Source organism: Phacochoerus africanus, chromosome 8, assembly GCF_016906955.1.
Source record: "Phacochoerus africanus isolate WHEZ1 chromosome 8, ROS_Pafr_v1, whole genome shotgun sequence".
Classification (NCBI taxonomy): Eukaryota; Metazoa; Chordata; class Mammalia; order Artiodactyla; family Suidae; genus Phacochoerus; species Phacochoerus africanus.
The window spans coordinates 49,045,564-49,164,755 of NC_062551.1; the positions used below are offsets into that span (position 1 = coordinate 49,045,564).

Genomic DNA, 119,192 nt, shown 5'->3' on the forward strand with positions numbered 1-119,192 from the left:
GAACCCTCGTCCTCATGGTTACTAGTCGAGTTCATTACCGCTGAGCCACAATGGGAGCTCCCAGTCTCTGTCTTTTGTTGAAGCCTTGTGACCGCCTCCTTTCCTGTGTCTCTTTCATCTTTTGAGGTTTCTGTCTCTCTAGTTCTCTTTTTTCCCTCCTCAGATCTCAGTCTCTTCATATCTGTGCCTCTCTTAATTTGTCTCTGGCTTTAGCATCTCCTTGTCTGCCTTCTCTTTGGGCATCTCTGTCTTTCACCTTTTCCCAGTTCCTCCCTTTCTCCTCCTCCTCTCTCTCTTCTTCCCTCTCTCTCACTCCTAGTCTTTGGTTTTCAGTATCTCTCTCTGCTGTATGTATGTATATCTGTCTCTACTGTCTTTGTCCATCTCTGTCTGTCTGTCTGTCTCTCTCTCTCTTTTTCTTTTTTTGCCTGCACCCATGGCATGTGGAAGTTCCTGGGCCAGGGATTGAATACTCACACAGCAGCGAACCGAGCCACAGCAGTGTCAGTGCCAGATCCTTAAACCTCTGAGCCACCAGGGAACTCCTCTGTCTCTTTTTCTTTGCTATGTGTTTCTCTTTGCTGTCCCTCTGTCTTTCTTTCCCAGGACCTCCTTTCCCCCTGCCACCTCTGCATCCCTGCCTGGGCCCTAGGGCAGACTCTGTGCCTGGACTGTGGTAGGAACAGCATGGGGATTAGGGAGCTGCTGCCCCATGTGGGGACCGCCTGTAAGCCTCCCTCCAGCTGGCCCTGTACTAAGCAGAGCCTGTCCCAGCTTCTGGATGGCCTTGGGGAGACTCGATTCAGTGTAGGCTCAGGGCCCCTCCGCCCATGGCTAGGGGGCCAGCGTCATTCTGTCTGATTCCAGATCTATGAAGCTTGAGATGCCTGCTCCTTGAGAAAAGCCACTGTCAGCAGGATATCAGTTTGTCAAGTCCAGTCCCAGGTTGGGAGGCTCCATGCCTGGGATGGCTCTCCCCACCCCAAAGAGAGGAATTGCAAGACAAAGAAACAGTCCAGTGAGAGGGGTGAGAAATGAGGGAGAGTTTCAGTCTTCCGGTGTCTCATTTCCCCATTCATTGCCCTTCCTGCCTTTCTCAAGTCATTTTTTTTTTTGTCTTTTTGCTATTTCTTTGGGCCGCTCCCGCGGCATATGGAGGTTCCCAGGCTAGGGGTCGAATCGGAGCTGTAGCCACTGGCCTACACCAGAGCCACAGCAACGCGGGATCCGAGCCGCATCTGCAGCCTACACCACAGCTCACGGCAACGCCAGATCGTTAACCCACTGAGCAAGGGCAGGGACCGAACCCGCAACCTCATGGTTCCTAGTCGGATTCGTTAACCACTGCGCCACGACGGGAACTCCCTTTTTTTTTCTTTCTTTTTTTAGGGCTGCACCTGCAGCCTATGGAAGTTCCCAGGCTAGGGGTCGAATCGGAGCTGCAGCTGCCAGCCTAGGCCACAGGCAGAGCAATGCAGGATCCCAGTCACATCTTCGACCTACGGTGGAAGCTCATGGCAACCCCAGATCCTTAACCCACTGAGTGAGGCCAGGGATTGAACCCTCATCCTCGTGGATATTAGTCAGGTTCTTAACCTGCTGAGCCACAACAGGAACTCCTCTCTAGTCATTTTTATTTCTTTCCTTGCCTCTACTCTTCTCTTTGCCTCCCCACTTTTCAGTTTCTGTAGCTCTTTGCTTTCCTCTGTATTTCTGTGTCATGAGATTGCAAAGAGCAGTGTTGGAGCCAGATGATCTGTGTTCCAAATCCAGCTCTGCCCATTTCTGGCTGTGTGATCTTGGACAAGTCACTTCACCTCTTGGAGCCTCAGTTTGCTCCTCTGTGAAAAGTGTATAATAATATGGCTTTGTCTCGTAGGGAGACTTAAATGAGGCATTTAGAACAGTGTGTGAATAGGAAGGACTGTGTAAGACTTAGTAACGGCGATTTCTCAGCCGAGGTGCCTGTATATCTCTGGGTCTCTCACTTTTCGTCTGCTTACATCTCCGTCTCTGTACAGTGCCCTGCATCTCTTGGAGACCTGTTCTAGATCTCTCTGGGCTGCTGACTTTTTCCTTGGCCTTGGCTTCTCCGCCTCTGTCTTCACACAGGCCCTCACAGCCTTTACCTCCCAGTCTGTCTCCAGGAAACAATTTCTCCCCATTTTCAGCCTCCCTAAGGATGAAGGTGGAACTTGTCACCAGCAGGTGTCTCCCCAGTCTGCAGCCAGACCATCTTTCTCCCCATCCTACGGGACTGTCCCCCTCCCTTTAATTCAGCCAAGGCAGGCTTGAATCTTATAAAGATAGATGATCATTTATTAGGAAATGCTATAAGAAGCTCCCCCAAAGGTGCGCAATAGAACAAGTTGGATGAAGCCAGGGATGCGCTTCCCCTTGCCCATAGCTTTGCCTGCTTCTGGGGAAGCCGACCTGGTAAAGACAGTAGGAGTGGGGGATGTGCATGCGGCATGCAGGCATGAGCTGAAGGGAAGCGAGTGTGACAACGAGAGAGCTGGGGCACAGTGGAACAAGAAGACGGACGGAGCATCCTCTCTGGGAGGGTCTCATTGCTCAGAGGCGGGTCTGGAAGGGATACGGCGTCAGCGTGCGCGCAGGTACAGCTGGAACGGCCGCGGCACGTTGCCGAGACCGGTGCTGATTGGGGTCAGATCGATGTCCTCGGGCGCCCCCAGCGGCTGCAGCGAGAAGCTCTGCAGGATGGCGGTTAGGTAGAGAAAGAGCTCCATGCGCGCCAGCGACTCGCCCAGGCACAACCGGCGTCCTTCGGCAGGACAGAGAGATGCAATGAGACAAGGTGGGGTGAGGGGCCCCTTCAACTTTCAGAAAACAACATGAGAAAAATGGCTAGGGCCTCAAAGACACTAAAGGTTTGGGAAAGACAGTTTAAGTAAATCGTGGATCTGTGCAGGATGGCATAGGTTCGCATCCCCGCTCTGCCAGTACTAGTTTCGTGATCTTGGGCAAGCCACAGTTTCTGGGTAGGTATTTGAAAAGGGGGTGATATGAGTGCCTCACTGTAATTGTGTTGTTGTGAATGGCAAATGCAGTTAAAGCAGTGAGAATACAACACTTCTGTCAGTTTTAGTATACGCCACCACTGCTTTAATCACTATACTGCTATTAATTGAATCTAATCCTCACAATGACTCCAAGAGGTGGGCCTTTTTATGAACCCCATTTTATTTTATTTTATTTTTTGTCTTTTTGCTATTTCTTGGGCCGCTCCCGCAGCATATGGAGGTTCCCAGGCTAGGGGTCAAATCGGAGCTGTGGCCACTGGCCTACACCAGAGCCACAGCAACGCAGGATCCGAGCCGCGTCTGCAACCTACACCACAGCTCACGGCAACGCTGGATCGTCAACCCACTGAGCAAGCACAGGGATCGAACCCGCAACCTCATGGTTCCTAGTCGGATTCGTTAACCACCGCGCCACGACGGGAACTCCATGAACCCCATTTTAAAGATGTAAAAATAAGAGTTCCCACCGTGGGGCAATGGGATCGGTGGTGTCTCAGAGTGCTGGGATGCAGGTTTGATCCTTGACCCAGCACAGTGGGTTAAGAATCTGGCGTTGCTGCAGCTGTGGCTCAAGTTGCAACTGAGATTCGGATCTGACCCCTGGTCCGGGAACTCCACATGCCACAGGGTGGCCAAAAGAGGAAAAAAAAAAAAAAAGATGTAAAAATAGAGGAGTTCCCTGGTGGCTCAGAGTATTAAGGATCTGATATTGTCACTGCAATGGCTAGGGTTTGATCCCTGGCTGGGGAACTTCGGCATGCTTCGGATGCGGCAAAAAAAAAAAAAAAAAAATCAAGGCACAGAGATGTGAAGGAACATAGCCAAGGCCACACAGTTAGAAGATGAGAAAGCCAGGGTCTAGCAGCAAACCCAGTTCTTAGCTACCACTTTTATAGTTCTTCTCAGAGGCACCTGGTACCTAGTAGGCAAAATGGTAAGTTACCTGTTATTATCCACCCTGGCTGCCCCATGGCACATGGAGTTCCTGGGTCAGGGATCAAATCTTAGCCGTATTATGGCTTAAGCCAAACCTATGGCAATGCCCAATCCGTAACCCACTATGCGGTGCTGGGGAATTGAACCTGCATCCCAGCACTCCCAAGACACCCCCAACCCATTACGCCACAGCGGGAGTTCCCCACCCACCTTTTTTTCTAATATATAGTTGAACAGGAAAGATTTTCAGCGGGGTAAAGACCAAAGCCAGGAAAAACTAGAACCACTTCAACAGCACCACCCAGTGGAGAGACTGACTGTGACCAGGTTAAATTATTACCCTGTCTCCCTGCTTTCCTCCACAAGGATTTCTTCAGTTGTTATCTGCCTATAGGAGCAGAGCTGGGACAGAAGGTACGTCTTTGCATATTCAAAGCTGAGGATGGGGTGGTTTGAAGGACTGAGAGGGTTTGGGGAGTGGAATTAGGACTGGGGAATGTAGGCGGAACACTGGAACTGACTCCGTGTCCCCACCACACTCACCGGCTGAGAAGGGCATGAAGGCAGGGCTCTTCTTGAAGGACTGATTGGCATCCAGAAAATGCTCAGGGTTGAATTCCTGCGGCGTCAGAAATTGGCTGGGGTCGTTGTGGACTGTATTAAGGAGGGTGATGACATCCGTGCCCTGTGTGGGTGGGAAGGCAGAATCGATGGTGTAGAAGGGCCGAGAGGTACCCGAGCTAGGCTTTCTACTCAGGGCTGGGAGTCCTTGGGACTTGATTAGGGACAGTGGCACATAGGACTCTATGGGGCTCCAGGAAATGTGTGAAGGTGTCTAGGGTTCCCAGTGATGGGTGCTAGAAGCTGTTTTGTTGGGATCTGAGGCAGAGATGTGGGAAACCCCCTTTGCAGGAACAGATTTGGGGTTTTGGGGGGAGGGAATGAAGTTTTTGAGAACAACGTTTAGGTGCAAGAGCCCCCAGGATGAAGTTTCAGACCTTAAGGATTACAGAGAGGGGTCCTAGGAATGGGATCTGTCTGGGGCTCAGGACAGAGCCTAGTCCACTGTGGTGTGGGTGGGGTCTTGGGAAGGGGCCGAGGTTCTGGATTTAAGGACCTCAGGTGTCTGTTGCAAGGGCTTGGAATGCCATTTGCCAAGGTCTGGGATGATGATTGCCAGGGCCTGGAATCCCCACCACAGCCGCGGAAGCCCACTGCAAGAGCCTGGGATGCCTCTTCCCAAGGTCCCAGGCGTCGTTTGCCACGTGTCCAGCGCACCTTGGGTAGCAGGAAGCCTCGAAAGACCGTGTCCCGAATGAGGCGGTGTGGCAGGTTCATGGGGATGATGTCTGCGAAGCGCTGCGCCTCGTGGATCACCGCATCCGTATAAGGCATGGCCGTCCGGTCTTCCAGCACCGGCAGCCGCCGCGTCCCACCACATTGTCGATCTCCTTCTGTACGCGGGCTGGAGGTGGAGGGAACAGCGTTGTCGAGGGTATCAGCAGGCTAGGCAGTGCCCAGAAGAGGTGTGCGCCCAGGGAAGGGGTCCAGTCAGCGCTTTCTGGTTGAGCTGCGGGGTGGGAAGGGCACTGCAGGGATGCGTGTGAAGGCTAGCAGGAGCTTCGGAAGGAGGGGCTGGGTTCAGAGATGTAGGTGAGGGCGAAAGTTTAGTCTGTGCCAGGGCTCCTAGTGGCGGAGTTGTGCGGGCGGGGCTTCGGGGCTGCCTGGAGTCCAGGGGTTCCTGATGCGATTGCAGGCGGGGCTTCGAGGACTAGGCGGGCGGATGCACTGGGCGGGAGGGCTGAGAAGTCCGGGGTGAGACAGGCGGCAAGGACCTTGTCGGTGTCTTCAGTGTCCGGAGGCCAGGGTTCAAGGAAAGTTCCAGAAGCGGGCTTTGGGGAGGCAGAGCTGCAGACAATGCTGTGCAAGCAGGTCAGGCTGTGTTGGAGGGGATGGGTTCCTGGGCTCAGGCTCCGGGCGGGCTGTGCAAGCTGCATGGTCAGGGTCAGAGGTAGGCGGCAAAGCAAGACCATGAGGGCGGGGTCTGGGTTCTGGCAGGTTGTGTGGACCGCGAAAACCACGTGGGTGGGGTCGGCCTCCTGTGGGTTTGCTGGTCTGGCTGTGTGATCCAGGCGTTAGCTGCAGACTCTTACTACAGACAAACCGGGCGGGAGTTCACGGTTTGTGGGCGGGGCTTGGATAAGGGCTGGGGGGCGGTTGTGCCTCGCCGCGCGCAGTGTGCTCCCGACGTTCTCACCTTGCACTTTTGGGTACTTCATGAGCAGGAGGAAGATGTGGCGCAGCGTGGTCCCCACGGTCTCGGTACCACCAAAGAGCAGATTATGTGTGGTCATCAGCAGAGTATCCATGTGGAAGTGGCTCAGAGGGTCCTGCTTCTCCTACCGGGGTTAGTAGGGGTGGGGATGTGAGCCGGCGCGGGGAGGCCCTGCGGCCTCGGAGCCTGTGCGACCCACTCCCCACAGACCTGCGCGACTGCTACATACTGCCAGTTCACTCCCTCCTCTGTTTAACTTCCTTACCTTGGGGCTCAGCCGTAGGGCCCACAATGAACAGATTCTTAAGGATTTTTTTGCCATTTTCTTGGGACATATGTAGGTTCCCAGGCTAGGGGTCGAATCGGAGCTGTAGCCCTGGCCTACACCAGAGCCACAGCCACATGGGATCCCAGCCGCGTCTTCAACATACACCGCAGCTCACGGCAACGCCGGATCCTTAACCTACTGAGCAAGGCCAGGGATCGAACCCGCAACCTCATGGTCGGATTCGTTAACCACTGAGCCACGATGGGAACTCCGGGATTTCTTAATTAACTGTTAATTGGCAGAGGCCGTGAGTGGCTCCGGACTCCAGCCCAGCAGAGGCAGGTGTTCCAGCTTCACTTCCCAGATGTGGGGCCATCAGGCCCAAACCCACTCAACTTGGGATCTTGGTTTGAGGCAGGATACCAGGTTAGACCAGAGATATGACTTCCAGGCAGGACTTACTTCTGCTATCTTGGTAAGGAAGCAATCAATGAAGTCCCGGGGAGACTTTGGGTCGTGGGAGGCTTGGTGGTCACGGACGCTGAGAGCGATAAGGTTTTTCATGCAGCCAAAGTTCCGGAAAAGACGTCGATGTGGACCGGGCACCCAGTCCAGGAGGTTCGGAAAGATATTGTACATCTGAGGATGGAGCAGAGTTGGAGGGATTTGGAGAGCAGGCAGGGTGTGTGCGCGCGCGCGCGCGTGTGTGTGTGTGTGTGTGTGTGTGTGTGTGTGTGAGGGGGGGTGTTCCCCAGAGGCTGAAGGTGGGGCGGGGGCTACGTGTAGGTGGAGCCCCAGTGGAGTGGGCGGGGCCGTGTACACGCGGGCCTGTCCGAAGGAAGGGGCGAGGCCTGGCAAGGCCAATTGCAGTTTCTTTTCCTGCCCACTGTTTTCCCTCTATATCCCGGACCCCCAACCCTGGCCGCAGTGGAACTAGGCCTCCTGACCTCTCCCCAGAAGCTGCTCATAATTTGGAAGTTGTCATTTATGAGCTGGACAATGTTGAGCAGGCGCTCATCCTCGTAGTCAAAGCGGCTGCCGAAGAGCACAGAGCAGATAATGTTGGACACGGAGCGGCTCAGCAAAATCGTGGGGTCGAAGGGCTTGCCTGAGGGTGGAGGCGAATGGGTCAGGGTGTGCGGCTTGGGAGACACAGTGTGCAACAGCGCTGGAGCGCAAGACATCCAACCCAAGCATGACAGCGTGACTGGCAGCACAGAACACAGGCTCCTGGCCACCTAACATGTGGCATAAAAACACCCGAAAAGTTTTGGGCAATTCCAGAGGCAGCACGGAACATACGCCATCCTGTAGCACACCACCAATACCAAAAAAAATAGTACAGGTTATTCTTGGCTATAACACAGGACGTATGAAATACAACATATACACAGCATGCAACACAATATTACACCCTGCCTGACAACACTGCATCCTCACTCAGCAGTGACACACAGCAATGCAACACCTAACGCCCAATGATAAGAGGACAGATCACAGAAAACAATAGCAAAACAACACATTCCCACATTAGCAATTAGCCAATCGCACCGTCCGGAAAAGTGGGTCTGGAGCTAGACATAGTTTGGATCTTGGCTTGGTCTTTTTTTTTTTCTTTTTTCTTTTGTCTTTTTAGTGCCGCACTTGAGGCATATGGAGGTTCCCAGGCTAGGGGTCGAATTGGAGATGTAGCTGCTGCCTACACCACAGCCAAAGCAATGCAGGATCTGAGCCTTGTCTGTGACCCACACCACAGCTCATGGCCACACCGGAGCCTTAACCCACTGAGTGAGGCCAGGGATCAAACCCGCATCTCCATGGATACTAGTCAGGTTCGTTAACCACTGAGCCACGACGGGAACTCTTTGGCTTGGCCTCTTCCCTTCTCTGAGCCTCAGTTTTCTCATCTGTAAAATGGGCTTGATGATAGTCTTTTCCTCCTGGAGTTGTTATAGGAGGTAATGAGTGTGTAGCTTAGAAGTGCTTAGCTAAGGGCCTGACCCATCGTGAGGCAGACCAGGGTGGTGTGGTAGACTGAATAATGGCTTCCAAAGATGTCCATGTCCCAGAGTTCCCATCATGGCTCAGTGGTTAACAAATCCAACTAGGAACCATGAGGTTGCAGGTTTGATCCCTGGCCTCGCTCGGTGGATTAAGGCTCCGGTGTGGCCGTGAGCTGTGGTGTGGGTCACAGACAAGGCTCAGATCCTGCATTGCCATGAGCTGTGGTGTAAGTAGCAGATGTGGCCAGGATCTGGTATTGCTGTGGCTGTGGCATAGGCTGGCAGCTACAGCTCCGATTCGACCCCTAGCCTGGGAACCTCCATATGCCACGGGAGCGGCCCTGGAAGGCAAGAAGACAAAAACAAACAAACAAACAAAAAAACAAAACAAAGATGTCCATGTCCCAATTTCCAGAACCTGTACATATATGATTAAGTTAAGGATTTTAGGACAGGGAGATTATTCTGGAATATCTGAGTGGGCATAATGTAATCACAAGGGTCCTTATAAGAGGGAGACAGAAGGGTCTGAATAGAGAAGGTGATGTGATGAGGGAGAGAGAGAGAGGGAGAGAGATTGGAGGATGCTATATTGCTGGCTTTGAAGATGAAGGAAGGGGCCACAAGCCAGGGAGAGCGTGCCACCTCTAGAGGCCAACAGCAAGGAGGTGGCTTCTCTCCGGAGTGTCCAGAAGTAACCAGCCCTCCTGACCCAGTTTAAACTTTGAACCTCCAGAATTGGAGGAGAATAAATTTATTTTATGTATTTATTTTGCCATGTGGCAACACCAGATCCTTAAACTGCTGAGCGAGCAAGGAAGTCCAGATTTATGTTAAGTCACTAAATTGGTGGCAATTTGTTGCAGCGGCAATAGGAAAGAATACAGGCAGTTATTCTTTCACTTGCATTTTAGTCCCTGAGACATCACCTGCCACTCCCTCCCCTCATGCCCCAAGGCAGCAAGATTTGGAAATCAGGGTTGGGTTTTTTTTGTTGTTTTTTTTTTCTTTACCTTAAATAAACCTGTTCACCTATTTACCTTCTCTGCCTCAATTTCTTCTGTTAAATAGGTCTTATAATAGTATCTACTTCTTAGGTTTGGGTGATTTCTCAAGGAGGTAATAGATACAAAGTTCTTGGAACAGTGCAGGCACATGGTACGTGGTAGGCACCATCTAAGCATGGTATGGGTTATTCTTTTTTCTTTTTTTCTTCTTTTTGGCTGCCCCTGGCATATGGAGTTCCTTGGTCAGGGATCAATCTGAGCTGCATTTGCCACCTAGGCCACAGCTAGGTGGATCCTTAACCCACCATGCAGGGCTGGGATTGAACCTACATCCAGTGCTTCCAAGAGACCACTGATTCTTTTGCACCATGGCAGGAACTCCAGTATTGGTTATTGCTAACTTTTTCTCATGGTTGACAGCTTTGATCCCCCGCCTTCTTTATTTTTAGGGCCCAACTTGCTGCATATGAAAGTTCCCAGGCTAGGGGTTGAACGGGAGCTGCAGCTACGAGCCTGCACCACAGCCAGGGCAACAGGGGATGGGGTTGGGAGTGGGGTGGCTGAGCTGCATGTGCCAAGGATCCTTAACCTACTGAGCAAGGCCAGGGATTGAACCGCATGTTCATGGATACTAGCTGGCTTCTTACCCTGCTGAGTCACAAGGGGACCTCCCTGACCTGTGTTTATATCACAACGCTGCCAGCTTTCTGGGCCACAGCTTTGTCACCTGTAATAACTTTCTAGGTTTGCTGGGAGCCTGAAACTTGTTAACACACATGAAGAATTTAGCATAGTGCCTGGTATCCAAAACATGGGTTTAAATCTTGGCTCCTCTGCTTACTAGTTTTATTACTTCAAGCTGCTTATTTACCCACTCTGGGCTTCGTTTTCTCATCTGCAAAATGGATTGTTCCTAGGCTTAAGACGGTTATGCATGAAACTGTGCTTAGCAGAGCCCCCTGCGCATGGTGAGGTCTCAAGACCATCATGTCACCCACCCCAGTTACACAAGCAGGGCTCAAAACACCACGCAGAGACAGCACAACAGAGGGAGCCTAACTTATGCCGCACCTGAAGGCATATGGAAGTTCCCAGGCTAGGGGTGGAGAATCGGAGCTGCAGCTCCCAGCCTACACCAGAGCCACAGCAATGCGCGATCTGGGCCGCATCTGTGACCCACAGCACAGCTCACAGAAATACCAGATCCTTAACCCACTGAGTGAGGCCAGGGATCCAACCTTGGACCTCATGGATACTAGTCCTGACTGTTACAGATGAGCCACTACCGGAAGCCCGCCTCCAGGAAATTTTTTTTTTTTTGTCTTTTTTCTAGGGCTTCACTGGCGGCATATGGAGGGTCCCAGGCTAGGGAGTCAAATCGGAGCTGTAGCCGCCAGCCTGCGCCACAGCCATAGCAACACTGGGTCCTGGCCACATCTGCTACTTACACCACAGCTCACGGCAACGCCGGATCCTTAACCCACTGAGCGAGGCCAGGGATCAAACCCACAACCTCATGGTTCCTAGTTGGATTCGTTAACCACTGTGCCACGATGGGAACTCCATTTTTTTTTTTTTTTTTGCCTCTGGGAACTTTGACTTCACACCCACGCTATGGCATCCGGCAGCCCTGACCACTGAGTAAGATGAAGGAGAAAGAGGGTGTGGACTGCATCTGGGGACCCCCACCTTCAGTGTTCCGAAGCTCCGCCAGCAGGAATCTGCCCTCCTCCAGGATCCGATCCTCCATGGTCCTCTTCCCCATCCCAAAGTTGCGCAGGATTTGGAGAGAGAACTTCCTCAGGGCCTTCCACCGGTCCCCATTGGAGAAGGCAATCAATGCCTGGGAAAGAGAGGGAGACCCGGCTTGAGCCAGGACGCGTCGCAAGACCACTGCCGTCTGAGACCCTTTTCCTGATGTTTGAGAAGAGAGACTGCCAGTTTGGCATCTGCCCCCAGCCCTTCCAGACCCTCCAGGCGGGGTCAGGAGCCTCCTCGGAGCTTCCGCAGGCCTGCGCTTCCCCCTGCTTTTGTTTCCACCATCATAGGCCCGATCACTCTGGGCTGTCACTGTCTGGTGATGGGCTCGGCCCTTCACTGAACTGTGAAGGCAGGGTAGGGTTCTGTCCCGGTCACCACCGTGTCTCTAGCATCATCCGGGGCGGGGCTTACCACACCGGACATGCTGATGACAGCTTATTGATGCATGAGTGCAAGGAGAAGGGAAAGAAACCAGAAAAAGGACCCCTGAGACACTGGGACCTCATCCAGGAATGAGACAGACCTCATTCTCTTCTCTTGTTGGACTCAAGGTCCTTCTGGGCACAGGCTGGTCCTTCTTCCAGAACACTCTACCCACCCTACTGCCTTTTGCTCCTGAGTGGTCATCTTTATCTTTTAGGTCTCAGCTTGGAGGTCCCTTCCTCCAGGCGGCCTTTGCTGGTCCTTCCTCGTTGGCTGGCCCAGGGGCTTCCTCTGGGCTCCTGCGGCTCCCTGGGCTTCTCCTATCCTGGTCCTGACTGCACAGAGCGGTCCCAGGCTGGTGATGAGCCTGTGTCCCCCACCAGGCTGGGAGCTACCGTAAGATACAGTCTCAGATGTGGTTATCTCTGATTCCTCTAGAACGAGCAGAGAACCAAATGCTACAGAGGAAGTAGGTATAGTATACGTATTGTCTGCATCGTCTCATCGACTTCTTGTGACAACCTCACGACAGTAGACTGAGGGTCAGAGAGCCGAGGCCACTCGCCTCCTTAAGTAGTAGAACCCAGCTGTTTCCCTCTGTGCTGGGTAGTTAGATGATAGCTATTTTCAGTAACAGATGATGTGCACATCTGATGTTTTCTGTGGAGAAGTAGCAAGGTGAGTTCCTCTCCCTCCTTGCATCTGGTATACCTGGACAGGTGAGGTCATCAGATCAAGCCCAGGGGACACGAAGGCAGAAAGTATACAGTATACTTGATATGCAATAGGTTTTTTTTTTTTTTTAAACCAGAGCTCTGTGACTCCACATCTTGGGGCAGCTGAGACCCATCTAGTGGAGGGCAAGTGGGAGACTGAGAGATTCTTTAGGGGGAGAAGACTAGTCCAGGATTCAGTTCTCTAGGGCCCCCTTTTCACTCAAAGCAACTTTCCCCTTCCTTCCTACCTGCCTCCCTCCCTCTCTCTCTCTCCTTTTTTTTTTTTTTGGTCTTTTTGCCTTTTCTAGGGCCACTCCCGTGGCATATGGAGGTTCCCAGCCAGGCTAGGGGTGGAATCAGAGCTGTAGCTGCTGGCTACACCACAGCCACAGCAATGTGGGGTCCGAGCCACGTCCTCAACCTACACCACAGCTCATGGCAACGCCGGATCCTTAACCCACTGAGCAAGGGCAGGGACCGAACCCGCAACCTCATGGTTCCCAGTCGGATTCGTTAACCACTGAGCCATGACAGGAACTCCTCTCCCTTCCTTTTTTTTTTTTTTTTTTTTTCATTTATTGAGCCTTGCCACATGGCTTCCCTCAAGTAAGAGATTTATGTTAAAAAAAAAAACCCATAAGACCAGGTGATTTCCAAAAGGATATTGAGATGGGAGAGGTTTGGAGTTAATAATGTGAATTTCTGGGTGGATGGGGATGAAGCTGGATGTGGGTTGGGATCAGGGTGGAAATGGGGCATGAGGGCGGATTATGGGATTGATGCTAAACTGGGTTTGCGGTTAATGACAGGGATAGAGCTGGGTAGAATGAGCTGGGTAAATTGGGGTTGAGATAGAGCCTGGGGTTGGGTAGACATGTGGTGGGATTGATTTGGGGGATGGTAGTGGGATTAAGGTTGAAAGTGGGCACTGGGGAATCCAACTAGGAACCATGAGGTTTCGGGTTCAATCCCTGGCCTTGCTCAGTGGGTTAAGGATCCAGCGTGGCCATGAGCTATGGTGTAGGTTGTAGTGGCTGTGGCATAGGGCTGCAGCGACAGTTCCGATTGGACCCCTAGCCTGGGAACCTCCATATGCTCAGGATCCCTAAGACAAAAAGCCAAAAGAAAAAAAAAAAGTGGACACTGGGGTCAGACAGCTTCCGTGGGTGATTGGGATGGGTAATGGGACTGGGCTGCAGAGAAAAAGGTAGGAGAGTTCAGTTTGATCAAAGGCTTAGGATGGGGTTGATACGAGATGGGGGAATGGGAGCAGGTCATTACAGCCATGGAGGTTGGAGGGAGATGCAGTCAGGGTTGCAGACAGCGACGGCACTGAGATTGCGATGGACGACGTGGAGGTGAGGCTGACGGGGGATGGCTAGAGGTGGACCGGGTAGGCTGGGGCCAAATAATTTAGCCATTTGGTGGAGGTGGAAATGTGATGAGGTGGTTTAGGATGGAGGGAGCGATTGGGAGGAGAGTGGTGTTGGAGTTTCGTGGAGACGGGGATTGGTGTGGACGTGCAATTCAGGATGGTGGTGGGCGTTGGGGGTGGGGTGGAGGTGGGACGGGCTTCACCCTAGACCAGCACTCACTGGCTCCATCCGATCTGGTGTCATTGGTGAGATCGGAGACCCTGAGGGTCACCCAAGGTCGGAGGACTCTCTTCCGCCCACATCCCCTCCCTCGGTGTGGGATGGTTGGGGGAGGAGGAGATGGGAGCAGGCTTACCATCGCCCTTCGTGAAGTTGAAAAAGACAGGGTAGTCGCCGCGGCCACTAAACTCCTCCCCTTGGTCCACAAGGGCCTCCTTCACAGCTTGGTACCCGCTGAGGACCACCACCCGCCTGGGCCCCAGGTACACGGTGTACACAGGGCCGAACTCCTTGCTCAGCTGAGGGGAGAAAGGCCAAGGTCCCGGGGTTGGGAGGGGGCCTGAGGCCATGGGATCCCTCCCCCTCGTGCCCCCCGCCCCTGCGCCTTGGCCTTTGCACCTTGGTGAGGGAGGTCAGCAGGTCCTTGGAGGAGCGAAGCTGCAGCAGGTTTCCCAGGAGGGGCAGGGGTCTGGGGCCTGGGGGCAGCCGGCTCTTGCTGCTGGTCAGGTTGTTCAGGAGGAGGCAGAGGAGAGCCAGGATCAGGAGCAAGAGAGCTGTGCTCACACTGTCCATGGCGGAGTCAGCTGGAGGCCTCTGGGGAGGGGGTGGGGGGGGCCAAGTGAGAAGGCGGCGCTGGGGAGGGCATGACATCCCTTCACGCCTCATCTCCTCCTGGAACTTGCCTGCCCCAGACCCTGGAAATGGGGGCAGAGGGAGAGGAGGAAGGAAGTAGAGAGAGGCAGAGACAGGGACAGGTTGGGGGGGTGGAGTGAGAGAGGAGACAGGAGGGGAGGGAGGGAGGGAGAGTTGGCGTGGAGGTGGTGGCCGTCCCGGCGCAGAGAGACAGACGCCATAGAGACAGATACTAAGAGAGAAAGGGAGAGCATGTGGAGGTAAAAGGAGCCAGAAAACCAGACAGAGACAGCCAAAGATCTCTGGGTCCCTGTCATCTTCCATCTCTCTGTCTGTGTGTGTCTAGCTGTCTAGGTATCCAGCTATCTCACTGTCTCCCTACCTAGCTATCTTGTCTGTCTCTCTGTCCATCCATCCATCTATCTATCTATCCAGCTATCTACCTACCTAGCTATCTAATCTCTCTCTCTGTTTTTCTCCCTGTCTAGCCATCTAGCTATCCAGCTATGCAGCTGTTTATCTGTCTGTCTGTCTATCTACCTGTCTATCATATGTACCATCTTTCATGAGACTGCCTCTCACCCAGATACAGGGATAAAGAGAGATAGAGGAGTTCCCTTGTGGCACAGCCGGTTAAGGATCCAGCATTGTCACCGCCGTAGCCCGGGTTGATCCTTGGCCCACACCCTGCAGGCGGCCAAAACGAAAAAAAAGACACATCCACAACCACGCGCACACACGCTCACGCACACACGCACAGGGACAGAGACAGACAAATCAAGACATAGAAATACAGAGCCAGACAAAATCACAGAAAAGGAGATTGACAGAGAGGCTAGAGAAGGAAGGAAACAGAACTAGAGAGACACAGCTAGAGAGAAAGGGAGAGACAGAGATGTATACTTCCTGGGAGACAAAGAGATGGACAGTGAAAGAGAGACAGGAGAAGGGTGAGCGAGAGACAGAGAGGGGAAGAGGCAGAGCCAAACACAGAGCTGTTGGAAAGGAGAGTGACAGAGACAGAAAAGAGAGGTACACAGAGACAGACACACGTGGAGGGAGAGACAGACACTTAGACAGAGACACGCAGAGACAGAGACCAAGACAGACCAAGACAGAGGGAGGGCAGGAGCACAAAGAGACGTAGGCATTCTCAGCTGTAATGAACCATGAACTAGCATCCACGAGGATGCAGCTTCTATCCCTGGCCTCGCTCAGGGGGTTAAGGATCCGGCTGTGAGCTGTGGGGTAGGTCACAGACATGGCTTGGATCTGGCATTGCTATGGCTGTGGTGTGGGCTGGCAGCTGCAGCTCCAATTCCACCCCTAGCCTGGGAACCTCCACATGCTGCAAGTGTGGCCCTAAAAAAAAGAGAGACAAGAAAAGTGTTCTGAGCCTGGAAGTCATAGGAGACAGAGAGACAGAGAGATGCCCCCCTGCTGGGTAAAGCACCAGGACAGAGTGCCCAGTGACCAGCTCCGAGACACCTGGACAAGTGCATGACCAGAGTCCCAGGGATCCCCCGAGAGAGACAGACCCAGAGACCCTGAGAAAGAGGAGGTGACAGGGGAGACCCCAGCCAGGCTCAGCGACAAGGAGATGGAGCCCGAGACCCCCTCTCCTGGGAGCTGCCTCCTTCTCTGTGACCTGCACTTGGCTCTTTACCCGCTGGGCTTCAGAGGCAGCAGAGGTGTGCCCTGGAGGGACTGGGTGGACTGGCAGAGCCTCTTTCCAGATGGGAGCTGGGGAACTCTGAGTGTGCCTAGTGGGCAGGGGTTGCTTTTAAATCCTCTCTGTCCACGCCTCCTTGCTCCCTTCTCCTTAGTTCTCCCAGGGATTTTTAGTTCCTCCCATCGTGTCCTGCCTCGCATCGCGCAGGGCCGGAGTTCTGAGCCAGATGGATCGATGCCACGGGTATCTGCTGCCTCGGAGCCCTCCTTCCTGCTCCACTAGGCTGACCTCAGCTCTTCTCACTGGGGCCAGTGGTGGCCCTTTGCCCCACGTCGGGGTGAGGTCTTCTCCACGTTTTTGCCATGTGGGACCTTTGGGTCTGGTTTGAGGTCTGCTTTGGGGTTTCGGGACTCTGGCAAAGTGAAGGGGCAGGGATGGGGGAGGATCTCCGTCCTGGGGGGGGGTCGGTTTTCTCCTTCTCTGGGGGCCCCTTTTTCAAGTCTTCTTACCATCTTCTGTCTCCCGAGGCTTGTCTCTGAAATTCTGTACAAAGGGTCTCTCTTTCCTTCTGCCTCTGACTCTTTTTGTCTTTTTTTTTTTGGTCTCCGTCTCACTCAGTCTCTCTCCCTCTGGGTCTCTGTCTCTCACCCTCCGTTTTGCCTCTCATTCTCTGTGCTCTTTCCCTCTGCTTCTCTCTCCCTGTCAGTCTTTCTCAGTCATCCTTCCTTCCTGTCCGCCTGGCCGGGTGTCCCTCTCTCTCTCCGTCTCTTTCTTTCTGTCTCTTATGGCTTCACGAGTTGTGTTGCCATGGGCAGGACTGAAGCCAGGCTCAGGGTGAAGATTTGGGAGACGCTGGGGCAGGTGGAAGCTTGGGGAGAAAGGACCTCAGGTGTGAGTGACACCCTGGCGACGGCCCATGTACGGTCCCCACCTCTGACTCCGCCACTCTCCTGAGACCTCTGCCGGCTCCGCCGTCTGCTCTTGGCTCCTGTCTCCAGCCATGAGCCCTTGTTACTCAATTCTTCGCCAGATCACAAGGGCCGGTGGCAAAAACCTGGAGCTGGGCTAGGACTCCAGGTCTTGGGGCAGGAGGGGAGGGAGGGGAGGGAGCCCTGGAGGTCAAGGGTCTGGAGACAGGGTGGAGGTGTGGTTCCCATGGGGTCAGGGGCAGGAAGTACTTGGGGGTTCTGGGGAATCTGACAACTTAGGTCCCAGGCACACTCTTGGGATGGAGTTGGAGCCCAGTGCTATTGAAGTCCCAGAAAGGCCGGTTAGGGCAGGTCCAGGAGGAGGGGTAAAGGCGAGATCATGGGGCTGCATAGCTCCAGTTTCTCTTGGCATCTACCCCTAATTTGGGGTGGGGGGTGGGGGCAGTATTGGATCAGTCTGAACCCCGTCAGTGACTCTTTCCTGACCCTGGAACGGCTGAGGGGGATGTGATGAGACTGCCTTACCGGGAAACCTGGGATTCACGAGAAGGGGAAGTTGTTGTTGTTTCTGTTTATTTTTTTCATTTGTTTTTTGGCTGTGGGGTATGGGAGTTCCTGGGCTAGGGACTGAACCTGAGCCACAACAGTGACAATGCTGGCTCCTTAACTAATACGCCCCGAGGGAACTCCTTGTTTTTTGTTTTTTTTTTGTTTTGAGAAGGGGAGTGTTTTTATCTTCTAGGGCCACACTGGCGGCATATGGAAGTTCCCAGGCGAGGGGCTGAATCGGAGCTGCAGCTGCCGGCCTAGGCCACAGGCACAGCAACACCCGATCTGAGCTGCGTTGCTGTGGCTGTGTTATAGGCCGGCAGCTACAGCTCAGATTCAGCCCCTCACCTGGGAACGAAACTCCATATGCCGCCAGTGTGGCCCTAAAAAGCAAAAACAAACAAAAACTGTACTTCGACTTAAGAAATAAGGAATATTCACATCTTAGAAGAACATTTGCTCAATTTTGAACACATACGCTGGTGTAATCCAAATCCTCATGAAGGTGTAGTCTTTCTTTCTTTTTTTCTTTTTACCTGCAGCATATGGAAGTTCCCAGGCCAGAGGTTGAATTAGAGCTGCAACTGGGCTTATGCCACAGCCAAGGCAACACTGGATCCAAGCTGCATCTGCAACCTGTGTTACAGCTTGTGACAATGCCAGATCCTTAACCCACTGAGTGAGCCCAGGGCTCAAACCTGCATCCTCATAGAGACAACATCAGGTCCTTAACCTGCTGAGCCACAGCAGAAACTCCTACAATCTTTCCTAATATGGGATCGCTATATTCAGGAATATTCTACTTAACAAAATTAATCATTTGTGTAAAAAACTGTTGATGTGAATTTTTTTATTATAGTAATTTACATTGTTGATGTGAATTTAACTCATATCACTTTTAAAAAGAAAAGTCTAGGAGTTGGCTCAGTGGTTAGTGAATCCGACTAGGAACCATGAGGTTTCTTGTTCAATCCCTGGCCTTGCTCAGCGGGTTAAGGATCCGGCATTGCCATGAGCTGTGGTGTGGGTCACAGACGTGGCTCGGATCCTGTGTTGCTGTGGCTCTGGTGTAGGCCGGTGGCTCCAGCTCCAATTCGACCCCTAGCCTGGGAACCTCCATATGCCGCAGGAAGCGGCCCTAGAAAAAGCAAAAAGACCAAAAAAAAAAAGTCTGTTTATACAAAAGGAAATATTTAAAAATGACAGCTGGTGGAGTTGCCACGGTAGCTCAGTGGTAATGAACCCGATCAGCGTTCTTGAGGACGTGGGTTTGATCCCGGCCTTGCTCTGTGGGTTAAGGATCCAGTGTTGCTGTGAGCTGTGGTGTAGGTCGCAGACACAGATCAAATCCCACTTTGCTGTGGCTGTGGTGTAGGCTTGCAGCTATAGCTCCGATTTGACCCCTAGCCTGGGAACTTCCATAGGCTGCAGATGCAGCCCTGAAAAGACAGAAAAAAAACCCAAAAAACAACAACCAAAAAAAAAGGCAGCTAGTACAATTTGATTCTGAAAGTTTCTGTTTGAGAAAAATTAGTCTTATGGTGCTAGATTATTATTGTTATTATTATTTTATTTTTTAGAGCCGCCCCTGAGGCACATGGAGGTTCCCAGGCTAGGGGTCCAACCAGAGTGGCAGCTGCCAGCCTACGCCACAGCCACAGCAACACCAGATCCAAGCCATGTCTTCGACCTACACCACAGCTCATGGCAACGCTGGATCCTTAACCAACGGAGTGAGGCCAGGGATCGAACCTGCGTCCCCATGGATCCTAGTCAGATTCTTTTCTGCTGCATCATGGAACGCCTAGGTTATTTTTTCTGTTACTCAATTTTAAGCTTTTGCTTTCCTCTTCACTGTGACATATAGAAAAGTTTGGCTGTCAAGAGATCTGGATTCAAACCCAATCTATCACTTAAAATCTGTGTGACATTGAATGAGTTGCTGAAGGTTTTTGTACCTCAGTCTTTTCATGGCAAAATGAATGTAGTACTTTACATTCCATCCCATAATTAAATGCCCGGCCCAAACTCAAAATTCTTTTTTTGTTTTGTTTTGTCTTTTTGCCTTTTCTAGGGCCGCTCCCGCAGCATATGGAGGTTCCCAGGCTAGGGGTCAAATCGGAGCTGTAGCCACCGGCCTATGCCAGAGCCACAGCAACGTGGGATCCGAGCCGCGTCTGCAACCTACAGCACAGCTCACGGCAACGCCGGATTGTTAACCCACTGAGCAAGGCCAGGGACCGAACCCGCAACCTCATGGTTCCTAGTCGGGTTCGTTAACCACTGCGCCACGATGGGAACTCTCCAAACTCAAAATTCTCAAACAAACAAATGAATAAAGTCAGGAATGTTCCTGGCACATGGCTGACATTTTATGGCTGCTCTCTTCACGTGCAGTCGGTTAACTTGGCAGTTTTTCTTTTTTTTGGGCGATGCTGGAGGCATACATTGTGAAGTTTTCTTTCCCTTCATAATGAACACAGTTCTGTTCTACCTTATTTATTTTTGGGGGTCCACCCTTGCTGCATGTAGAGGTTCCCAGACTAGGTCAAATTGGAGCGGCCGCCTACAGCACAGCTCACAGCAACGCCGAATCCCTTTGATGGAGGCTATGGATTGAACCCACAACCTCACGGTTCCTAACTGGATTCCCTTCTGCTGCGCCACAACTGGAAGCGCAGCCCCAATGAAACTGACAGCACCAACGGCCTGCACATAGTCAGAGCACAGACTGGGGCTCGACCCCAGCCTAAACCCAGACTGGGACTTAAACCCACGGTTTTAAATTAGAATCACTCACCCTGTGTCTAGACTCACTGAGGTTCAGGTTCTTCGTGTCTCCAAGCAGGAGGAATTCAGCGAGACACACAGGCATAGGCAAGAACTAGATTCATTAAGATGGGCCGCTAGATGCAAGCGGGCAGGCACGGAAGCTCTGCTCTGAGGATCCAGTGGGCTACAGTTTTTATTATCCAAGGGGCTTGGGGGTTGAAAAGGCCCGCCTCTCCCTTTCCAGGAGGAGCAGCTCCTCCTTGGTATCTGGTATGGTACAAATCAGCGGAAGGGTGGTCCTCAAACTCCTGCCCTAGATCTGAATCTGAATGCAGGACTCAACCCATACCCACCTGAGCCAATCCTCACACTTGCACTAGTCGAGCAAGCCCGCCTTGTTCTGATGGCTTTTTTTGAGCAATTTATTTACTTCCCGTGATCTCCCAGTGTCCCCTAAGCTTCCCTAGCTTTCTGTGGGCCTTCAATGGGACTTCTGCAACTCCCTGTGTCTCCTCCATCCCTATCACTAAGACTTTAAATAGCACCTCTATACTGATGTCCCCCACAGGTATAGCTCAAGCTCTCCCCCCGAGTTCCAGACAATAACCAAACTCCATAAATCCAAACAGGACTCCTGGATGTCACAACCCACAACTGCTCTCACCTCAGGCTTCTCCTCAGTCCATGATCTGCATCCATTGCTGAAACTCAGCATCTGTGCACGAGCACAGAACAGAATCTCAGAGAGTTTTGGGTGAAGGAGAAAAGCATAGTTTTCTTCCTTTGCCAGGCAAAGGGGAAACACAGAGGGCTCATACCTTCAAAAACGATTTCCCCCAAACCCCCAAAATATGTCCCAGTGTGTGTGTCGAGGGACTTGGTGGATTTTATACCCCTTTCTTCCTTCCTTCCTCCTTTTCTTCCTTCCTTCCTTTTCTTCCTTCCTTCATTCTTCTTTCTTTCTTTCTTTCTACCTCCTTCCTTTCTTTTTTGTTTCTTTTCTTTTTTGGCTGCCCTGTGGCATATGGGTTTCCCATGCCAGAGACCAGATTTCAGTGGCAGTTGTGACCTAAGCCACAGCTGCAGTAACTCCAGATCCTTTAACCCACTATGCCTGGACTGAGGATCCAACCCATGTCCTGGTGCAGCATAGACATTGCAGATCCCATTGCGCCATAGTGGGAACTCTTCTTTTTTTTCTTTGTGGTAATTATTACTGCAACCCAGCAGGATGCCATGGGGCTCCTGGACATGGATACACATAACAATATATTGACCTAAAAAAAATGCACAGCCTGGGGAGTTCCTGTCCTGGTTCAGTTGAAACAAATCTGATTAGCATCCATGAGGACGTGGGTTCGATCCCTGGCCTCGCTCAGTGGGTTAGGGATCCAGCATTGCCGTGAGCTCTGGTGTAGGTTGCAGATAAGGCTTGGATCCCACGTTGCTGTGGCTGTGGCTGTGGCAGCTGGCTACGGCTCCTGATTCAACTCCTAGCCTGGGAATCTCCATACGCCTCAGGTACGGCTCTAAAAAGACAAAAAAAAAAAAAGCACAACCTGCAATTCGAGAATTAAGTTTTATTTGGGGTGAAAATAGAACTTAACCCTGGGAGACAGCATCTCAGGTAGCCCTGAGAAACCACTCCAAGGAAGTGGGGCGGCTAGGATATGTGAGTTTTTGCAACATAGGGAAGGTAGTAGGAACAAAAGATTTACAGAAAATCAGCTTCTATGGGAAGATGCCAAGGTCTGGGCTTCCTGGAATCCCTCCTTCCAAATGCAGGTCAGCCAAGGGCCAGTCGTCTTTGTTTCTTTCCCGAGTTCCCTCAGGGCTCACCGGCCCACCCTTGGGAGTGGCTGTTCTGCAGAGGACCGTGACATCTTTTGTTTGTCCACTTAACTGTCTGAAATACTGCCCCAGCGGGGAGAGGGGGACTGCCAAGACAGAAGCGATACAGGTGATGGGGGAGGCGCGTGCAGACATGCACACCACTTACAGCAGTTTGCTGCTGGTTTGTGAAGGTGATGACTGGTCACAGACATCCGTCAGCATGAAGGATTTTAGTGTTTTTCTAGATATGAGGAGCTGCAAGAATTGGGCTCATAGAATCTCCTAAAAAGATCTATCTGAAGCTTGTTCTTCCAGTTTCCCCAGAGCACACAGTGCCGCCCTCCTGGTCTCCACCCTGGGCTCCACGAAGAGGGTGCTGCCGGTCAGCAGCTGCCGTGGCTCATGTTTTACTCCGTGTAGAGGCCGGTGGCAGGTGCCAAACTCCAATTCACAGACACCTTTGAGCTCTACTGCAGAAGTAAAACCCCTAACAAGTGGGGAGGTCCCGTCATGGCACAGTGATTAACGAATCTGATTAGGAACCAGGAGGTTGCGGGTTCGGTCCCTGGCCTTGCTCAGTGGGTTGAGGATCCGGTGTTGCCGTGAGCTGTGGTGTAGGTTGCAGACGTGGCTTGGATCCCGAGTTGCTGTGGCTCTGGCGTAGGCTGGTGGCTACGGCTCCGATTAGACCCCTGTCCTGGGAACCTCCATATGCCGTGGGAGCGGCCCTAGAACAGGGAAAAAGACAAAAATAAAATAAAATAAATAAAAATAAAACCCTAACAAGTGGAAGATGTTAACTACTTGAGGAAGCCTTCTTCTTTCCAGAGGAAGGTTTGATGACCTCTGAGAAATAACAGAAGCTCATCAGGAACCCCCCTGAGGCCAGATTAAAGGACTGTAGGCCCTGCACACATCCTGATCCTATCTGCAACCCTGCTCTTGAACACTTAAAACCCCTCACCAAACCCTCCCAGGTTGAGACACAGTTTTTGAAGGCATGAGCCTGCTGGCTGCGTTCCTCCTTTGCCTGGAAAAGCAATGAAGCTTTTCTTTTCTCCTTCATCCAAAACTATGTCTCTGAATTTCAACTCGGTATTGGTGCACAGAGGCCAGGCTTTAGCAACATTACTACCTGAAAAAAAATTTTTTTTTTTTTTTTAGCGGCCACACCTGTGGCATGTGGAAGTTCCTGGGCCAGGGACGGAATCCAAGCTACTGCTGTGACAACACGAGGTCCTTAACCCACTGTGCCCACTGCACTGGGAGGATGGATCGAACCCACCCTGCCACAGAAACAACATGGGAGCCTTAACCCTCTTGCACCACAGAGGAAACTCCACTACCTGAAATTTTAAGTTAATTGTTTCTGTAACTAGCATATCAGCTCAGTGAGAATGGAGGATTTTGTCCATTTTGTTCACGTCTATATCCCTAGGGTCTGAAATTGTGACTGGCACCAAGCAGATGATCAATAGACACTTGTTGAGCAGTTCCTGTCGTGGCGCAGCAGAAACGAATCCGACTAGGACCCATGAGGTTGCGGGTTCGATCCCTGGCTTCCCTCAGTGGGTTAAGGATCCGGGGTGGTCGTGGGCTGTGGAGTAGGTCGCAGATGCAGCTCGGATCTGGCATTGGTGTGGCTGTGGTGAGGCTGGCAGCTCTAGCTCTGATTCAGCCTCTAGCCTGGGAACCTCCAGATGCCTTGGGTGCAGCCCTAAAAAGACAAAAAAGAGACACCTGTTGAACAATTAACTGAATGAGTGAATTCAGTGGGGTCAAAGGCTGGTCCGCTTAAAAGTCTAGAGTCTCAAGACCTGGAGTTTTGAGGAATTTCAATGTGCTTGACCAAATTAAAAAAGAAAACCACACCGTTGGATTCCATTTGCATGATGGCCCAGAACAGCCCAAGTGCCTCTGAGGTGATAAAAGTCACGATGAGAGGGACAGAGCGGGAGAGTTCCATAGGTGGTGGTAGGAGTCCCAGTAGCGGACCTTGGATAGAGAGGAAAACCTGGGAGCTCTGGGAGCCCTCTCGGTAAGTTAAGAATCAAGAGGGCCATCAGGGAGCTCGGGTTGAGGCTGAATACCAACTCAGGCAGCCTGGGCTCCGATACATTCCTTTGATGTGGATATTGATTAACCTTTGTGGCTTAAGGGCTCTAGGGGGTGACCCTTCCACAGGCCTTGTTTTATTACAGGAAACGCACGTTCCCCACTGACTTGGTTCACTGTAGGAAATGTGATCTCTAGCCCACCCTCAACTGACAAAAAAGGAATGAGAGCAGTGGTGACTTAATCTAAGGAAAGAAAAGGACAAAAAAACCAACCCCCCCCCAAAAAAAAACCATAAAACTTCGGGGACATTTCCAACCCTAAAACCCCTATGGGGCAAGTACTGATATGGGTAATTGAGCAAAGCCAATGGGAGGAAACCATGTCCCCCACCTTTAAGGAATAAAAACCCCTAAAGGACGATGGGGAAAGGGGGGCTCTTCTTCCCCCTCCCAGCTGTCCTGGGAGCTATTTGCTTTCCTTTAATAAAGACTTTGCTTGCTTGCTGCCTGTGTGTTGGCGAAGTTCATTCTTCGACCACCGACCACTGACCACCGTGCACAGGGACCCAGATTCTGGTGCCGTCTTTTCCGGAGTCATCTTTTGGGGGCTCGTCCGGGGTCCGATCGGCTGGAGACAGTAGAAGCGAGTTAACAAGGCAAACTTTCCTTCCCCTTCTCCCTCCTCCGGAATCTTCTCTCTCTACGCAAGATAGCCTTTGTGAAACATTTAGGAAATCACAGTTACTCTATTTCTAAAGGTTCGCAATCGTTAAAAGGCATGTAAGAAACAAAGTGTTGTTTTTGTGAATTTTAAAGGGTGATAAAGGTCTTCAAGTAACTTCTCGGGCGGCAGGAGGCCCCGTGATTCGCTTGTGCTTCAGGTTCGAGTCTGTGGCTCCAGGGCCTTAGCGGCTACGGAGTCCCTGTGGGTCCTAACCTGTCGCTCCGCAGGGACTTCGCATGGCTTAGGGCTGCACTGACTCTGAGGGTCCGCGTCCCTCTCTGCGCGTTCAATCCAAGTCCGGGGCTTAGATGAACCAGCCAATTGCTAAGAGGCACCTAAACCCCGAAAGGGGGCAGCCAGGCAGACATCTGAGGGGCCACCTTCTGAGAAGGGGGCACCCTCCCTTGTTTTGTCTGCGACACCGACACAAGGCGGCCACACAGGGTGGGACCTAACCCAGAAATCCAGGCAAAGATTTCAAAAAGGATTTTCTGGAGATTACGGTGTAAACCTAACCTGATCTTTTATCAATTCCTTTGCTATTACCTCAAAGAGAGCTGCGGAGGCAAAGGAAACAGACCTCTGGATGCTCAGACCCCCCTGAGTTGTTACCACGCCTGTGGGGGGAAGGAGTTCATAAGTATTCATCCAGCTTAGGCCAAGTGTTTAGCCTCAGAGCCTGGGCATGGTCAGTTTTGCTTTTTGCTAGTTACTTTCACCCTGGTTGGAGAAGCCGACAGCTGACTTATCCAATTTATTTTTTTTTAACTTTTTTTACTTTTTTGTCTTTTTGCTATTTCTTTGGGCCGCTCCCGCGGCATATGGAGGTTCCCAGGCTAGGGGTCTAATCGGAGCTGTAGCCACCGGCCTACGCCAGAGCCACAGCAACGTGGGATCCGAGCCGCGTCTGCAACCCACACCACAGCTCACGGCAACGCCGGATCGTTAACCCACTGAGCAAGGGCAGGGACCGAACCCGCAACCTCATGGTTCCTAGTCGGATTCGTTAACCACTGCACCACGACGGGAACTCCCTGACTTATCCACTTTAACTAGTTAACTGTGGCTTCGGATCTTTCCTGATCTCAATAGAGGCCATGTCAGGCTGAGCATCTTAGGATTCCAAAACTCAGGGAAGGGCCTGTGTACCTGGGGGTTTCTTCACCTCTGTCCAGAGACAGGCAATGGGCAGGGACGGCAGGAAGAGAGGCCACGCTGGTAGAGAGTGGTTCATTCCCGTCGGCCTGAGGTCGGATGGGTCATTTGACCACGAATGTCTAGTCACTCCGTAGGAGAGGGGACACCCTCACATAGCCAAGAAAGGACAATAGGGGCTGCACGCTGGTCCTTTTTCTCTTTTTCAGATGGGAGCCACATGCTCGAGCCTGGGGCATGGCTCAATAGCAACTCCCCTGACATGTGCCTTGAAGAGCTAGAAAAAGTTTGACCCTGAGACTCTGAAAAAGAAATGTTTGATTTTCTTTTGCACAAAAGCCTCCATCCAACCTGTTGGATGGAGCGTGATGGCCATTTGAAGGCTCTCTAGCTTATAATGCTATTCTTCAACGAGACCTATTGTGTAGACGAGAAGGGAAATGGTCAGAGGTGCCTTATGTCAGATCTTCTTTCCAAGGAGGGAAGACACTACACTGAGGAAGGCTGTGGGCTGCCCCAGTGCGTCATGCCAACGCCCTCAGGATATGCTAGGTTCCCAGCATATCTTGGCCCAACTGGGTCAGACCCTCTCGAAGTTAATCAGCCTTCTCCAAGACCACCCAAGGCTCCTCCTCTTCCCCCTCCAGTGCCAAAGTTATATCCCTCTCCACTCCCTTTACGAGAAATAGCAAATGGAGAAGGGGGACCCATACGGGTCCTTGTGCCTTTTTCGCTTCAGGACTTAAGGCAGATAAAAACAGATTTGGGAAAATTTGCTGACGACCCAGAGAGATACATTGAGATCTTTCAGGGTCTCACACAGTCCTTTGAGTTAGCCTGGAAGGATGTCATGTTATTACTAGAACGGACATGGACTATACGTGAAAAAAATAAAGTCTTAGAAAAGTCTCAAAGCTGAGGAGACGACTGCTGTGCTAGAAATGCTAGAGGCAGATGAGGAGAGGAGTGAACAAGAGTCCCCACCGGGTCTCAGGCAGTTCCTATGAGCGACCCTAATTGGTCTGCTGATGAGGGGGTAACGGCAATTGGCATAGACATCATTTTATTTTATTTTTAATTTTTTAATTTTTATTTTTCTTTTGTCCTTTTAGGGCCACACTCGCGGCCTATGGAGGTTCCCAGGTTAGGGGTCTAATCGGAGCTGTAGCCGCCGGCCTACACCAGAGCCACAGCAACATCAGATCCAAGCTGTGTCTGCAACCGACACCACAGCTCATGGCAGTGCCGGATCCTTAACCGCCTGAGCAAGGCCAGGGATCGAACCCGCAACCTCATGGTTCCTAGTCAGATTCGTTTCCACTGCACCACGATGGGAACTCCTAGACATCATAATATTACTTTTATAGTTGAGGGACTAAAAGCCTCACAAGTAAAGCCTGTTAACTACTCCAAACCTTGAGGTTTGTCAAGGGGAATGAGAGAGTCCATCAGCTTTCTTAGAAAGACTCAGAAAGGCATTGCGAAAACATACACCAATGGACCCAGAATCAATGGAGGGCCAAATAATTCTTAAAGACAAATTTATAACTCAATCGGTGCCAGACATATGGTGAAAGCTCCAAAAATTGGCTTTTGGCCCTGATCAGGACCTGGAGCATCTCCTTGGAAGAGCAACCCAAGTATATTATAATTGGGGGCAGAAAGAATGAAAGGAAAAGAGGAGAGACAGAGAAAAGGCTGAGGCTCCAGTTATGGTGCTGCAGGGAGTCAGCCTGGGAGCTTCCAAGAGGAGAGGACTAGGGCAGAGACCTAAGCCTGGAGCCTGTTTCCTCTGTGGAAAAGAGGGACACTTTAAATGCCCCGAAGTTCGTGGCTCAGTGGTTAGCGAATCCAACTAGGAGCCATGAGGTTGTGGGTTCAATCCTTGGCCTTGCTCAGTGGGTTAAGGATCCGGTGCTGCCATGAGCTGCGGTGTAGGTTGCAGATGCGGCTCGGATCCCACGTTGCTGTGGCTCTGGTGTAGGCCGGTGGCTACAGCTCCAATTGGACCCCTAGCCTGGGAACTTCCATATGCTGCGGAGTAGCCCTAGAAATTGCAAAAAGACCAAAAATAAAGGGAATACCCCAAGGCTCAGACCCCACCACCTAGGCCGTGTCCCATATGTTAGGGAGATCACTGGAAGACGAAGGTCCCTGGGGTCGACCACTCAAGTCCAGGATCAAGACTGAGGGGACCTGGGGTTTTCCATATTGGCTCCTGTCCTCATCAACCACCCAGGAGCCCCAGTTGACTCTAAATGTAGGAAGACAGCCTATCAACTTGCTCCTGGATATGGGGGCCACCTTTTCAGTCCTCCACTCCAACACTGGGCTCCCCTCAAATAGATCTGCCACTATTCGTGGTATTTTTGGCAAGCCAGTTACAAAATTTTTTACACAACCTTTGAGTTGTAACTGGGAATCCATTTTCTTCTCTCATGTGTTTCTGATTGTTCCAGAGCCCAGCTCCTTTTTCAGGAAGAGATATTTTGTCAAAGGTTAACGCCTCAATTCACATGACAATAGAGCCTAATCAAAGTTTAGGCCTGCCTTTGATGGAAATAGATATGGACCCAGGAGTCTGGGCCATAGGAGGAAAAATAGGAAGAGCAAAAAATTCTCAACCAGTAGAAATAACTCTGAAAAAACAAAATTTATTTCCTTGCCAAAAACAGTATCCTCTGAGACTTGAGGCATGACCAGGATTTATCCCAATCATAAAAAAAACAAAAAAAAGGGGGATTATTAATCAAATGTAACAGCCCCTGTCACACCCCTATATTGGGAATACAAAAGCCTAATGGGGATTGGCGTCTAGTATAGGACCTTCCTCTAATAAATAAGGCAGTGGGCGTTCCCGTCGTGGCTCAGTGGTTAACGAATCCGACAAGGAACCATGAGGTTGCGGGTTCGATCCCTGGCCTTGCTCAGCGGGTTAAGGATCTGGCATTGCCATGAGCTGTGGTGTAGGTCGCAGGTGCAGCTCGGATCCCGCGTTGCTGTGGCTCTGGTGTAGGCTGGTGGCTACAGCTCCGATTCGACCCCTAGCCTGGGAACCTCCATATGCTGTGGGAGCGGCCCTAGAAAAGGCAAAACAGACAAAAAAAATAAATAAATAAAAAATAAAAAATAAGGCAGTAGTCCCATGACATCCAGTGGTGCCCAACCCCTACACCCTCCTTGCACAAATTCCAGCAACAGCAGCCTGGTTTCCTGTATTTGATTTAAACAGCTGCCCTTTATTTCCGCATTCCCTTTACTAAGATTTCGCATATACAAGTTCTTAAAATATGGAAGGGAACTAACTGGACAAAACTAATTTTAGATTCACATAAACTGGGAAATCTCCCATATTAAATTAATATCATATTAAAATGAACATCTGTTGATCTAATTAATAGACATGTTGTTACAGGTATCAACATGACGTATAGTATCTTAAATTTAAAAAAAATATAGTATCTTATTGTACCTAGGTTTGATAGAAGTCAAATGAAACACTTGAAACATCAGGTACTAAACAGAAAAACTGAAGGTATTTAGGACGATTAATCAATATGATTAATGCCACCTGAGATGTTCTCTATAAAAAAACAAACCATGTGTTTTTAGAAATTATAAAGGACAATCGGTGGTTACTTGAAAAGAAAAGTGTGTATGCTTTCAATAAAGAAGAAATGAGAAATGAAATTACATTTTATTTATTTATTCATTTATTTATGTAGTCTTTTCTAGGGCCGCGCCACAGCACATGGAGGTTCCCAGGCTAGGGGTAAAATCGGAGCTATAGCTGCCAGCCTACACCACAGCCACAGCAATGTAGGATCCGAGCCATGTCTGTGACCTACACCACAGCTCATGGCGACGCCGGATCCTTAACCCACTGATTGAGGCCAGGGGTGGAACCCGAAACCTCATGTTCCTGGTCGGATTCATTAACCACTGAGCCACAACGGGAACTCCTCAAATCCCTTTTGACACGGAATGTAACATGGTCATGGGAGCGATAACCCATCCTATTTCCACATCCCACCCACACTCGAAGGGATTATTACAAAGGTGTGGGTTACGGGGGATTGACTTTTTTTAGAATTCTGCTTATCACCTGAGTCACCGCGATGAAAACTGCCAGTTCCTTAACCTGCTGAGCCAGCGGGCTTATCAGCATTTCAGATGCCCCTCATGCCCTTTTACAGTCACCCACCACTGCAGGGAGCCCCTCTCTTGACTTCAAGCATCACGAATGCATTTCATTAGATGTGTCCTTAGGTAACGGAGATCATTCAGAAGGCACTGCATGTTTGGCTTTTTTGGCTCTTCTTTTTTTTTAGTCTTTTTTTTTGTCTTTTTCTATTTCTTGGGCCGCTCCCACGGCATATGGAGGTTCCCAGGCTAGAGATTGAATCGGAGCTCTAGCCACCGGCCTACGCCAGAGCCACAGCAACTCAGGATCCGAGCCACGTCTGCAACCTACACCGCAAGCAGCTCACGGCAATGCCAGATCGTCAACCCACTGAGCAAGGGCAGGGACCGAACCCGCAACCTCATGGTTCCTAATCGGATTCGTTAACCACTGTGCCACAACGGGAACTCCTCTTCTTTTTTTTTAACGCCCCACGGCATATGGGGTTTCTGGGCCAGGGATCAGATCCAAGATGCAGCTTCAACCTATGCTGCAGCTGCAGCAATGCAGGCTCCTTTAACACTCTGTGCCAGGCCGGGGATTGAACCCCAGTCCTAGCTTTGCAAAGATGCCACCAATCCCCTTGTGCCACAACGGGAAACCCTGGCTCAGTATTATCTTAGGATAGTGGGGTGGATAAGCGTCTGGGTTCTGCAACCAGGCTGCATTGGATAAGTTACTTAATTGCTCTGTGCCTCAGTTTACTCATCTGTAAATAAGAATAATAGCGTTGGAGTTCCCGTCGTGGCGCAGTGGTTAACGAATCCGACTGGGAACCATGAGGTTGAGGGTTCGGTCCCTGGCCTTCCTTGCTCAGTGAGTTAAAGGATCTGGTGTTGCCCTGAACTGTGGTGTAGGTTGCAGATGCGGCTCGGATCCCACGTTGCTGTGGCTGTGGTGTAGGCCGGTGGCTACAGCTCCGATTGGACCCCTAGCCTGGGAACTTCCATATGCCGCGAGAGCGGCCCTAGAAATTGCAAAAAGACCAAAAAAAAAAAAAAAAGAATAATAGCAGCGTCTAACTCTCAAGGTTGTTGTAAGGAGTCAATCAATTGAAAAATTGAAAGGGCTTTGAACAGCGCTTGACACTTAACGCTCAGCACTTGCTTAACAATCACGGCAGTGTGAAGTTTTCGTCTGGTCACACTTTTGGCTTTTCAAAGCTGTAAAGGCAGGCTTTTCAAGGAGGGAGAAGCAGCGATCACTGTTCCCCAGATGACACAGGGAGTGGTGGCAAAGCCTGGGCGAGTACCTTGCACCCCTGCCTTCTCCAGCCCCTCCTTCGCCTAATCCCCAGAGATGCCTGGGATTGCAGCTGAGAGCTGAGCTGGGCTGGGTCGCGAAGGTCTGCAGTGGGGGTGGAGGGACACCGGTTTGGACACAGTCTGAAAAACTGGCGGATGGAATGTGATCCTTCTGTTGCCTCTGGTTCTGTTTGCAGTGGCACCCAGGGTCTTTGTTAGCTTTGGGATTATAGGGCTTAAATTCCATTCTGTCTTTGTCGTCCCTCCCTGTCTGTGGTCATTCAGCCAACATCAAACCTCGGCTTATTTCTATTCCTTTACTCTTCCCCCTGGAGAGCTTTGCGTGAACAAATCAAGCCGGCTCCAACCGCCCCCTTTCTTCACAAGGAAGGATTTAGGATGACTGGTGGAAAGAGACCTCACCTTCTTAGGGCAGATTTGCATCCGTGGAGGAGATGTGGGCGTCTTCTCTAACGACGAATGGAGAAGAATCTCAGGTTCTGAATTTTGGGGTGTCCCTGATTCTGAGATTTGGAAAGTCTGAGATTCTCAGATTCTTATTCTAGCAATAAAATTTTGCTTCTAAGTGTCAAGGGATGTCTCTCTTTGAAGAACTGCGAAACGAGGCTTTTTTTTTTTTTTTTTTGGTTTTTTAGGTCCCCACTCACGGCATATGGAAGTTCCCAGGCTAGGGGTCAAATCAGAACTGTAGCTGCCGGCCTACACTACAGCCACAGCAGCTTGGGATTCAAGCCGTGTCTGTGACCTACACCACAGCTCATGGCAATGCCAGCTACTTAATCCACTACGTGAGGCCAGGAATCAAATTCTCATCCTCATGATACAAGTCGGGTTTGTGATCACTGAGCCATTACAGACATACTGACATGTGGTTTTTGAGTTTCTTTTGTTGTCGTTGTTGTTTTTGTCTTTTTAGAGCCGCACCCGCAGCATATAGAGGTTCCCTGGCTAAGGGTCTAATTGGAGCTACAGCTGCTGACCTACACCACAGCCACAGCAATGCCAAATCCAAGCCTCGTCATCGACCTACCCCACAACTCATGGCAACGCCGGATCCTTAACCCACTAAGCGAGGCCAGGGATCGAACCTACAATCTCATGTTTCCTATTCGGATTCGTTTCTGCCGTCAACTTAATAAACTATTGACTTCAGTTCTATATATGTTTCAGATGTGGTTTTTGTTTTTTTGTTTATTTTTGGCCACACCCGTGGTATGCAGAAGTTCCCCAGGTCACCACGGCAGCAACCTAAGCCCCTGCAGTGACAACGCAGGGTCCTTAATCCGCTGCACCACCAGGTAAGTGCTAGGGTGAGATAAATTTGCCTAGGGATCAAGGAGCCTCCTGGGACACTCTAACCTTGTGCATTTTTCTTAGAACCCCTCTCATGGATTGACAGGCCTCTGACTCAAGTCTGATGCCACCAAAAAACCCCAAGGACTCCAGAGGGGAATCTCACTTTTTTTTGTCTTTTTGTCTTTTTTTCCCCCCTTCCCTGTCTCCTTAGGGCCGCACCTGTAGCGCATGGCGATTCCCAGGCTAGGGGTCCAATCGGAGCTGTAGCCAACGGCCTACACCACAGCCACAGCAATGTGGGATCTGAGCCACATCTGCGACCTGCACCACAGCTCACGGCAACGCCAGATCCTTAACCCACTGATCGAGGCCACCCAGGGCATATGGAAATTGGAGGTTCCCAGGCTAGGGGTCGAATCAGTTGCAGCCTTTATTTATTTATTTATTTATTTATTTAGTTAGTTAGTTAGTTAGTTAGTTAGTTAGTTAGTTTTTTGGGGCTGCACCTTCAGCATATGGAAGTTCCCAGGCTAGGAGTTGAATCGGAGCTGCAGCTGCCGGCCTAGGCCACAGCCACAGCAACGCCAGATCCTAGCTGTGTCTGTGCCCTACACAGCTCACAGCAATATCGGATCCTTAACCCACTGATCAAGGCCAGGGATCGAACCCGTTTTCTCATGGATACTAGTCAGATTTATAATCCGCTGAGCCACACCAGGAATTCCCCATGCCCAATGATCTTAATAATTCAAATTTTGGTTCTGAGACTGTGGTCCTAACACTTGCTAAATTTCTGATTTTGAAGAACCTCTGAGTCAAAGGTTTCAGCCTTTTCCAAGGGCAGGTTCATGTGAATGTTTTCCATCCGACACAGGCATTTAATTATCGACTCATGTGCTTGTTGCAAAACAAGACATGGCTTTAGTGCTTCCCACTGCCTTCTCCCCACCCCTGCTTGGGAGAAAACAGTCACCAAGTGACATCTAAGCTGCTAACACATATTGGAAAATGTTTGAAACTTGAGATCTGAGGTTAGTTATGAAACAGGCAGCATCCTGGAGTTGGAATTTCTTCCCACGTGGCCTTAGCTGTCTGTTGACTGGGGAAAGGAGGAGGAGGAAGGGGAGCAAGGGTGGTGGTTAAGAGACAAACAGGGAGTTCCCAGTGCAGCTCAGTGGGTTAAGAATCCAACTGCAGTCGCTGGGTTGCTGCTGAGTCTTGGGTTCGATCTCCAGCCTGGTGCAGTGGGTTAAAGATCTGGCACTGCCACAGCTGTAGTGTAGGTTGCTGCTGTGGCTGGGGTTCAGTCCCTGGCCTGGGAACTTCCATGTGCTGCAGGTGCAGCCATAACAAAACAACAACAGCAACAACAACAACAACAATTCAAGGGTCTCAAGGCATTCTCATGGATCTTGGGGTGTCTCTGGAGTTTCAGTGGGAAGGGTCCTGCAGGATCTCTGGACTGGTGGCCACAAGTAAGGCAGGAGAAAAATTCTGTGGAGTCTCCTATTCACTAACTGAAATCCCAGGGAATCTGAAACTGCCAATCTTTAGCAATTCTGTGTTGTAAAAGAAATAATGGACAATGGAGTTTAGCTTTTGGACAATTTTAGAGTGATCGGAAGGTCTCAGGGTCTTCAAAGGGTTTTGGAAAGTTAGAGGTCTTGGAAAGATTGGATTCTGAGGGCTCTGATGTTCTTTGGTGTCTGAGGCAGGCGCAAGGGGCCCCAACTTCCACTTCAATCCCAAGAGATTCCAAAACCGGGCACTGTCAGAGGTCTGGAAGCTGAGTGAGAGGTCATGACTCCCCATGTAGAGATTCACCATTCTGGCCACCAGACCTAGAGTTTCTCAGGTCATATACAGCAAGTGACACTGGAGTCAATACTCATCACCAAAGATCCTGCAAGTCAAAACTTCTTTCTCAGTGGAACGTTTCTGTGTTGCTCATTATGGCCAACTATCCAGAGTGAATGCAACACATGTTGGGACTTCATGTCACCTCATTTTCAGAGGAGATGGAAATAAGTCATCATTTATGTGAAGTTTTCATATATGTGAAGGTTTGCTGCTTCTTCTCCTTCTCCTCCTCCTCCTCCCCTCCCCTCCCCCTTCTTCTTCTTCTTTTAGGGCTACACCTGCGACCCATGTCACTGCTTGGGGCAATGCCAGATCCTTTACCCACTGAGTGGGGCTAGGCATTAAACCCCAATCCTCTTGGATATGAATTGGGTTCTTAACCTCCTGAGTCACGACAAGAGCTCCAAGGTTTGCTTCTTGTTAGCTGGCCATAATGTTACTTTGGTTTTATGGGATTTCACATATATGTAGAAGATGCTGGATGGTCAAAGGGATAGGCTCTGCTGGTTATTACATGGTTATGTCTTAGCTCCAGCCCACCCTTTTCGGCTGTGCTCCTGGCATGCGGAAGTTCCTGGGCCAGGGATCAAAACCTGAGCCACAGCAGTGACAATGCCCAATCCTTAACCCGATATGCCACAGAAGAGATCCCCACCCTCGTGTTTTGTGCTGCAGTGGCTGGAATTCTAGAACCACGTTTCTTCATTGCCAATTAGCCTCTTCATAGAGCCCCCAAAAGGGGGCTGGAAATGCAGAAAGAGGAAGGGACTCTTGCTTCTTTCAGCACAACCCAAGCAATGATTCCTTGGCTGATAGCATGTATTGGTGCCAGGAGTACAGTTCTTTTTTGTTGTTGTTGTTGTTGTTGCTATTTCTTGGGCCGCTCCCTCGGCATATGGAGGTTCCCAGGCTAGGGGTCGAATCGGAGCTGTAGCCTCCGGCCTACGCCAGAGCCACAGCAACGCGGGATCCGAGCCGCGTCTGCAACCTACATCACAGCTCACGGCAACGCCGGATCGTTAACCCACTGAGCAAGGGCAGGGACCGAACCCGCAACCTCATGGTTCCTAGTCGGATTCGTTAACCACTGCGCCACGACGGGAACTCCAGGAGTACAGTTCTTTACGTGTGTGTGTGTGTTTTCTTATTTGCCCACTCCACAGCATATGGACTTCCCAGGTCAGGAAGCAGATCTGAGCTGCTGTTGAGACCTGTGCCACAGCTGCGGCAACACTGGGTCCTTTAACCCCCTGTGCCGGGCTGGGGATTGAACGTGAGTCCTGGAACTGTAGAAACGCCACGGATCCCATTGTGCCAGAGGGGAACTCCTCTAGTTAACAGTTCTTTGCGCGCGCGCGTGTGTGTGTGTGTGTGTGTGTGTGTGTGTTTGTGTGGTCACAGGTTTTTATTTTTCTTAAATTTATATCTAGGAGTGGAACTGCTGGGTCATAATAGTTCTTTTATTTTTTTACTTTTTATTTTTATTTTTTACTTTTTTAGGGCCACAGGTGCAGCATATAGAAGTTCCCAGACTAGGGGTCAAATCTGAGCTGCAGCTGCTGGCTTACACCACAGCTCACAGCAACACAGCGAGGCCAGGTGTCGAGCCCACATCCTCATGGATGTTACCACTGAGCCATGGAACTCTGCAAACGGTTCTTTTAAATTTTGTTAAAACAGCTCAATCCTGAATAATCCAGTGTGGTTTATAGCAGAGCCACCTCGTCTTTGCTTCAGTTAGCTTTAGCTGCTGTATCTTGTCCGTGATTTTACCTTTAGCCTTCCAATATCTTAGCTTTTGCCTAAGTCTCATAAATAGATTATATGAGGTTGATTTTTTTCCATCAAGTCCATCAGTCTTTTTGCCTGTTAGCCATTTCAAATAGCCAGTGGGTGTTGCCTATTTCTTTCTTTCTGTTTCTTTTCTCTTCTTCCTTTTTTTTTTTTTTTGCTTTTTAGGGCTGAACCCTTGCCATATGGAGGTTGCCAGGCTAGGAGTCGAATCGGAGCTACAGCTGTTGGCTTACACCACAGCCATAGCAACTCAGAATCCAAGCCACGTCCATGACCTATAGCACAGCTCACTGCATAGCCAGATCGTTAACCCACTGAGCTAGGCCAGGGATCGAACCGGTGTCCTCATTGATACTATTTGGGTTCATTAGCCCTTGAGCCACGAAGGAAACTCCATTATGGACATTTTAATGATACTGATTCTTTCGATCCCTGAACACTGTATATCTTTCCCATTGTTTGTATCGTCTTCAATTTCTTTCCTTAATGTGTCCTATGGTTTTTAGGGCACAGATCTTTCACCCCATCGATTAAGTTTATTCCTAGGTATTACATTCTTTTTGACGCAATTGTGTCCTGAGGAATATTTTAGGAATTCCTTATCTGAAATTCTGCCCCCAGGTTGGAAATTGAGGCTGCTTCTCTGTATAATAAAGAACTTAGGGAGTTTCCTGCCTGGTACAGTGGGTTAAGAATCTGACTGTAGCAGCTTGGGTCGCTGCAGAGGTGTGGCTTCAATCCTCAGCCCCTTGAAGTGGGTTAAAGTATCCAGCATTGCCGCAGCTGTGGTGTGGGTCATAGCTGTGGCTCGGATTCAATCCCTGGCCTGGGAAGGTGCATATGCCATGGGTACGGCCATAAAAAACAAACAAATAACTTAGATGGTCCAGGCAAGAGTGGGATATTGCATTTTTATTGTTGTCATTTCAAATATCGAAGTTTCTTTTTCCTTTTTTTCTTTTTAGGGATGCACCAGTGGCATATGGAAGTTCCCAGGCTGGGGGAGATTTGGAGTTACAGCTGTGGTCTGCCTACACCGCTGCCACAGCAGTGCCATATCCGAGCCACGTCTGTGACCCATGCCACAGCTTGTGGCAACGCTGGGTCCTTAACCCACTGACTGAGGCCAGGGATCGAACCTGAATCCTCACAGACACTATGTCAGGTTCTTAACCTGCTGAGCCATAAGGGACCTTCTCAAATATCAAAGTTTCTTATAGTCTACAGTTTTAGAGAACAAAGTTTCTCAGGGATAAGAAAGCATTAGCAATTCAACAAAGATGATGGTTGTGATATTTTATAGCTGTAGCATGTCTTAAATATTATTTCTCACTTGCTCTCTTTCTTTTATAATTTTTTTTTTTTTATTTTAGGGCCACACCCACAGCATATAGAGGTTCCCAGGCTAGGGGCTGAATTGGAGCTGTAGCCACCAGCCTACACCACAGCCACAGCAACACGGGATCCGAGCCGCGTCTGCAACCTACACCTCAGCTCATGGCAACGCTGGGTCCTTAACCTGCTGAGCAAGGCCCGGGATCGAACCTGCAACCTCATGGTTCCCCGTCGGATTCGTTACCTCTGTACCACAACGGGAACTCCTAAGTTTACATTTGAATTCATCTGTACTTGTTCTCCACGCTGATGAATGGCAGGGCGATTTTTTTTTCCAGTTTGAGATCATTTTTTCTTTGTCAAATGGTAGGTATGGTTGTTGTTTCCACTGGGTACAGAAAAGGCACTCAGCAAATTGTCAGATGCTATCACTAGTACTTTGTTATTTTTTAAGTCTGGAACAGGAGTTCCATGGTGGTGCAGTGGGTAAAGGATCCAGCATTGTCACTGTTCCTGCTTGGGTAACTGCTTTGGCTTGGGTTCGATCTGTGGCCTGGAGCAGATAAAATAAGGCTGGAGCAGATGGTGTCTATGGCTTATGTCACAGGCTGATGAGACATACATGACTCAGCAAATTATTTGTGCCAACATTCCATCTTCAGGTGGTTAAGACCATGTGTTCCGGAGGCAGATTACATCTGTAAAAGGAAGATGTTAAGACCACCCACCATTTTGCCTTTTTGTAAACGATTAAATATACTGAAAGGTCTAAATTGCTTAGAACATTGTTTGACACATAGGGGTCACTCAGCCCACATTAGTTGCTGTTTGCCCTGCAGCTACTGACAGTTTCCAGTCTCTTTGTGAGCTGATCTCCTCTGTGGCTGAGAAGGCAGTAATGATTGCCATTCCCTTTTCGCCAAATAGAAAACTATTTTTCACAGAAGGGCCTAAGTGTTTTTTGTTTTTTTTTGTCTTTTGTCCTTTCAGGGCCGCACCCCCGGCATGGCTAGGGGTCAAATCGGAGCTGTAGCTGCTGGCCTACACCACAGCCACAGCAACACTGGATCCGAGCCACGTCTGCATCCTACACCACAGCTCACGGCAACACGGGATCCTTAACCCACTGAGTGCGGCCAAGGATGAAACCTCCAACCTCATGGTTCCTAGTTGAAGTTGTTTCCGCTGGGCCTGAATGGGAACTCCCTGTTCTTTTTTAAAAAATTGCTTTTTATTATAGTTGATTTATGATGCCTGTTGAAGTTTTAAAAATCCTCTTAAATTGACCTGTACATGGATGGATAAGAGTTGATTCTGACACTGGGTTTTTTTTTTAATTTATTTTTTGTTTTATTGAAGTGTCATTGATTTACAATGTTAATTTCTGCATACAGCAAAATGATTCAGTTAAACATATATATGTGTGTGTGTGTGTGTGTATATTCTTTTTCATTTTCTTTTCCGTTACGGTTTATCACAGGATTCTGACTACAGTTCCCTGTGTTATACGGTAAGAACTTGCTGTTTATCCATCCTATGTATAATAGTTTGCCTCTGCTAATCCCAAACTCCTAGTCCTTCCCTCCCTCCCCCTTGGCAACCACAGGTCTGTTCCAACTGTAACTCTGCTTCTGTTTCTGGTTTCTGGGTTTTTTTGTTTTTTTTTGTTTTTTGTTTTGCTTTTACGGCCGCACCTGCGGCATCTGGAAGTTCCCAGGCTGGGGTGGAATTGGAGCTGTAACTGCCGGCTTACACCACAGCCACAGCAACCCAAGATCCAAGACAGCATCTGTGACTACACCATGGCTCACGGCAGCACCAGGTCCTTAACCCACTGAGCGGGGGCAGAGATTGAAGCCTCATCCTCATGGATACTAGTCAGGTTCGTTAACCGCTGAGCCACGAAGGGAACTCCTTGTTTCTGTTTTGTAGCTATAAGTATTTGTGATACTGGGTTGTTAGTGTGTTTGTAATAAAGAATATGACCCTATGGATCCTTGTCCTCCTCCAGTGAGCAGGTGGTAGCCCATTCATGGAACCCAAGTCGCCGAACACAGATAATGGGAATGGAGAAACTTGAGAATCACAGCCTGTTATGAAACATGCAGGGTTCAAAAGACCAGATTTCCTCTTATTTGATCTCAATCAATTCTCCTTCATGCGGGGCCAGCACTGCGGGGGCAGGATCTGTGAAGCATTTAGGTGTAAAGTTAGATTTTTTTTTGGGGGGGGGTCTTTTTAAGGCTGCACCCGCAGAATATGGAAGTTCCTAGGCTAGGGGTCGAATCAGAGCTGTAGCCTCCGGCCTACACCACAGCCACAGCAATGCTGGCTCCTTAACCTACTGAGTGAGGCCAGGGATTGAACCCGCATTCTCGTGGATACTAGTTGGAGTCCTTACTGCTGAGCCACAAAGGGAACTCCCTAAGCTCAGATCAAAATCTAGATTGAATACAAGAATCTAAGCCTGATATGTATGAATGTTCAGATTGTGCAGTGCTGAAGGATGCCACTTCTGTGATTTATTTATTTATTGTCATTTTAGGGCCACACCTGCAGCATATGGAGATTCCCAGGCTAGGGGTCGAATCGGAGCTGTAGCCGCTGGCGTATGCCTCAGCCACAGCAACGCCAGATCCAAGCCGCATCTGTGACCTACACCATAGCTCGTGGCAACGCTGGATCCTTAACCCACTGAGCAAGGCCAGGGATCAAACCTGCATCCTTATGGATGCTAGTCAGATTTGTTTCCACTAAGCCATGATGTGAACTCCTTATTTATTTATTTAATTTATTTATTTTGTCTTTTTGCTATTTCTTGGGCCTCTCCCGCCGCATATGGAGGTTCCCAGGCTAGGGGTCTAATCGGAGCCATAGCCACCAGCCTACGACCAAGCCACAGCAACGCGGGATCCGAGCCATGTCTGCAACCTACACCACAGCTCATGGCAACGCCAGATCCTCAACCCACTGAGCAAGGCCAGGGACTGAACCTGCAACCTTATGGTTCTTAGTCGGATTCGTTAACCATTGCGCCACGACAGGAACTCCCTTATTTATTTTTTTAAATTTAAAAAAGATTTAGAACTTCTGGCTGAGCCTGAGGTGTGTGGATTTTCCTGGGCTAGGGACTGAATCCAGGCCATAGCAGGGACAATGCTGGATCCTTAACCCGCGGAGCCACCAGGGAACTTCTGAAGGGTGCCATTTCTAAGGGACATACACTAACTTATCTGAGAATAAGCAAGTGACTCAGAGACTCTCCCCAGGGTCGCGCTGCAGACCCCATCCACCAGAGAGAACCCCGCCTTAAGAATTTTGTAGGAATCACATGTTCCTGCATAGGCTCAGGAGAACATGCCATCATACCTGCATGCCTGCAAGTATGCCGCAGAGACTTGGCTGTGCTGTGACCAAACTTCTCCCTGCGCTCTGAAAATTTCCTCCCTCCCACTTGTTTCATTAAGAGCCTGCCTCTGATCGCACATCTTAGCCTTATCTGCTGGTGGGCAGGAAATATGCCCTGGCCTCCAAAGTGTGCCCAAGGGGGCAAGAGCCAGTGTGTAGTGAAGCCAGGTCAGCTGCCTGTCAGGGTGCTGGCAAAATGCCCTGGACAGAGAGCTGCTCAGGCTGCAGACTGAGATAAGACATTGTGTTTTCATTCTGAGGAAGGGGTGCCTAACTTTAAGAAGCTCCCCAAAGGACTGTGGACTAAGTGTAGCCATTCTTGGGCAGATCTGTGTTCACCTACTTGCCGAGTCCGAGCTTGTGTTCTGTGGGGCCTTGGATAGAGACCTAAACTTTGTGAGCCTCGTCTTTGTCACCTGTAAAATGGGCATGAACGCTGCTCCCCATCACTTAGGTTTGGGAGTGTTAAGTGAGATGAGTGTGTGACGCTTTTAGCATAGAGCTGAACACAGTGCTTGCTCAGGAAAAAAACGTGTTATTGTTATTACTCCAAGCATCGTCTTAAAAAGAAGAAAAGTCTTCTTTCCCTCCTGTGCGGCCTCGGAAGTCTCCATTTCTAGTAAAGTGAACAGCTCCTCCGTTCTGTTCCTTCCTCCTCTCCTCTCCACCCTTCCCCCTGGGTCCCCCATCCCCTGGCGTTATCCCCGCCCCCGCCCCCTCGCTCCTCCCCCGAGCCCTGCCCTGGCACAGCCCGGGCTCAGCGGGGCTGGAAGCTCATGGTGTAGGTCGGGGGGATGGTGGCGAAGCCCACGTGTTTGGGGGACACGTCGATGTCCTGGGGCAGCTGCGGAGACTTGAGGTGGAAGTTCTGCAGGATGTTGGTGAGGAAGAGGAAGAGCTCCATTCTAGCCAGACCTTCTCCGAAACAGTACCGCTTTCCTGAAGGCACAGCGTGGGAGGGGCAGAGGTGAGACCTCTTCTTACAGCTGCTTCGCCCCCAGACCCGACACCTCCCGCCGCGTTTCTAGAGCATGGGAGGGGGTGCGCCACCCCAGGCTGGGGTAACGGGGCCTTCAGATGCCTCTTCCCCCGACATGCGTGCTCAAACACGGCTGCTGGGCTCTCCCTGCCTTGCTAGGAAGCCGAAGCACTTAAGGGACCCTGGGCAAGTCTCGGTTCAGTCTGGGCCTTGATTTTCCCTGTCTCTGAAGTGGGTACAGTCATCCTCTTTTTTTTTTTTTGTCTTTTTGCTATTTCTTGGGCCGCTCCTGCGGCATATGGAGGTTCCCAGGCTAGGGGTCTAATCGGAGCTGCAGCCACCTGCCTACGCCAGAGCCACAGCCACGCGGGATCCGAGCCGCATCTGCAACCTACACCACAGCTCACGGCAACGCCGGATCGTTAACCCACTGAGCAAGGGCAGGGACCGAACCCGCAACCTCATGGTTCCTAGTCGGGTTCGTTAACCACTGCGCCACGACGGGAACTCCCCATCCTCTTTCTTTTTGTCTTTGGTCTGGGCCCACGTTCTTGGTGGTTATGGGGGTTGCAGCTGGCTGTTTGCAGGGTGGAGGGTAAGAGGGCTCCCAAGGTGGAGACAGACGCTGGGCTCCGCGTCAGAGATGAAGGTGGCCGCCATTGGTGAGAAGGGCGGCTTGGCAGTGGTCTCTTACCGATGGAGAAGGGCACAAAAGCATCATTCTTCTTAAACTGCCCGTTCTCATCCAGGAAGTGCTGGGGGTTGAAGCCTCGGGGGTTGGAGAAGAACTTGGGGTCTCTCAGCACAGAGCCCAGCATAGGGAACACCTCAGTGCCCTGCGGAGAGGAGGGAAGGGACTTTGGGGGTGGGGTGGGGGATGGGTGTGCTGAAAGCCCACAGCGGGGGAGGGAGGATTTGGGGGCCCTCGGTGAAGAGAAATGGGGGGCACGGGAGTTGGGGGTCCTCTGAGGGAGGAGCTCTGGGGGACATGAGATTCAGGTCCCTGAGACAGGAAGCCTGGCAGACTGGGGTTCACGTCCCCTGAGGCGGGATGTTGGTGTCTCCTGAGGCAGAGGGGTTTTTGGGAGGACATGCAGTTCATGTCCCCCAAGGCAGGAGGACGGGGGGACGGGGCGGGGGCGGGGTCCTGTTGCCTGAGACAAGATGTTTGGGAGCCCTGGTGTTTGTGTCCCTCTAGGTGGGATGTCTGGGGGGACACGAGAAGCAGAAGGTCTCAGGGAAGTGGGGCTCAGGTCTCTAGAGACGGGAAGTGTGGGGGACACAGGGTTCCTATTCCCCGAGGCAAGAGGTCTGGGGAGAGGCTGGATTCTGGAGTCTGTGAGTGGGAAGGTGGGAGGGACACGGGCGGCAGGGAGAGTCTTCGAGGGAGGGAGACAAGCTTGGAAGGGAAGCTTCGAATGGGGGCGGGAGACAGGGTCACAGGGAGGGGCTTGGAGTCCTCCCAGGTCAGGTGGGTAGGCACCTTGGGGAGAAGGAAGTCCCGAAACTTGGTATCCTTGGTGACTCTGCGGGCCACGCCCATGGGGATCATGTCTCCGAATCTCTGGATCTCGTGGATCACGGCCTCTGTGTAGGGCATCTTGGCCCGGTCCTCGAACTTGGCCTGGCGGTTCCTGCCGATCACGCGGTCAATCTCCTCGTGGACTTTGGCTGGGGGAGGGGAGGAGAGGTGTTTAGGCATCAAGGGGTTGCAGGGCAGGGGCGAGAGCCCAACATGTGCAACTGCATGTATGCCAGGCATGATGTCCACGTGTGACAGGGATATTGACCATTTGAGTCAGATGCCGGCCACGGGCACTGTTGGCGCAGGGTCCTGTTAACCCGATCCTGCCAGAACCACAGGGCAGGCGCAAGGGAAGAGTCTCTGGGGACGGTCTGGAGGAGCAGGCGGTGGGCACTTGGTAGTTTGGCACAGGAACCCCGGGCCAGTCAGTTCAGGTAGTTTCGGTACTTGAACACCTAGTGACCCTCGGCTGGGGCCGCTCAGCCCAATACCACCTCGTCTCTGGATAAGGCCACGTCCTTGGCCCCTCCGGCCTTACACTCCACATCCGGGTGCTTCATGAGCAGCAGGAAGCCGTAGCGCATCGTCGTGCTGACCGTCTCGGTGCCCGCGAAGAAGAGGTTCAGTGTGGTCAGAACCAGGTTCTTCCAATAGAACTCGGTGTCGGGATTCTTCTTCTCCTGCAAGGAAAGAGGGCTTCAGGGCTTCAGGGCTTCAGGCCGGGCCGCTCCCGCATCCTCTCAGGGGGCCCTTCGTGGGGAGGGGGGCGCCCTCTGGACCTGCCTCTTTTAGAGGCAGACCCAAGGTGGGAAGAGGGGCTCGAGTTCTGCCGGCTCTCCCAGGCCTCTGCCCAGGCTGCAGGCTTTGCCCCAGATGCCCTCCTCACACCCTGCCAGCTGAGCCCTTTTCTGATCAGCTTAGTTGTTGCTCTTTATTTTTTTTTTAAATTTCTTTTATTTTTTTTAAATGGCCACACTTGGGGCACATGGAGCTTCCCAGGCTAGGGGTGGAATCGGAGGTGCAGCTGCCAGCCTGCACCGCAGCCACAGCAACTCGGGATCCAAGCCTCGCCTGCAACTTATGCTGCCACTCGAGGCAATGTCAGATCCGTAACTCACTGAGTGAGGCCAGGGATGGAACCCACATCCTCATGGACGCTAGTGGGGTTCTTCACCCGCTGAGCCACACTTTTCAATGGCAGAGAGAATTAGAAAGAGGACAGAGAGAGGCAGTGAGTGAGAAAGAACGACAGGGACGGCATGACAGAATGAAGCAGAGAGCGGTAGAGAGAGTTTCTGAGACGCAGATGCAGAATTTTAAACAACAGCATCCTACTCCTTCACTGAAAACCGGGCAGCCCACTGTGCAGGAATCCCTCCTGCCCTTGAGCCTTTCGCCTTGAACCTCACTCTCCATAAAGCCCTGTCTCCTTTCATCCTGGAAGGGAGACTGACCATCCAGGTGAGGGTGGCGACCCTCCAGTGTCACACAGTAAAGCCAGGTGGCCTGTGGGGACCAAAAGGGAAGGGTGCCCGGTAGCTTAGGGCACCAGCTTCAAGTCCGAGAGACTGGGGTTTGAGCTAGCGTCCACGGCTTCCTCGCTGTGTCGCCTCAGGCAGGCCCTCGCACTGGGGTCATAACAGAGAGCCGACTGCAACGGCCTGTGAGTGCTGTGAGGTTAGTACCGTAGGGCACAGAACTCAGGGCCTGGTGCACGACAGGCACAGAAGTGCTTGCTGTGATGGGTCACCGCACGAGTCCTGCCTCTGGGCCAGGGCTCAGTGGATGGAACAGGGACGGTTAATGACAGCAGGGATTGTGAGGGTGATTAGGATGGGGGATCGTTTGGATGGGCCCGACTTCCCTCCACCTGACTTTGGACCTCTCGGTCCCGGCTGCTGGGGTGTACCTCCTGCATGCGGATGAGGAAGGAGTCGATGAAGTCCCGCGGGGAGTTGGGATCCAGCGTGCGCTGGTTGTGTTCCACCTTCCTGGCTATGAAGTCCTCCAGCCCCTGCAGGTCCTTAAATGCCTGTTGCTGCGGCCCTGGCAGGTGTTTCATCACCGAGTAGAACATCTCATAGAGCTGAGGGCAGGGAGGGAGGAAGGGACGGGAGGGACAGCTGTCAGTGAGCAGGACCCGATGGGCGTGGGACCTGTCTCAGGGCACGGAGGGCACTGGGTTAAAGGCACCTGTCTAGATGTTCGGGTCTTCCTTCCTTTCTCTTCCTTCCTTCCTTTCTCTCTCTCTTTCTTCTTTAGAGGGCAGCACCTGGGCCACACGGATGTTCCCAGGCTAGGGGTCGACTCAGAGCTGCAGCTGCCAGCCTGTGCAACACTGGATCTGAGACGCATCTGCGCCCTACACTGAAGCTTGCGGCAATGCCGCATCCTTAACCCCCTGATCGAGGCCAGGGATGGAACCCGCATCCTCATGGACACTGGGTCAGGTCCTTAACCTGCTGAGCCACAGTGGGGACTCCCAGATGTTCAGGAATGTCCATGGGGCCGCATGGAAGAGACAGCTGTGCTCACGTGAGTTCCATGTGCGGGCCCCTTCCAGGAGTCACAGTGAGATGGACTGGGACACTTAGCCAGGTTTCAGGTGTTCAGGGGGTGCTGGACTCAAGCACACATCTGGGTGTTCATATATTCGGGTGAGGGTGGTTTGGGAGACCCCTGTCCAGGTGTTTGGCTATTCAGGTGGGACTGGTATGTGGAGGTCAAACTGTCCAGATAGTTAGTCTGGATCGGGGGCTTTTGGACAGGTGTTAAGGTATTAAAGTGGGGTGTCCCTGGTGTGCTGGGATTACAGTGGGAAGATACCCGATGGGCCAACAGTGGGCACTTCTGTAGGTGCTTGGAGCGGGGTTGGGGGGCGCTTTTTTGGGTGTTTGGGGAACAATCGATCCACGTTAGATGTTTCAGGGTCTTGGTTGGGGTACCTGTGTTGGGGTGAAGGTTCAGATATTTAAGTGAGCTGGGTAGTGGGGGCACCCGTCTAGCTATTCCAGTGGGCTGGTTTGGGACACCTGTGTCGATGACAAGTGATTTTGCTGGGCTGAATTTTTCAGCACCAGGTGTTGAGGTGGTCACTTGTCCAGGCATTAAGAAATTCAGAGGGAGGAGTTCCCGCTGTGGCACAACAGGGATCGGCCATGTCTTGGGAGCACTGGGACACGGGTTCTATCCCTGGCCCTGCACAGCGGGTTATGGATCTGGTGTTGCCGCAGGTGCAGCTTAGGTCATGCCTGTGGCTCAGATCTGATCCCTGGCCTGGGAACTCCCTATGCCCAGGGGTGGCCAAAAATGGAAGAGAAAAAAAAAAAAAGGAAATTTGGATGGAAAGATGGACTATCTTAAGAGGGAGCACCTGTCAGATGTTAATAAGCTGGGCTGAGAACACCTGCCCCGGTGAGAAAGCTGGGTTGAGGACATGTCTCTTGCCTGTAGCACCTGAGTTTGTTTGTTTTTTGGTGAGGGGAGTATCTTTTGAGGTGGCCAGGCGCCCTCGGATGCTGGGTGCTGGGCACCTGTCCTGGGTTTTGGTGCAACTCTTCAGTTGCCCAGGAGTTGGAGGGGGGGCGGCGCTGGTTTGAGGGCACCGGCTCTGGAGGAGGATGCGGTTTGTGGCAGCTGTGTCTGTGTCGGGGAGCAGTTGACAGGCTGCGGTAGGGGCATGGTAGAGCCAGGCTGGGACGGGTTACCTGTCCGGTAGAGGTAGCTGTGAACTGAAAGCTTCCCAGCATCATCCTCAGCAGTGCGAGGAACTCTTTGTCCTCATAGTCAAAGCGGTCTCCGAAGACAATGGAGCTGATGACATTGGAAACCGTTCGGCTGAGGAAGTAGGTGGGATCGATGAACGCGCCTGGGGGACACGGTGGGGTTCAGGAGAGACAGGAGTTGGGGGAGAGCCGACCTGGTGATCCGATGCCCCTCTGAGAATTTGAGGAGGCACGCAAGTGACGAGCCGAACTTCCAGCACCAGACCCAGAGCTGGGGGCCGGATGGCTCCCCCTAACCTAGCCCCCCCCCCCCGCCCCCGCGCCAGAACGGACGCACGTGCGTCCGCGTGGGGTGTCTTCCTCCGCCTCTGGCAAGCTCCAGGGGTCCCCCGCTCACCGCGCGTGCCCCGGAAGGCCTCGATGAGGTAGCCCGCCTCCTCCTGGATGCGCTCCTCGATACCCCGCTTGCCCACGCCGAAGTCCCGCAGCGTGGTGATGGAGAAGCGCCGGAGCTGCTTGGCACGCTCGCCGTTGCTGAAGGCCACGCCTGCGGAGGGAGCGGGGAAGTGGCGGCGGGTGAGGGGGGGTGACCGGGGCAAGGAGGCCCAGGCCAGGAACCGCCCCCCCCCGCCAGCCTCCCGGGGCTCCCAGGAGGTAGAAGGGCCGAGAGAGGGAGAGGGAGAAATGTTTGTAGAGCGAGGGGAGGGGGGACAGACGGGGGCGGGGAGAAAGAGACAGAGAGAGACATGCAGCTCCAAGTCGGAGACATGCCCAGAGACACAGAGACCGAGCTGCAAGAGCAGGATCGGGAGAGAGGCCAGACGGAGGCCCAGAAAACCGGGAGGGACAGACACGCTCCCAAGAGGAAGCGACGGAGGGAAGGAGGGGAGGGAGCTCTGTGGAGACGCGGAGATGCGGAGGATCTGTGGAGATGTGAAGGACCGGACGCCTGAGCTGGGGAAGAGGGAGAAAGGGAGAGAGGAGGGAGAGGGTCTGAGAGGAGGAGAGACTGTTACCAGGAGGTGGGGGTTTGGGGCTTTTGAGGCGGAAACTAAGGGAGGAGGGGGCGGGAGAGAAACCCGGTGAAGCACGGAGGCTGAGAAGGGCGGAAAGACACGAGGAGATAGGGGACCAGCCTTTCCAAGCAGACCTGCCAAGAGCTTCTAAGAGACCCAGAGAAGGAAGAGACATGCAGGTGGGGGAGGCCGGGGAGATGGGGCAGAGAGAGGCGGGGAGAAATGGAGACGCAGACTCGAAGGCAAGTGGGAGACAGGCCCAGGCAGTGAAGAAGAGCAGTGGGGATGGAGAGCAGCCAGAGGACAGGTGCGGAGAAGAAGGCTGGGGCCACTGCAGCCACTGAGTCTGCCTGAGCACATCCCCGCCCCCGCCCTGCGGTCCCCCTCACCATAGCCTTTGAAGAGCCAGTCGAAAGTGGCCTGCTCGCCTCGCCCGCTGAATTCCTCAGCCTGGTCCACCAGGGCCTCCTTCACCGCGTCGTATCCACACAGCACCACTATCCGCCGGGGCCCCAGGTGGACGGTGAACACAGGGCCATAGCGCTGACTGATCTGACGGTGGCGAGTGGGCGTGGTCAGAAGGAGCAGCCCCGCCCCCGAAGCGGCCCTGGGCCCCGGCCTCACATACTGCGAGGGAGGCTTTCCCCACGGGTTGGGACCGTCAAGGAGCTGGACATCCCAGCTGGCTGGGACCCTGATTCTGACTCTTCAGAACGCGCCTCCGCCACGCCTCGGGTCCAGCATGGTCAGTCCCCCAGCGCAGAGCGCCAACCAAACCGGGCAGGCCCACACCCCCATCCCGGGCCACCCGTCTCCCTGCCTTGCGACACCTTCATGAGAGAGTTGTACATCTGCTCCGTGTTCAGCTGCAGGTAGTTCCCGATGAAGGGCAGCGGGGTGGGTCCGGGGGGCAGTTTCCCCTGGAGCTTCCTCTGGCGCCAGACCGACATCAAGACCATTATGGTCAGGCAGGTCAGCAGAGCCACGAGAAGCAAGCCTGAGGCCAGCATGGTGGCACTGCGAGGGACGGTCAGTTGGTGATGGGTTGGGATGGGTTGCTTTTATACCGCCTGGGAGAGAAGGGCAGACTTTGGTCCTGATTATATAACTGTCTCATTTCACCTCCCAACTACACCCCCTGTGATGCTCCCCGCCTAGCTTGGGACACAGCCAGCCAGGAAGGAGGAGGGGGACCCCAGTTCAGATTAACAGGGAGTGTGCCCTAAGATGGAATTTGTGGTCCCCCAGAGGGGCTAGTCTTGGCTTTGGACTTTGGAAGGGGCAGTAGTTAAGTTACAGAACTGAAGACTTTGGACTAGTTGTTTTGGGGTGAACCCCTGAACTTTGGATTGGGAGTCTCAGAGGGAGAACTGACTCCAAAGTTGTGGATTTTGAGGTCTCCCGAAAGAAGAATTCAAAGACCTGGATTTAAGGGTATTGGAATGAGGCAGGATGTGTGACTGTAGATTTGGGGATCTTTCAGTGGGAATGGAGGTAGGTTCAAGGGTCTTGTGCTGGTGGGTGGGGGCGGGGGTGGGGGGTGGGGGAGATTCTAGGGAATAGATTTGAGGGTGCTGTGGTGAGAAAGGACCAGAGCTGTGGATGAGGGGTTGCAGGGAAGAGGGTCCATCTGGATCAGGGTGTTAGCATCTGACTCCAGATATTGACCTGCTATTATTTCGGACAGAGTGCCGCCCCTTGATCCCCGGAATCGTCATTGGAACTTCAAAGCGAGGCCAGGAGGGTGTCACAGAATTGCCCAGGTCTGCTTGGGTAGGCAGTAGAAGACCAGAGCTGCATTTCTGTCCAACCTTTGACAGAACCGGAGAAGAATAACCCATGGTCTCAGCTGGCAGAGGGACTGGCCAGGGCTGGGAATAGGACTAACCGCCAGCCTGATACTGAAAAATCCCAACTGTGTCAAGGATCAGAACTCACAGAGGGCCCCGCTCCTTCCCTCCCCAGGTCCTTAGGGAAGCCTGCTGGGTTGATGGGACCGTTTCCATCAGCAGCAGCAGCAGCATCACTGTTAGGATCAATGCTTCCCATTTGACGTGTGGGTGTGCTGAGTGAGGACAGAAGACAGAGAGTGGGCAAGGGGCACACGTGTGCCCCCTGTCTCTCCTGCTTTGCACTCATTTCCGCCTGCTGGGGTCGAGTTTTCCCACCATGGAAAGGGAGCGTTTGGGAAGAGAAGGTTGTATTTGAGGGGGTGTCAAGTCCCCTTTAGGGGCGATTCCCGGTTTGTTGGGGCTGCTCTTTGCAGGCAGAGGGAGCTACGTTAAGAGAGAAGTGGGTGGACTCCAGTGTCAGGAACTGAGGGGTCCCTGGGATGCTGGAAGTGGGTGCAGAGAGGAGGGGAGTGGCCCTGCTGTCCTCTTCCCGCCCCACGTGCTTCCTTTAGAACGATGGTCACCCCTGGGAAGCACTGCCTGTGAGGACTGAGTCTACATATGCGTGGCCTTATTGAATCCTTATGACAACAGGGCAGGTCCATCATCGGCTTCATTTTGCAGCTGAGAAGAGGAGCCTCTCTAAAGCCACTTGCCGGAGGTCACACAGGAAGTAGGTAAGCTTAGGAGCTGGGATCTGAACCCTCTCTCCTTGTTCTTCCTCCAGTGACGGGCCTGGCCCATGCTGGGGGCCAAGAAGAGATCAAGTCCAGCAGCGGGCGGGTGCGGAGACTGGTGTGAGCATTGGGCACAGGGACCGCAGCAGCAGGCACCGCCCTTGGCATCAGGTAGGCCTGGGATGGGAGGGGCATCATGTTGGCATTGAGCCTGCCCCCAGGTAGACACTAGGATGGACAGTGAGCTGCCACTGAGCTTGATACCAGGAACACAGTAATAGAGTAATAGAGCCACCTCTGTTGTCAAGAGGGCTCTGAGAGTAGGCACAGGTGGCCAGTGGAGCTGCCTTCAGGAGGGCATAAGGGTGGCACCATATTGGTCCTGAGGTGGGTCCCAGCAGGTTCTGACATGAACGACACCCTGTGGGTGCTGAGATCAGACCTATGTGGGCCGCAGGGGGGCCCCAGGTGGGCAGCACGCAGGCACTGCAGTCGGACAGCCCTGCTCAGGTGCCACCTCTAACCTTGGATGAGTGCGGGTGGGTGAGGGTGAGACTTCCAGGCCTGACATCTTGCTCAGTGGGTTCACCCTCGGTGGCTGAGCTTTGAGTCCTGTGGGGAGGGGACAAAGGGCAGAGCACAAAGCAGTTGTTTGTTGGTTTTGGAGCGGGAAGAGGAGGGAAGGGGGATTAACTCAGGATAATCTCCATCACCAGCTTGCACCTGCCCTGGCCAGAAGCCCGGCCCCTCCCCTAGCCCTTGTTCCCTGAGGAGGAGGAAGGTGCAAATTTGGGGAGTTTGTTTTGCAGGGCGGTTGGTGCCAGGCAGGGCACCGAGGGTGCAGACGGGCTGCCATGAGCTGATTGGGGGTGGGGGGAGGCCAGATCAGGAGAGCGCTTGCGGTTAAGCCAAGTTGGCTTTAGCGATGACCCTGGAGCATGGAATGAGAAGTCAGCATGTGTCATCAAGTGCCAGAGGCCGGACACGTGCCAGAGCGTGGTGGCCCGGGGTTTGGCTTCTACTTCTTCGAGTGGCTGTGGGTGAACCAGGAAAACGCTCCTCGCTGGGCCTCAGTTTCCCTTTCTGGACAACGGAACAGGGGTTAAGTGAAAGATTACAACATGGATTGGAATCCCTTACCCCTTTCTTGTGAAATAATTAAAGTTTTTGTTAATTATAAAGAAAATTAAACTTTTGTTTTTTTTTTTTGGCTGCCCCACAACATATGGAGCTCCTGGGCCAGGGATCCAATCCAAGCTGAAATTGTGATCTAAGCTGCAGCTGTGGCAACGCCGTATCCTTAACCCACTGTGGTGGGCTGGGGATAGAACCTGAGTTCCCGCGCTCCCAAGACACCTCCGATCCCATTGCACCACAGCGGGAACTCTCCCTTACTCCTTTCTCATGTGTGACCTTGACCAGGTCTGGTCACCTCCCTGAACCTTATGGGGCCAATGACAATACCTACCTCTTCGTCTATTTTGGTGAAGAACCAGCAGGTTAATGTGTGGGAAGTACATGGCAGGCAGCACCCCAAAAATATTGGCTGTTCTTGGATTGCCGTTGTGGCCCAGAGGAAACAGATCCGACTAGGAACCCTAAGGTTGAAGGTTCGATGCCTGGCCTCGCTCAGTGGCTTTATGGATCTGGCATTGCCATGAGCTGTGGTGTGGGTTGCAGATATGACTCGGATCCTGCGTGGCTGTGGCTGTGGCTGTGCCTGGCAGCTGTCCACTTAGACCCCTAGCCTGGGAACTTCCATCATGCTGCAGGTGCGGCCCTAAAAAGCAGGAACAAAACGAAACAAAACTGTTCTCATCATTAATCCACGAGGTGAAGGCATTGGATGAGAGGTTCTCTAAACACCTCGTGGCATTCCAGGTTCTCTGGTATAAAATCCCAAAAGGTCTTCCTTTGGAAAAGGAGGCACAGAAAGTTTTGGGGGAACCTTCCTCCCCCTTCCTTCCTCAGCACAGCAGAGCTGCACCTCCTGGAGCTGTGCCTGGGAAATTGACCTTCTAGGTGCCTCCCGGAGGGATGGGGGTTAGGCCGTGTCTGAGGACGCGTGGGTCAGGATTAGACCCTCCGGAGGGCACAGAGCCCTGCCCGCAGCCCTGCCCATCCCTCTGGCTCTGGCTTTTTCTCTCCTTGTCTCCGCCTTTCTGCGTGTCTCGCTTTCTCCTTCCCTGCAAGTCAGCCTGCCCTGCAACCCTCTTGGGTGCTTCTGGATCTCCATCTCTCTCTTTTTTTTTTTTTAGGGCCGCACCTGCCACATATGGAGGTTCCCAGGCTAGGGGTCTAATTGGAGCTACAGCTGCCGGCCTGAGCCACGACAGCAATGCAGGATCCGAGCCACAGCTACAGCACAGCTCCCAGCAATGCCGGATCCTGAACCCACTGAGCAAGGGCAGGGATCGATCCCTCGTGCTCATGGATACTAGTCGGATTTGTTTCCGCTGAGCTATAAGGGGAACTCCGGCTCTCTTTATGTTTGTGTCCTTTTGTCCAGTGGGTTCTCCTAGGTGCCTTGGTCACGTTTCTCCTTATGGATGCATCTGTATGCATGTGTGCTTCTAGATGCGTGCTTGGAGTGTCTGTGTGTGTGCATGTGTGTTTCAGCGTGCCCATGATGAGAGAAGAATGTGTGCCTCTTTGTGGAGTGTGTTTGTGCCGGAGTGAATGAGTATCCATATTACGGCTGTGCATGCACATCTGCCGAGTACATGATGGGATGTGCGCGTGTCTGTTGCTGGTGTGCATGCCAGGCTCTGTGTCTGTCTGTGAGAGACACGAGTACGGGCTTGGGGATGCGTCTGTGGGAGGATATTTACATTTGTGTCTCTGGGGCCAGCCTGCTGTGGGACTGTGTGTTCACCTCTGTGTGTGTCCAGCACAGGTATGTGTCCAACTCATGTGAGTGTCTGGATGTGTTTCGCGCGTGCCTTCTGGTGTAGGATGTGGGTGTGGGGGCCACGTTATAAACACGGGACCGTCTGAGATCTGCTTGTGCCTGCTTGTATTTGGTTTTCAGCAGCCCTGGCCCAGCTGCACTTTCCACTAGTTTCCTGCAAGCCCACTAGTTTCCTTACTTTTCAGGGTATTGCCTCCTTCAGTTTTCAAGGGTCATACAAGGTATACAAAGCCTCTACAGGACAGGTGTGTCCTGAGAGGCTTCCGAGGTAGGTCGTTCCCACTGGCTCAATTTCTCAGAAATTTCTCTTTCCCACGGTGTTATCCCCAGGCTCCTAAATCATTTAGTGGAGGCGTTCAACCAGCCTGTGCCAGCTGATGCTGAGGGCACGGGGGACCAAGACAGCCCAAGGATCCACCCTCACTCCAGAGGAGGAGACAGATCAGTCACTGTACAATGACAGCTCAGGATGGGTAGTGCTGAGGATGAGGTGGTCTGGGCAGAGGAGTCAGGGCAGGGGTGAGAGAGGCTCAGGTGTCTTTGGAGCAGAGTCTGGAAAGAGCACCGATTCAACCTGGTAGGTTGAGGGAGAGCCACTAGAGGGTGCAGGCAGGACTTGGTGGAGCAAGGATGAGCTCTGAGAGGGAGCAGTCAGGCAGAGGTATCAATGATCCAGAGGAATTAGCAAGAGAATCAGTTATCAGAGGAATCGTTATCAAGGCCAGAGGCCCTGGAACACGGGTGAGAGCTTTAGGGCACAGAGATGAGGGGCTGTGTTCACTGATGAGTCTGGAGCCGTGAGCAGGAGTCAGACCTGGTGGACCATAAGGACTTAGGCGGGAGGGGGAGGCGCTAGCAGGGTGGGGGGGGGGGAACAACTCTGCCCTGAAGCTATGGGAATTTACAGAAGGTTTTTAAATTTCTTTTCTTTTTCTTTTCTTTTTCACTGCCACATCTGTAGCATACGGAAGTTCCCAAGCTAGGGGTTGAATCGAAGCTGCAGCTGCCAGCTTATGCCACAGCCACAGCAACTTGGGATCCGAACCACATCTGGGATATATACAGCATCCTGCAGCAGCTCTGGATCCTTAACCCCAGGATGGAGGCCAGGGATTGAATCTGTGTCCTTGTGGATAATAGTCAGGCTCTTAATTGGTTGAGCCACAATGGAAAGTCCACATTACATCCTTTTTAAATTTATTGTGTTTATTCTTCATTGTCTACCTTCCCCGTTAGAACGTAAGTTCCATGAGGGCAGGAGTTTTGTCTGTTTTGCTCACTGATAGAGCCCAAGTACCTGAAGAAGGTGCTGGCACATGTTGGGTATTTGATGAACATTAGTTGAAAACCATGAAATAGGAGGGAGGGCCTTTATCAGCTGGGCAAGTCAATGGAGTTTCGAAATGGAATAATAGAGCTGTGGGCAATTAAAGTCTTCTTCACCATGAATCGGGGAGTATTCGGAATTGGAAATTCTGATAAGAACAACCAGGAAACCAGGTTTAGAAACTCAGATGATGGGGACATCCAGGTAGTGAACCAGCAAGATGGTGGCCCAACCAGTGGGAAATCTGTGGCGATGAGCTGCAAGAAAGGACAGTTAGTAACAAGTCAAAAAAGCCATTTGAAATTGTTGCAGGGTACCTACCGATGTCACACACAATACACACACTTGCTGTGGCCAACAGGCTCCAGTTCTCTGTTGCCTTATTTGAGAGCGGTGACTATGAGAATGAAAGAGAAAGGATTGTGTCTCACATTTTGGTCATAATCAGGGAAAAGTCAAAGGAACAACATAAAGACACGAGGTCAGCTACAAGAATCTGGAGCAGACAGAAACCTAGCCAGATGTGAACAAAATGAACTTAAAATCTGCAAGTTTTGCCAAAGTCTTGAACAGGACGTTACTTTTTTATTGGATGTGGAAGATATACAGCTCCAAATTCTGGGGTGATCCCTGTGGACCTGTGTCTCATGACAGTGTAATAGTGCCTTCTCTTGGGGCTGTCTTGAGGATTTAGGGGGATGACGAGGGCGGGTGTCCCTGTGCACAGGAGGGGGGTGCTGGGGGCGGGGGGATGAGGTGGGGGGCATGGGGTGCGGTGGAAGGGGAGGTGGAGAGTGGGAGGAGCTCTGTCCTCCGTCGGTTCCTTCCGCGTCCAGCAGGGGGCGCTCAGCGGGCTATGAGGCAGAGCTCATAGGTCGGGGGTATGTTGCCAAAGCCTGAGACTTGGGGCGTGATATCGATGTGGGCAGGTGGCACCAGCGAGCGGAGGGTGAAGTTCTGAAGGATGGAGGTGAAGTAGAGAAAGAGTTCCATTCGGGCCATGGCCTCGCCCAGGCAGATGCGCTTTCCTGTGGGCACAGGAGGGGGCAGGAGGGAGGGTCACAGGGGCACTGGAATAATAGGGGGCGTAGAGAGTGTTCTGGACCCACCACCTCTCTGCACCTCAGCTGCGTCCTCAGCATCTTGGGAGTCATGATAATACCGATTTTTAGCGTTCTTATAAAGATGCAGTGGGTTCCTACAGTTAAAGCTCGGATCTTCCACTTACAGGGGCTCACTCAGCATGTGGAAGCTACTTCTCCCATGGCTCAAATTCCAACAGATCCCCAATGGAATGTTTCAAAAGGACACACAAATTTGGAGATTCTGTTCATTTCCAATTCTTAAAGGTTTATGAATTGCCTACTAGGGGCCAGACACTGGAGGAGAGGGGGAAGCTCACACTTAAAATACTGCTTGCTGTTTGTCACTCACCCTTCCAGTGGTTTGGAGAGATTATTCTCCCTTTTACAGACAGGGTGCTGAAGTAACTCATTCGTGGCCCCACCGTTTGTAAACGGTGAAGTTACATTTCCTAACCACTGCCCTAACTCCACGTTCAATGTGGCTTATACTTAAATACTACTGTTCTAAGATATTGAGTTACCCATCCACTGTTCCTTGAGCAAACATTCCCTGCTGCCTGTTTTGTCTGCAAACTAAGAATCTTTAAAAATTTTTAAGTGGTTAAAAAAATCAAAGGACAAATAATATTTGGGGGAGTTCCCTTGTGGCTCAGTAGGTTAAGGATCCAGTATTGTCACTACTGTGGCTCAGGTTACAGCTGTGGTGCTGGTTCGATCCCTGGCCCAGGAACTTCTAAAATGCCATGGGCACAGCCAGAAAAAAAAAAAAAAAAAGAAAGAAAGAAAGAAAGAAAAGAAAAACAAAGAGAAAGAAATTAAAATGAATGTTTTGTAACATTTGAAAGTTAAATGAAATTCAAATTTTAGTGTCTCTAGTTTTTTGGCATTGCAGACATGTACATTTATTTATGAATGCCTATGGTTGCTTTTGATTTTTGTTTTCTTGGTTTTTAGGGCCTAACCTGCAGCATACGGAAATTCCCAGGCTAGGGGTCAAATTGAAGCTGCAGCTTCCGGCCCACGCCACAGCCAGAGCAACACGGGATCCGAGCAGCATCTGTGACCTACACACAGCTCACAGCAACACTGGATCAAGAACCCACTGAGCCAGGCCAGGGATTAAACCCTTGTCCTTATGGCTACTAGTCGAGTTCATTACCGCTGAGCCACCGTGGGGACTCCTGTGGTTGCTTTCATAGCACAGTGGTGGAGGTGAGTAGTTCAGACTGCATAGTTCAGATGGAGACCATCAAAACCTACTGGATCCTTTAAAAAGTTGCAGATCCCCATCTAGGGTTATGACTTTTCTCATCATCAGATCAGTGGTTCTAATAGTCCATCGTTGTGGAATTCTGGACTTCTAGGATTTTGTGACTCTATGAACTAGCACTCAACTTCACATTCAAAGCCGAATGTCAAATACAGACCACTGGCTGGGGGACATATCTAGCATGTTCCTGGGGTAGGGGAGGGGACTCAGTCCATGGACACCTACCAGAGGAAAAAGGCACAAAGGCTTCATTCTTCTTGAAGCGGCCTGCTCATCCAGGAAATGCTGGGGGTAGAAGGCATCTGGGTATCGGAAATATTTGGGGTCTTTGAGGACGGAGCCAAGCAGAGGAAACACGTCGGTGCCCTGGGGGGAGGGGGCAGTTCGATGAACTCAGTGCTGGAGTATAAGTATGGAGGGAGTGCGGTAGGGAACCAGCAGGAGAGAGGGGTGGCGGACAGAGGAGTGACCATGAAGGCACAGCTCTACCTTGGGCAGAAGGTAGCCTCGGAAATGAGTGTCCCGGATGACGTTATGGGGGACACCCATGGGCACGATATCTGTCAGTCTCTGTATCTCATGGATCACGGCATCTGTGTAGGGCATCTTGACCCGGTCATCTACACGTGGGATTCGATGCGGTCCAATCACCTGGTCAATCTCTTCGTGGATCTTGGCTGGAAAAGACCAGAAGACATCACAGGCAATGAAGCAGGAGGTGATTCTGGAGGCCAGGGTTGGGCCATGGGTTTGGATCTTCCGCACCTGTGGCCCCAAGGGACCAGGTCATTTGCATGTGGACTATCCCTTGGTGAGGCTAATAAACACTCCTCGGACCTTTGGGAGGCACCCAGCCTGGTGCCTGGAACGTCAGCTGGGATGTACTCCTCCCTATCGGAACCCCCTTCCGCCTACAGCCCTTTGAGGGCTGAGTTGAAGGGCACCATGGCCCGCCCCCACTCCCCAACCCCCCCAGCTCCCTGCTGTTCTCCTTGTGAAAACTGAGAGCGGGGACAGGACTGCCTTAGAAATAATTCATGGAGTTCCTGTTGTGGCACAAATGGGATGGGTGGCATCTTGGGAGCATTGGGAGTCAGGTTCAATCTCTGGCCTGGCACAGCGGGTTAAGGATTTGGTGTTGCTGCAGCTGCAGTGTAGGTCACAACCACAGCTTGGATCTGATCCCTGGACCGGGAACGCCACATGCCAAGGAGTGGCCAAAAATGGAAAAATTGAAAAAAGAAAGAAAGAAAGAATGAATGAATGAATGAATTTAGGGTCTGCCCAAGCCCTGGAAGAAAACTACAATGGAAGATGACAGGGCTTTCAAACCTTGACTTGACTTGGCGAAGTGGCCAGATGGTGCCATCTCTGATCTGGTATTGCCCGTTTGCCTGCTCTGCCTTTGATTTGATCAATTTTGGCAGAAAAGGGCTTCTGGAAGACTCAACTTCAGCTCTTATCCTTGACAGCTTGGTTCTTCTCTATCCTTTCCTGCCACTCTGTGAATTGTTGAGCAGCTGTGAGGAGGTCGAGCAGGTGGAAAGCTCCGGTCAACAGTGTCTGATTTCATCAAACCTCTTTATGGGGAGTCCTGTAAAGCCATGCTTGGGAGTTTTTTGTTTTGTTTTATTTTTTTCAATGGTACATCCATATCACCACTTACAGAAAAATGAGAAAGGTCATTTTGGCAAATGTTTACACAGAGATTTTTGACAGGATGGCAAATAGGTAGCAAGGACAGGATTGAAGCAAGTGGCAGCAATCATGTGGCAGTGCTTGAGGACACCATTGGTGGAGTTCCCGTTGTGGGTCAGTGGGTTACGAACCCCACTAGTATCCATGAGGATGCAGGTTTGCTGGATCAGCGTGGCTGAGCTGTGTGGTATAGATCACAGACACGGCTTGGATCCCGTGTGGCTGTGGCGCAGGATGGCAACTGCAACTCCGATTCAACCTCTAGCCCAGGAACTTCCATATGCTTCAGGTGTGGCCCTAAAAAAAGAAGAAAGAAGGAACACTGTTGATGCAGTTACTCCTCTCTGCACTTCCTGGATGAGCAGCCTTGGGGCAAATGACTTTACCTTCTGAGCCTGTTGCTTCGTCTTCCAAATGGATGTTATATTCTACCAAGCTCCTAGAGTTGGTAGTAGCTTTCACATCAAATTCATCAGGCAAGCGATTAGGCTGGTGCCTAGCACATAGAAGGTGTCCATTAAATATTTGGTTTAGATTAGCAAAGCAGCTCAGACAGTGAAGGAGAGACTGACTCCATGAGTTTGAGTGGAAACCATTTAGACTCTCCCTGTAACAAGAACAGTTGGTTGGCTCGGTTTGAACTGCGCTAGAAGGGAGAGAAGCCGAAAGTGGGGATTATCTTTAAGTGAGTAATGAGTTCCTCATTATGGGAGTTACCTAGCCAGACCAGATCGCAGCTTACTGGTGATGGATTGGACTCGATTCCCGCACTCTAGTCGGCTAAATCATGCACATCAAAGTTATCATCTCTTAATCCATCCCTGAAACCTGTGAATGTTAGGGCACGTTGCAGATATCATTAAGGATTTTGAGATGGGGAGATTATACTGGATAATCCAGGTTGGCCCTAAAGGTAGTCACTAGTGGCTGTATAAGTAGGAGGCAAAAGGGTCAGAGTCGGAGAAGGAGATGTGACAGTGGAAGCAAAGAGAGACTTTGTTTTGTTTTGTTTCTGTTTTTGGGGGAGGCTGCACCCACAGCAGACGGAGGTTCCCAGGCTAGGTGTTGAATGGGAGCTGCAGCTTCCAGCCTTCACCACAGGCACAGCAACATGGGATCTGAGCTGCATCTGTGACCCACACCACAGCTCATGGCAATCCTGGATCCTTAACCCACTAAGCGAGGCCAGGAATCAAACCTGCATCCTCATGGATACTAGTAGGGTGTGTTACCGCTGCACCACAATGGGAACTCCACAAAGAGAGATTTGAAGATGCTGTGCTGCTGGCTTTGGAGATGGAAGAAGGATCGTGAGCCTGGGAAAGCAATGAAGACAGGTCTGGAAGCCGGAAAAGGCCAGGGATCAGATCTACCTTGGTTCGATCCAGTGAAAGCCTATTTGAACGTCTGAACTCCAAAACTGTAAGATAATAGATTTGGGGTTTTTTCTTTCTTTCTTCTTTTTTTTTTTTTTTTTTTGCTTTTTAGGGCCGCGCCTGTGGCATATGGAAGTTCCCAGGTTAGGGGTCAAATGAGAGCTGCAGCTGCCAGCCTGCATCATAGCCATAGCTGTAGCCATATCCACACGGGATCCGAGCTGTGTCTGCCACCCACACCACAGCTCACAGCAACACCGATCCTTAACCCACTGAACAAGGCCAGGGATCGAACTAGCATACTAGTTGGGTTCGTAACCCCCTGAGCCACAACAGGAATTCCCAAGATAATAGATTTTTGCTGTTTCCTTTTTTCCGCTTTTATTTATTTATTTATTTTGGCCTTGCCCACAGCATGTGAAAGTTCCCAGGGCAGGGACTGAACCTACACCAAAGCAGTAACCAGAGTTACAGCAGGGACAACGTCATGTCTTGAACCTGCTGAGTCACCAGGGAACTTTGGTTTTTGTTGTTTTAAGCTATGAAATTTCTCGTAATTTATTACAGCAGCTCTAAGAAACTATTACAGGCACCAAGCAGAAGATTAAATTAAATGGCCTGCCAAGCCAGAGATTCTGATTGTTGTTGTCGTTGTCTTTTTTGTCTTTCGAGGGGCTGTACCCGAGGCATATGGAGGTTCCCAGGCTAGGTGTCACATGGGAGCTGTAGCCTCCAGCCCACGCCACAGCCACAGCAATGCGGGATCCAAGCCATGTCTGCGACCTACACCACAGCTCACAGCAAGGCCGGATCCTCAACCCATGGAGCGAGGCCAGGGATCGAACCCACCTCCTCGTGGATGCTGTTCAGGTCTGCGAACCTGCTGAGCCACGACGGGAACTCCAAAGCCAGAGATTCTGAGATTCCACATCCTGAGGGTCTCAGGTGTGAAGAGTCTAGAGCTGACTTCTTTCCTTTGGGGGGAGGACCCCCAGGTAAGCAGCCCAGGGGGACACTCACCTTCCACCTCAGGGTGTTTCATCATTAGCAGCAGCCCGTAGCGCAGGGTGGAGCTCACAGTCTCCGTGCCAGCAAAAAAGAGGTTGAGAGTGGTGAGGACCAAATTCTTGAGGTTGAATTCCGTGTGGGGATTATCTTTATCCTGCAAACAAGAGGCATAATGCAGAGAATTACCCTCCTCTGCCTTTATCTTATTTTCTCCCTGTGTTTAAGGCCGGCCTTCTTGAAAACATGACAGAGGGGTGAACCAGGTGGGTCTCTGGGAGAGGAACCAGCAGAGCAAAGGCGTGCCTGGGGTGGAACGACAGCATGTGCCTGGAGAGGAACAGCAAGGGGAAGGCTGGTATAATCGCCAGTGCAGGTGGAGTGTAGTGAGAAACAGGGAAAATGAGGGAAAAGAAGGTAGATAGTGTCGTGTCAGGTCTGAAAGTTCTAGGATGTTAGGGTACATTATTTATTTATTTTCATTTTTATCTTTGCTTTTTTAGGGCCGCACCCATGGCATATGGAGGTTCCCAGGCTAGGGAGTCTCATCAGAGCTACAGCCGCCAGCCTGTGCCACAGCCACGGCAACTCGGGATCCAAGCCAGTGTTTGCAACCTACATCACAGCTCATGGCCACATCGGATCTCCGACCTACTGATGGAGGCCAGGGATTGAACTCGCATCCTCATGGGTACTATCGGATTGGGTTCCGCTGCACCACGAAGGGAACTCCTGGCGTACATAATTTAAAACAGCTGATTGCAGGGGTTCTGCAATAGAAAAATAGAAATTTCTAAATTTCTAGATGTTCTTTTGTGGCACAGTGGGTTAAGGATCTGGAGTTGTCACTGCAGGAGCTTGCGTCACTGCTGTGGCATGGGTTATCCCTGGCCCTGGAACTTCCATATGCTGCGGGTGCAGCCTCCTCAAAGTCTCAAAATTTCTAAAATGTAAAGAATCCACAATATAGAAATATTAAACTTCTGACTTTCTACAACCACAAGACTTTCAACTTTTAACTTTAAAGTTTAAATTCAAAAGTTTAAAGACTTTGACTGTCTAAGCTCCTCAAATTCCAAGGCTCTAAAGAATCATTCTCCTTTCCTGTATTTGTAAATTTCTGGCATATACGATTAGAAAGGTGTAAGATTTTAAGTCTCCATGTTCATAGAATTTTAGAGTCAAAGTTTGTTTTAAGAGTGCAAGGTTTGGAGTTCTTGTTGTGGCACAGCGGAAACAAATCCGACTAGGAGCCATGAGGTTGCGGGTTCAATCCCTGGTATAGGCCGGCAGCTGTGGCTCCGATTAGACTTCCAGCCTGGGAATCTCCATGTGCCAAGGGTGCGGCCCTAAAAAGCAAACAACAACAAAAAAGGTGCATCTTTAACTAAAAGTAAACCCTGTGAAATAATGCCTTGTATCATCAACATGTTTATAGCTGAGTTTAAAGTTGTAGGCATTAGGGATAGAGGAGAAGAGAGGAAATGATTGGCGGAAGAAGAGGTACCTGGTGCATCTTGATGAGGAAACAGTCGATGAAGTCCCGAGGGTTTTGAGGGTCCAGAGATGCTTCGTTGATCTTCACCCTGGAGGCAATGAAGTCCTTGAGCTCCTCTATCAAGTAGTAGATGCGATTGTGTCTTCCTGGCAAATATTGCATGATTCCAGAGTACATGTCATATAGCTGTGGGGAAGAAGCAAGGGGTGGGTGTTGTCAGCAGTGGGTACCAGAGGCCAGCATAGGCTGAGTGTGGAGTCAGATAGCTGGGCTCCACATCCAGCACTGGATCTGAGACCTGCATGAGGCTCTTTGCTTCTTGGAGGCCCAGGAGATTTTGATACTTGCCTCTCAGGATTGTGGGGAGGATTCAGTGAGGTATAGGCAGGGGCTTAGGGCACTGAGGTGGGTGGGGGTGGACAGAGAGGTGACTGGTGGGCACCTGGGCCCAGGGCGTGCTCATCTCGATGAAACTCTGGTTGATCATCTGCAGCAGCTTCAGGAATTGCTTGTCCTCATAGTCGAAGCGGCTTCCAAAGACGACAGAACTGATGACATTGGAGACGGTGCGGCTCAGGAAGAAAGTAGGTTCGATGGGGGCACCTGGGGGTTGGAAATCGTCTCTGTTGGAGGCCATGAGTAGGGACATGGGATGTGAAGTCATGCAGCGGCAGATATGAGTCCTGGCTCAGCTACTTAATAGCATGTGTTAGTTACTTCCTTCCTTTAGTTAGTTAGTTAGTTAGTTAGTTAGTTAGTCTTTTTAAGACCATACCCATGGCATATAGAAATTCCCATGCTAGGGGTCAAATTGGAGCTGTAGCTGCCAGCCTACGCCACAGACACAACAACTTGGGATCTGAGCTACGTCTTCGAACTGCACAACAGCTCCCGGCAATGTCGGATTCTTAACCCACTGAGCAGGGCCAGGGATTGAACCTACGTCCTCATGGATACTAGTTGGGTTCATTACTGCTGAGTCATGGTTACTTCTTTTTTATGTTTTGAATTTAGCATTCCCAATCTGCAAGCTTGTTCAGTAGCCACTTCACTGGTTCATGAGAATTCAGTATAGTTATCGTGTGAAATGCTTAGCACAGTGCTGGGTAAACACTCCAGAAATGTAGTAAACATTCAAGAAATGCTGGTGGAGCTCAAGGTCTTTTGTTGGTGATGGTTGGTTCTTTGTTTGTTTTGTTTTGGCCTCGAGCACAGCTTGCAAAGTTTCCAGGCCAGGGATCAAAGGCCAGGGATTCCGTGAGGTATAGGCAGGGGCTTAGGGCACTGAGGTGGGTGGGGGTGGACAGAGAGGTGACTGGTGGGCACCTGGGCCCAGGGCGTGACAATGAAGACTCTTTAACCCAATGAGCTACCAGGGAACTTCTCAATCATTACTTTGTTGTTACTGGTATTGTTTGTACTCAAGAGACAGATTTATAAAAGAAGTGGTGGTAAGGAACACATTTTTTTTTTTTTTTAAAGGGTGGCTGGATTCTATTTCTACCAATTCCACCTGAGCTACTAAAAAAATCCTTCCTGGGAGTTCCTGTTATGGTTCAGTGGGTTAAGAATTTGACTAGTATCCATGAGGATGCCAGTTTGATCCATGGCCTTGCTCAGTGGGTTAAGGATCCAGCATTGCCAAAAGCTGTAGTGTAGGTTGCAGATGTGGCTCAGATCTGGTGTTGCTTTGGCTGTGGCTGTGGCTGTGGTTGGCAGCTGTAGCTTCAGTTTGACCGCTGGTCTGAGAACTTCCATGGGCCTCGGTGTGGCCCTAAAAAAAAAAAAAAAAAAATTCCTTCCCTTGGCTTCCCCTACACCATCTGTAAAACAGGATCATGGTCAGGTCAGTGGATCTGGGGACAGTTTCTCCAGAACAATGTATATATTCACAAATACACAGTTTTGCAAATAACGTCTTTGGTGTAGGTGGACAGCGAGGGTCTTTATGCCTCCATGAAGCCTGGGGGGCTGGGGTAGAGGAACTCTAACTTAGAGAACTCTGTCTCTTTTTCTGTATCTAATGGATTCATCTTTGTGTTTCTTAGCCCTGTGTCTTTTTTTTCCCCAGACCCCAGCTGTCCCAGACTTACAGCAAAAGGTATAGAGTTTCAGATTTGCAAGAAGAAAAAGTTTCAAAGCCCTTTTCACAACAATATGAATATATGTAACACTGCTGAATTATACACTTAGAATTAGGGTGGCAAAATTTTATGTTATGTGGTTTTTACCAAAATTACGTGGTTTGGTTTGAGAATGTGTGAATAAATACCCAGATAGATAGATAGACAGACAGGCAGATAGATAACTGTAATAAAATTTAATCCTGTCACCAGAAAAGTTCACAGACTCACATATCTCCAAAGCCTGCATGTGATATCTGGAGCTCAAACACTTCTGGAAATCCACTGATTAAAGTTTCTGGAAAAGTGGTCTCTAAGGGTCTTTCACGTTAATTTTTATTTTTTTTATTTTTATTTTTTTATGTCTTTTGTGTTTTTAGGGCTGCACCCATGGCATATGGAGGTTCCCAGGCTAGGGGTCTAATCGGAGCTACAACTGCTGGTCTACACCACAGCCACAGCAACGCCAGATCTGAGCCGTGTTTTCGACCTACACCACAGCTCACAGCAACGCTGGATCCTTAACCCACTGAGCGAGGCCAGGGATCGAACCCTCAGCCTTAGAGTTCCTAGCCGGATTGGTTTCCACTGCGCCACAACAGGAATTCCCATGTTAACTTTTAAACACGGAATCTGGCTGGAAATCTCAGTAAATCCTTCGTCTTTTTCACCTGTTCTCCCACCAAAGCCCACCTTCTCATGACTGAGCTCTTTACAACCCCCCAGGGCCCTGGTAGCCCGCCCCCTTGTGGCCCCAGTACCCTTGGTCTTGCGTAATTCCTGTAGTAAGAAGCCAGCCTCCTCCTGGATTCGCTCCTCAATGCTTCTCTTTCCCATCCCAAAGTCACGAAGAATGGTCAGGGAGAAGCGTCGCAGTATCCTCCATCGGTCTCCATTAGCCAGGGCTACACCTGTCATGACAGCATCTCAGTATCAGGCTCCCATTCCCCTCCTTTTTTGTGCACAACTCTGTGCTGGTCTTGGGGGCGGGGGTTGCCAGAAAATGAAAGCTGTAAACTCTGTTCTTGGGGGAGCCCCTTCCAACCTCCCAGGCTTAACGGGGAGAATAAAGTTGGATCCTCAAAAACAGTCCAGGAGTTCCTTTTGTGGCTCAGTGGGTTAAGAACTGACATAGGTCCTTGAGGATGTAGTTTCCATCCCTGGCCTCCTCAGTGGCTTAAGGATCTGGCATTACTGTGAGCTGCGGTGTGGGGTCCCAGATGTGGCTCAGATCTGGTATGGCTGTGGCTGTAGTGTAGGCTGGCAACTGCAGCTCTGATTGGATCCCTAACCTGGGAACTTCCATATGACGTGGGTGCCGCTCTGAAAAAGAAGATCATACCTGTACATCAATATGCCCACACAAAAGGAGTTGCCATGGAGTAAGAAGTATTTAGAAATTTCCAGATGTGCATGAATTGCTGAATCGATGTTTGAAAAAATTTTTTTTGTCTTTTTAGGGCCGCACCCACAGCATATAGAGGTTCCCAGGCTAGGTATCCAATTGGAGCTGTTGCTGCCGGCCTATGCCGGAGCTGCAGCAACGTCAGATCCGAGCCTCGTCTTTGACCTACACCACAGCTCACGGCAACACCAGATCCATGACCCACTGAACAAGGCCAGGGATCAAACCCACAACCTCATGGTTCCTAGTCAGATTTATTTCTGCTGTGCCAAGACGGGAACTCTGATATTTGAAAAATTTAATGAAATGATTTTGGTAGATTGATGAATGGGAGGAAGAATTCATGATGAATGGATGGATGAGGTTTAGTGGATGGGTAAAGGGTTAATGAATGGATCGTTTGAGATGTATGGATAAATGAATAAATGGTAGGAATGGTATGAATAATTGAAAGATTAATAGGTAGGTGAATGATGGAAGGATAAATAAATGGATGGATGGAATAATGAATAGATGGGTAAATGGAAAGTTAATTGGTAGAGGTATAGGTAAATTGAATGGAAAGATATTCATATAGAAAGTCTAGTGAATGGACGGATCAATGGAAAAATGGATGAGTGGAAGGAAAGGTATAGGGATAAATGGGCGGATGGAAGTATCAAAGGAATGGTGTGAGGCTGTTTGGAATTGAAGGATGTGAGCAGGTAGAGATGGATTTATAGCTAATATTAGAATGGTGTCTATCTAAACAGTGGGTGCCATGACCTATGGGTTGGGTGTGTGTATGTATAGGAAAATAAGAAGTAAGGTTGGCTATTAGGGCTTGAGTGAGTTCACAGGGTGTCACTAATCCATTAAGAACAGATAACGCAGATGATGCTCTGGAATTAGGTGGTTTGGGTTCAAAATAAAATGGTTCTACTATTTACTGTTTTTTCCCCCTTTTTGGCCACACCTGCGGCATGTGGAAGTTTCCAGGCTAGGGATCAAATCTGAGCCTCAGCTGTGAGCTAGGCCAGATCTGCAGCAATGCCCGATCCTTAATCCATTGCACTGGGCTGGGGATCGAACCCACGCCGCTGCCACAGAGACAACATTGGATCACCAACCCACTGTGCCACTGCAGGAACTCCCATTTACTGTTGTTACCTAAACATTCTCACCCTTGACTTCCTCATTTGCAAAATTGGTAAGACATTAATAATTCTCTCAGAGGACTCCCTGCAGTATTCATTTAGAGTACTTAACAGTGAACCTGGGACATCGAATTATATTACACTTCGGGATTACATTTTGCTGTTGTTGTTACCTACCGTGACCTTGGAAGTTCCGCTCTACTGAAGCCAATTCTCCACGGCCGCTGAACTCATCTGCTCGGTCTATCAGAGCCTCCTTCACTGCTTCATGTCCACACAAAACAACTACTGGCCGGGGACCCATGTACACGGTGAAGACCGGGCCATATTTCTCCCTGAGCTGTAAGTGAAGGAAAACACAGAGAGGGAAAGTCTAATTGGGGTAACGACCAACCAAGGGTTCAGGGGATTGAGATTTCAAGGAGATAGAAATGTGTAAATAAGAGATAAAGCTGAGTTCTGGGCTCAGAAAGACTGTTGCTAAGAAGGCAAAGGAGCCTTGGCCTTTGTGCTCCTGGGTGAGAGCCCTCAACAGCGTCACAAGCCTTGTTTCCGCATCCATAAAATGATCGGCCTGCATGAGATGGAGTTCCAAGAGCCATGCTTCTCCCTCCCAAGTGCTGCATTTCCAGAATCCTAAGATACTGCATCTCAAAGTTCAAAAGACCGACAGAGAGTGCAAGGGTTCTATTTAAGGAGAGAAGGTACTGTCATTCCAAATGCCTGAGGTTGTGAGAATGTGAAGTGCCAGTGTGCTAGGAGTCTGTGTGTTCAAGAGTTTAAGATTCTGGAATTCCAGAAATCTAAGATTGTGTTTCCAAGAGTCTGCATTTTAGATGACAGAAATTTCAACCTTATCTGTCTATAGAATTAATTGCTTCCAGCTCCATGAGAGGAATCGGCAGACTCACCTTCATGAAAGACTGAAAAGTGGCATCAGTACGGACTTGCAAAAGGTTTCCCAGGAAGGGTATCGGTGTGGGACCAGGGGGCAGCTTCCCGCCCTTGCTGATCCGTTTCCAGGCGATGAGGATGAGCAGACAAGACAAGCAGAGTGCCAGAAAGATGGTGAAGCCCCTCCCAGCTCCATGGTGCCAGGTCGAGGGGTTGTGTCCAGGGGACCAGATCCTGCCTAAATACATTCTGGGAAATCAGCTGTGTAGAAATCTGAATACCCTGGGATTCAATTTTTCCGGGTATGCATGCCATCAGGGGAGAGATTGCTTTATCTAGGGCGTGATTATATAACCTATAATCTCCCACCTGAATAAAGGATGGATTAAATTCACCCAGGGGAATCCATTGGGGCCATTCCCCTTTCTTCATATTTCTAGTTTCTCAGTTCTCCCTCAGCTCAGCCTCCAGCTCAACAGGTTTAGTTTAGGTTTTTTTTTTTTTTTTTTTTCCCCTGCTTTTTGGGTCCGCACCCACGGCATATGGAATTTCAGATTGGAGCTGTAGCTGCTGACCTACACCACAGCTCATGGCAATGCCGGCTCCTTAACCCACTGAGCAAGGCTGGGGATTGGAATCTGCATCCTCATGGATGCTAGTCAGATTTGATAACTGCTGAGCCACGATGGGCACTCCCCAGCTCAATATGTCTTAATAGGACATAGGAAGCAGTTGAACATAATTTTTAGGCTATTTCACTTAGGAATCATATAATTTGAATTCAAATTTCAGTGCCATCTTGTCTTCATTGGCGAGTCACCAAACTCTCTTGGACTCAATTTCCCTGTCTGTCAAATAGGGTAACCATAGTGTTTTAGAAAATCTTCATAGAGAACAGGGGTGGCTCCTCTCTCTTTGCCAGATGCTAATGAATCAGTTAAAAATATAAAGGCAGTAAGATGAAGACTTGGAATAGCAAAAGAAATAACTAAGGTGAAGAGATTTAATCAAGTTCTGTTGCATTTACTGAGATAATATCAAAGAGTAAAATCAGAGACTACCTGTGTTGTTTTATCAGAACTGTGCTGGTGTGTGTATGGTGTATGGTGTGTGTATGTATACACTGGGAAAGTCTAAGATGTAGGGACCACTTCTGAGCCCCAGTCTCTAGAAGGGAAGACAACTTCCAGAGACATGACCTCTAGATTAGCAATAATCTAAATCAATGATTTTCAACCCTTTTTGCACCACATGTTTGTAAATCTACATTACTGACCTGAAACAAAATTCCTAGGTATTATATTTTACCTATACATATGATTAAACAAAATCCAAAAGCCCTTCTCATGTGCCTTAATTCCCAGGCTTGGAAATTGAATCCCTTAGGAAGCCTGCAGGTTTGGAATAAGGCTTGGCTGCCTAGGCTGAGGTGTCCCAGGTGCAGAGGTGATAGGAATTCTGGGATAACTAAGTGACTCACACAGCACCATTTTCTTGATTTTGGATCTGCTGCTAGAATGTCTTCCAGGGAGGGGGAAGCATCAGCTCCCATCTTTTGCCTCTCCTTTCCTCTGTGACACTCTCCCAACACACTCAGCCATTCAAGATTAATCTCTTAGAGTTCCTGTCATGGTGCAGTGGAAACAAATCCAATTAGGAACCACGAAGTTTCAGGTTTGATCCCTGGCCACACTCAGTACGTTAAGGGTCTGGCGTTGCTATGACCTGTGGTATAGGTCGCAGATGCAGCTTGGATCTGGAGTTGCTTTGGCTGTGGTGTAGGTTGGCAGCTGTAGCTCCGATTAGACCCCAGCCTGGGAACCTCTACATGCTGTGGGTGCGGCCCTGAAAAGACAAAAGATGACAAAAAAAAAAAGAGAAGGGAAGGGAAGACAGAATTGAATTTTTTTTTTCTAGGGAGGCAAATAAGTGAGTCTGGGAGATCTTCATGCACAGTCTCAGAAGACTCTTGATAGGTATTTTATGGTATGGTTCCAAAACTGCCTCCCCAACGAGCATTTTTTCTGAGATTCTGTGGTTCTCCATATCTGTTGTTCTAATGTTTGAGGATTCCATTATCTTATAATATTAAGTTTTCAGTGCTTTATGGATTCTTCCTGTTGGCAGTGGAGGAAAATCAGCTTTAGGAGAATGAGGAGCTGTGGGGAAAGGGGCAGGATGACACTTCACTGCTTCGTACATGTTTTCAGTAGGAGCAGGAAAGTACTGCCAGTACACAGCTGTTGCTCGTGGTTTGGAAAAACAAAACAAAACCAAAACAAGACTTGTAAAGTCTTAGGAACCAAATGCTGGAAGCTGAGATTGACATAGGCGTCATTCTTCTGTTGGAGAGTGAAAAGGATAGTGAAGAGTGCTTCTAAATTTCTGCTAAGAAAAATGATCTAAAATGGGAATTAGAAGAAAAGTGATTATGGGATTTTTCATGTCAAGCTAAGTTCATTTTCTAACAGGTCTATCTAAAAGTAATCTCATTTCGAAATAGTTATTTGCACAACTGATCAAGATCTAAGCATTTTACAGTTCTGTAAAACTGCTGACTCATGATGACTATCTTTTTCTGCTTGTTAGAGAAGGTGACCTTTCTCCAAATCAAAAAAAAAAAAAAAAATGCGTAGTTCCCACTGTGGTGCCACGAGATCAGTGGCATCTCTGCAGCATCAGTTCACAGGTTCTATCCCTGAACAAGAATGGTGGGTTTAAAGGATCTGGCCTTGCCACAGCTGCAGCGTGGATTGAAGCTGTGGCTCAGATCTGACCTCTGGCCCAGGGAACTCCATATGCTGCAGGGCATCAAAAAAAGAGAAAAAAACAAAACAAAACTCTACAACCAGGAACTCCTGCTGTGGTACAACCTGATTGGTGGTGTCTTGGGAGTGCTGGGATGCAGGTTTGACCCCTGGCCCAGTACATCCTTAACCCACTGAGCAAGGCCAGGGATTGAACCTTCCTCCTCATTGGAAACTAGTCAGGTTCATTACCAATGAGCCATAACAGGACCTCCCCCATACTTTTGTCTTTTCTCATCTTTTCCTCTCTATATTCCCTTTCTTTCTCCCTTCCTCTCTCTCTCCTCCTTGCTTCTCTCTTTCAGAGACTCCCCCTTACATATTTTCCTTCTTTCTTCTCTCATTCTATCTTCTCCCACCACCTCTTTTCTCTTTCCTCTCTTTCCCTCCTTATTTATCCCCTCCCTTCTTCCAGGAAGATGAGCCCCCAGGATGTTTGGTTTTGAAGGCTTGGTGGGCTTACCTTCTGGAGAGCCAGAGAGCCATAGGACACAGAGACTCTACTCTTAAAGGGCACACATAAAATCTCATGCACTGAGGACCAAGGCCGCTGTAGTAATTTGAAAGGAGCCTGTGTCAGACCCACCTGATGATCTTGGAGAGCCTCCTGGAGAAGCAGGAGGCAAATGGAGCCCACTCTGAGGACATAGACACTGGTGGCAGCCACTTTTGGGAGTTTGTTCCATGAGGACACTCATGCTGGCAAGTGACATTTTGAAGTCCTCTCTCTAGCTTATTAGCATCAGGACCCACCTCTGCCCCTGCCCATCAGACTTTAGGCACCATTACTGGAACTTCTCAGGCCAAGCAACTAACTGGGTGGGAACACAGCCCCAGCCATCAGCAGAATTTCTTCCATAGGATTCCCTGAGACCCCAGCCACTCCAGGACCCAGCCCCACTTACCAGGGCACCAGTACTAGCTCCAGGACCCCTGAGACCCCTCGACCAGCCATGAGGACCTTGCCACAACTATCACAAAGTTGACACCAACTCTGAGACCCTCAGTACCCTGTAGCCAGAAACCCTGGGACCCAACTCCACCCATCAGTGGCTGGCTCTAGTGCTGGGACTCCCGGCATCTGGCTCCACCTACAAACTTATGAACACCAGCCATAGGACCACAGCATCCCTGCAGCCTGCTCTGTCAGAACCCAGAACATCTGCTAGCAGGCTGGTATCATCCCAGGACCCCTACCTGCACCAGGACCCCCTGGGGCTCTGAACCCAGTCACCCTGTGTCTAGGCTCCAACAATTAGTGGCTAGCCACCTCCACATAAGACAAGGCTTGGCAACAACAAGACCTGGGATAGGCACACCTACCAGACCAGAGTCCACTTCAATTAAGGGCCCATGCAGCACATATAAGGAGCACCCTTAGGTCGTACAGTCCTGGTGACTAGAGGGGAGGGTACTTCTGGGAGCACAGAACAGTCTACAAAAGGCCACTTCTCCAAGGTTGGGAAACATAATCAACCTACTAAGTACACAGAAATAAAAAGAGCAAAATGAGGCAACAGAGAAATATGTCCCAAATGAAGGAACAAGATAAAACCTCAGAACGAAGTGAAGTGGAGATAAGCAATCTACCCAATAAAGAGTTCAAGGCCATGATCATAAAGATGGTCACAGAACTCAGAAGTTTAGATGAATAGAGTGAGAATTTAAAGATTTTAAACAGATTTAGAAAATACAAAGAAAACCCAGGGGTGAATAGTACAATAACTGAAATTAAAAATACATGAAAATGAATCAACAATAGATTAGATGATACAGAGGAACAGATCAGCAAATTGGAAACAAAGTCATGGAAGTCATTGAAGCTGAACAGAAAAAGAAAAAAATGTTTAATTGAGGACAATTTAAGAGACCTCTAGATTACATAAACATACTAATTTTTGCATTATAGAGGTCCCAGAAGGAGAAGGGAGAGAAAGGGTCAGAGAACATATTTGAAGACTGAAAACTTCCCTAACCTGGGAAAGAAAATAAGCATCTAGATCCAAGTAGCACAGAGTCTCAAACATGGTCAATCCAAAGAGGACCACACTAAGACACATTGCAATTAAATTGGCAAAAATTAAAGGGAGAGAGAAAATATTAAAAGCATCAAGGGAAAAGCAACAAGTTACAAACAAAGTAACTCTCATAATGTTATCAACTGACTTCTCAGCAGAAATTCTGCAGACCAGAAAGGAGAGGCATGATATATTTAAATGATAAAAAGAGAAAACCTGTAACTAAGATTACTCTACCAGCATACCTTTCATTCAGATTTGACGGAGAGTTCAAAAGTTTCACAGACTAGCAAAAGTTGAAAGAGTTCAGCACTACAAAAGCAATTTTACAAGAAATTGTTTTGTTTTCATTTTTTAGGTTCAGAAATCTTTATTAAAATGAAAAAAACAAAATGGCTATAAAATGACACAGCTAAAATTTAAAGTTAGATCTGTATTTTCTGAATTTCAAATTCATAAACATGCTCCTCCTGAGGGGTAAATATTAAGTCTATGTATTACCTGGATGTGTCCCCTGATACATCAATGATCAGAGACCCTCTTTTCTTTCTTCCTTTCTTTCTTTCTTCTTTCTTCCTTTCTTTCTTTCTTTATTCTTCTTTCTTTCTTTCTTTCTTTCTTCTTTCTTTCTTTCTTTCTTCTTCTTTTCCTTCTTCCTTTTCTCTTTCTTTCTTTTCTTTCGTTATTGCTCTTTCTTTCTTTCCTTCCTTCCTTCCTTCCTTCCTTCCTTCCTTCCTTCCTTCCTTCCTTTCTCTTTCCTTCCTTCCTTTCTTTGTTTTTTAGGGCCACATGTATGCCATATGGAAGTTCCCAAGCTAGGGGTCCAATCAGAGCTGTAGCTGCCAGCCTACAGCAATGTGGCATCCGAGAGCTGCATCTGAGACCTACACCACAGCTCATGGCAATGCTGGATCCTTAACCCACTGAATGAAGCCAGGGATCCAACCCACATCCTCATGGGTACTAGTTGGGTTCGTTACCTGTGACAGGAACTCCCTATTCTCCTTTCAGTATGTTCACAAGTTGGTCTTCATGCCCAGTTTATCCTGACACAGGAGAATCTCCAGCTATGAAATTCACCCCCCTCTTCCCCTCTGTTTTACAGATCTGTTTCACCCATGTTTTGACATATACACAGGAAGTAAATTATCATATTCCCACAACCTTTTACCACATCTACTAGTGACAGAGAACTCCAAATACCTCCCCTTCCCATGGCTATATTTGTCACAGTACATGATTAAGATACTGAACAGGTCTAGTTACACTGTCACAAATATCTCTACAGCTCTCAAAATTATCTGCATTCTATTGGGATCACTTGCAACTACAGGTAAATTAAATAATCTGGAAAATAATTCAGAGTAAATAATTCCCTATCATGGAATCTGTGAATATTACTGCATTGTTAATCATTGGTGATGCCTCCTTTCTAAATTGAAAATCACCTCTGTCTATGGCTTAATCATATTTCTTTCCTGCTTTCTCTCTTTTTAAAAAAAATTTAAATATATATGGTTTACAATATTACATTAGTTTTGGGTATATACTAGTCATTCAATATTTATATAGATTATGCTCCATTTAAAGTTATTATAAAATGGTAATTATATTTCCCTGTGCTATAGAATATACCTTGTTGCTTCTTTATTTTTTTTTTAATTTTACTACAGTTGATTTACAATGTTCTGTCAATTTCTGTTGTACAGCAAGGTGACCCAGTCATACATATATATACAATCTTTTTCTCATATTATCTTCCATCATGTTCCATCACAAGTGACTGGGTATAGTTCCCTGTGCTATACAGCAGGACCTCATTGCTTATACACTCTAAATGCAAGAGTTTGCATATACTAACCCCAAACTCCCAGTCCATCTCACTCCCTTCTCCCCCTCCCCCTTGACAACCACAAGTCTGTTCTCCATGTTCATGAGTTTGTTTTACTTTTCGGTAGATAGGTTCATTTGTGCCATATATTAGATTCCAGATATAAGTGATATCATGTAGTATTTGTCTTTCTCTTTCTGACTTACTTCACTTAGTATGAGAATCCCTAGTTCTATCCATGTTGCTGCAAATGGCATGATTTTGTTTCTTTTTTATGGCTGAGTAGCATTCCATTGTGTATATACACCACATCATCTTTATCTATTCATCTGTTAATGGATAATTTGTTCACTTGCCTATCTTGGCTATTGTAAACAATGCTGCTATGAACATTAGTGTGTGTGTATCTTTTCAAATTAGTGTTTTCATTTTCTTTGGAATGCACACCAGGAGTTTTTCGAGGTCACAGAATATAGTGTCAACATGCAAAAGTCAAATATATCCTTGTATACAGCAATGAAAAATTGAAATCTTAAAATTTTTAAAATACTATTTGAGTTGCATCAAGAAAATGAAGTACTCCGTTCTAAATATGACAAAATCTGAAACTGCATGGAAGCCCATTTTTGAGTTCTATTGCTGTTTTCTCTCCATAAGGGCCCAGTTTATTGCTCCATTCCTTCCTTCCCTTTTTCTTCTGAAGTTGGACAAGGTGACCAGATTCCAACCTCTCCTCTCCTAAAAAAACTCAGAACTCATTGAAAGGGCTAGACAAGGAAGACATGAAATGAATCAATCAGCATGGAATTTCTTGATAAGCATGACATGGAGAGAGGAGAAAAGGTTGTTTAGAAAGACCAAAGCCGGAAAAATGGATGAAAGTAAGAATTGAATGGGAGGATGTATGATCGAATGAAGGAAAGAAGAATGAATCAATGGGAGGATGGATAGATGAATAGCTGGGTGGATGGACAAATGGAGAAAAGAACCACTGGATGTGGATGGATCAATGGATAAATGAGTGGGAAGATGGTAAATGAATGAAAAGTTGAATTAATTAATTAATTAATTAATCTTTTTAGGGCCATACCTGTGGCATATGGAAGTTCCCAGGCCAGGGGTCGAACAGGAACTTCAGCTGCGGGCTTATGCCACAGCCACAGCAATGCCAGATCCAAGCCACATCTGCAACCTACACCACAGCTTAGGGCAAGGGCAAAATCTTAACCCACTAAGTGAGGTCAGGGATTGGACCCACATCCTCACAGACACTATGTTGGGTTCTTAACCAGCTGAGCCACAAGGGGAACATCAAAAGTTAAATTTATTAGTGAATGGAAGGATGAATAAGTAAATGTACTGAAAGGTGGATGAGAAGATGTAACGATGGAAGAAAGAGCGGCTGGAGGGTTAAATGGATGCATAGTAGCAAGGAGAGATTGATGAATGTATCAGAGGACAAAGAATAAAAAAAGTGGATGCTATTGGGAGTGTACACAACTAGAGTTTGAAGTAATTGCCTGGTTGGATGTGAATAGATGAAAGAATACCTAAATGAAAGATCAGCTGAAGAAGGGAAGGCTGAATGAACAGCATTGGAGGAGGAAGAGTTTTTAAAATTGGTGCATGGTTAGTTTGGGATGAATGGATGGATCTTTGCAAGTCTCTGTGAAGGTAGACGTGTATAGCTCCTAAAGATTTTCGGTTGACGGGATGCTCAGTTAGGACCTCATAAAAGGAAGGGTGGTGTATCTGATAGTATCAGAGACTCCAAAAATAGCAGTAACTTAAGTAAGATAACAGTTTATGTCCGATGTACTAGTCTGAGTGTAAGTAGTCAGAGGCTGATATGGCAGCTCCAGTGCCAAGAACTCTGGTTTATTCTGTCTTTAGCCCCACAATTTCCCGGGGTATTGCCCTGTTCGTCACAGTTGAGGATGGCACTTCATGTCATGTATCTACATTCCTACCAGCGGGACGATGGGACACAGGAGCAGAAGGCACAACCTGGAAGTGGCAGACATCACTTTCCCTCGGATCTCATTTGCTCCCAGTTTCTAGGTCACGTCCAGCTGCAAGGGAGGTTGGGAAATATAGTCTTTATTTTGGGTGATCTTGAGCTCGGCTTAGATTTAGGTGTTAACCAAAGAAAGGAGGGGAGGGATGGATGTAAAGGAACAGCTAACAGTGTCTACCACAGGGACTGACTCGTGTTTGATAGGGAAACAAAAGGACAACACTGCAAAAAGCTGGGTTGATATTCAGCTAGTGCACTTGGCATTGTGCAAGTCTAGGCTGAGGAATGGGGTCCCAGTCAGATTCTCAGATGTGGCAGAGACAAATGCCTTTGGACATCTTGCTGTTTTGTTCATGTGCTTCCAGATGGTAAAGTCAAGAAGAGTTTCACCTCTCAGATCTCATGTAACCAGGAAGAAGGAACTGTCTTTGGCTGTGGGCCCTGGCTACAAAGATCCTAGGATTCATTGTCTTCGGTAACCCAAACACCTTCAGATTAAATTTCCTGGGAGTTGGATCCCCCTTGGGAGTTTGCCATGCTGTGGAGTTTATGTAACTCTAGTCCCCTTCTGAGCAGATATTGAGTGCCAAGCTCATGAGGCTGTTCTCTTGTTTTTGTCCCGTCAGCCCCCTCATTGCTCACGTCCACATCCTCCCACTTTGTCCTTTGAGAGCGCGTCCAAGGTCATAGAACACTCTAGGGTCAAGGGGAACGGGATTCAAGTTCTGCCTCTGCTACTTTCTTTGTGCACGTGCTTTTGAATAAGACACCTCATTTCTTTGAGCTCCTGTTTCCATTTCTGAAACATGAAAATACCACTAACAGCACCTCCTTTGCAAAGTTGTTGTGGGGAGTAAATGTACTGAAAGCCAGCAACGTGGTACTGTGACTGTCAATCAACAAACCTATTCTCTAACCCAGGCTCCTCAGCCGTTCGACATCTGTTCTCAGGGAGGAATTTACTGTATATGGGGTCAGGCTTAGGGCAGTTGGGCTAAGCATAGACTGGGGCTGATGGCAGATAGTGGCAGATGATAGCATGTGCTGTCAATTGGGTGCTGGACAGGCAGAAGAGGCTGGGAGAAGGAGGGTGAGGGGATTGCCCAATCCTGAGCCTCTTCTGTACGCAGTTCTGTGACAAGTTTTTTACTTTCACACCCTCATGGATCTTCACATCGGTGGGGTCATCCCCATTTTACACAAGAACAGACTGAAACTCACCCGAGGAGGTCCCTGGGCTCTCAAGGGGCAGAGGTGGGATTAGCACGCTGGTTTGCCCCTCCAGGAACTGTCTCCCACCAGTGACTTGCCTGGGGCTCCTTTCCTGGGGCTGCATTGTAGGGGCAGAGCTAAGGATGGGACGTGCTGGTGTGTATCAGGGAGGGCGTAGGAAATAGTGAGATGGTGAGTGGGGTAAGGAGATTCCCTGGTACTGAAGGGTTGGGAGGATGGAGTACTTTGTATTTTTCTCTGGTGAGTGGGGCAGTGATCTACAGAATGTTCAGGGGCAGCCTGGTGACCAAGAATCCCCAGGAAGGGGAGAGCAAAGCATTCTCTCCCATGCTGAAGCCCCAAACCAGTGAGGAGGGGAGGAGGCAGGCATCCTTCCTTCTGTCCTGAGTGGTCTCAGTTTTCAGAAACTGGGTATCCCTGGCCTCAGCCAGCTGGGTTGGATGGTCCCCCAAAGTTTCCATCATTACCCTATTTCTGTACTTCGCATCTTTTCCAGGGGCTGGGGTGGAGGTGGGGGGAGACCTCATGCCTGCCTGTCTCCCATGCTTCTACACCAAGCCTCCCACCCCCACTGGTCCTGTACTATTTCTTGTCTGGCCGAAACCAGGGGAGGGGGCCAGTTACCTGATCTCTCACCACCCAATCCAGGAAGAATGGAGCTGGGAGAGGCATGTCTGAGACCAGGTGGGTGGCCAGAGGCAAAAGCAGAGGGCTAAGAAATGTGGGAAGGGAGAACCTGTTCCTTCCTGGCCTCCTCCTCATCCCTCACCTCCTTGAATTCCTAACAGTTACATAATCAGCTCCATTCTTGCGCAAGGAGCCAGGAGTGGGCGGTGTGTGTGTGTGTGTGTGAAATCTGGGCAGAGAGTATGTGTAAGAAGTAAGAAAGCAGCAAGAGAAGGTCATTTCAGGGTGACCGAAAGCAAGGGACAGAAAGAGTGGCAGTGAGGGGGAGGCAGAGAGACAGCGCGAGAGCCAAGGAGAGACAGAAAGAGGCAGTGTCAGAGAGACAGGCAAAGAGAGAAGTAGGCAGAGGACATGGGGAAGGGACCCCAAGAACAGGGAGAAGTCATCAGAGAAAGACACTGGTAGAGGCAGAACCAGGGCGATGCGCACTCAGAGATCTGTCGACAGAGATAAAGACAGAGAGAGACCTAGAGAGACCTCGAGAAGAGAGAGACAGATTTCCAAGGAGAGATACAGACAGAGACAGAAAGTCCCAGAGAGGGACAGAAAGACCCAAGTGAAGGAGAAACGCTCCAGCTAGGGAGTCGGTCAGAGACCTGCCCTGAGGCAGAAGGGCAGCAGGGAGGAGAGAGCTAATCTAGTCGAAGGAGACCTGGCCAAGCCCACACAGTCAATATTTGTCTAGGGTGTCTTAGGTGCCAAGGCCCTAACAGACTTGATCTCTTAATCCCCGTGATAAATCTCAGTGTCAATGACTCTGGCTAACACTTAGCCCTGACCCTGTCCCCGGCTCGTTCTAAGTTCTTGGCACCTACCTTCCCCCAGGGCCCACAACAAGCCTATGTGGTAAGTGCAATGCCTGCCTCCATTCCACAGAGGGGGAGAGGAAGACCTGCAGGGGGGTGAAGTCACTTCCCAAGGTCACCCGCTAGTAGCCAAGATGCCACACCTAGGCCATCTGGTTCCGGTCCATCATTTCAACACCTCCATCATTTTAGCACGTGCACTCCCGAGAGTGAGAGAGAGCTGGGGACTCTGCAGATGCCCCACACCCCCACCCCAAATTTGGAGACGTGAGGGTTCTTCACCTGGAGTCCAAAGATTGATGGTCACAGATGCCCTGCAATGATTGTGCAACGTGCCTATTGCGCCCACCTGGGGAAACTGTTCCCAAGGATTTTGCATCCCTGAAGATACAGTTTTCTTTCTTTCTCTTTCTTTCTTTCTTTCTTGCTTTCTTGCTTTCTTGCTTTCTTGCTTTCTTTGTAGGGCCACATCTGTGGCATATGGAAGTTCCCAGGCTAGGGGCTGAACTGGAGCTGCAGCTGCCAGCCTACACCACAGCCACAGCAACACCGGATCCTTAACCCACTGAGTGAGGCCAGGAATCGAACCCGCGTCCTCATGGTTACTCGTCGGGTTTGTTACCACTGAGCCACAACGGGAACTCCTGATTCAGCTTTTATTTATTCCACGCGTGGTTACTGCGAACCCTACCAGGTGCCTGGCACTGTCTTGGAGGATGGGGAATCCACGGAGAGCAATGCAGACGGTCACAATGATGAATAAATCAGTGAGGATCCCTGTCCTCGCGGAGCTGTTGCTTGGGTAGGAGGAGTCATTGTCAGAAGCATCGTCCGACAGTTCCTGGTTGGTCAAGCTTGCTCCCTTGGCCAGGAATACCGTCTCCCCACCTCTTCCCATGACTCTCAGAAGCCCCCTCCTCCAAGAAGCCCCCTCTGACCATCCAGCCTGAAGCAGTATCCATCACAGTTCCTTGTTTAACCTGCTTCATGGCGTTTCTCACCAGCTGACTTCATGTTATTTACTCAGTATGCTGCTTGCATTAAGTCTGTTAGAAGTTACCAATTCCATGACGGGAGGGACTTTGATTTTCTGGTTATCTGCCAGGGTCCCTGTGACCACATTAATAGGTCATACGAGCGCAGGAAAACTCTGTTGGCCAGTAATGACCACTAACTCATGTATACGCTCCCCGAGGCAGATGTTCCAAGCTCCTCACATAACTCAATCTCCCAGTGACCCTTGGAGGAAGGGATTCTAGAGGGGGAAAGTAGGACTGAGAGTTGAAGAAACTTGCTCAGACTCATGGTGCTGGGTGATGGCAGGGGTCATGATTGCAGCTCAGCACTTGTGACTCAACCCTGTTCCTCACCCTGCTGGCCGGCGGGTCATCTGAGCCCATGCATTCCTGTCCTGCCGCCCACTCCCCCAGCCCTGATGTGATGGGGCTAGGCTCAGTGTTGTGACAAGATCAGATGCACCAGCCTCTACCGTTTTCTCATTGGTACCCGCGGGATTCTAAGTGATGGAGGTGACTGAGTGATAGCACGGAGAGGGGAGGTCAATGCCAAAATTTAACATGAGCCACATTTCCCCCAGGAATGAGAGGCCCAACACACAGGGCCACAGGAAAAGGCAGCAGTGGAGAGTTCCCGCCATGGCATCTTGGGAGTGCCGGGAGGCAGGTTTGATCCCCCACCCTACCCCTGGCACAGTGGATTAAGGATCCAGCATTGCCACAGCTGTGGCTTAGGTTGCAACTGCAGCTTGGATCTGATCCCTGGCTTAGGAGATTCATATGCCCTGGAGTGGCCAAAACAAAAGGAAAAAAAAGGGAAAAAAAGAGGCAGAAAGGAATGAGGGGAAGGCAGGGCGGAGTAAGCAGCCTGAGATGCTAATTTGAATCATTCCGGTGCCTCTGGGGCCTGGGGCTGTCCCAGTTGACCAGCACCCAGCCCTGGTTGATTTAGGGCTGAGAAAACACGGGCTTGACTGTCCCTCTTCCAGGGCAGGTGCCTCTCCTACTGGACTGTCTCGGTCTTTGCTGTGTCCCTGCCCCTGGAGATGCTGGTCAGCACATGTTTACTGAACGAGAACTTAATTAAAAAGAGAACAGACTACATCGGCAGTATTCTAGGGGAGAGGCCTGAGCTGGGGCTGGAGAAGTGTTGGGGGGTAAAGGCAGCTTCCTCCTCCTGGTCCCCTTCCTCCTCCTCCACCTCCTCCTCTTTCTCCTCACTGCTCCCTCTCCCCACCCCCCACCCCCTTCACCCATGACTTGGCAGGACCTCTGATTGCATAACCTCTGGCTCATGCCTTTGACACTGTTTCTTTTTTTTCTCTTTCTATCTTTTTTGTTTTGCTTTTTAGGGCTGCATCCATAACATATGGAAGTTCCCAGGCTAGGGCTCGAATGGGAGCTGCAGGTGCAGACCCAGGCCATAACACGGGATCTGAGCTGCGTCCGCAACCTATGCCACAGCCACAGCCACGTGGGATCCCAGCCATGTCTTAGACCCACACCAGAGCTTAAGGCAACTACTGATCCTTAACCCACTGAGCGAGGCCAGGGATCGAACCTACGTCCTCATGGATGCTTGTTGGGTCTGTTACCACTGGGCCACAATGGGAACTCCCGACACTTTCTTTTTGAAGCGAAGCAAACACTAACTTGGCAAGGCTGGTCTCTTCCTCACCACATACAGATCTGGCCCTGGCAGGAAGGGAGCTGGTTCACCAGGGGTGGTGGGGTGGCTGGGCTGACAGCTCTGGCCAGATGCCCTGAGGTCCAAGCTGGTGGACCTGTGGACAGCATGTAGCTTGGGTCTGGAGCTGGTCACCCTGGCATTGGTACTCCCCCTGCTGGGCCAGGGGCTGCAACCGCAAGGCGGGGTTTAGGGGAGAAGGCCAGCACAGGCAGGTGGGAGGAGGAGCCCCAGATGCTGCAGCCCAGGCCCTTTCAGCCATACTCGACCTCAGACTCTTACTATTAGGCTCTCTCTCGCTCTCTTCTTTGTGTCTCTCACCTTCCCCGGCCCTCTCTTCCTCCCTCCCTCTCTCTTCTCTTTGGGCAGGGGGACGACAAAAAAACACTTCAGTGGGGCCTTAGGTTGTATAAAAAGAAAGCCTAAGACTTATTTAGCATCAGAAACACTTAAGCCAATGAGGAGGAAACATCTTGTGTAATAATATTTATCCCCTGGATATGACCCATCATAGTGGACAAGAAGCATCACCTCCCCCCAGGTGGGATGGTCATCTGCCTCCTTGAGTCAACCTCAGCTCAACAAAAAGAGCTGCTTGGAGGTGCTCTCTTAGGAGTACCCTCTGGCTCAGCGGGTTAAGGATCTGGCGTTGTCACTTCTGTGGTGGGATTGATCCATGGCCTGGGAACTTCTGTATGCTGGAGGTATGGTTCCCTCCCCCCCAATAGGAGCTCTCTCTGTGGTGAAACAGGACCTGTGGTGGTCTCTGTAGCGCCAGGATGCAGGTTTAATTCCTGCCCGGTACAGTGGGTTAAAGGATCTGGCATTGCCACAGCTTCGCTGTAGGTTGAACCTGCTGCTTACCTCTGATCCCTGGCCTGGGCACTCCATAGGCAATGGAGCAGCCTAAATAGGTAGATATAGAGAAAGAAAGAAGAGTTCCCATCATTGCGCAGTGGAAACGAATCCGACTAGGAACCATGAGGTTGTGGGTTCGATCCCTGGCCTCACTCAGTGGGTTAAGGATCTGACGTTGCAGTGAGCTGTGGTGTAGGTTGCAGATGCAGCTCGGATCTGGCGTTGCTGTGGCTGTGGTGTAGGCCGGCAGCTGTAGCTCTGATTACACCCCTAGCCTGGGAACCTCCGTATGCTGCAGGTGTGGCCCCCCAAAATACAAAAAGACAAAGAAAAAGATACAGAGAAAGGAAGGGAGAAGGAAAGAGAGAAAGAAAGGAAGAAAGGAAGAAAGAAAAGAAAGAAAAAGAAAATAGGAAAGGAAGGAAGGAAGGATGGAAGGAAAGAAAGATATTGAATAATACTCTCGAAACTGAGAAGAAATTTTGAGACCAAAAAAAGCGAGTGACTCCATAAAGTGTGATTATGAAGTTTTTTTGCAGATAACTTAGATCCGGGCAGAAAGGGTGGGACAGATGGAGGATCCAGAGGCATTCTTAGCTGTATCTGAGGTGCAGAAAGGGTGGTGGTGGTGGGGAGACTCAAAGGGGCCAAAGCCAAAAATAGAATCTGACTACCAAGTAAGTAGCACGTCCACACTGACTGGAACCAGGGTTTTTTCTCCCTCTGGGGTCTCATCACCATTAACCATCTTCTGCACCAGAAAAATGCACTCTCCCAGTTTTCATACCAGATGAAGGCAAAGATAGAAGTTGATAGAGAGCGCGCCTGGCTTGGACATATTCCTGTGAACGGGATGAAGCTCAATCACACAGAAAGGGGAGGAGGTGAGACTGTGAGCCTGAGAAGGAGCCGACAGAAAGGAGTCATGGCGCAGCCACACACAAAGAATCATCTAGATTTTTTCGGTGGTGAGGAAGCTCCTTGGGCAGGGAGAGGAGGGAGGAAGGAGAGAGAGAGGTTTGCTTTGCACCTCATTGTTACTGACCAGGGTTCTTGGACTCTTTTTATCAGTAGAAATTGATAAGAAGCCAGATGAGAAATTCAGGCAAGGCGTTATAGGAACCTGCACTGCAGCAGGAGGCAGCAAAAAGAAGTAATAGGTTCCCAAGGTGGGTGGCGGTTATCTGGTCCCTTAAATGGGGTGAAGGTAGCAATGGACCCATGGATGGGGCTGGAGGGGTAGCTCAGGTGGTGCCCACGCCCTTGGTGGTGCTATGTGCAGAGGTCATGCTCAGTCCAGTGCTTTTGCTTCTGGCTCCTCAGAAGCGGCAGTTGGGTTTGGGGCTTTTTGTATCTTGTTGTTCATAATTTGCCCTAACTGTGCCTGCACGCAGTTATTTTTAGTCGCTTGTTGTTTCTTTGTCGTCTGTTGCTCAAGGCGTTGTCTGTCCAGGTGCAAGCACAGCAAAGGGTCCCGGGTCCCAGGTTCCGGGTCCCAGCCCCTCTCATCAGGATTAAGTCATTACCATCCTTTACCAGGGTCCCTCCTGCATAATTCAAGCAACTGAGTTGTTCCTGGTCTATTCCCATTCCTCTTGCTGCAACCCCAGTAGAAAAAGGAAGGACCTAGAGCCCCAGAACAGACTTCTCTTCTCTGAAATCTGAACCTCGATTCTCCACAATAGAAAAAGAGGTCTCACTATCAGGATATTTATCACCATGAGTCATCAATATTAACAGGTCAAAGGGGAAAAGCCTTATGATCTTATTATGTGCCAGGCAGGGTTCCATGTCCTGGATAGACCACAGGAGCAACACCGATGCAGCTTCTGCTTCTGTGATGCTTGTAGCTTAGAGGAAGTAGACAATAAATGAATTAACGAGCAGATAAGGTGCTGGCTAGTGAACGTGCAACCAACCCACAAAACAGTGATAAAACTAGGAAGGCTACCTGACATAAATTGGTTCAAGGAAGGAGTCTTTGTCAAGAGGCCATTTAAGTAGGGATATGGATGATGAAAGAGAAGCCAGGTGCTAAGTCCAAGGGGAAGAACATTGCAGGCAACAGGAACAGCAAGTATAGCAGCCCTCAGGCTGGAAAGGGCGTGGTGGGTCAGGAGACAGAAACAAGCCCCATGGGGTGGATGAGGGAAGAGATGACTCTGGAGAAGTAGGTGGACTCTGAAGTAGAGAGCCTTATGGACCATGTAAGGGGTTTGGGCTTCCATTTTTACATCACTCCACTCAAAACCAAAATCCAGGGAGGGAGAGTTTGATTGATCAAACCTGACTCATGTGACTCAGGGAAACTTGGATGGGACATCTTTTTTTTTTTTTTTATTGTATGATTTTTATTTTATCCATTATAGTTGATTTACAGTGTTCTGTCAATTTCTACTGTACAGCAAAGCAACCCAGTCATATATATAGGACTTTCCTTTTTCTCACATTATCCTCCATCATGTTCCATCACAAGTGACCGGATATAGTTCCCTGTGCGATGCAGCATGATCTCATTCCTTATTGGATGGGGAATCTTGATTGACAGCTCCAACAATATTTCATCACTGGGGATAGCAAAATGCCCAGCATTAACTACCTGAAGAAGAGTGATGGAATATGTGAGGGCAGAAAGAAAAGATACCCACTGCATGACCTCAGTGGCTTACAAGAGCCCCACCAAAATTTTTCCAGTGAGGGGGAAAACACACACACAAACACACACACACACACACACACACACACTCCTTAATAGTTGCAATTATTTGAAAATGAGTTCTATATGACTCTCTCTAGGTCTCTGTGATTCTGCCACCTCAACAGCTTTTGCATATTGTTTCTCACTCTGTCCAAGTGCCATTCCTCTCTTTCCTAACAACTCTCTCCTCTCTTGTATCAGATGCTTGGGAGAGGTTTGTGGCAGTCAGCTTTACTCCAGGACTGGGAGAAACAGCCACACCACACAGAAGAAAGACAACTGCTTCTCAGCATCAAGAACAGCAAGAACAGGAGTTCCTGTAATGGCGCATCGGAAACGAATCTGACTAGGAACCATGAGGTTGCGGGTTCGATCCCTGGCTTTGCTCCGTGGGTTAAGGATCCAGCGTTGCCATGAGCTATGGTGTAGGTTGCACACGTGGCTTGGATCAGGCGTTGCTGTGGCTGTGGCGTAGGCCAGCAGCTACAGCTCCGATTGGACCCCTAACCTGGGAACCTCCGTATACTGCGGGTGTTGCCCCAGAAAGACAAAATTCAAAAAAAAAAAAAAAAAAGAACAGCAAGAACAGCAGCCCCTTGTCCTCCCTTTCCCTCCCAAGTATTTTCTTTTCTTTCTTTCTGGTGTTTTTTTGTTTGTTTGTTTGTTTGTTTTTTGTCTTTTTTTGCTGCCTCTCACCATATGAAGTTCCTGGGGCCAGGGATCTGATTCAAGCCATAGTCAAGACCTAAGCTGCAGCTGTGGCAATTCCAGATCCTTAACCTACTGCTGGGCCGGGGATAGAACCTGTGGCCCAGAATTCCCAAGAAGCCACCAGGCCCCTTGCACCACAGTGGAAACTCCTCCCTCCCAAGGGTTTTAAACTTGGCCGGTGGGAGGCAAGAATTGGGCACTGACATCTTAATGGGATGGAGTTTCCTTCTGGAGGAATGACAGTGAAAATATTTTGGAATAGATAGACTCGATGTTTACACAGTACTGTGGTTGTCCTGAATGCCATTGAAATGTACTCCTTAAAATGGTTACTGATTAATTTGATGATGTGTGAATTTTACCAAAAGAAAAAAAAAGAAAGAAAGAAGAAAGAAAAAAAGCACAGCAGCACAGAGAGTCATTTAGTCCAGGAATAGTAGTGGGACCTTGTTTTGATCTCACTGGCTCGGGAGGATAAAATCAGAGGTAGGGAGATATTCTGGAGTCACACAGCACAGAGGTTGAGGGCTGCACTGGCCACTTCAGTTCAAGGAAGGAGGAGGAGGGCAGGGGTGCCAAGTGCAGATGGGGCCAAGGGAGGGAGGCAGGGGTCCTGGTTCGGATGCTACTATCCTGGGTAGGCTTGGATCTAAATCTTTCCTTCCTTTGGGGTCTCTGTGATGCTAACTGTGCCCGGAGTGGTGGTAACATTCAGTTGTTGAAAGTATTTCCCCACCCTGAAAGCCTCAGTCAACCGTTCAGGGCATCTGGGGATGAGTGGCGACTGCAGCAGGCTGGATGGAGGAGAGACTGCAGAAGGGACTTTCCACACGAACCGGTTAGCAGGGAGGCGTCAGGGGACTCGAACTCATGAATTCTGCATAGAAATAGGGGCTGGATGCGAGGACTCTGAGGGGATCTGCATCTCTTGTCTCGGTTCCCTGCAGGGCAGGAAGCTGACCTGGACCACAGGGGGCAGTCTCCCCTGCCCCTTCGTCCTGGGTGTGAGGTTGATGTCCTGCAGGGGCTTGGGAGAGCCCAAGGAGAAGCTCTGGAGCACGGCCAAGAAGAGGAAGAGCTTGGAGCGGGCCAAGCTCTCGCCCAGACAGGCCCTTTCCTATGGGTGTAAGGGAAGGCGTGTCATTGGGAGAAGCCCTTGAGAGCTCTTGGTTGCCCCCCCTCTCAATGCCGAGCTGTGTGCATGCTCATTTGCATAAATTTACATGTGAGGTATTTCTGATCCTCGTCTTGTCCTCAGTACCAATCACACCATCAAGTCTGTGTGTATGGGGTGTGTGTGGGGATGGGGGGGTGTCTTTGCAATTCTGTCTCCGTCCTATCTCTTCTCAACCTATCCCATGAGGTGCCCTCTGTCCCTCCTGGCACAGAGTCTTTTCCTATCTTTCATTCTCCGGCTTTCTCTATGTGTCTGTGTGTGTTAAGCACACTCTTGATTAGGCCAATTTACCAGAAATTGTGAGAACTCTGGAGAAATCCCTGGTAGCATGCTCTGGGCGTTAGAACTGAGAGAGAGAGAGAGGAGCGGAAGCCTCTGGCCTGTCCTGGGTGGAAATGCAGTGAGTGGGCCTTTGGATCTGGATGAAATATTGACCTACTTCTGGTCAGTTGATGCACAGCGTTTGTTCTAAGCTTCTGAGCGCCCCTACTCTTCTGGTCACCTGGGCCCTCCTCCCAGCCCCCTAGCCCTGCCCACAATCAGCAGCTAACTGTGTAAGCTTCCCAGTTCCCACACCCCAACCTGTGCAAGTTCTGACTATTCAAGGCCACGTCATGCTTGATAAAGATTTTGGTTTTTTGTCTTTTATTTGTTTATTTATTTTTTTGCTTTTTAGGGCCATACCCATGGCATAAGGAAGTTCCCAGCCTTGGGATCAAATTGGAGCTACAGCTGCCGGCCTACGTCATAACAACGTGGGATCCGAGCGGCGTCTGCGGATCCTTCACCCACTGAGGGAGACCAGGGATCGAACCCTCATCCTTATGGATCCTAGTCAGGTTCATTAACTGCTGAGCCACAAAGGGAACTCCCTTAGTAAAGATTTTGAATAGCACCCCACCCACCCTTGCCCCCATGTTTCTGACTCTCGTATCCCCCGCTCACATTTTCCTGCAAGATGAGGTCAACTATCCCCAAAGTGCCCCATCCAGGTGGAGCCCTGAGGATCCACTACTGACTTCAGCACAGGCTGTGGCCCCTGGAACAACCAAGGCTGGGACCGATGTGTCCTTGGGCTGGGCCACAGTTTGGACAGGATCCTGTTGACTTGGGGTGTCAGTGGAGTTCCCATTGTGGCTCAGTGGGTTATGAACCCGACTAGTATTCGTGAGGATGCCAGCTTGATCCCTGGCCTCGCTCAGTGGGTTAAGGATCTGGTGTTATGTTGTGCTGTTTTCCTTGCTTCTTCCTGTGTCAGGACAGAGTCTCATTAGCTTCCATCTCTACATGACTGTGCTGGGCTAGGATGGGCATGTTACATGAGCAGGAAAATAACTTTTTGGCTTTAAGTCAGGTTGTTTATCACAGCCTACACTGCCTGACCTACATAGATTGTGACTTCCTGCAGGGCCTTGGGCAAGTATCTCTGCCCTCCTGGGCCTCTCTTGTTCCACTTCTATAAGAGAGAGAATGATTCAATATTAAGATATCTCATTTCCTTAAGAGGTCAAAAGAGCAAAACAATCTGATCATTTGATAGGAGCTGAAAAGATTATTGAGAATACTCAGTATAACATCTTGATTAAAATTTTTCAAAAAAAAAAAAAAAAGAAGAAGAACCTGTTTGCAAAATAGGGAGAAAAAAGATCTTTCCTTAATTTGATTTAAAATGGAGAAAAATACATGGCTTCCAGGACTATGAGAAAATAAATATCTTTTGCTTAAGCCACTCAGTCTGTGGCATTTTCTGATGGCAGCCCAAGCTGAGAAAGAGGTTCCACAAACTATAGCCACGATCTCCTCCTGTATTTCTTAGGAATGCGTTTAGAAGAAAAATATGCAAAAATAAAAGTTCAAGATGCTACCAATGACACAAGAAGGACTAATTGGACACGCTGTCTTTTTGTCTGTGATCTATCAAATATGTAGATTTGTCAAAGTGATCTGAATCGAACTACAAATTTAGTTTAAGCTTAATAAAATCCCACTGGGGTTTTGAGGCTTTGATAAAATAATTCTAAAGTATGTTTGGAAGAAAAATAAAATGTGTTGAGTTCCCTGGTGGCTCAGCAGGCTAAAGATCTGGCCTGTCACTGCTATGGCTCAGGTTTGATCCCTGGCACGGGAATTTCTGCATGCTGCAGGTGTGGCCAAAACAAAAAATGGGTTAGAAGGAAAAAGAAGAGTAATGGAGAGAGACTAGTGCCTATCAAATATTAAAACATATGTGCAAGTATAGGAAGTTCCTGTTGTGGCTCAGCAGCAACAAACCGACTAGTATCCAGGAGGACTCCCATTTGATTCCCTGGCCTCGATCAGTAGGTTAAGGATCCGGCGTTGCCGCGAGCTGTGGTGTAGGGCCAGGTGCATCTCAGATTCAGCATTGCTGTGGCTGTGGCGTAGGCTAGCATCTGTAGCTCTGATTTGACCCCTAGGCAGCAAACTTTAAAATGCTGCGGGTACAGCCCCAAAAAGCAAAAGAATAAAAGTTAAAATGAAAAAAAAAAAAACATGTGTGCAGGTATAATAATTCAAATAGTATTGTAAATCTAAAAAAGACAGAGCAGTGAATCAGTATGGATATGGGACAATATGAAAGAAACACAAGGAGTTCCCATTATGGCTCAGCAGTAACCAACCGACTAGTATCCATCAGGACACGGCTTGGCTGTGGCTTTGCTGTGGCTGTGGTGTAGGCTGGCAGCTGCAGCTCTGATTCAACCCCTAGCCTGGGAACTCCCACATGCCATGGGTATGGACTAAAAAGACAAAAAAAGAAAAACAAACAACAACAAAAAACCCCAAATAGGCCTAGAGAGATAAACATTTTAGATATGTTAAATTTCAAGCCAGTGGCTAAAAGTCAAATTATTTGATCGGTGATTGAATCAGAGCAACCTACAACCCTGAGAGAGAATATTCCTTAAATTTTTGTGCCCAAAATGCTTGCATTTTAAATATTAAACTGGCTAATAAATAAGTCAATGAATTTTCCTTCTTTCTCCTCTGTTTCTTTTCTTCCTTCTTGTTCTTTCAGCTTCCTACCTGTAATTTTTAAAGGATATCCTTTAGAATATTAATAGATCTGGTTTCCTAGTGATTTACTGGTGAGTTTTACTTTCAACTTTTTACTTCCTTGTTTGAATAAAAATTAGGAAAAAAAATAGTTATTTTAATTTTGAAAAAAACCTGTAAGCACCTTTTCCTGCTCTTGACACATAGCAAGTGCTCGATAATGGATCCTTTATATGTCTTGTGCCTACGCGTGTGTGTCTGTGTCTCTCACTTGATCTCTATCCCTGACTTAGTCTCCATCCTCCTCCCCGTTGCACCTCCTCCCTTTCTCTGCGCCTCACATTATCTTTGTCGCTGTAGAAATCTTTCTCTTTCCTTCCAAAAAGTTCACCCCCTGTTTGGGGCTGGACAAAGGGAGAGAGTCACACTCAGAGAGGGGGTGCGGAGGGTGTGGTTTACCCGTGGAGAGTGGGATGGAGACATCCTGCTTCCTGAAGTTGCCCTAGTGTATCCAGGAAGTGGCCAGGGGAGAAGACATCTGGCTTCTCAAAGTGGCATGGATCATGGAGGGCGGGGCTCAGGATGGGGTACATGGTAGTGCCCTAGGAGGACGCCAAAGGCGAGGAGACCCACATGGCTATCAACAAGAAGTGGCTCCATCCATTATGGTGTCTTCACAGCTGATAGCAAGCTTCACCCTCTTCACCCTCTATGGCTGGTGGCAGAAATGTTTAACTAATTCTGCCTCATGTGTATAACAGTTGTGTCCCACACTGCAGATATCGCCACCCATCTTCTTTATGATTCATCAACTAGATGTTTCACAACTGGCTCAGCAGAAGCCCTCCAAGGAGCTGACTCCAGGATGAAGGCCAGACTCAATCTGATGGGTGCTGCCCATTGGGTGGTTAGACATTGTGAATATCACCCCTAGGTTAGGTACACCTATGCTCGGAAGATATGCAACCACAAAAGAATGAGTTAGAACCATAAGCAAAGACCCGGAAGTATATCTATAGGATACTTTTTTTTTTTTTTAAAGGAAAGCCACACTCACAGACACAAAATAAAACGAGATGCAAATTGTGTTGGTATGAACATAAAGACAAAGGGGAAGGTGACATGCATACTGGACACACACGTTCTAAAATGATAGGCACGGTGTCAACCAATCTTTGTTTATATGGGTATATATGTTCATATAAACTCTAAGTGTGGAAGAAGAAACGTCACATTGGGAACATCTTATTTTTCCCCCTGTTTTTGCAGCACCCACTGCATACGGAAGTTACCAGGCCAGGGATTGAATCCAAGTTGCGGCTGCGACCTAAACCACAGCTGCGGCCATGCTGGAATCTTAACCCACTGCGCCAGACTGGGGATTAAACCAGCATCTCCACAGAGACAAGCTGGATCAATAACCTACTGTGCCATGGCAGGAACTCCAGGGAACATCTTCTCATGAAGAAGGAAGGTAGAAGAGTTGATAAAATGGCTCTTAAGAAAACAGCTCTATTGTATAACAAGCTTCAGAAAGTACACAGTATCTTTTTTAGCAAATCTTTTAAGGGTAAAAAGACAAGAACAAAAGGGAAAGGATTTTTCTCTACTTCTAAACCCCCCTTCCCTCCCATGAAAATCTGGAAATAAAAATTAGTATAATCCAACCACCAGACACATGAACCAGCAGACTGTACACAGGCAACACCTCCCAATCAAGATTCTGCAGCCCTGCTGGTCTCACCTTAGGGAGGTAATATCCTCAAAAATGAGTGTCCTTGATGACAGAGTGGGGGAGACCACAGGGAGTGATGTCACTAAATCTCTGGATTTTGTGGATGACAGCATCTGTATAAGGCATCTTTGCCCCATCTTCAAGGGCTGGGAGAAGCTGTGTGCCAATTACTCTTGTCACTTCCTGCCTGAACCTTCTCTAAGAAAGGTTAGGGTATGAAGAGGGTATATCAATAAATGACCGTAACAATGGGCTCAACCAAGTGACCTTTAAAATGACCTGTAGAGCCAGAATAAAAAAGGGTAAGTCAGAGAGTAACATGGTGTTGGTAGGGAGATAAGAAGACCCAGAAACTTGGGAGTTCCTGTCGTGGAGCAGTGGTTAACGAATCCGGCTCTATAGGGAGCTGATAATGGTGAAGATGTCATTCTGTAAAGGTAGCAGCCTTAAGAATCTGGAGTCCTGGTAATTAAAGCTCTGGCCAAAGGCAATGGAGCAGATGATGTTGGCTGTGATGGAGTTAAGGAGGAAAGTGGGATCCAGAAAGGCCCCTAAGGAGGAGAGGTCTGTCATGGGGGGTCTTGGCCTTGTCCTTGTGGGTGGCTCTGACCTGGGTGGTGTCATCCCAGCTTCTTTGACTCGTGTCTCGGTCCTTCTCTTGACCAACCCGACTTTCATTGTTCCTCTGCATCTAAGCTTTGCTCTCTGAGGGTCTCCACCTCTGCATCTCTTGGTGTGTTTCTTGGTGTCTGTCTTGGGCTGGCTTTGACTCTTTCAGATTCTTTCTTCTCTGTCCTCGCTCTGTATCCCTGTCTGTCTTTGTGCCTCCTCCCCCTCAGCCTTGCTGACACTGTGTTCCCCTGACTCTGTATCTTGTACCTTCACCTTTTCTTTCTGTCTTTTTCCTGGCAGTTTCTGCTCCCAGATTCATTTTGTCTGTGTCTTTAGTACCTCTCGGTCTTGCTTTCTCTGTTTCTCTCTGTCTCTGCCCTTCTGTCTGCTTTTTCTGCCTCTCCCTCTCTCCCAGCCTCTGTCTCTCTGTCTCTCTCATTCTCTTTCTCTTCTTCTGTCTCTGTCCCCTCTCTCTCTCCCTGAACCTGTCTCTGCATCACACTCTCCCTCTCTCTGTCCCATCTCATCCCCTTCCACCCAGCCCGGGCTCATCCTGGGTTTTCTGAAGCTCCTCCACCAGACACCGAACCTCCTCCTTGATTCGCTCCTCAATGCTCCGCTTCCCCATCCCAAAGTCCTTCATGGTGTCCAGAGAGAAGCACCAAAGAGCCTTCCAGGACTTTCCACTGGCAAAGAACACACCTGATGTGACCACACTCCTGGTGAGGAGGTGACGTTGGAGAATAGCATGAGAAGTTCCCTCTCCCTCTCCCTGATCCTCAGCCTCGTGCCCAACTCACCAGTTCCCTTAAAGACGGGGTCAAGGCTGGCGATGTGCCCTCGGCCAGAGAAAGCCTCAGCCTGATCCACCAGGACCACCCTCACCACCTTGTATCCCCCCCAGGATGATGACAGGCCAGTCCAGGTGGATGGTAAAGATGTCACCATATTTCTCCTGCAGCTGTGGGGAGTGGGGCAGAGTCAGCATCTCACTCTCTGACTCCACGGGAGGGTCTCCATGCTCACCCGTGATCACACCTTCCAGGGAAGCCTCACCTGCTGGCTGCAGCCCCACCTGCTGGCTGCAGCCCCGTCAGGAAAGAGCAGAGACTTCCCCAAGCCTCACATGTTCGCCCTCGCCCCAAGCACCCTACTCTCTTGATTTGCCCAGAGCCCCCTAGCTTTGGACTTGAGAATTCCAGACACTCCCCATATCCCACACAGACCACGGCTCAGTCCCAAGTCTCTTGGGATTTCTCTCTCTCCCCGCAACCTTGCCTGCATCCCTTCCAATAGGGCCCCTCTTAAGCTTTTGTAGGGCATCTAGGGCCAGATCCTGGCTGGAAGAAGATGATCCCCAAGGCGGCCTGTGAAATCCCACCCCAAATGTCCACCAGTGCCCTTGCTCCCTGCAAGCTGTGGCCCAGCCCCCACCTCCTGCTTCTGCCCCCTTTGCCTTTCTTATCTCACCACCTGGAAGGACTTGAGAAAGCCCTTGCGGTCCATTTGCAGAATGTTCCCCAGGAAGGGCAGAGGCCAGGGTCCAGCGGGGAGGTGTCCCTGGGAGCTCGTGTGGCCCCAGAGGAGCAAGATGCCAACGAGGACTATGAGAAACAAGATGGCAGAGAGCACCATTGTCCTCGCTGTGCCCACCTTCCATCCTGCTGTAGTAGGTTGGTATGTTGTTTGTTTTTCCTGCCCTTTAGGGCAAGGCCTACCTGGATCTCACGTTGGCAGATCTCCTCCTTCCTCTCCAGGGACAACAGGGAGCCCAAAGTTGGTAGGTGCTGTGGAGGTCAGGCAGTTCAACATGTCAGATGGATCCTGAGCCCACTTCACATGGGTCCCTGACTGGCTGGAGAGATCTTGGGGGGAAATGCCCTTGAAAAGGGAGCATGTCCCTCAAGGAAGGCAGGTGGGGTCACCTGGAGGAATATGTGGAGGCTGGAGTTAGGGGGGTGGCCCGGCCAGGGTGGCTTTCTGCCGTTTTGTCAGAGAGTGGCATTGCACCATGAGGGACTGAGGTGAGCTGGCCAGCAGATGGGGGGCATCCTGCGCCCATGGGAGATGGGGATTTACCTGGGCACCTCTGCAGAGTGAGGCATAGTCTGATGAGGAGACCTAACTTCATGTTATGTGGGTTTGGGGGTGCTCATTCATCCATTCATTCTTTCATTCATTCCTCAGCAAATATTTGGCATATTGTCCCATGACCCCCACTGCCCAGGTGCTGAGAGTAGAGCGATGAGCTAGACAACAGGTTTTCCTTCATGGTACAAGCACTGAGGTGAAAGAGAATTTCTCACCTTCCAGAAAACTCCTTAGTGACCAGACAATATATGGGTCATATGTAAACTGGCGGGGGTCACGCTCCTACCCCTGGAGGTGAGGTCTCAGATGTTTATTTGAGTTGGGACACCAGGAGGGGAACATCAGGGACTCCAAGGGCCCAGGGTAGACGCTCACTGCTCAGGGGTGGTGGGCTGAGGGCCCGTCATCGAGGGAGGAAGTGGGGGGAGTCAGATGAGGATGAGGGAGGCCTGGGCTGTGGACCACGTGGATGAGCCTCCAAACCCTCACGAGACGCAAAAGAAGCCAGAGAGCAACCACCACACACTGTACGCTCCATTGATATGAAAAGGGCGGAATCGGCAAATCCACAGAGAAGGAAAGGGTTTGGTGTGGCCAGGGGCTGGGGGAGGGAGGATGGGGAGTGACTGCTCATGGGTCTGGGGTTTCCTTCTGGCTGATGAGCATGTTTGGGTCTAGAGGGAGACGGCGATGGCCCATCATATGCAGCGACTGAATGCCACGACATGACACATCTAAAATGGTTCGTGATCCCATGGGAATTTCACCTTAATTTCAAAATATAGGCTGGGGGGGGGTGGCGGGAAGGAGCCGTGGGGCTTTGCGTTCAAGAGCCAAGGAGACAGCACGGGCATTGCTTCTGTCCTCACTAAGCCTGTGACCGTGGTCATCTCTGGCCATTTCTCAGGCTCTGTTTACTCATCTGCAAGATGGGCATGATCACTGTCCCCACCCCGTGGGCCTTTGGGGAGAAGACCCAAGGGACATCATGTATGCCCAGATCATGGAGCCCAAGGAGTTGAGAAAAGGACCCTGGGGCTGTTCTGAGAAAGGGACAAGTCACTCGGGGAGAGCTGTGGCCTGGGAGGCAGAGTTGCAGAAAGAGCCTGAGCTAAGTTTCCCCTTTTAGCCTCAGTTTCTTCCCTTTCCTTTATTTTTGGACCACACGGATGGCATGGGCCGGGGATTGGCCTTGTGCCACATCCGTGAACAAGCCGGGTCCTTAACTGCCGAGCCACCAGGGAACTCCTTAGCTCCCCGTTCTACACATACACCCCTTCTGGAATTCTGTTAACAGGGGAAAGGAACAGACCTCTGTGAGGCTTCAGAAGAGCTGCGGAAGGACGGAAGGAGGTTAGGCTGCAGACAGGACATTCCTACGAGGGAGGCATGTGAGCAAGGGAAAGAGGCAGGTTTCCAGCACGTCTCTCAGAGGCGGGAGAGAGGCAGCGAGGCAAGGGGCCCTTCTCCGCAGAGGTGGGAACCCGCATGACCCTGGAATCCCTGGACCCCCTTCCCTCAGCCTCTTTGGCGGGGCAGGAACTGGATCTGGTAGGGCGGGGGCAATGTGCCCACCCCAACAGCCTGGGGTGTCAGGTCGATGTCCTCCGGAGCCACGGGGCTGGCCACGGAGAAGTTCTGGAGGATGGTGGTGAAGAAGAGGAATAATTCGGTGCGGGCCAGGCCTTCCCCAAGACAAATGCGCTTGCCTGTGGACACAGAGGGTGACAGTGTGGACACGGGGGTGAATGCACGTTCCTTGCCCTGTCACCTCCCAAAGCCCAGACACTTGTGTCCATTGCAATAGGTTTGCATGGGACTGGCCTTTGACCTGCAGTTCGGGTGGGGGCTTAGAGGAACCCCAAGCCCTGTGAAAGCAGGTGCAAATCGTTGGGTGGATGTGCCTTGCACAGTTTTCCCAGGAAAGACTCCGCAGCTCCTGCTAGCTTTCTAAAGGGTTCTGTGGCCCCGCAGAGTATAAGCAGCCACTTGGGCCTGGATGTGTCTTTGTGTAGGTGTGTGTGTGCCCATGGGTCTGTGCGTCTGCCTCCACATCCAGGTGTGTGCATTTTTCTGACCTCTTTCTTTCTTTCTTTTTTTTTTCCTATTTCGGGCCACACCCACAGCATATGAAGTTCCCAGGCTAGGGGTCAAATCGGAGCTGCAGCTGCCAAACTACACCACAGCCACAGCCACGCCAGATCCAAGCCACATCTGCATCTACACCACAGCTGGCGGCAAAGCTGGATCCATAACAAACTGAGCAAGGCCAGGGATTGAACCCGCATCCTCAGATACAGAGAAGGGCTCTTAACCCGCTGAACCACAATGGGAAATCCCAACTTCATATTTTCAAGTCCCCCATGTCTAATGTAAGAGGAGTAGTCTCTACATCGTAAGGCTACTATGAGGATAATCGTTAGTGCTTGTTAAAATGCTTAAATAACACCGGGCCCGTAGTAAAGATGCTGTAAGTGAAGTTAGCACCTTGTGTTTGTTTTGGGTGTACACAGTGATGCTGTGTATGTGAGGTGTGTATCTGGACTGTGTGTGTTTGTGCGTCTCTCGGTTTTCTTCTTATCTCAGCCTGAGCACCATGGGCTTCAGGTGTCCTGGAAAATGCTGAATGGAATATACAATTGTGCCCAGGACTGACCCGCACCGGAGAGGAGTCTAAGGCTTCCATCACATGCTCAGAGATGGAAGGACCGCCCCTCCCTCCAGCCCCCACAGTTCTAAACCAAGGGCCTGGAGAGAACCAGGGACACAGGGAGCCCCCACACAGGCAGAGACACTGGCCCCTTCTCTCCCTTTACTGCCTGGTTCTTAATCTGCAAGCTGACACCCTTGGCAAGACCCTTTCAAGGAGGGGTTTCCAGGCATTTCCTAAGCCTTCCTAGTCGCTGGACTGCGTCTGCACGCAGGTGTAGGAGAACGCGTCTGCGTCTTTGAGGCACATCCAGAGGTTGGTACACAGGAGCTTAGCCATGCTCGGGTCACAGCTCCCAGCTGGTTGGTCTCTTCTGACTGGTTCTGCAACCAGGCACTTTCCAGAACAGCTTGATCCGGCTTCCTCCCTTCCACCCCGACCTCCACGTCCCTGGGACACTCCAACTGGACACCCCTTGGCAAGACATCTTTTGGCTCTTGCTTTCTCTCCCCTCATGGCCATCTGCCTCGGCCTTTTTCTCTGCCTGTAACTGAGCAGGACCCTTTCCCCACATCCCTGCTTTAGCAACTCTCTGAACTACAACATGTGTCTTCCTGGATATTTACAGAAACTTGGTGACCCGGCCTCTATGGCCAGCTGCAAGAACAGGATTTCTGCCCCCAAATTTTGCAACTATCAACTGAAGCCCCTCCCTCACCTTGGCTTGAAATAGGCTTTGCAATTTCGGTGTCGTTTGGGATGGGGGGGCGGGAGAGGCGGGGACAGGAGCCACCTGTCTCTTTGCATGACCCTGCAATAAAACTTGCTCTGTGCCAAACTCTTGTCATTCTGGTTTGCTTGGCATCACTGTGTGTCGGGCACCCAGACTGTGCGCCAACGTGTCTATATCTCCTGACAGACACTCTTTCTCTGTCTCTGTTTTTCTCATGATTTTCTGCATTCTTCAATCTTTTTCACTCCCTGTCTCTGTCTGTCTGGATCTGATTCTCTTGGCAACGCTCATTTTTTCATCTCCCTCCATCGTTCCCTGTTCTCCCCTCGGTGTTTCTTCTTGATTACTGGTGTCACCCTCTCCTGTCTCTCTCTCTGTCTTCCTCTGCTTCCCTCCCTCTTCTGCTCCCTCTCTTCCTCCTCCATCCCTTCCTCCTTCACCTCCACCTCCACCATTTATTATCTCACTTCACTCTCTGTCTCTTTCTACCACACTCTCTCCTGTCTCTCTCCCTCTGGGTCTTCCTTGTTCTCAATCTCTCTCTCTGTTTCTCACTCACTACTATCCTTATCTGTCAGCCTGTCTCTGTCTGTATTTACCCCACCTCTGCCTCTCTCTAAACTTAGCGCAGAGCTATCGAATGGAGAACTGGATCCTCGCCCCTCACCCCACAGGTGCCCTGCCTCTCCCTGAAATGAAATGAGGGAGGAGCCCATCGCACTGGGCAGAGCCAGGGGCCCTGGGTCCCTCAAGTCGCTGGTGCAATTCAAGACTAAGGACTGGTGCCGGGGTCCACCTTCCTCCCAGGGCGAGACTGGGACCCTTTGCCGCAGTGGCTACGATGTTTGCACCTAGAAAAACATCTCCTCCAGCAATGAAACACAAAGAAACTGTAAGGGGCTAAATATAACTGTGCAAAAGGAGCAGCTGGGACACATCGTTAGCAAGAGGATACAGAAAAACTAAAAACCTAACTGCCACTTCTGATGAGCTGAAAGCAAAAGCAGGAAACCATGCATGCCCCCTGCACATAACACCACCAAATGCGTGGGCAGACCATCTAAGCCACCCCTCTGCCCTGACTCTTGGGCCCACAAATGCATCCACCACTGCCCTAGCTCCACATGTGGAATCAGCTCGCCCCCCTCCATGGGGGCAAGCAAGCCAGGACGGGAACGCTTGTTGGCTCCCCCCTGCTGCAGCAGAGGCCCCAATTTTTTTGCCTGAATTTGCCCGAATGGCCTCTTAGCAATGTCTATTGATTAAGAAGGCCAAGCGCCCTGGACATTAACAAAAGGAGGAGATCCCTGGGCATTGGGTTTTTCTTTGGGTGGGGCCAAGGAATGGGGAATGGGGACAGGGCCACGTCAGAGCAGGTCAAGACCCATCCCACCTCACCAGGCCCAGCAGGATCAATCCAGACTCCCCCAGCTGTCAAGACCATGGCAGCTGAGCTCTTCAACCTCTCCCTGAAACCCCAGTCTTCCTGAGTGCTAGGTGCTCACGTGAGCCCTCTGTCTCCACCTTGAGGCTCTGCCCTTGCTCTGCCTTGTGATGAAACCCTCTTTCCAGTGGCTGATTGATATTCACCTGTGATGTCTTAGCTTACAAGCCACAGCTTTAGGTAAGCTTTTCCTCACAGACACACCAAGCATGGTGCATGTTCCTCTTTTGTGCTCCCAAAGCCCCCTGTAGAGCACTCATCTTACTTAAGATTCCTTTTAGATGAATAAAAGCTGCCCCTACAACCCCTTTCTTTCTTTTCTTTCTTTCCTTCTTTTGGCTGAGCCAATGGCATAGGGAAGTTCCAGAGCCAGAGATTGAACCCGCGCCCCACCTGTGACAATGCTGGATTCTTAACCAATGGGCCACCAGGGAAATCCCTGAGCACTTCCTTTAGCCAAGCAGTTCTAAGCACACTGCAAACATTCATTCATTGAAGTAGATACGATCTTTTGACCATACGATTCATGCCCAGCTGCCCTGCTGGACTATAATTTCCTGGGTGGGAAACTGTGTCTCTCTGTGACTTCCCTGATGCTTTCTCTTCAGCCCTCAACAAAGCACTGGGCTCAGCGTAGCACTCAACAGGTATTTCATACCAACATGCAGCAAGCTTAAAAATCCTTGCCCAGGGCCAGCTTTGGGAGGTGATGTCACTTCTCAAGCCGCCACAGGGATGCGGGGAGGATGAGAAGGGTTAAGGCAGGAAAAGCAACTGGCACATACGAACTGCTCAACAAACAGAGACCTCTCCTTGCTTGTCTCAAGGAGGGGGTGGCACCTGCCCTCTGGAATGCAGGTCCAGCTTACCTATGGAGAAGGGCATAAAAGCGTCATTTTTCTTCAGGGCCCCAGTGGCATCCAGAAAGTGGTCAGGGTTGAAGGCCTCTGGGTTTTCAAAGTAACGTGGGTCATGGAGAGCAGTGGTCAGGATGGGATAGACTTCTGTGCCCTGAAGAAAGGTCACGAGATTAGAAGACATCACCAAACCTCCCCCACCCCACCCCATGCCCCCAGAATGAAACAAGACTGAGTGATAAAGCCAAGAAGAGGTCATTTTGGGGACTAAGAGAACCCAGCAACCCAGGAGGCACACTCAAGTTTGATGGGGGAGCCCAGTGGGCTGACACACCTTGGGGAGGAGGTACCCTCGGAAGTGAGTGTCTTTAGTGACCGTGTGGGGAATACCCATGGGGATGAGGTCCCCAAATCTCTGCATCTCATGAATGACCGCATCCATGTATGGCATCTTGGCTCTGTCATCCAGGGCTGGAGGTCGATGAGAACCAATCACCCGGTCAATCTCCTTGTGGATTCTCTCTGCACAGAAGAATGGGACCAGGGAGCTCATTTAAAGAGGCTGTTTGGGAGTTCCCGTCGTGGCTCAGTGGTTAACGAATCCGACAATGAACCATGAGGTTGCGGGTTCGATCCCTGGCCTTGCTCAGTGTGTTGGGGATCCGGCGTTGCCGTGAGCTGTGGTGTAGGTTGCAGACGCGGCTCGGATCCCGTTTTGCTGTGGCCCTGGTGTAGGCTGGCAGCTACAGCTCGGATTAGACCCCTAGCCTGGGAACCTCCATATGCCTTGGGAGCGGGCCAAGAAATTGCAAAAAGACAAAAAAAAAAGTAAAATAAAAAAAATAAAGAGGCTGTTTGCAGGGGCACTGCTTCCTTCTCACTGTCTCCTAAGGGCCAGTGAGACAGGAAAAAGCCTACAGGAGAGGGTTAGCTCACTGACACCCCTTAGATTGACCAGCTTCAGGTGGGGCTGGAAGAGTGAAAACTACTGGAATTCTCCCCCACTGGTATGTAACGAATGTTATGGATTCTCTCCCCACATGTGAACACACATACATATGTATGTGTACCACACTTTTGGTTTCAGTCGAAGAACTCACAGGTGATGAACCTGTGAAAAATCCTCCTCTAACATTAGTAGAGAGTTAACCGTGATAACAATGAGATCCTGCTGGATAGCACTGGGAACTATCTCTAGCCACTTATGATGGAGCATGATAATGTGAGAAAACGAATGTATATATGTATATATGTATGTAGGACTGGGTCACCTTGCTGTACAGTAGAAAATTGACAGAATACCGTAAACCAGCTATGATGGTGAAAAATAAAAATCATCTTGTAAAAAAAAAAAGAAAATTAACTGATATTTACTGTGTGTATAAAACAGATGAGGGAGTTCCCATCGTGGCTCACTGGTTAACGAATCCAACTAGGAACCATGAGGTTGCGGGTTCGATCCCTGGCCTCGCTCAGTGAGTTAAGGATCCGCTGTTGCCGTGAGCTGTGGTGTAGGTCGCAGATGTGGCACGGATGGATCCTGCGTTGCTGTGGCTCTGGCGTAGGCCGGCGGCTATAGCTCCGATTTGACTCCCTAGCCTGGGACCCTCCATATGCCGCGGGTGCGGCCCTAAAAAAGAAAGACAAAACAAACAAAACAAAACAAAACCAAACAACAGATGAGGCACTGTGCTAGGTCCTCTGGAATATAAGAGCAGATGGGATTAAGATGGCCAAGCAGAAGGACTGGAGCTCACCTTCCTTCATGCAAACAACCAACTGCTCAACAACCTTCAACAAAATAGACTGGAAACATCCAAAAAAGGCACCCTACTCCAGAAAACAAATAGGAGGCACATCAAGATGGTAGGAGAGGCGATTACACGGTATAACCAACCCTATACCCCCGGAAGTGGGCTGCCCAGAGACTGGAAAGAAACTTATATTGAAGAGGCTCACCCATGGGAGTGAGAGTTCCGAGCCCCACGTCAGGTTCCCATGCCTTGGGATCTGGCATTGGGAGGGGGCGCTCCCACAGCATTTGGCGTTAAGGGCCAGCAAGGCTTGTGTGCAGGAGCCCCACGGCCCTGGGAGAAATGGACACTCCACTCTTGAAAGGCACACACAGGATCTTGTGTGCACTGGCACCCAGGGCAAAGCAGAGACTTTATTGGAATCTGGGTCAGTCCTGCCTCCTGGAGGATCTCGCGGGGAAACGGTGGGTGACAGACAGACAGTGGCTCATTGCGGGGGAAGGACATTGGAGGATCTCAGGCAGATCATCAGCATGGTTGGATAGGTTAGAAGATAGATGTATAAATCAAGCCCAAATAACTGAGTGAATTTTTAAATGAATAAATTAAAGGAGAGGTGGACGAAGGATGAATTGATAGACCAGCTGATGGAAGGATTAGGGTAGGTAATGTAGGTTTAGAAATACAAACAGATGCAGGAATGAAACGAGCCAAGCAATCACTGGAAAACAATTCATTCAATGAATCGCTGTTTCAAAGGAACAACAGATGAATCAGCTCCTCCAACAAAAGAATGAAAGCATATTTCCTTGGATGAATGAAGACTCAGAGTATATCAGTGATTTCTCTCTCTCTCTCTCTCTCTCTCTCTCTCTTTTTTTTTTTTTTTGTCTTCTTAGGGCCATGCCCACGGCAACGGCATATGGAGGTTCCCAGGTTAGGGGTCTGTAGCCGCCGGGACCCAAGCTTCATCTGCGACCTACACCACAGCTCACGGCAACGCCGGTTTCTTAACCCACTGAGCGAGGCCAGGTATTGAACCATAACCTCATGGTTCCTAGTTGGATTCGTTTCCCCCACACCACGACGAGAACTAAATGTTCTCGATTTTTTGTTTGTTTGTTTATCAGTGATTTTCACCAGTGAAAAAACAGACAGATGGATGAATGGGGGGGTACATGGATGGGTGAGCCCATCTTCAAGTGATGGAGGAAAAGGGGCAAATGAGATTGACAGATTCTTCATTCATCCATCCACCGACAGGGTTGGCTGGGAGGGGGACATTCACAGTCTGCGGTGCTCCTGTGTAAGAGGGGACAACTGCCTTCGCCTTCACAGAAGACCCTCAGATCCATTGCCACAGCACTGAACGGTGTAAGAAGATCCCCCCTTGAACGACTGTCCCCAGCCTGCCCACCTGTGATGTGGGGGTACTTGAGCATGAGCAGGAATCCATAGCGGAGAGTGGTGCTGGTGGTCTCGGTGCCAGCAAAGAAGAGCGAAAGGACAGTGAGGATGAGGTTCTGCTCGTGGAACTCGCTGTTGGGGTTGGACTTCTCCTGGGTCCAGAGGGATGGGGCTCACATCAGGGGAGGCAGGAGCTCTGAGGCACTTGCACCTCTTGGGGTCCCTCCCCCTGTTTCTGGAACTCCAACCATCTGGTCTGCTTCACTTCCCTCTGTTTTCTACAGACGGTGTCTGTCTTTGACTCAGTCTCTCTTGGCTGTGTCTTGCTCTGTTTCTAGCGATCTCTCTATCTGACCTGTTTGTCTCTCTTCCTTCCTCCCCAGCCTCTTTCTGCCTCTGTGGCTCTTTGCACCTGGGGCCGTATTGCCCCTCGTCCTGTATTTTCTGTGTCTCTCTCACCTGCCTACCAGCTTCCCCATTTCATCTCCCTCTCTGTTCGCTTCCCAATCTCCCCTCCCCATCGTCCGTGTTTCTCTCCCTCCCTCTTCTCCCCCCTCCCCTCCCTTCTTCTTCCCCAGCATCTTTTTCTCCACCCGCCCCCTCCCTCTGCCAAATCCCACTTTGTCCATGCGGAGCAGGTAGCTGTCGATGAGGTCCCGGGGGTTGCTGGGGTCCAGGGTTTCACGGTGCTTCTCCACGCTGCGGCCAATGAAGGCATTGACTTGCTGCAGGTTTTTGTAGATTTGCCTGTGTGAGCCTGGAAAGTACTTCAAGAAGGCGGAGTAGAGCTCGAACAGCTGGGGGAGAGAAGGGGCTGTGAGGCTCTCTGAAAGTGACCCCTGTGTCTCTGGCTTCGCTCTGTGTATCTCTGGGGTGTCTCGGTCTCTGTCTGATTCTGTCTCTCTCTCCATCGCTCTCTGTTTCTGTGGGGTGTCTGTCTCTCTGCGGCTGTCTCACTTTCTCCATAACAGAGTCCCTCACTCACTGACTCTTTCTCCTTTGATGTGGTCTTCTCACATTTTCCACTTTCTGCACTTTCGTCCTCATCCTCGGGTCTTCCCCACGGACTCGTCCCCACCTCTCTCCATCTCTGTCTTTCCCACCCCTCCCTATCTCCGTGTGCCTCCTCCTCATCCTCCCTCTGTTTACATCCGCCAGTTCATCTGTCTTCCTCGAACCTCTCTCTCCCTCTTTCCACCTCTCACATCTGCCTTGCTGATAACAGGAGGCTTCCACAAGATGCAGCTGCTCAACACTTAGAGCTATTTGTTTACTGGGGGGCATTTTCTGCTGCTTTGCCTGTTGAGAAATATAATGCCTGACTTGTCTCAAAGAACTGCGAACAATGCAGAAACATATAGAGCATGATGTAACATTCCTCCTTCATCTCCGCTTCTAGAGGGACCCATTGTTAACTGTCGGGCAGATCTCCCTCCAGACTTTTCTCTCCCATGGTTCCCTGTGGGAACAGAAGGTTGAAAGCACCTGTTGGGCTCATCACAGATGAGGGCACTTGGAGCCCCTTCCAGATTTTTCAGGTCAGACTCTCCTGTAGGAGGTCATGGGGATTTGTATTTGTGACAGTCGAACATGTGAACCTACCCTCCTGGCTGAGAATGATTTAATTTTTTTTTTGTCCTTTGTCTTTTTTGTTGTCGTTGTTGTCACTATTTCTTGGGCCGCTCCCGCGGCATATGGAGGTTCCCAAGCTAGGGGTTGAATTGGAGCTCTAGCCACCGGCCTACGCCAGAGCCACAGCAACTCGGGATCCGAGCCGCGTCTACAACCTACACCACAGCTCACGGCAACGCCGGATCGTTAACCCACTGAGCAAGGGCAGGGACCGAACCCCCAACCTCATGGTTCCTAGTCGGATTCGTTAACCACTGCGCCACGACGGGAACTCCTTTTTTTTACGTTAATATGCAATAGGAGTATTGCCAGATTAGTTAAGAAAGAGAATCTCTATTATTTTGTTTTAAAGAGGAGCATATTATTTGGTAATCTGGGGAGAAGGAAAAAAAAAAACAGAAAGAGGGAGGAGAAGTGTGGGGGAAACGAGGAAATACGATGGCTAATTTTCAAAGCATCCTTGAATTTCTCCATGTGAGGGGATTTTCCAAAGACAGAGGCAGAGACTCAGAGGAACCAGGGAAGGAAGGATGGCGAGCTTGAAAGTCTCTTTCTCTCTCCCTCTGAATCCCCTTCTCTTCCTGCCTCGTCCATCACTCCCCTTTCTTCCTCTTGGTCTCAGTCCCTGTCTCACCATCTCTCCCTCCCTTCCTCTGGGTCTCAGTGTCCCTGTCTCTCTCTGTTGTCTCTGCCCCTCTTCCAGCTCCAAGCTGCCCTTCCGGTCTCCCAAAGCAGATCACCCCTGTCCCCCGCCCAGATGTCCGCCCCAGCCCCGCCCTTCCCTCTGCATGTCCCCGACCTGGCTGGAAGAGGAGCTGATGAGCAGAAAGGTCTGGAACAATAAGTCCAGCAGCTGCAGGAACTCGGGATCTCTGTAGGCAAAGCGTTTTCCAAAGACAATGGAGCAGATGATGTTGGCGGTGCTGGAGTGGAAGTAGTAGGTGGGGTCCTGGAGGGCTCCTAGTGGGAAGAGGCGTGAGTCACGGGAGAAGGAATTAAATGCCTGGGGAACACTCACCAGCCCCTCGGATGTGGCAGGGCCTATTCTAAGCACTGCACGTATTATTTCGTCGTTCTCAACTCGACCCTATGAAGAAGGTTCAAATGTTCAATCGATTGCATGTGCAACCTAAGAAACTCCAGGAGTTCCCGTTGTGGCGCAGTGGTTAACGAATCTGACTAGGAACCATGAGGTTGTGGGTTCGGTCCCTGCCCTTGCTCAGTGGGTTAACGATCCGGCGTTGCCGTGAGCTGTGGTGTAGGTTGCAGATGCGGCTCAGATCCCGTTTTGCTGTGGCTCTGGCGTAGGCCGGTGGCTAGAGCTCCAATTCAGTCTCTAGCCTAGGAACCTCCATATGCCGCGGGAGCGGCCCAAGAAATAGCAACAACAACAACAAAAAAGACAAAAAAAAAAGAAAAAAAGAAACTCCGTTCTCCTGGGCCCTTATTTCTTCCCCCACCACATTTCTTTTGTCTACCTCTAGAGCGCTGCTCTCTGGGCATTTGTTCTGCTCTTGTTGGTTGATGTGTGTATGTGCCAAGCTCGCCCCAGCTGGAGGGAGGGGGAGCTGGGTTCCCAGGAATGGCAGGTGGATGCAGCCTTGCTCCCTGAGTCTCACCTGTCCATCTTCTCTGTTCCCCTGCAGACCCTTTCACGTACCTGTCTGTCCCTAATGTTTTCTCTTCATAAGGCTGCGTCTGTGGCATATGGAAGTTCCCAGGCTAAGGGTCGAACTGGAACTGTAGCTGCCGGTCTACACCACAGTCAGAGCAATGCCAGATCCCAGCCCCCTGTGCAACCTACATCACACCTAACGGCAAAGCTGGATCCTCGACCCAGTAAGTGTGGCCAGGGATCAAACCCACATGCCCATGGATACTAGTTGGGTTCTTAACCTGCTGAGCCACAACGGGAATTCCCTGTCACTAATTATCTGTGCCTCATTTTCTTTCTGCTTCTCCAAGTCGCTCCTCTCCTTGACTTGATCCCGCCACATCTGTCTCTTTCTTCCTCTCTGTCTCTCTGCCCAAATCACCCCGTCTCCTCCTGTCTTTCTGCTCAGTCTCTCGGTCTGTGTTCCTCTGTGGCTCCCTGTGACTCTGTCTCTGCCCCTCCCTCGACATTTATGTCTGCATATCCCTTGAGAAGGGGCCCTGTCGCCTCCATGTCTCATACACACATCGGAGGAGGAATCCAAAACCAACCAGACGTGCCCATCCCACTTCCCAGGAGCAGAAAAACCCAGCTGACCGCCCTGATCACTGCCAGCCCGCCAGCACTGCACCCACAGAAAGGAAAACCAAGTGTACCCTTTTCAAAATGTATGCTGTTGGGGAGATGGGATTGAGATGGAGGAATAGAAGGACTGGAGCTCAACTTCTCTCCTAAAAACAACAAAATCTACCACCAAATGCTGAGCAATCTTCAACCAAATGGACCAGAAACTTTCAAAAAGATATCCGACTCCAGAAGACAAAGAGGAGACCACATCAAGAGGAAGGAGGGGCAGTTGCGTGATCTGAGCATCCTCATACCTCCCAGCTGGGAAGCCCTACAGACTGGAAGCCCTAACTGGTTCACAGACACTCACCTACAGGAAGGAGAATTCTGAGCCCCACATCAGAGTCCCACGTGTGGGGACCTGGCACTGGGAGAAAGAGCCCCAGGAGCATCTGGCATCAAAGGCCAGTGGGGCTTGTGCGCAGGAGCGCCACTCCACAGGACTGGGGGAAACGGAGACCCCATTCTTAAAAGGCACACACACACTTTCATGTGCCCTGGGTCCCAGGGCAAAGCAAAGTCTCCATAGAAATCTGGGTCAGACCTGACTGCAGTCCTTGGAGGACCTCCTGGGAAAGCAGGAGTGAATGTGGCTTGTTGTGGGGGAAGGACATTGGAAGCAAAGCTCTTGGGAATATTCAGCAGAGTGCCTTTCTCTGGAGGGGCCCATTTTGGGAAAATCTGGCCCTGCCCATCAGTGCTGAGAAGCCCAGGCCAAACAGTGATCCAGGTGGGATCACAGCCCCGCCCCTCAGTAAACAGGCTGCCTAAAGACCCCTCCCCCCAGGCACACAGCCACCTCTAATCTCCCCCAGAGACAAAGCCCCACCCACCAGAGGGATAGGAATCAGCTCCGCCTACCAGTGGGCAGGCATCAGTCCCTCCCATCAGGAAGCCTACAGCAAGCCCCAGCCCACCCTCCGTACCTACTTTAGCCACAAGGGGGACAGACACCAGAAGTAAGAGAGGCTACAACTCTATCATCTGTAAGAAGGTCACCACGCCAAAAACCTATAAAAATGAAAAGACGGAGAACTATAACTCAGATGAGGGAGAAAGGAAAAAACCCAGAAAAAACAGCTAAGTGATCAGGGGATTCTCAGCCTTCAGGAAAGACTTTTTAGACTGTTGAGGCTGAAGATGATGCAAGACATTGGAAATAAACTGGAGGCAGAGATGGATAACTTCCAGGAAACACTGAGGAAAGAGATACAAGATATAAAACTTAAGCAAGAAGAGGAGTTCCCATCGTGGCGCAGTGGTTAACGAATCCGACTAGGAACCATGAGGTTGCGGGTTCGATCCCTGGCCTTGCCCAGTGGGTTAAGGATCCCCAGCATTGCCGTGAGCTGTGGTGTAGGTTGCAGTCGCAGCTACTGTTGCTGTGGCTGTGGCATAGGCTGGCTGCTACAGCTCCGATTAGACCCCTAGCCTGGGAACATCCATATGCTGTAGGAGCAGCCCTAGAAAAGGTAAAAAGACAAATAAATAAACAAATACAAATAAAACTTAAGCAAGAATAGATGCAAAATACAATAACTGAAGTAAAAAATTCACTAGAAGCAGCCAACAGCAGAATACAGGAGGCAGAAGAACACATAAGCGAGGTGGAGGACAGATTCGTGGAAATCACGGATGTGGAACAGAAAAGAAAAAAAAGGTTGAAAACAAATGAAGAGAGTCTCAGAGAACTCTGGGACAATGTTAAATGCACCAACATCCTATTATAGGGGTGCCAGAAGGAGAAGAGAGAGAGAAAGGGACAGAAAAAAGATTCGAAGAGATAATAGCCGAAAACTTGCCTAACATGGAAAAGAAACCACTCACTCAAATCCCAGGAAGCGCAATGAGTACCATATAAAATAAACCCAAGGAGGAACACCCCGAGGCACATACTAAACAAACCAACCAAAATTAAAGACAGAGAAAATATCGAAAGCAGCTAGGGAAAAGAAATAGATAACATACAAGGTTATTGGCAGAGTTTTCAGCAGAAACACTGTAGGCCAGAAGGGAGGGCATGATACACTTAACGTGATGAAAGGAAAAAACCTCCAACCAAGATTACTTTACCCAGCAAGGCTCTCATTCAGATTTGAAGGAGAAATCAAAAGCTTTACAGATAAGCAAAAGCTAAGAGAATTCAGCAACACTAAACCAGCCTTACAACACATACTAAAGGAACTTCTCTAGGCAGAAAAGAAAAGGCCGCAACCAGAAACAAAAATACCACAAATGTCAGGGCTCACCCATAGAGGTAAAGATACAGTAAAGATACGAAATCTTCCACACACAATTATGCCACCAAAATCAGAAATCGTGAGAAGAGGAGGTTACAAATGCAGGACTCTGGAGATGCATTGCAATTAAGAGACCAACAACATAAAACAAACTCGTATGTACACAGACTCATATGAAAACTTCAGAATGACTGCAAACCAAAAATCTACAACTGATACACAAACAAATAAGAAAAATCAACGCAAATACAACACTAAAGATAGTCATCAAACCACAAGAGGAGAGAAAAAGAGAAGGGAAGAAAAATGAGCAACAAAAACAAATCCGAAGCAATGAATAAAGTGGCAATAACATACAAATCAATAATTACCTTAAATGTTAATGGACTAAACGCTCCAACCAAAGGACATACACTTACTGAATGGATACAAAAACAAGACCCATATATACGCTGTCTTCAGGAGACCCATTTCACTTCTAGGGACACATGCAAACTGAAAGTGAAAGGATGGAAGGAAATATTCCATGAAAACAGGAATCAAAGTATGTCCTGTTTACAGTTTTCTCTACTTTCTTTTCTTGAGGGTGGGGGTGCCATGCCCACGGCAGACAGAAGTTCCAGGACCAGGGATCCAACCTACACCACAGCAATGACAACTACAGACCCTGAGCCTGCTGAGCCACCAGGGAACTCCTCTGCTTCTTTTTGCAGAAGTCCTGTATTGTTCTGGGCTCCATACCTCAAACCATGCATTGGTTTCCCTGAACCTGGTAATAACAGGCTAATGTCTGAGTTGATGCCTTTGAGGTGTCCTTGACACTGACCTCCCTGCATCTCTCCTGCTCCCTGTGCTTCTCTCCTGCTCAGCTCTGCCAACTCTGCCCCCTCTCTCTGTCTCTCATCCTCTGTCTGATGGCCCCGCGAGCTGTCTCTCTCTCTATCTCTCCATCTCTTTCTCTGCCCACACACATGCCTCTGCCTTCTGCTGCTGTGCACCCACAGACGCACTCAATTTCTCACCGGCCCCTGCCCCAGGCTCACCCTGGGATTTCCGCATCTCCTCCACCAGACACTGGGCCTCCTCCTGAATCCGCTCCTCCACGCTCCGTTTTCCCATCCCGAAGTCCCTCATGGTGGCCAGAGAGAAGCGCCGAAGGGTCTTCCAACGTTCCCCATTGGAAAAGATCACGCCTGGGGGTTGAGGAGAGGCTTGGGATGCAGAGGAAGTTGGAAGCAGACTCTGGGTCCCCCTAAACCCCCTCTTCTCCCCTCCCAGACACACCCTCCCCAATCCCCATCCTCCATCCCTGCTCCCCTCTCGGCATCTCTGAGGGCCTTACCGTATCCCTGGAAGACTGGCTCCACCACAGCGATTTTCCCTCGGCCAGAGAAGGCCTCAGCCTGGTCCACCAGGGCCTCCCGAATGGCCTCTGTCCCGCATATCATGACCACTGGCCTTGGCCCCAGGTGCACCGTGAATACATCCCCGTATCTCTCTCGGAGCTGCCAATATACCCACGCCCAATGTTGCCATAAGTCAGTATGCACCTTAGGAGCCATCTCAGTTGTTAGACCATGGAAGCACTTCCACAGAGACTGGGAATTAGCTGCTGCCCCAAGACCTTCCACCCCAGCCTGCCTTCCCACTTCCCAGGACCCAGCCACTGAAGGATTAATCCATGACCCAGCCCCCCTCACATGAGAAGCAGTACAGATAGTTAAATAGCCCTAAAACCTCCCCTGCCTAGGATTATCTGTTGAGTCTGGCCAGCTCTCCCTGGCTTCTCAACTAAAAAAAAAAAAAAAAAAAAACCATTATCCTTCCTGTGACCCAACTGTATCTTCTCTCTGTCTCCTGGCAGTTTCCCTGGAGTGCCACCCAGAAACCACCCACCCACTGGGGGGACATGAAGGGAAAAAGATGGCCTTCTGGGGGTGATCCTGAAATCTGAGAAGTCGTACCATCAGGGGAGGCACTAGGGAACGTGTTCAGAAGCATTTACTGAGGCTGGAAGGCCTGTACACTCAGTGACTAGCAACATTACTCCCAGATACACACCCAGCAGAGATGTATACACTTGTTCAGCAAGATAAAGAACAAGGAGAGTCACAGATGCTCAGCAACCGTAGGTAGAGAATAGAGAAGTAGTGGTGTGTTGCTGTCATGGAATACTATGCAGCAATGAAAAAGAACAAACTACCTACAACCGCAATGAAACCCACAGGTGCAACGTCGATGATCCCGAGGACTCTACTTGTCATGATTCTGTTGATATGAGGTTCAAAACTAGACAAATAGGAACCTATGGTGTCTGCATAATGGGAGGGTCATGAGTGGAAGGGGGACTTAAGGAGGGTTTCTGGGGACAGGCCATGTCGTTACTGATCTGGGTGTCAATTACCTGACTATGTTCATTAGAGAAAGTTCACCAAGCTGAATACTTAGGCTTTGTGCATTTGATCCTAGATGATGAATTTCCATAAAGAGGGATTTCCCGTCCTGACTCAGAGGAAATGAATCTGACTAGCATTCATGAGGACACAGGTTCCATCCCTGGCCTCGCTCGGTGTGTTGAGGATGCAGCGTTGCGCTGAGCTGAAGTGTAGGCTGCAGACATGGCTCGCATCCCATGTTGCTGTGGCTGTGGTATAGGCCGACAGTTGGAGCTCCGATTTGACCCCTAGCCTGGGAACCTCTATATGCTTTGAGTACAGCCCTATAAAGACAACAACAACAACAAAAATTTGATAAGGAGTTGACCTAAAATCATAAAAAGGTTAAATTCATGGAAAGACCTCTCACACTGATCTTAGCTAAGCCTTCTCACTGGTCTCCCTACTTCCCTTCCCTGTGCTCCCTACCTTCTTTTCACCGCCCATCCCACCCCACCCTGAAACCAGAGCAGTCCCATCAAAGTGTAAAGTAATGACAATCCCTAACCTGCTCCAAACCCTCCAGGGCTCCCCCTGCCCTGAGTATAGGACCCCAGGTCTCCAGCATGGTTGACACAGCCCTGGGTGACGTTGCCCCAGCACCCCTCTGACTTCTCCTCCCACTCACGCCTTTGCTCACACTGATCCAGCCTTCTCCATGTCTCCCAGACACGCTAAGATTTCTCCAGCTTCAGGGTTCTTGCACTGATACCTGTCTCTCTCGAAACCTCCACCTGCATTTTTAGGGTGTCTGCTCAGAAACAAGTCAAGACACAGCCTTTCCCATACCACTCAGTCTAAAGCAGCTCCCACTACTTCCTAAAATATCACCCTGCTTCATTTGAATCATAGCTTGTGTCAATGTAATATTTCCTTGTTTATTGTGTGTGCCCTGTCCCGTGCCACATCACCAGTGCCCAGCTGAGTGCCCGACAGAGAGAATGAGTGGAACAATGAAGGAGTGGATCCAATTAACCTCCAGCGAATGAGCGCTTATCTACACCAGGCTCTGTGCATATCCCGGTTCGTCCTCACCACAGTCTTATGAGAGTTGCCTTCTTATCATCAGCAATTCATTCTATGGAAGAGACACTAAGTTTCAAAGAGAAACAGTTGAATCTGGAACTCAAGCCCGTGTCTGTCTGATTCCAGCAATGTTACTGAACAGGGTTTTGGACCAATTTAAGCAACAGAAACTGCTGAGAGGCCAGACAGGAAAATTCAGGCAGAGATTTACTGGGGCTTTTGCTACAGTGGTTGGGGGCATTTGGTGGGTGGGTAGTGAAAACAAAAAACTGGTTCCCCTGCTTGTTTACTGGCTTACCAAGTGGGGCGAACTGGTTCCTTGTATGGGTCAAGGGTAGAGGTGGATCCAAGGGTGAGGCCAGAGGGGTGGCTTAGGTGGTCTGTCCACCCCTTTGGTGGTGGTGTGTACAGAGGCCATGCCTAGTGCCCTGCTTTGTTGTGTTTTGTTTTGTTTTTCTTTTTAGGGCCACACCTGCAGTATATGTTAGTCCCAGGTTAGGAGTCTAAACAGAGCGGCTCGCCTACGCCACAGCCATAGCAATGCGGGGTCCGAGCCATGTCTGCAACCTACAGCCCAGGTGACAGCCATGCAGATCTTAACCCACTGAGCGAGGCCAGGGATTGAACCCACATCCTCATGGAGTCTGGTCGGATTCGTTTGTGCAGCACAACAAAGGGAACTCACCCTAGTACCCTGCTGAACCTCACTGTTCATTTGACTAAGATGAGGATAACATAACACCTCTCCTAACCCACAAGGTTGTTGGGTGTTGGACGTGATGGAACAGCAGAACTCTGGAGAGGGCAAATATCTGTGGACTCAGAGTTTTAATGTACAGAGTCTCCTTCAAAGACAAGATGAAGGACTCATGCCTTAACCATGTTATTCTATAAATAGCTGCATTATGTCCTAAGGATCCCCCCTTTTGATACTACAAAGAAGATACTCTCGTCATTGCCTATGCCTGTCCCTGCCCACCAAACTTGTCACCTTCATTAATCCCATCAGTAATAAAACTCATCACTTTCCTTAATAAAGAGATATGGGCTAAAGCCCAGGTGCTTTTGTTCTCCGAACAGAGTGCCTCCTGGTCCCCCACTTTCTAAATGTAAGAGTCACGCTGTCCCTCTTCCAGGATTCCCCGTTTCCCTGCAGTGCTGGACACGGCAGTTGGAACCAAGAATAATGACTTCCACCAACACATAAAACCTAGCAACATAATTCTGAGTGAAAAAGACCTGGCATTTACGTGGAAGAATGGTGTATATCCTTGTGAAGACAAGGAAAACTAAACAACAGGCACATGAAGCTGCCACAGCCACATCTGTAATAAAACAATCAGAGTTCTGGTTATGGCTCAGCAAAAATAAACCCAACAAATATCCCTGAGGATTATGATTCAATCCCTGGCCTTGCCCAGTGGTTTGAGGATCTGGCATTGCGACCTGCGTTGTAGGTTGCACATGTGGCTTGGATCTAGTGTTGCTGTGCCTGTGGCCTTGGCCAGTAGATATAGCTACAATTAGATCCCTAATGTAGAAACTTCCAATACCACTCCTGCGGCCCTAAGAAAAGAACAAAAAACAAAACACACTCTCTACTAAAATGAAGAGATGACAAGCCCAATATTTAGGAAGGTGTTCACCAGGTAGTGGGAAAGGGGACAGAGGAGCCCAGGGCAGTGGGAAGCTTTTATCAGTGGTCCAGCTCTCTTGTGGAGGAGGGGCTTGTGGGTCTGGATGACACCATTAATAAGTATACAGATGAGCAAACATGAAACAGGCCTGGAAAGCAGTGCTAGAGACCTAGGAAACACCCCACAGTGTTGGCTACCATCCGAACGCATTCATGTTTATTTTTGCTAGGCACTCCGCAACTGCCCTCCCGTCCTGCTCTCCCTCCCTCTCCCTCCCCACTCTCTGGTGCTGACAGGGCCACGCTTTGCTGCCTTTTGTTGGCAGAGGAGAACTCTATTTGATTGGTGCCACCACCCCCTTTCCTCTTTCTTCCCTTGGCCAGCAGGCACCCAGGCGGCTGGCAGACGAGGGCAGAGGAGTGTGGAATTCTACCTCCCAGGTGCACATCCACGCACCTCTTCAAGCCCACCTGTCCACTCCAGGGACAGTGCCCACACACCTCCAACCGAGCAGGGATGCCTGGGGCTGTCTGACCACCACCCACCACGCTTCACCTCTGTGCCCCCCACTCATCAACTTCCCCACACCCACCCCACTCCTAGAAGGATGGATGAGTGAACCCCCCAGTATGGAGGCAGGGAGCCACCCTCAGACCCCATCCATCTGCATCTCACCCTCAGGAAGGATTTGAGCGGGCCTCTTCTGTCCATCTGCAGAAGGTTCCCCAGGAAGGGCAGAGGGCGGGGGCCTGGCGGGAGGCGGCCATGGGCTTTTGGGCGGCCTCTGGCCAGGAGAAGCAAGAGTCCTGTGAGCAGAGCAAGAAGAAGAAGTAGGCTGAGCTCCATGGCCCCAGTATGCCGGTCTTGTGCCCCACGGCTGCCTCTAGCTGAGCCTTTTATGCTGAACCCTTTGCCCCACCCAGTTATGTAACAACATCCATTCCCTGACATCGTCCAGGAGTGTCAGCTTCAAAGAGATGTTAAGGAACCCATACTTACTCTCCTGGCAGACAAGTGACCTGCTCATCTCCCCACCTCCGCACTCCCTTCCTAGATGTTGGGACAGACACCTTGGCAGAGATACCAAGGTGCACACGAGTGTGTGGGGACATGCTTACTTTTGTAGGAATGATGAGCCCATGCCGATGCGCCTAGGATTTGGCCCTGTTTGTGTGTTTGAACTCATACACGTTAATCCAAAGCATCCACATGAGTGTGTGCATGCATGATTCATACGCATGCAGGAGTGCTTGTACTTGGGTGAACATGCCAAGGTGTGTTTCTGAGCATGAGTCTGCATGCGCTCGTGTGTATGTTTTGGCATGTGTTCAGACTTCTATGTGTTTGCATGGTTTCATGCCTGAAGGTGTGTTAGCGACTTCGTGGTGATGGTGGCTCGTGTCCGTGTCTGTGAGCGTGTGTCTGGACAGGGAACTGGAGGGACTTGGCGGTGGAGGGTCAGGAGGAGAGAGACAAAGAGGCCGAGCAGGGAAGTGGAGCTTGCAGAGCTCTGACTGCTCTGACCGGCGCCACGCAGGCCTCTCCCTGCTTCCCGCTCTGGCTTCACGGTGCAGGACTTCTCTCGGATCCTCACTGACAACCTCTTTGTGGGGGTCTCTTTCGATCTCAGTGACTCTGCTGCCCCCTCTAGACTCTGGGCTCCAGGAGCCCCACTTCAGATCCACTGGGCTTGCATCTGTCTCCAGCATCCCACCACTGGTGGGCTCAGTTCACCTTTGCCCAACATGTGAATGACCGTGTCCACGTCCACCGGTCATGGCCTGGGCCTGGCTTTCCACCTCTCTCTGTATCTCTCCTAGAGAAAGAGGGTGGTGGCAGCTTTCCTGCAATGTTATGCAAACCTCCTGCCTGACACAGGACTCTGACCCCAGCAGCTCAGTCACACTCCTCTGACTCAGGGTCTCTTCAGCTCTTGCAGGAGTGGAGCCTGCACCTTCCTGCCCTTGGAGAGATGCCACCATGGACTTTCTTGAACCCAGGTCTTGGTTCCTGCTGGGCTGTGAGACCTGGCACTGAACTTGGGTCCTCATTCTAGGCCCAGGAGGCACTGGTGGGGAGGCATGAAGTGCTTCATGCACTTGATCCTTCTCTGTAGATTGAGTTGGTGACAAACAGAGAGATCAAGATCTTGCCAAAGGCCTCACGACAATCCAGAGGTAGAAAGGGGCCTCAAACCTAGTCTAGTTCCCCAGCCTGCTATTTCAACCACTTGACATTCCTTCCTTTCTGAGAGAGCTGCGGAGACACACAGAGAGATAGCAGACAACGAGAAGCTAAAACAAAAGGAGATGGAAAGGCTGAGGGGCAGAAGAGGACCGTTAGTTCTAAGGGCAAGGGTTCTACAGGGAACTCAGGCAGAGAGAGGCTGGGTTAAAGGCAGGCAAACTGATTTCTTTCCTGCAGGACTTCTCAGGGCCTTTACCTTGCTAACGTGCTCGGTCAATAACTCACCAAGGGGGACGGGAGTTGACAGCAACTCCCAGCCTCTTTGGAGGACCTCCCAGGTCAAGGATCGGAGGGGGCACACTCTCAGAAGTACTCATGGGTCAGAAAAAGCACTAATTGTCAGAGTCAGACAAACTCCATGGCAAAACCTCAGCTGCTGCATCATTTATCGGCCACTCCAGACCCTCGGGCAAGGGTCTGCTGCTCTTTGAGCCCCAGGGCTCCTCCTCAGGAAAATGCAGGCGCTTTCTCGACAGGGTCCTTGTGAGAATGGAAATGAGACCCACCAGGCAGGGGGCTTGGCACAGACTTAGGGCTCTGTGAATGCATCTCAGCCACAGGGAGAGACACAGAGACTCCGAGACCCAGGTGGCCAAGGGGCAGGGGGAGAGACAGTGAGAGACGGCGAGAGAAACACAGAAGGCCAGAGACTGAACGGGAGAAAGAGAGACATAGACAGAGGGAGAAGTGAAGTCACACTGCGAGACGGAAAAATGCAGACGTGGATGCTGAGGGGGCTAGTGGGGGGCTGAGGGGGCTGGTGGGGGGCTGAGAGGCTGAGGAAAACCAAGGGTAAAGATTCAAGCAACCCCTGA

General features: G+C 50.1%; 4 protein-coding genes across 4 annotated transcripts; all 4 read right to left on the bottom strand.

The window, feature by feature from the left end:
* Positions 1–2,321: 2,321 nt before the first annotated feature.
* LOC125133900 (cytochrome P450 2F3) lies at positions 2,322–14,608 on the bottom strand. The gene is given in 10 exon segments (XM_047792573.1): positions 2,322–2,785; positions 4,524–4,665; positions 5,259–5,407; positions 5,410–5,445; positions 6,238–6,379; positions 6,986–7,162; positions 7,471–7,631; positions 11,223–11,376; positions 14,157–14,327; positions 14,428–14,608. Coding segments are annotated over 10 exon segments (1,488 nt in total). The 5' UTR covers positions 14,602–14,608; the 3' UTR covers positions 2,322–2,603.
* Positions 14,609–42,008: 27,400 nt separating this feature from the next.
* LOC125133766 (cytochrome P450 2A13) lies at positions 42,009–49,874 on the bottom strand. The gene is made up of 9 exons (XM_047792265.1): positions 49,569–49,874; positions 49,128–49,290; positions 48,120–48,269; positions 47,705–47,865; positions 45,907–46,083; positions 44,536–44,677; positions 43,956–44,143; positions 43,167–43,308; positions 42,009–42,432 (listed from the first exon to the last, which is right to left on the bottom strand). The coding sequence occupies exons 1-9, from the start codon at positions 49,746–49,748 to the stop codon at positions 42,251–42,253; spliced, it is 1,485 nt and encodes a 494-aa protein (XP_047648221.1). The 5' UTR covers positions 49,749–49,874; the 3' UTR covers positions 42,009–42,250.
* A 5,591-nt stretch (positions 49,875–55,465) lies between these two features.
* Positions 55,466–74,934, bottom strand: LOC125134080 (cytochrome P450 2G1-like). The gene is given in 10 exon segments (XM_047792940.1): positions 55,466–56,573; positions 58,126–58,170; positions 58,173–58,266; positions 58,390–58,577; positions 61,995–62,136; positions 63,487–63,663; positions 63,920–64,080; positions 66,362–66,511; positions 68,319–68,481; positions 74,841–74,934. Coding segments are annotated over 9 exon segments (1,266 nt in total). The 5' UTR covers positions 68,446–68,481; positions 74,841–74,934; the 3' UTR covers positions 55,466–56,391.
* A 21,360-nt stretch (positions 74,935–96,294) lies between these two features.
* On the bottom strand, positions 96,295–117,019 carry LOC125133533 (cytochrome P450 2B4-like). Its single transcript, XM_047791757.1, has 9 exons — positions 116,806–117,019; positions 112,375–112,537; positions 112,076–112,225; positions 107,311–107,471; positions 105,500–105,676; positions 104,890–105,031; positions 102,053–102,240; positions 101,731–101,872; positions 96,295–97,743 (listed from the first exon to the last, which is right to left on the bottom strand). Exons 1-9 carry the CDS (start codon positions 116,974–116,976, stop codon positions 97,553–97,555), a joined length of 1,485 nt encoding a protein of 494 aa, XP_047647713.1. The 5' UTR covers positions 116,977–117,019; the 3' UTR covers positions 96,295–97,552.
* Between the last annotated feature and the right edge of the window lie 2,173 nt (positions 117,020–119,192).

What these genes read in the sequence shown, in the direction of transcription:
- LOC125133766 (XM_047792265.1), bottom strand. Translation starts at nt 49,748, where the DNA reads ATGCTGGCCTCAGGCTTGCTTCTCGTGGCTCTGCTGACCTGCCTGACC. An exon ending in TGTACAACTCTCTCATGAAG is followed by an intron (nt 49,291 to 49,568) that starts GTGTCGCAAGGC and finishes CGCCACCGTCAG; the next exon opens with ATCAGTCAGCGCTATGGCCC. An exon ending in GGGACTTCCTTCTCCCCAAG is followed by an intron (nt 43,309 to 43,955) that starts GTGCCTACCCAC and finishes TCCTCTCCGCAG; the next exon opens with GGCACTGAGGTGTTCCCTAT.
- LOC125133533 (XM_047791757.1), bottom strand. Translation starts at nt 116,976, where the DNA reads ATGGAGCTCAGCCTACTTCTTCTTCTTGCTCTGCTCACAGGACTCTTG. An exon ending in GGAGATGCGGAAATCCCAGG is followed by an intron (nt 107,472 to 112,075) that starts GTGAGCCTGGGG and finishes TCTTCCCACTAG; the next exon opens with GAGCCCTCCAGGACCCCACC. An exon ending in TTTTATGCCCTTCTCCATAG is followed by an intron (nt 97,744 to 101,730) that starts GTAAGCTGGACC and finishes CTGTGTCCACAG; the next exon opens with GCAAGCGCATTTGTCTTGGG.